At 46.3% G+C, this 125,934-nt stretch overlaps 4 protein-coding genes, 1 long non-coding RNA gene and 2 pseudogenes across 25 annotated transcripts; 5 read left to right on the plus strand and 2 right to left on the minus strand.

Annotated features, from left to right (window-relative positions):
* The first annotated feature begins 6,603 nt into the window (after positions 1-6,603).
* On the plus strand, positions 6,604-6,704 carry LOC116473935 (U6 spliceosomal RNA; annotated as a pseudogene).
* Positions 6,705-11,347: 4,643 nt separating this feature from the next.
* On the minus strand, positions 11,348-16,772 carry RBP5 (retinol binding protein 5). 2 transcript variants are annotated; one of them, XM_032159511.2, is made up of 4 exons: positions 16,361-16,547; positions 15,898-16,076; positions 12,288-12,389; positions 11,348-11,833 (listed from the first exon to the last, which is right to left on the minus strand). In XM_032159511.2, the coding sequence occupies exons 1-4, from the start codon at positions 16,431-16,433 to the stop codon at positions 11,780-11,782; spliced, it is 408 nt and encodes a 135-aa protein (XP_032015402.1). In that variant the 5' UTR covers positions 16,434-16,547; the 3' UTR covers positions 11,348-11,779. The 2 variants fall into 2 exon arrangements, with proteins under 2 accessions (XP_032015402.1, XP_032015403.1); XM_032159512.2 differs by lacking the exon at positions 16,361-16,547 and adding an exon at positions 16,698-16,772 and having other exon boundaries at positions 11,519-11,833.
* A 374-nt stretch (positions 16,773-17,146) lies between these two features.
* Positions 17,147-18,006, minus strand: LOC131384030 (uncharacterized). The gene is made up of 2 exons (XR_009214516.1): positions 17,956-18,006; positions 17,147-17,655 (listed from the first exon to the last, which is right to left on the minus strand). It is a non-coding gene; the product is annotated as an uncharacterized LOC131384030 (long non-coding RNA).
* Positions 18,007-18,033: 27 nt separating this feature from the next.
* CLSTN3 (calsyntenin 3) lies at positions 18,034-46,827 on the plus strand. 2 transcript variants are annotated; one of them, XM_032159504.2, is made up of 18 exons: positions 18,034-18,345; positions 20,664-20,786; positions 21,227-21,422; positions 22,979-23,187; positions 23,455-23,604; positions 23,857-24,042; positions 24,480-24,761; positions 25,593-25,705; positions 28,866-29,028; positions 29,705-29,758; positions 30,479-30,636; positions 30,774-30,922; positions 36,704-36,930; positions 37,255-37,425; positions 38,276-38,421; positions 38,660-38,795; positions 45,340-45,542; positions 45,791-46,827. In XM_032159504.2, exons 1-18 carry the CDS (start codon positions 18,282-18,284, stop codon positions 45,929-45,931), a joined length of 2,871 nt encoding a protein of 956 aa, XP_032015395.1. In that variant the 5' UTR covers positions 18,034-18,281; the 3' UTR covers positions 45,932-46,827. The 2 variants fall into 2 exon arrangements, with proteins under 2 accessions (XP_032015395.1, XP_032015394.1); XM_032159503.2 differs by lacking the exon at positions 18,034-18,345 and having other exon boundaries at positions 20,541-20,786.
* LOC116472624 (uncharacterized) lies at positions 38,806-45,333 on the plus strand. The gene has a single exon (XM_032159510.2). It carries the CDS (start codon positions 44,058-44,060, stop codon positions 44,787-44,789), a length of 732 nt encoding a protein of 243 aa, XP_032015401.1. The 5' UTR covers positions 38,806-44,057; the 3' UTR covers positions 44,790-45,333.
* A 5,997-nt stretch (positions 46,828-52,824) lies between the features above and the next one.
* On the plus strand, positions 52,825-103,270 carry PEX5 (peroxisomal biogenesis factor 5). 19 transcript variants are annotated; one of them, XR_009214424.1, is made up of 18 exons: positions 71,520-71,735; positions 72,118-72,280; positions 72,552-72,587; positions 72,889-73,021; positions 73,230-73,361; positions 79,660-79,762; positions 80,683-80,773; positions 81,169-81,279; positions 81,540-81,632; positions 82,315-82,434; positions 86,164-86,307; positions 86,496-86,566; positions 86,936-87,148; positions 87,488-87,653; positions 88,152-88,309; positions 88,491-88,711; positions 90,439-90,557; positions 98,449-103,270. XR_009214424.1 is itself a non-coding variant. In XM_032159515.2 (17 exons), the coding sequence occupies exons 1-16, from the start codon at positions 71,689-71,691 to the stop codon at positions 88,690-88,692; spliced, it is 1,983 nt and encodes a 660-aa protein (XP_032015406.1). In that variant the 5' UTR covers positions 71,520-71,688; the 3' UTR covers positions 88,693-88,711; positions 98,449-103,270. The 19 variants fall into 19 exon arrangements, 18 of the variants coding, with proteins under 18 accessions (XP_032015411.1, XP_032015412.1, XP_058298174.1 ...); XM_032159515.2 differs by lacking the exon at positions 90,439-90,557; XM_032159514.2 differs by lacking the exon at positions 98,449-103,270 and having other exon boundaries at positions 90,439-90,648.
* On the plus strand, positions 64,995-66,081 carry LOC131383987 (uncharacterized; annotated as a pseudogene).
* Positions 103,271-125,934: the final 22,664 nt, after the last annotated feature.

Raw genomic sequence — 125,934 nt, forward strand, 5'->3', positions numbered from 1 at the left:
TGTAATGTGCTTGAACCATCCTGAAACCATCTCCCTCTGGCCCCCATCCCTGGTTTGTGGAAAAACTGTTTTCCATGAAGCCAGTCCCTTGTGCCGAAAAGGGTGGGGACTGCTGGTATAGAGGACAAGGGGGTGGACTCATGGTTCCAAGTTTCCTTCATTTCACATGAAATGGTACCATAGGAACTGAGAAAACCGAAGAGTTCAGGATGCAGAATAATTCCCAGAGCAGCGGGTCTCCAGCCTGTGGTGTGGGAAGACCCACAGGCCCTAAGATCCTTTCACGGGGTCTGTGAGGTAACAAAATGACTTTCGTAAAAATACTCAGATGTTCTTTGCTTTTTTCCCTCTCATTCTCTCATGGTACATGGTGGATTTACAGAGGCTACATGATGTGCAATGATTCATCCGTGGCAATGAGCGGGATGCGTGCTCGTGTATCTCTGTGATTTAAAATGTTCTCAATTTTGATTTCTAGTACAGTGACTATTAATAGATATACCCTACAGAAGCCAAAGCTCTCTGGGGTTCTCAATAATTTTTAAGAGTATAAAGTTTGAGAACAGTTGCCCTAGGGTGACCATTAGTAGAAAAAGGCAAAAAAGTAAAAGGCTGATGTAGAAATGAAAATGGATGTCTGAATGTGGGGGGACTTGTTTCTAGTAGGGTAACCTATTAGAGATCATCCTGGTCTGTCTAGGATGCAGGGTTTCCTAGGACATGAGCTTTTCAACACCAAAACCAGTTAAGTTCCCCGGCACACCAGGACAGTCGGTCACCTTATTTCTAACACTTCAATCATTTACTTCAGTTCCCTTTCCCTTACCCAAGTGTCCCTAAAGAGCATAGGCCGCCTCTGCTCTATGTTAAGGCCCCCAAATGCAGGTAAGGGAGCTGGGATTCCTGGCATGCTAAGTAAAGGCAGCAAGCTACTAAATTGTAAGGATACCATGTTTACAAATATAGAAAGCCCCCGTGAGAAAAATCTAAAATAACTGCTTCCTGTTAGAGTATGGGGTTGTGGATGATTTAAACCATGTTGCCCTGTTTAGTAAAACTTCTGTAATATTATTTAATAACTTTAATAGTTACAAAATAAATGTATCTGAAATTATAATTGTGACCAGGTGGTCCTTTCTGAGCCAGACAGGATTAGAGAATGAGGGGATGGATCCTTTAATCAGCATCTTTAATCCACATGATTAATGAAGAAGTTTTTGTCCTTGGCTATAAACTTAGGCCAGGCGTGGGTCTTTCCAATCTTAGCTGGGCAAACAAGGTTGGGGTGCTCCAGTGACTTCATTTTTGAAAATCGTGTTGGTGCTGCCCCCTACTGTCCTGAAAGGGGAAGAGCAGGACAACAGAAAGTGCCTTGGGGCTTCCTGGCCAGGGAGTTTCTCTGCAGCCTTCACCAGCCCCCAGCATTTAGAGAGGAGCTTGCCATCTCTTGGAATCCAAACAGCCACAGGAGGGCCCAGGCAGAGGAGTCTGGGGCAGCACAAGCCATTCCTGTCCACAGCTTCCCTGTCTTATCTCTAGATACCTTGCCCTGGGCTGGGACACGTGGGGGCTTTTGTGCCCAGTGCCAGGTGAGGAGGCAGATACAGGAGTGAGGTGAAGAGCAGCAGGGGTCATGAAGTGGCTGAGTCAGCCAGGCTGAGACCCCGTGCTTCTGTCTGGCATGGCCAGTGGAGATGTGGACAGCCCAGGGCAGAGGAGTGACCCTCATGGGTCACACTCCTCCACCCCCAAGTTATCTCAGGCTTACATGTCAGGACCTTGACTTCCATCCTTATGGACACCTGGGCAGTGGCTAGCTCAACCCCGGTGGAGTGTCAGCCACTAGATTTAGCCCTTAAGCCCATCCTCCCTACTCTGCCAGTATCTAAAATCTCAATCAATCGTGCCCCTTCCCAGGTTAAGACTTTTCAATGACTGCGCCTCCTGATCCACGAGATGAAGCCCCAGCCACTTGTTTGTCTTGACAGCTTCTTCCTTCATAATCGGGCTCTGCGTGACTTTCTGGCCTCGCTCTCCACTGCTCCCGCCTTTCATGTATGTTCCAGGCACGGTCATGATGCTATGGCTTCGCAGACACGCCTTGCATTTGCATGTGTGACTCCCCGACCAATGCCGTGTTCTTCAGTCATCAGCATAACATGCTGGTTAAAGGTGTGGGCTTGTGTGCCACACTCACCAGGCTTAAACCCAGGCTCTACCATTTAAAAGTTTGGTGACCAAGGCCAGCTTACATAATTTCTCTGTGCCTCTAAACATCCTCATCTGAAGAACAAGGATGAGGACAATGGTACCCACACCAGAGGGTTGTTGTGAGGGTTAAGTGAGTTAATAACCAGACTTGCTTAGGGCAGTGCCTGTCATTTGGCAAACAATAAATATCATTACTTGCTTAGGAAGGCAGAATATAATAGCAAAATGGTTAGATCAGTGGTACTCAACCAGGAGCAGTTTTGCTCCCCAGGGGATATTTGATGATCTCTAGAGATTTTTTTTTTTCCATTACTGGCATGTAGTGGATAGAGGCCAGTGATGCTGCTAAGCATCCTACAATGCACAAGGCAGCAGCTCCCACAACAAAATGTTACCTGGTCCTGAATGTCAATAGCAGCGAGGTTGAGAAACTGAGGGTTGGGTGGTCAGGCTCCAATCTGTTTGGGTTCAAATCCCATCTCTGTCTTTTATTTGAGGTATAACCTTTGGCAAATTACTTACAATTCTCTGTTCCTTAGTTTTCTTATCTGTAGAATGGGGCCAATAACCTGTGCCTGGGTTCCTGAGAGGAGTCAGCGCTTGGCATGTAGTACTCATGCCCTGGATGCCGGCCAGTTTTACTCACCTCTCTCCCCATGTCCTCTCCTCTGGGAAGCCCTCTTTGACTCAGAGAAAATGACTTTCCCTGTGTTCATGGACTCTTGATGCATGATAACCTCCTGCCCGTGTGTCTGTCTTTCCCACAGGGCTGTGGGCTCCTTGAGGGAGGAATTTTGTCCTGCAGGTTGTGGCAGCCCTAGGACTGAGCACATCTAGGTGTCCACCTGTGTCTGTGGGTGAGTTCTTGGGATGGGGCAGAGTGGGGAGTATGCACCAGGTTTTGGAGTTTTCAAGGGGTGCAGGGAGGAAGAGAAGCAGGTGGTAGACAGATGCATCTGGGAGGTGGGGTTGGGTAGAGTTTGAGGGTCTGAACACAGCCCTGCCCCATTTACTATTCTCTAGTGAGAAGCCTGATCATTGCCATGTGACCGCCTCCTCACTGTTGGTACCTGGTTGTAGAGAGCAGCTCTGGCTAGTCCTCACCTGGGGCCTATCATTTGGTAACAGGGCTTCTGGAAGTGGTAGCAGATCTGAGCCTGGTGGGCATTCTGCTTCTCCTGGGTGGCAGCAGAAGTCCCTAGTTGGCAGGCTGGGGACTGCCCAAAGGCTCTGACTCTCAGGAAGAGCACAGTGGGACAGAAGGCCCTTATACCACCTTCGCTGCTGTATTTGTCCATTCTCACACTGCTATACAGAACTACCTGAGACTGGGTAATTCATGAAGAGAAGAAGTTTAATTGACTCACAGTTCTGCGGGCTTAACAGGAAGCATGACTGGGAGGCCTCAGGAAGCTTGTAATCATGGCAGAAGGCGAAGGGGAAGCAAGGACCTTCTTCACATGGCAGCAGGAGAAGGAGCGAGAAGGGAGAAGTGCTACACACTTTTAAACAACCAGATCTCATGAGAATTCCATCGGGAGACAGCACTAGGGGGATGGCACTAAACCATTAGAAACTGCCCCCGTGGTCCAATCACCTCCCACCAGGCCCCTCCTCCGACACATGGGGATTACAATTCCACACGAGACTTGGTTGGGGACGTAGAGCCAAATCCTATCAGCTGGTATCCTCCTTTTTCCAGGCTTTAGATTTGGCAAAACCTGATGGCTTCTGCACAAAGCCTCCTTTCATCTGCATCTCTCCATCTCACTCACCCTCTTTTCAGCAAAGAACCCTCTGGCTCTAGTTTCACTGTGGTGGTCCTGGGAGAGGAAGGGAAGACCCAGAGGCTCCTTACCCTGGGAGGTCAAACTGATCATCCAGGTTTGGCTCTTCCCTGCTGGTGTGTCTCGAACGCCATCTTCCCCTTATCGCTGTGGACTTCAGGGCCCTGCTGCTCTGTCCTCCACAGAACTTGTCAATCAGCTTCCTACCAGCTAAGATCTGGCGCTGTCTGATATACCCTCCCTGTGTCTGGTCACTCGTGCTGTCTAATGGCGTGAGGCGCATTGAGTTGTATGCTGATGTCTTTGTCCTTCTGAAGCCACAACTGTGAAAGGAGCAGGGTACCATCTGAAGATGCTGGACCTTCCTTTTAACAGTTACCTAGGGGAGAGGCAGCCCTCAGACGGGACTCAGGTGGGTGGGCCTCAAAGAGGAAGAGAAGGGGGCAGCTGCCTGCCTCTGAACTTCACTTTCTAGACTCGTGGAAGGGCAAGACACTGGGCTGTGGGTGCTGAGTGGTCTGGGCTCAGAGCTAGGATGGGAGGGCTGTGAGCACTGAGGATGGAGTCATGCCTTTTTGTGACTGGACACCTTTTTACTGCCCGAAGTCATCTATTGCCCCCACCCCCCAACACCATTCTTCTGCCCACTTAGTGAATATTGAGGCTATGGTCAGGATGGGGTCATTTGCAATGAAATTCAAGGTTGAGACTATGTTTCAGTTATCTGTCTGCTTGTAAAACATCACCCCCACATTTTGTTTAAAACAGCAAGTATGTACTATTTCACACGGTTTCTGTGGGTCAGGAATCCAGAAGCGGCTGAGGTGGGTAGTTTAGGATCAGGGTCTCTCACAAGGCTTTGGTCCAGGTGCAGGCTGCAGTCCTCCGGAGGTGGGACTGGGGCTGGAGGTCTGCTTCCAGACGGTCACTCACATGGATGTGGGCAGGAGGCCTCAGTTCCCTGCCACATGGCCCTCCTCATAGGATGCTTGAGTGTCCTCACGGCATAGCAGCTGGCTTTCCCCAGAGTGACCTAAGATGGAAAGAGCAAGGCCGAGGCGACAGTGTCTTTTATAAGCCAGCCTTGGAAGTGACGTAGCATCATTTCTGCCTTATTCCATTGGTCACACAGACAACCCGATGTGGAAGGAGACATCACAAGGACAGGAATACTGGGAAGCAGGTATTGTTGGTGGCTGTCTCGGATGCTGGTTCTCATAGAAGTAGATGTATTATTTAGTACAATAAGTGTAGACGATCAGCTAGCAGGATGTTATTTTTGCTGGGTATGGTTGTATTTCAGGTGCATTTACCCGAATCCAGAGTACCTTTGGGGGCTCTGACCCTCTCCTCCTCCACCTTGAGATCCGTAGAGGCCTCTTGTTCATCCCACCAAGAGCAGGACTGGACAGATGAAAGCACAGCTTACAGGAGGCCAACACAATAGGAGGTAGGGCTTTGGGAAGACAGCATAGGTTTCAAAAGAACCAAGAAGCTGTTGAAAAGGAGAGCAGATGGGCAGGGAAGACAAGCCCCAGATAGAATGCCCTTTGCAACCTAGGGGAGGCTGACCACAGCGTGCATCCCGACACTTGAAGACAAGGTCTCCATCAGCAGATTGCCCAACAGAACAAGTTCAGAGCCTGGAGATCCCAGTCCCAGATCTCCCACACCCTGTGGGCTCTGTGTGGACTTTAGTCCTGAAACAAAGTCCTTTAGTAAAGGACTCTTTAAATTCACTCCATCTGTGCTTTGCTTGCCAATAGCAGGGCGCTTCTGTTACATACTGGACTATCCCTTCCTTCAATATGTTTATGGCTGAGGCTGCATTTGTGCCTCAGATAATCAAGGTGCATGTAACTCTCTGTTCTATTTCCCTTTTGTTTCCTCCAAGACTTTAATAAACCCTCATTCAAGAGGCCCACCTTGTCCCACCTGTGCTTCTCAGAAAAGAAGGAGTGGTGGGGAGACAGGCTGGGTGGGGGCTTTGCCGCCTGGCTGCCCCTTCCCCTGTGGGTTCTTGCTCCAGTGAGGACCCAGCAGGATAAACTTTAGTTGCATTAAGGGTGACGATAGTTTCCTTACAGCTGGGTCAAGGATATGAGCGAGCCTCTTCCGAAACCAGCCAGGAAGGGAGAGGAATCCAAGGGGAGGAGCAGGTGTGAAAGACAAGACAGAAGGTGGATCAGGACTAGGCCTGGGAGGGAGCACAGGCACACAGAAGTGAAAGAATTCGCCTGAGGTTACACGACTCCTCGAGCGGTGCCTTTAGCTCTGCATTGTGCCACCTGCGTGGGTCAAGGAAGATGCCACAGCTGTTGTTCTGTGTACAGAGAGGGAAAGGAAGATGCTGGCTCTCAGCAGTTCTATAGAACAGAGGATGGAGAGGCCACACGACAATAGGCATACGCACCGTCCATTGAAGAAGTGCATGCAAGACAGAATCGTGCAGGATATGCACACTTGCGTGGAAGAAAAACTGTCCCATTCACACTGAGGTAGACCCTCCATCTACGACTCATCTGTAGGGCAGGAGTGTGGGCACAAACTGAGACATGAATGGAGGGGAAGCTGGAGCTCTGCTAGTGTAGAAAGGCGATGGGATGTGCTTGCGTCAGCAGCACATATACTCAAATTGGAAGGCTACAGAAAAGATTAGCATGGCCCCTGTGCAAGGATGATACGCAAATGAAATGAAGTGTTTTTAAAAAACGTTTTAGAAGAAGAAGAGGAGGAGGAGGAGGAGGAAGAAGAAAGATGGCGAGATATCCTGCAGGAGACCAGGGCCAGGAGGGTGGAGGCCTCTCAAGAAGAGGGAGGCATGAGGAAGCTCCAGGGCAGGGGGAGGGCGCTGCGTACTGTGGGGGATGGGGGAGTCCCAAGGGCTGGGGGGTTGGGGTGGATGGAGCTGATGACTGTGCAGCCATCACTGCAGTAGCACCAGGCTGGGCAGCTGTCCCTGCATCATCCCTTTTCTCCTGCATTGAAGCCTTCTCTCCGTGGGTGGGAAGGCTAGAGTGGCTGTTGCAGCAGGGGCTCTGGAGGGCAATGCTGTCCTGGGGAGCCCAGGCATCCTTCTCTGGGGATGGGGGTGGGGTGCAATGAGAGACTCTGGATATGGATCCCTTGAGGAGGCAACTCCCCTTCATCCTTGTCACCCCCAGATGGTTTACCTGCCTGGACAGCAAGATGATGGCTACACTAGCCCCCATTCTCTGGTATGTGTCACTTACACGTCGGTGTAAATATGTCACTGTGTAACCTCAAGGGTAGTGCACTTGATGCCTTGTCCTTAACTGAAGAATACAAGGCTTTGCTTCTAGTTAAGAGAATTTCAATCATCAGGTGAAGAGGCAGGGAATAGTGCAAGTAATGATAGCCAGCATCTGTCAGGGCGCACTCCACTCCAGGCCCTCTGCTGAATGTGCGTGCAGTCTTCACAAAATTCCCAGCAGGAAGGAAATACTCTTGGTGTTGCCTTGTGGGCTGGCCAATGTGGCTCATTTGCTGAAGGCTGGCGATTTGTACATACTCCTGCAGCTAATGATAGGTGGCATTTCCTGCCTGGCCACTATGCAGCACTGCCTCCCAATTTGGGGTGGTATTTTAGGTTCCTCTAGAGCCTGAGGCAAGTGATTTGTCCATGAACCCAACGGCCTGGCTATGCTGGTGACCCTCTGCTTGGGCACTGCCCACGGGGAACAGAACAGAGGCTCTGAGAGCTGCCTCCTCTCCCTGGTGGCCAGAGTAAAGTGAGGGCAGAGGGAAGGGAGCTTGGGAAAGGGTGGGGTAGGGGGAGGCAGGAGGCTCACCCCCAGCTAGATGGTGGGTCAGGAAGCCCTTGAGAAAGATGGAGGTCCTTCTTGTTTTTGCTGGAAAGGTGAGTGTGGAAGGTCAGCTACGTTTTATCCCCCTGGTACCTAAGTGGCCTCTAGTGGGGGTGCGTATTCAGCATGGAGCACAGGTTCCCACAGAGCAATGCCATCCTGTTGGCTGAGGCCTGGGGAGAGGGGGCAGGCCTGGAGAGTGCCGATTCTGGCCCCTGGGAAGGCAGGGTTCTCTGGGTACTCCTTGCACCCTGGCCTCAGAGGCCTTGGCTACCACTGTTGTTTCTTTCTTTCTGTTCTCCATGCAAACTCAGGTCAGTTATATCGCAGTCCTTTACAGGGCGCCTGGATTTGCCCACCAGATCTCCTTACCTCTTGCCCTTTACCTCCTGCTGTACCTACAAGGTCTCCCTGATTCTCACCTGCCCAGAATCATGGACGTAGCCCCAGATGTGCAGGGTGAGTCCCGAGGGACCCTGACAGCATGGGTACTGTCATGACTGAGGGTGTTACACCAGGGAGAGGGAGCCGGGGAGACTTCCCAGAGAGCTGGTTGAGGGTTATGAAAGTGGCCTCATGGCTGATGCGGTGGCTCACACCTGTAATCCCAGCACTTTGGGAGGCTGAGGTGGACAGAGTGCTTGAAATCAGGAGTTCGAGATCAGCCTGGCCAACATGGTGAAATCCAGTCTCTACTAAAAATACAAAAAAATTACCTGGGCCTGGTGGCACGCGCCTGTAGTCCCGGCTACTCAGGAGGCTGAGGCACGAGAATCGCTTGAATCTGGGAGGCGGAGACTGCAGTGAGCCGAGATTGCACCACTGCACTCCAGCCTAGGTGGCAGAGCAAGATTCTGTCTCAAAAAAAAAAAAAAAAAAAAAAGAAAAAGAAAAAGTTGTCCCAGGCCAGGTGGGAGCAGCAGGCTCTAGGGGAGGAAGTGCACCCTGTGGAAGAGCAGGGAGCTGCTGGAGGAGTGGGGAGGGAAGGGGCAGCCCCCACCCTCATCTCCATCCTCCGCATGCTGGGGATACCAGGCCTCTTACTTGGGGTACTTAAGGCTAGACCAGATGTGGTTCCTGCATCTTAGGGAGTGACATTAGGGTGGGGGAAAGGGACCAAAATGGTCATGTCTCTGCTGTCTCTTGGGATCTTGGGATCTGTGGTGGCCTCTAGGAGTTCCCTGCTGCCAATAAGTGGTCCAACCAAGTTACAGGATCAGACCCGGGATGGTCTTTGTGCTTTAGAGCTGAGGCACTTCCTGCTTCTACCTGAGCTCCTTTTCAACATACAGGCCTGGGCACGTAGGCTTCAGGGTCATGTGGGAGGTGGTGGCCGAGGGGAGAGTTGGGCAGCTGGGAGGGGTACACGGCTAGACCTTGTTGCTCTGCCTCCTCTTGGGACCCCCGGTGGGATGGAGCCCAAGTCCTTGGGCAGCACATGGTCCTCTGCTTCACAGGACACACACCTGTACCCATCCTTCCCATCCACTTTTGCTCAGTTTATTTTGGGGAGAGGGCTCTGAATTGACCTTTGGTCTTTGCAGACTCTCAGGGACCATCTGGAGTTCCAGCCGGAATCTGGGCTTGGTGGAGTGGGAGTGGGGCAGGGGCCTGCATTGGGCTGACTTAGCACAGTGATTCCATCTCACATGGAAATAAACATTTTGGATTCCTGATCATATCCCTGGGGTTGAAGACTCTGGCCAACCAAGTCAACTCCACAACTTTGTGTGTCCCTGGGAGGGTCTGGTGTGGGACCCACCTGTCTGTGGCCCTCGTCCCCTCCCCTGCCCTTTCTCTACTCACATCTTGGTCCCTCTGGTGACTCTCTCTTCCCTCTGAGGACAGATGGAACCTGATTTGAATAAGGGGTAAGGGTCTTGTGAGGACGAGGACATGGAGTGTGTGTGTGTGTGTGTGTGTGTGTGTGTGTGTGTGGTGGGAATGGAATATCCGAGAAGGTGGTGGAGGAGGGAGGATTGAATTTGGAGAATCCCTGGCTTGTTCTGCTGCGGTGCATAGCGCCCCCTGCTGCCCACAGGGGAAACAGCAGCTCCAGCTTTCCACAGCCATCCCCTCCCCTCTGCAGGTCGAGCTCCCACCCTCTTGGAGATGCCTCTGAAGCTGCGTATTCCTCCCCTGATGCTTGTGCTCCCTTAGGGGGTCTCCAGGCCTCTTGGTGGGGTCTGGCCCCTGGAGAAGTGTGGTCGAGTGGAGGATGGGGACCTGCAGTGGCCATGATCTGGACGCCCACATCACGGGGAGTTTTGAGGGATTGAGCCCACTTTAGCTTGGGTCTTAAAACCACCGTGGTAAGAAGCGTCAAACTTTGGGGGAAAAATAAAAGTATATAAAAATATTTAGAAAAACCCACCATGGGGGCCTACAAGCTCCTGAGTGGAGGCCTCTGCCGAGACTCCATTGACCAGCATGGTCACTGAAGGGCATGGAGGACCGTCCTGTGGGAAGAGGCTTGGACATGCACCGTGAACTCAAGAGCAAGGACACTGTGTTGATCTGGAGATGAGGGCGATGGGTGAGTACACACGGAGCATCCTCCTGCGCCTTGGAATGGGACAAGTTGGATTCCAGCAGCCCTCAGAGCTTCTGCTGGGTGGCTTTGCAAAGAAGGGGCTTTCCACTCTGCTGGGGACATCTGCAGAGAGGTTGGGCAGGGAATAAGATTTTCCATTCAACCCTGAGTTCCTTTTTTTTTTTTTTTTTTTTTTTCAAAATTATTCCAGAGCGTGTGGTAGGATCAGTATCGCAAGCCTAGTTCTTGACCAGAGCCCTAGTGACTGTCTTGTGTGCGTGGGGGGCCCAGCCGTTGCAGGAAGATGGGGCAAGAGTCTTCATCCGATGAGGGCCAGGGACTTTCCATCTCCCTCAACCCTTCCCCCAGGCTCTTTTCCCACCCTCACATTCAGCCCTCTTCTCTCTGATACTTGCCCCCCCACAGGACTTTTATTCTGAAAGAACCAAGGCCCCTGGAGGTGGAGAGGAGGCCAGAGGCTGGAGCTGGCCTTGACCCTGAGCCAGCCCCACCCTTCTGGGCTGTTTTCCAAGGCAGCAACTCTGGGACCCTTGCCGTCCTCAGCTCTCCTCTTTATCTCTGGTCTCCAGCCTTGCTGGCCTTTGAGCAGAGGGTCCCTATAGCCAGGACTGCAGGGCTTCTCACTCCTGGATTCCTGTCTTTTATTCCTTGACCTCACATCCTCCATCTACTTCCTTTTTCAGCTTTTTCTGGCTTTCTTGCTGCTTGCCCTTCCCAAAGCAGACACGGAGGACAGGTCACCATTTAGAAGCACCCTGCCTCCCCAAGCATTGCACAAAGGTCTTACCCCATTCCATCCCTCTTTCCCGACACATAGGATGGAAGTATCAAATACCCAGATGCCTTCAGATGTCAGAACCGTGGAGTCCGTTGAACTCTGTGTGTGTGGGGCTGTGTCTTGGGCCTGGTTTTGTTGAGCACATGAGGCTTTCTCAAGAATAAGGACAAAGAAATGGACAAAAAGATTCTGCCAGTAGCCGCTGTTTAAACTCTTGAACCCCAGTCACAGTTTTCCAGAAGTCCATCAGGATAGAATTTTCACTAATCGCCAAATGCCCAAAGCTTAGTTCTTTCTTAGAAGGAAAAGAAGAGGTCAAATGGACAGGAGAGAGCGGAGATTGGTTGTTCTCAGGGGCTTCTTCCCTTTGCCTGCTTCTTTCGTCTGGGAGGCCAGACCTTGACCTGGAAGTGAGGTCACTATTGGGCAGTGGAGTTTGAGAAAGGACTTTGGCCTGGGGGCTGCAAGTTACAGATTAACACGGGGAGGGGTGAGGAGGGACCCAGAGGGAGGGAAGGTGGCCAGAGGAAGGGACAGCTGACCTGGCACAATCTGGGCTTGAAGGGGGCACAAGAGGGTCTGTGGGCTGGTGCTGTCTAGAGGGATCTCGGCTCCTCTCTGGCTATCTGACCTTCCTGAAGACCTGCTCGCACACTGCATCCCTTGCCGTCAGTTCCTGGGGAGAGAGGGGAAGTGAGGGGGAGAGAGAAAGAGGGCTTTTGCCAGCCAGAGCCCCTTTCTCAAGGTCCTTGACCTCCATTTACTCCTTCCGGATACAGCAGCTTGAGTGTTTGATGTATGAGCAATCGTATCACTATTCCACATCTTCAACTTTCCACCCCTCAGGAAGGAAGGTGGCTGGGTCAGGGGATGTGAGTGGCTGAAGCCTCCATCTCTCCAGTGATGATTTATGGGCATTCATCCGACTCGTAGCCAGGGCCCACCTTGGCCACTCTGTTTCTTCTTCTCCCCACTCCTCCCAGTGCTTTTGCTTTCCCTCCCTGGTCAATTCCTTGGACAGGGATTGGGGCTGGGCTGGGGGAAGAGTGGTGACCCTATCTGGTTTGGACGAGGGGATGCCTCATAGCTGGAGGCCCTTCTCCCAGACACCCAGCCCCCACCCCATTTACCAGATACAGCATCTCTCCCTCCAGCCAGTGTCTCCAGCCCCGGTTGGGGACCTCCCCTTTCTGCACACACACCAGCTGCTCCTCCTCCCAGGTTACTATGGTCTATAGTGGAAAGAGGGAATAAAGAAAGATTGGGAGGCAGTACACTCAAAATGCTTCCCATCTCACTCTGAGTGGGCTCCCCCTTTTACTCCACAGCAGATACTGTCTGCTGCAGCCCCTCCACTGAGTGAGGGAGCTGCTCTGATTCAGCAGGACTCCTCCCTGCCCCCGGTTTTTTTTGTTTTGTTTTGTTTTTTTGAGACAAGGTCTTGCTCTGTCACCCAGGCTGGAGTGCAGTGGCAGGATCTCGGCTCACTGCAACCTCTGCCTCCTGGGTTCAAGTGAATCTCATGCCTCAGCTACCAGAGTAGCTGGGATTACAGGCGTGCACCAACACACCCGGGTAATTTTTGTATTTTTAGTAGAGACAGGATTTCTCCATGTTGGCCAGGCTGGACTTAAACTCCTGAGCTCAAGTGATCTGCCCGCCACCACTTCCTGAAGTGCTGTGACTATAGGCATGAACCATCACCCAGCTTCCCACTCCTAAAGGTCACCGAGGGGGGCCCAAAGTTGTCTACAGCGACCTTTAGGGGAGAGCAGGGGTGGTAGCAGGATAAGTAGAGGTGAAACTGGCGAGGGCATTTATGAAGAATGGAGACTTTTTCCTCTGGATACTTCTGGCTGACCTAGAGGGACTTTTGAGAAAAAAGAGAGATTGGTTGGGAATCCTACCAGGTAATCTCATTTCTCCTCTTTCTTGGTTTCAAGAACAGCTGAAGTATCCTTAGAAATAAAGGGTCAACCCCTCTGGGCCTGAGCATTCCAATCAACCTTTACTGAGTTCTCCCATAGGACAGGCCCCAAACCAGGAGCTCAGAGTCTTGAAGAGATAGAGGATCAGTAAATAGGTAACTGTGACACCAGGCAAGAGTGAGGGATGGCAGTGGGGCGGGCAGAGTGAAATCTTTAAGGAAGTTGGGAGTTAATTAGATTGGAGAGAATGAGAAATTTCTAGCAAGGAAAGAAACAGCTAGAAATAGCAGTAAAAGAGAAAGGCAATTAGTTCTGAAGGGCTCTAACCTGGAGTATATGTGGTGCAGGCAATTGAAGAGCTGATTCACAGAGACCCTTGTGTGCTGAGTTAAGTGTAATAGATGATGTAATGTAATAGATAATCACTGAAAGGGTGTAAGTCAGAGAGTGACATGATCACATTTATATTTTAGGTAGACCCTGTGGCTACAGCATGCAGATTAGAGGAGGGTTAAGCCTGAGAACCAGCTGGGTGCAGTGGCTTAGGCCCATAATCCCAGCATTTGGGAGGCTGAGGCGGGAGAATCACTTGAAGTCAAAAGTTTGAGACCAGCCTGGGCAACACAGTGAGACCCCATCTCTACCAAAAAAAAAAAAAAAAACAACACACAAAAAAATCAATTTCAGGCACCAGGTGAGAAATGAAGGCCTGAATTAGGGTGGTGATAAAGAAAGGTTAGGAGGGAACACGGGAGAGCCATTTAGAAGAGTGATGCTCAACAGAAATAAAATGGGTCAGGAGCCATATTAGAAAAGTAAAGAGAAATAGGGGAAATTAATTTAAATAATATATTTTAGTTAACCAAAAATATTCAAAATATTATTATTTCAGCATGCGACCAACATAAACATTTCCGAAATGCTTCTTTTTATTTGGCATTGTCCGAAAGTCCACTTACAGCATCTAGATTTGGACTAGTTTACATTTCAAGTATTCAATGGCCATCTGAAGTTAGCAGCTGCTATACTGGGTAATGCAGAAAAGCTACAAAGATTTCTTGGCCAATCAGATGTGGTGGTGGTGGTGGTGGTGTGTGTGCGTGTGTGTGTGTGTGTGTGTGTGTGTGTGTGTGTGTGCTGGGAGCCTAGAGGTAAGGAAACAATAGATATTGATCATGACTCCCAGGTCTCTGGCCTGGCTGGTTATTGCCATTAGTGGAGAGAGTAGATATAAAAGTGGGGTAGGTTTGGATAGGAAGATAGTGAATTAGAATTTGACCTTGGCATTCAAATGGAAATTGGTTCCAGGACCCCCACCCCACTAAATCTGCTGAATAAAATGGCTTAGTATCTGTAGAGAAACTACGTACATCCCCCTGTATACTTTATTATTATTATTTTGATACAGAGTCTTGCTCTGTCACCCAGACTAGAATGCAATGGCGTGATCTTGGCTCACTGCAACCTCTGGCTCCCAGGTTCAATTAATTCTCCTGCCTCAGCCTCCCAAGTAGCTGGGATTACAGGCATGCACCACCATGCCCGGCTAATTTTTGTACTTTTGTATTTTTTTTTTTTTTTTTTTAGATAGAATTTCACTGTTGTTGCCCAGGCTGGAGTGCAGTGGTGCGATCTTGGCTCACCGCAACCTCTGCCTCCCAGGTTCAAGTGATTCTCCTGCCTCAGCCTCCTGAGTAGCTGGGATTACAGGCATGCTCCACCACGACTGGCTAATTTTTTGTATTTTTAGTAGAGATGGGGTTTCTCCATGTTGGTCAGGCTGGTCTCGAACTCCTAACCTCGGGTGATCTGCCCGCCTTGGCCTCCCAAAGTACTGGGATTACAGGTGTGAGCCACCTCGCTGGCCTAATTTATGTATTTTTAGCAGAGACGAGGTTTCACCATGTTGGCCAGGCTGGTCTTGAACTCCTGGCCTCAAGTGATCTGCCTGCCTCAGCCTCCCAAAGTCTTGGGATTATGGGTGTGAGCCACCACGCCCAGCCTTTTGCCATATGCTTTAAATCATCTCTAGATTACTTATAATACCTAATGCAATGTAAATGCTCTGTAAATAGTTGCTATACTGTATTATCTTTTGTTTGTATCATTTTGTATGGTTAATTTTAATTTTTATTTTTCCCAAATATTTTCCATTTGCAGTTTGCTGAAGCTGTGGATGCAGAACCCATGAATGTGGAGGGCCAACTGTATTTTGTAGGCAGTTGAAAACATTGCCCTGGAGCTCAGGAGATGGCTGTGGCTGGAGAATTCATGCCAAGGGCAGCCTATAGATGGAAGCAGAAGGCATGGGTGTAGATGATTTAGCCTGTGGATAGTGGACAGACAAAAGGGAGAAGACATTAAGAACAAAACTCTGGGGAGAAAACTCCAGTTTAAAGGATTAATAGGAGGACTAGGATCTGCAAAGGAGGCTAAGAAGGAATATGTAAGAAGTAGAAAGAAATGCAGGAGAGTGAAGTTATTGATGCTAAAGTAAAAGTGACTCTGGGTGACCAACAGTGTCACAGGCTGGAGGGTGGGCAAATGTTTGCTCTTCGGTCTGGGTTGGCCTGTTCTTTGCCCTTTGGGCTGGTGATAAGAGGAGGCAGGGAAGAAGTGGGACAGAGATGGGGAGCACCAGGACCTGTTAGTTCTGGAGACTGGCATTCTGGGGACTGCATTCCCTGCTGTGGTGACCATTCCCCTCCTCCCCGCTGCTCTGGCCGGGGAAGGTCACTTTGTTTTGCCCCATGTTGTTAGGAGTCTCCTGTGATGCCTCCTTCCGGCCACTGCCCACCCAGGGGAAATGTACCTGGCATTTTCGTCCGTCCACGCTCCTGAGGTCCTCCTCAAACTCCACTCCCACATCGAACTGCACAGTGTAGTTTCGGAAGGTGCTGAGCGTCCTCACCGTCATGTGGTTGCCCTGGTGGTCGATCTCCTTGTCCGGCTTCAGCAGCAGCGCGATCTTCCGCACAGCCAAGCTGATGTCTGTGGGGGCTGCCTGTTAGTAGGGGTGCTGCTACCCAGCCAGCAGCTCCTCTGCCTGCAGCAACCCTTCCAGGCTGTGAGTTTCCCTTCTTTGGGTCTGGGACTGTGGATTCACCCCCTCCTACCAATGCCTGGTTAGAAATGGATCCCGGGTCTGGTGCCAGCCGCCTGAGCCTTTCCACAGTGTCTAACCCCAGGCATTCCCTCTTCTCCATGGGACCAAGAAGCAGGAAGGAAGAGGGAAGAAAGGGAGTGACAGGGGTCTGGGAGGGCGAGGCCATTACTTAGGGCTTGCAGGTAGTCCTCCATGTGCTTCTGCGAGACGAAGCGGTAGTAGCCAGTGAGGTTGGGAGGCATTGTGTGGATCAAGGTTTCAGGAGAATGCAGGAGACAGGGTAAGGAAGGAGGGGGTGTTGTCTGGCAGGTGAGGCTGAGAGACTCCAGCCAGCCCCACACACAAAGACAGGATGTATAAGGGCCCGGGTTACCAGGGCTTTTTATAAGGCTGGGGCCCTGTTGCAGTAAGAGTCCCTACTAGACCCTCCCTCCCCGCATGGTGAGTTTGGGGGTGGTGCCTCCAGCCTGAAGGAGGGGCAGGGATTTGGCAAAGTTGTGCCTGACCTTGGCTTTTCCTGAGGAAGGAACCTGGAGCAGGATCTGGGGCTGTCAGGCATCCAAGACTCGAGCCATCCAAAGGTTAGTTTTGGCCTCCACCTCATTTCTGGCAGGCTTGGGAACCGTCCCAGGGCCTCAGGGGCAGTCTTTCCTGGGAGACACTTGAGGCTGGTCTGGCTGTGTGAGGTGGAGATGAGTTCCAACAATATCCTGAGATCCTGGGACTGAGTGATGTTGGAAGATGTGAGGGGAGGGGGTGAGGATAGCCAGCTGCCCAGGAGCCACCACGAAGAGCACCCTGTAGGCCTGGCTCCCAAAGCTCCCTCAGGTAATGTGCTCAACTGGGACCCCAAAGTGGCATTCCAGACTCTTGGTCCTAAAGAGCCATTATTAGGAGGGAGGTGGAGCCCGAGGGGTGCTGAGTTCAAAGTCCGGAACAGACAGCCAGAGAGGAGTTTGTTGGCTATTCTGAAAAATTTTATTCTGTTTGGCCTGGGACCCAGAGGGTTTTCTCTCCCTGAGTCATCGATGAGACCATAACCCCCAGTCCCCAGCCCTAGGGCAGCCCATGCTTTCCAGATGTATTTCTGTGAAGGTGGGGTGGAGGCGCCTAAATAATATTGTGCCCCGACTCCAGCTGCCCAATTCTCTCTCGAACCTGCCATCGTCCCGGGCTTCAGAATCCACTGGGCTTGGTTCATCATGGGTTTAAGGTGAAATTCGGGGCGAAAGAGTCAGGGCAGGTAGGCGGGAGGAGGCGGCCGGTCCCGACAGGTGCGCGCGCGAGGGGTGCACGACGTCCTGCCCCTCCTTGGGTCTCAGAGCCTCGCTACCGCCCTGCGGACTGCCCTGTGGCTTCCTCGCAGCCCTGGGCTACAAATGCCAGGATTTCTCAGGCTCAGACTGAGGGTTTTACTTCACCCTTCCCAGAGGGCACGCAGCAGGGATCTGTGGATGGAAGGGGCTGTGGAAAGAGGTTAATGCAGAGTTGGGGGGCGGGGTGACGCGGTGCCACCCCTCCTGGCCGCCCTCAGGTCCCGCTGACGTCTCTCTTCTCCACCCCCTGGCTTCTGGCTTTTTTCTCTCCACGTCCCTCTTCTTTCCCACCCCCTCCGTGGCTCTCCAGCTTCCTCCCCAGCCCCCGCAGTTCCTCGGCTCCCCCAAATTGCAGCCAGGGGAAGGAGCCCTGAAGCTCTCCAGCCCCGACGCCCCAGTCTCATTGGCTCCCTCCCCCGCTGCAGCACCTGGTCCCCCCCCCAGTCACCTGATTGGCCGGCGGCCCCGTCAATCGTTGCCCGGCTGTGCTGACGTCATCCTGCAGTAGCGGGGTTGGGGTGGGAGTGAGAGAGTGAGGACGCTGGGCTGGGGGAAACGGGAAGCCGCTGCAAGTCCCCCGCCTCAGCTACCCAGATTGGGATCTGCCCAGGCCCGCTTCATGCACTAGTGTGGGCGGCAGGCTCCTTTCCGTCCCTACCCTGCTGTACCCCGCTCCTTGGAGACCCCCTGTATCCCTCCCGCAAGGTGGAATCCGCAGGCTGGAGGCTCCCAGGGGAGGCAAACGCCTGGCCCTGCCCTGCCCCACGCCGCACCATGACCCTCCTGCTGCTGCCCCTTCTGCTGGCCTCTCTGCTCGCGTCCTGCTCCTGTAACAAAGGTGAGTGAGGTGGGGGTGGGGGTCCTAAAAGAGGGGCGTCGGGCAGCACCGTGCGGGGTAGGGGTGGGAAGGAGGTGTCGAGGTTCCCTGGCACCTGACAGGTGTCTGGCCCTCTTCTGATCACCCGCCTTCCCATCCATGTTCTCAGACCTGCTCCGTCTCCTCTCGTTCTCTTCCCCCAGCTGCATCTTCCTTTCTGGTCCATCTCTACCCATGCGTTTCTCTTGCTGGTCATCTTGCTCCCATTTGGTCTCCATTCCCGTCCTGGGGTCTCTATTCTCCCCTTCCCCGATTTCTACACGCTGGTGGCTACCTCGGGTCTGGGAAGGACTGCCCCCGAGCGGGTGATATGCCTCTCCCCGCGGCTCTCCCTTTCACTGGCGCATGCTAAGGGTGTGTGGCAGATCCATCTGCTTCGCCTCCATCCCATCCTGGGGAGAAAGTATTTGCTGCAGTTCAGCAATTCGGAGCACGTATGTTTTTGCGTGTGCCTCTGCATTCATACCCTTATGCCTGCATCAGCTGGGCTGTGGGTTACCAGAGCTGCCCTCTCTGGCAGACAGCGGATACATTCAGCTGGGCGGGGCTGTCGGACAGACGGAGATGGAGGACGGGAGGGAGGGCTTGCGGGCAGAGGGCTCAGGTAGGTGGAAACGGATGGAGACTGGCAGGAAAGGGCAGAAGTGGGTGTGGGGGGGGGGCGCTAAATGAGTAGTGAGAGGGAAAGCTGAGAAGGAGAAGACCGGAGATGAGGCGTGGGAGGGGGTAAGGAGGGGATGGAAAAGGGTAAAGGTGGAGGCAGAAAAAAGAGGGAGGAATGAGGAAAATCAGGAAAAGAGTGAGTCAAGGAGGAGCCCGGGAGCCTAGGAGTGAAAGGGAGCAAACGCAGAGACGGCAGGGGGCCAGGAGGAGAGGAGACAGAGGCTCAGAGACCTGGGAAGACAAGCAGGGTGGGAAGGGGAGCTGTGCAGAAGGCGCCCAGCCCTGCCCTTCCATCGCGCTCTCTTCCTCACCTGCATCTCTGACCTCAGCCTCGCCTCCTAGCCTCCTGCCACTTCCTGTACCGCCTCCTGTGCACCATCTTGTGGCTTTCTCCTCAGGATTCAGGAAGGGGTTATGGTGGTCATCAGTAAGAAAGCCTTCCCATGCCAAAGGCTTCCTGGTGTGTGGTTGGAGGAGAGAATGGAAATCAGGGTTTCTTGCTCACCGTGAGATACTGGGGATGAGGTTGCTTTTGGTGACTCAGTTTCCCTCTGCCTCATGAGTGTGCTTTGGGAGCCTGGGTGTTGGCATGATGATGGGATTAGATAGAGCAAGCGTGGAGGCTGGGGTGGGGGGTGATGTGGAAGGGGAGGAAATATGCTTCCCCACAGCCCCTCGCCAGGCTGAATCTGGTAGAAGATGGGGAGATTTGGAGTCTGATGAGTCCCACATCCATTCTGAATTGGCTGGTGGTTGAAGGGAAGAGGGGTGGGGTAGATAAGAACTGGGATTGAGTTCTGTATAAAAAGTGGGTTTCAGGGAATGTGGTTTGATGGTCTTGTGGAGGACATAGAAATGTGCTGGTTTCAAATGTGTTCTCTTGGGTGTGGGGGTGGGAAGCAGGGACGGGATTTGTCATGTTTCTAGGCCAGCCCCATAATCCCTTAGGATGACGGCTCTGCTGGGTCCAGTTGCTCAGCATGGATTCCTCTGCTCCATTCCTGCCCTTCTCTGCCCCCTCCCTCTGTCCTATATATCTTCACTTCTCTCCTTTCTCCCCATGCTCTGTTCTGGGAGAATGGCCTCAAGTCGGGGCTTGGCTGGGAGAAGTGCAGAGTGAAGGGATCAGGACCGAAATGAGTCGGGAGGAGGATAAGCAATCAGGATCTCAGGAAACTTCTAGATCTTTTTCTAGTTTCAATTCTGCCCTTAATCTATCCCTTCCCTTTCCCAGGGCCTTCTCACGGCCCACCACTGCTCCCTGAAGTTCCCAGTCTCCATTCTCTAGCACGTGAAATCCCTAAAGAACATTCTCCACTTCCTGACCATGGTTCCCACGGAGATAGTGATCCCCTCCTCTTCACCCCCAGGGCAGGTTGTTTCCATGGGAACTGTCTACCCTGCTATAGGAGAAGTCTATGACCTCCCGCAGACCCTCTGACTCCTTTAGTAGCTGATTTCTTGTCCTCAACCACCGGCCTCCTGTAAGGTGCTCCTACAGGGGGTGGAAAGGGTGATGGTGCTGGGGTGTGAGTTGTCTGGGTCAACAAGGGTTGTTGTGGGAGTAGAGGCCCTGCTCACAGGTGCTTCCTCTCCTCTCCCTGGGGTGGGGCCAGCCAACAAGCACAAGCCATGGATTGAGGCAGAGTACCAGGGCATCGTCATGGAGAACGACAACACGGTGCTGCTGAATCCACCACTCTTTGCCTTGGACAAGGATGCCCCGCTGCGCTATGCAGGTAATTGGGATTGGAGGATGGCAAGGCAGGGGAGGACAGAGAAAAGTGGGTGGGAGGGTCAAGAGCAAGGGAGGGAGGGGAGGTCCTGGGAGCGATGAGAAAGTAAGGGAAGAGGCCTTGGGAAAAATAAAAGTGGGCTCAAGGAGGGGAATGGGCTCCATTGAAGAATGGAGATTGAGTCAAGGATGCCAGAAAAGGACACGGCCAGGCAAGGGTTAAACACATCATGATTTTGTCAGATCTCAGGCCTGGAGGCTCTGGGAGGTTGCTGCTCAGGGAAGCTGGGCTTGGAGTTGTGTGTTTGATCATTAATGCTTTTATGCCTACAGGAGAAGGGACAGGGCTTTGGGAGGAGAGGTGGAGCAGGACCCCAGGAGGGGAGGCTGAGGGTGGGGAAGGAGACACAGCAGCCTCACTCCTCCCCTTCTCTCCTTTGCCAGGTGAGATCTGCGGCTTCCGGCTCCATGGGTCTGGGGTGCCCTTTGAGGCTGTGATCCTTGACAAGGCGACAGGAGAGGGGCTGATCCGGGCCAAGGAGCCTGTGGACTGCGAGGCCCAGAAGGAACACACCTTCACCATCCAGGCCTACGACTGCGGCGAGGGCCCGGACGGGGCCAACACCAAGAAGTCCCACAAGTGAGGAAGTCCTTGTCTCCTGCCCCATGTGTTGCAGGGTCCTCCTCCCTGCTCCCAAGCCCACCATCCTCTGTCTGTGCGGTCATCGAATATCCACCCCCACCCGCTGCTGTTCCTAGGACTTAGGGAACCCCATCCCCTGCTGTTCCTAGGATTTAGGGACTTTCGGGCAAGGTGACAGAAACGTATAGTAGAGTTCAGTGGCTCTAATCTTGGCTTTGCCTCTCATGACCTTGGGCGGCCTAGCTTTTCTGGACTTGCTTTTCCTTGTGTGTAAAATGGAGATTGTGATGATACCTACTCCATAAGGTTGCTGTGAAGATTCAAGGAGATGGTTTGTGTTGAAAGCATGCACCACAGTGCCTGATACACGGTGTAGGGCTCAGTACATGGGCGTAATGCTGAGGAGGAGAGCAAGAAGGAAGAGGATGAACACACTCAGCATGCATCCAGATTCCTTTCAACTGCCCCCTCCAGTCTATTTGCAGTGTATACCACACACACGATCCCTAACATATACATATAGCTCTAGGTGAGGGTGGGCAGGGGATGGTTATAGCAAGAAAGAGGCTCGGGTCTGGGACACCTACGCCTGTTGCCAGCTAACTTCTTATTTGAGAATAAGAGAAAGATCTTCAGTCAGGATTCCTGAGCCACTAAGAGGCACTAGAGATAAAATGCTCTTTGTGACTCAGTTTCCCATTTGAAGATAGGACCCTTGCCTCTGGGGCCTGGGAGCCTGGGTCTTGGCCGGGGGCAGGGCTCAGCATGAAGGGCCTCGACCCAGCTCTGCTTGCCCTGGTGCATGACTAGGGAGGGGCCACGTGCTCGGGAGGCAGCACTGCCCACACGTACTGTGCAGACATGTCAGATGACTTGTGACCTTTGTACAAATGCCATTTCCCTTCTTATGGCTGGTTTTAATTTGGCTTTTACTCTGCATCCTCCTTGGTTATCCCCCGGATCTGACTGTTGTGAAGGAAGGCCCTGCTGGATTTTATGACTTATCCCTCCTCTTGGCACCCTGACCCATAGCATTTTGCGCAGAAGTCATCAAAATCAGCTCCTGAGTACACTTGGGGCTTGTTCCTCATCCCCCACATCAGTCCCCCTTTCTTTGGGCACTCCCTCTGGTGCTGTCCTTTCCCTGGCATGACTTTGATGCAGCTTGGTGCCCTGTGGGGTGGGGAGGGGCATGCTGACTGCCTCAGTCTCAGGGATAGATGGACAGGTTCCCTCCTGCTCTGGCTCCCCATCGGGATTCCTGCTTGCTGCTTTCTGGCATATGGGTGTACCGTGTCAAGGCTGTGCCTTGGTGTACAGTATGAGGCTGTATCTCGTTGTGCCCATATTGAGGCTCTTTGTTGGTGTACAGTATGAGGCTGTATCTTGGTGTACGGTATCGAATCTGTCCCTCCGTGTGCCGTATCAAGGCTGTATCTTGATGTACCGTATCCAGGCTGTACCTCGGTGTGCTGTATCAAGGCTGTATGTCGATGTATAATATCGAGGCTGGCTGATGTGTCTTCATCCCTCCTTCTCTCTGGTATGTGCAGGGCCACTGTGCATGTGCGGGTCAACGATGTGAACGAGTTTGCCCCAGTGTTTGTGGAACGGCTGTACCGTGCGGCTGTGACAGAGGGGAAGCTGTACGATCGCATCCTGCGTGTGGAAGCCATTGACGGTGACTGCTCCCCCCAGTACAGCCAGATCTGCTACTATGAGATTCTCACACCCAACACCCCTTTCCTCATTGACAACGACGGTGAGTCCACCCCTGGCTTCCCTGGCCACCCAGTTGCCCTTGAGCACCCACCTCCCTCAGGACAACCCGGGGTTGCGCTCTCCACTTTTGTCCCTCAGACCCTCGCCTCACCCTTCTTCCCAAATGGAGCCTTCTCCTCCCAGACGCCTTTTTCCCAGCGTCCTGCTGCCACACCTGCCTGCTGCCCAATGGACTCGCACATCCTCCCCTCACTGCCCTGGGCTTTCTCCAGTGCTCTAATGCTCTGTCCTCCTGACCCCACCCCAGGGAACATTGAGAACACAGAGAAGCTGCAGTACAGTGGTGAGAGGCTCTATAAGTTTACAGTGACGGCTTATGACTGTGGGAAGAAGCGGGCAGCAGATGATGCTGAGGTGGAGATTCAGGTGAAGCCCACCTGTAAACCCAGCTGGCAAGGTGAGAGCTCAGCGCTGTGCCCCATCTTGTGAATCATCTTTTTTCTTGGTCTCTCTTTCTGTCCCTTCTGACAATCATGGGGGCCAGGCTAGGGCTTGGACGATATTGGGGCAGACTTGCAGCTATCTACTCTAGCCGGGCCATCCTGCCAGGAGCCCCAAACTGTCCATGGACATGGCAAGAGGAGCATGGAGAGGGGAGGCTGTTTTACCCTTCTCTCTCCCCATCGCCTTCTCTGTCTCACCCATGCAGGCTGGAACAAAAGGATCGAATATGCACCAGGTGCTGGGAGCTTGGCTTTGTTCCCTGGTATCCGCCTGGAGACCTGTGATGAACCACTCTGGAACATTCAGGCCACCATAGAGCTGCAGACCAGCCATGTGGCCAAGGGCTGCGACCGTGACAACTACTCAGAGCGGGCGCTGCGGAAACTCTGCGGTAGGTGTGCCCCCAACACTGCCTCAGGCCTATCCCTTCCCATCCAACCTCTGTCCAAACTTTTCCAAGACTCTGCTTTACATCACCTCTGGCTATCCACAGGTGTTTATCCATAGAGGTTGTGACACATGGTTAGCTTTTGTGGCCCAAAAGGTAGGTACATAAGTCTTTGGCAAAGATGCATAGTCATCACACCAGACAGTCACCAGATGCACGGTGGAACAATGGTAGGGAGAGATGAAGAGTTGGAGAATGGGTTAACTGGAGAGATACTCTTAGAAGAGAGTTCATCCCTCTCATCTTTGAAAGGCCACAAGAGGTGGTGAGACATGCTGTAGGAAATCTTTTCCCATCAGTCCCTTTTTCCCTGCCTCCTGCCCATTTCACCATCTGCTGCTTCTTGGCTCTGAAACTTGTGCCTCCTGGGGCTCCCACAGGTGCTGCCACTGGGGAGGTGGATCTGTTGCCCATGCCCGGCCCCAATGCCAACTGGACAGCAGGACTCTCGGTGCACTACAGCCAGGACAGCAGCCTAATCTACTGGTTCAACGGCACCCAGGCTGTGCAGGTGCCCCTGGGTGGCCCCAGTGGGCTGGGCTCTGGGCCCCAGGACAGCCTCAGTGACCACTTCACCCTGTCCTTCTGGATGAAGCATGGCGTAACTCCCAACAAGGGCAAGAAGGAAGAGGAAACCATCGTATGTAACACTGTCCAGAATGGTGAGCCTCCCCTCCAGGCACTAGCCAGAGAGGGAAACTGGCTTCTTGTCCTGCCTCTGTCACTGCCCAGTGTGTGACTGTGAACAGGTCACTTCCCCTCTCTTCATTTGTGAGGTGCCAGTGCCAGGTGTGATATGCCTTGATTCTGTGCTTTATCCCCAACATGACATGTTGGATCCTACTGCAATGGGATTCCTTGCTGCTACTCTCGTTTTCAGTTGCCCAGTCAACTTCTCTGTGTCCCACCATGTGGTAGGCTGCCCCCACCCCCCATCTCCACTCCCATTAAAGCCCCTCCATTGCAATGGGAAAGCCTGGGTAATGGTGTGCCCCATTCTTTGATCATCCCATCCTGGGACTGGTTGGCCCCATCTCCGAGCGCTGTTCTTCCCTCAACTGCAGGGCCTACTTCACTGGAGAGGGCTCAGTCTTGTCCTGCTCTTTCATTTCTAGCCACTTCCGCAACCTCATTTCTCTTGACCTTGACAACTCTTGTGAAAAGGGTTGTCACCCATGATGTATGTATTAATCAAAGGACTGATGAAGAGCTGGTGATGGAGTGGGCCAGCTGACATTCCCCCCTCAGCCAGCCAGGGTGTCTAAGAAGCCCAGGTTATCATTTGGACCGGAGTGTGTGTGTGTGTGTGTGTGTGTGTGTGTGTGTGTGTGTGTGAGAGACAGAGAAAGAGAGAGAGAGAGAGAGAGAAAATGCTAGAGAAGGAGAGAATGAGAGAGGATTAAGAGAATCCAACGTCCTCTCCTTCCTGCTGCTTTGAACTTGTTCTGGCCTCAGCCTCTGCACTTGACCCCATCCCCTTCCTGTGCCCTCAGAGGACGGCTTCTCTCACTACTCGCTGACTGTCCACGGCTGTAGGATTGCCTTTCTCTACTGGCCCCTGCTTGAGAGTGCCCGCCCAGTCAAGTTTCTCTGGAAGCTGGAGCAGGTGAGGCCAGAGCCAGGCTCCTGGGAGGGCTGAGTAGATGTGACTCACTTTTAGGAAAGGACCTTCTCTGGGCAGGGTCAGCATTTTCTGGGTTCCCCCTTGCCCTCTCTTTGCTTCTCCACTTTCAGCCCCTGACCATTCTACTCCCAGGTCCTCTTGTTGCCTTTTCCCAAAGCTTGTCCCCTACAGAAAGCACTTCTGGATTAAAAAAAAAAAAAAAAAAAAAAGGAACAAATGAACTACTAACACCAAACTTGACCAACCATCTATTTCCTCCTTGTTTTATTCCATCTCTCTCTTACTTAGGACTTTAACAATATACATCCCTGACTCTCAGGCAGTTAGCCTGTTGTAATCAAGACAATAAGTCATTCTGAGGTACACAGATTGGATTTGAGTCCTGCCAAGGGAATTTGCTGGCTATGAAATCTTGGTTAATATGTGTAAACTTCCCTGTTAAATAGGGATCAAAAGAATTCTATATCCCAGGGTCATTAGGATTAAATGATGTAATAGACCCTTGTAGACTGAAAAGCACTCCCTCTGTATATGTTAATTCTCACTATTATCAGCCCTGATTATGAAGGGATAAATAAAAATGGATAAAATATTAAAATATTAAAAATCCTCTCTTGAGCCAACAGTTGCAGCCTCTTCATTATTTATTCTCCAGGCTGACCACAAGGACCAGTGAGGACTAATCTGAGTTTTCGCCTCCTTCTGTTTCTCTTGCAAGTCCTGGTGGAGTGGCTGAGTAAGCAAATGGCAAAAAAAAAAAAAAACAAAACAGTAGAAGAGAGAGAGAGAAAGAGAAGTGCCCAGATAATTTATAAACTAGATAACTGAGGGCTGTCTACAAAAGTTTTGCTGTCTGTGGCACTCTTTTAAAGAGACAGTCTGCCATTTGCTGTTTCTTGATTCCCACTCCCCACCACACACATTGCAAATACTGGGTTACCCTTTCTTCAATTCACCCTCATTTAATCAACCAGTATCTATTAAATACAACTAAGTCTCTGTCATTCAGCTAGGTTCTGGGAGTACAATGAATGAAATAAAGTCTTTGCCATCATTCAACTTACATTTTAGTTGGGGAGATAAATTTTTAAAAAGTAAATAGGCCTGTAAAATGATAAATTGTTAGAAATGCTCTGAAAGAAGCAGGCAAGGAACTGGGGCAGAGCATGGGGGGGGGCAAGGAAAGGAGATCTTGCCTTAGATTGGGTGCTCTCGGGGGACCTGACTGAGGGGAAATTTAAGCCTAGTGCTAAAGGATGAGAAATAGCTGGTGTGGGAAGAGAGTGGGAAGGTTCTAGGAAGAGGGAAGAGCATATGCAAAGGCCCTGAGGCAAGAAAGAGCTCAGCATGTTCCAAGCATGGAAAGACGGCCAGTGCGGTTAGAATACAGTGAACAAGACTGGAGATAAGTTGCAGAGATGGGCAGTGATCAGGTTGTACAGCGGACTTTTTCAGCAGGGTTAGTCTAGATTTTTGTCATATGAGAGATGGGAAGTGTTTTTTGAAGGATTTAAAGCAGAGGCATGACCTGATCAGATTTACATTATTATTATTATTATTATTATTTTTGAGATGGAGTCTCACTCTGTCACTAGGCTGGAGTGCAGTGGTGCCATCTTGGCTCACTGCAACCTCCGCCTCCCGGGTTCAAGAGATTCTCCTGCCTCAGCTTCCCTAGTAGTTGGGACTACAGGCATGTGCCACCACGCCCAGCTAATTTTTGTATTTTTAGTAGAGATGGGGATTCACCATGTTGGCCAGGATGGTCTTGATCTCTTGACGCGATCCGCCCACCTCGGCCTCCTATAGAGCTGGAATTACAGGTGTGAGCCACCGCGCCTGGCCAGATTTACATTTTAACAAGATCCCCTTGGCAACTGTGGGATGGATGTATTGAAGATATCTAATGGTGACAGTCAACAGGACTGTTGCAACAGTCTTCATGAAAGGGGTTGGAGACATGACTGATGTGTGGCAATGGAGATGGAGAGAACTGCACAGAAACCTGCAGCTTGTAGCTCTGTTTGGACCTGGGATCAACAGCGCCTGCTAATGGACTGGATGTGGAGGCTGAGGGAAAGGGAAGATCAAAGTTGTCTCCTACGTCAGCCACTTGAGCAGCTAGATGGATGACGGGGCATTTATACTGCCTGGGGAGAAACTGAGGGAGTTGGGAAAGGGCATGGCCTTCATCTTACATGTGTTAAATGTGAGATACTTGTGGGCATCCAGGTGGAGAATCTGGCATTCAGAGGAGAGTTCTGGGCTGGAGATGTGGATTTTGGAGTTACCAGTGTATAACTATGGTACCCAAACCCATGGCAACAGATGAGGTGACTTCTAGGAAAAGAGTGTAGAGTGGAAAGAGAAGAGGGCCTAGGTCTGAGCCTTGAGAGACCCCAACATTTGGAACTGGATGAGGCAGAGTACTCTCTGCCCCTTTTTCCTCTGACCATCCCCCATTCCATCTTGGCTGGCCCTAGGAGAGACTGCAAAGGGAAGCAATATTTATTTTAGTGCTTAATGTTGGGTTAGAAGCTATCCTAGAGATAACCTGTAATCCCAGCTACTTGGGAGTCTGAGAGGATCACTGGAGGCCAGGAGTTCAAGACCAGCCTAGGCAACATAGTGAGAGCTCATCTCTAAAAAATAAAAAAATTAGCTGGACATGGTGGCACATACCTATAGTCCCAGCTACCCCAGAGGCTGAAGTGGGAGGATTGCTTGAGCCCAGGAGTTTGAGGCTTCAGTGGGCTATGATTGCACCATTGCACTCCAGCCTGGGGGACAGAAGAAAACCCCATCTCTAGAGTTTCCAGTGCCTTACACACATACGTAATACATAAGTTGGGGGGGGGGGGAATTTATTCATGACAGTGTGTTACTGCTCTTAGGAATATTTATAGCTTTAAAGATTTACCTGAAGAGTGGAATCTTTGCTACTAGGTCGGTTGCCTGATAGATTTTGGACAAGGATGTTATTCCTTGAGCTGGATAGGCAGCAAAGCACTAGTAAGCCCTGTTGGTAGAACTGGGAATAAAGGGACTGTCCCCTGTCTCCCAGGAGATGGGGCAGTGCCTAGGGTTAGCTCTCGGAAGAGGAATTACCTGACAGGCTCTTGCCCCTACCCTACTCTCCCAGGTCTGTGATGATGAGTGGCACCACTATGCTCTGAACCTCGAGTTCCCCACAGTCACACTCTACACCGATGGCATCTCCTTCGACCCTGCCCTCATCCATGACAATGGCCTCATCCACCCACCCCGAAGGGAGCCTGCTCTCATGATTGGGGCCTGCTGGACTGGTAAGCTTCTCAGTGAAGACTCCAGTGGTTTAGGATTTGGGAAGGGAGGTAGGCTGGTGAGGAGCAAGGGCAGTCTGACCCAGTGGCTGAGGCCACCTCCTGCATCTCTCTGCAGCTGTGCAGGGTGACTCTGAAGACCTCCATGGGAAGGGACCACAGCCTCCCTCCCGTATCTCCCACTAATCCAATGGGTCGTCACCTCTGACTTGGAGGAATTAACTTCTCAGGCATCCCCAGACTCTCTCTCTGTAACTCCAGCCAGTTTCCACTTTGTTCCATCAAAGTGATGATGACTTCCATAGCCCATTCTCCTGCTCAAGGAGAGTAACCCCTTAGAGTGTCCTCAGTCTTCCAACTTTTAAGCCATTAAAAAAACTTTTCTCCTCTTGGGAGTGTGTGTGTGCACACGTGCCTGTCTGTCTTACCAGAGCCACATGTTTCCTCAACAGCATATCGTATTTGGGGGCTTGTCTATAGCAGAGGCTGGAGAGGTTGGAACACGACAGAAGAAGGGTTGGGGCCGAGTTGAGAGGTTGCAGGCTATACGTGGGCAGGGTTAGAGTCCCATGTGGGCATGAGAGTACTCATGGGGATGAGAGGAAGACATCTAATTCCTCTCTGTCAATCTCTCCACATCCCTGAGCTCACCAGCACTGTTTTTTTTCTTTATCCCCAGAAGAGAAGAACAAAGAGAAGGAAAAGGGAGACAACAGTACAGACACCACCCAAGGTATTCCGTGTGTAAGAACTGGAGACCAGAGAGTTCTCATCCTCACTTTCTGTTCTGAGATCCTTTTCCACCCCAAATCCTATCCAGCCTGTGAGAGCCTCCTAGGCCACCAGGGGGCAGAGCCTCCAAGAAATACAGCAGGGCAGGGGCTCCTGGAGTGGTAAGGCTAGAGGCAGCTCGGCTGGGTTCTGGGTATCGTGTCCTGCCCACAAAATGAAGAATGGGGCTCTCTTGGTGGCTTTCCACATGGTAGAAGGGAGGTGGCAGGAGTCAGGAGTCAGACACGCAGGAGGGGAAGGTCTGGGCATCTGTGAATCTCGCTCACATCCATCCTGGTCTCCCTGCACGTCACTGGAAAGACGTCCTCTCCTGCCGCCTCCCCCTCCCTCCTTGTTTTGACTGTTTCCTCCTGTTGGTCCTGTTTCCTTCTCTTGCTCCCTCTCATCTTTGTTGCTTCTACTTTTCACCCTTCTTCTTCTCCCCTGGCTTTATTCTGTCTTCTTTTGTCTCATTTTCTCCCTTCTCCAGCCTTCCCCCTTATCTTCACTTCTCCCTCACCTCTCATTTCTCTTTTTTCCTTTTTTTTTGGTTTCCACATTTCTCCTTTTTTTCTTTCTCAACTCTTCTGCTCTTTCTCTCCTTCCCCTTTCTCTCAGCCTTCGTCCTTTTCCATCCTCCTCTCTTCTCACCTCCCGTCCTGCTTCTGTGTTCCCACCCTAGGGGACCCTTTGTCGATCCACCACTACTTCCATGGCTACCTGGCTGGTTTCAGCGTGCGCTCAGGTCGCCTGGAGAGCCGCGAGGTCATCGAGTGCCTCTATGCATGTCGGGAGGGGCTGGACTATAGGGATTTCGAGAGCCTGGGCAAAGGCATGAAGGTATTGCCCCATCCTCTAGCCCTGTTCTTCCCAGCATGCCCCCCTGCCCCACCCCCTTGCCCTACCCCTCTACCTCTGCTCCCTTCCTCTCCCACCTCCCGGCCCTGCTCTCAGCTGTATCTGTGTCTGGGGCCCAGGTCCACGTGAACCCCTCACAGTCCCTGCTCACCCTGGAGGGGGATGATGTGGAGACCTTCAACCATGCCCTGCAGCATGTGGCTTACATGAACACTCTGCGCTTTGCCACGCCCGGCGTCAGGCCCCTGCGCCTCACCACTGCTGTCAAGTGAGTGTTGGGTGGGGCAGGGCAAATCACCGAGCAGAACCAGACAGTGTCACAGCTCCTTGGCCTAAGGCGTCACCTAGAGCTAGGCATACCTCTTTTGTTTTATGGCTGAGGAGATTGGGCCCTCAAATGGAGACAATTGACCACTGAAGGTCACATAGCAATATTGGTAGAAGAGTCTGGACTACACTCAGATTTCTCAACAATCAATTTGTTACTCTTTCTACCAAGTCACACGTCTAGGGTTTTTGGGCTTTGATCTTCTCTATGCCTCTGTGCTGATATGTAAAGTGGGACACAGGATTGGGAGTAGGGAGACCTGACATTAATTCTGACTCTACGAATTGCTTGGATAACCTTGGGCAAATGGTGAGTCCTGGCTGCTTCACTTGTTTTAATCTTGCTTCACCAAGCTCTTGCAAGGTCACATATGATGGCCTAAGTCTAGGGGTTGGCAGTCCTACACCAAATCTGGCCTGCCGCCTGTTTTGTAGTTTTATTGGAACACAGCAGTGCCCATTCATTGCATATGTCTATGGCTACTTTCACTGTGATGGCAGAACTGTGGGTAGCTGGGACAGAGATCCTATGGCCTCCCCAAACAGAACTATCTAATCCTTCATAGAAAAAGTTTGCTGGCTGGGCGCAGTAGCTCACGCCTGTAATCCCAGCACTTTGGGAGGCCAAGGCAGATGGATCACGAGGAGTTCAAGACCAGCCTGGCCAACATGGTGAAACCTTGTCTCTACTAAAAATACAAAAATTAGCTGGGCATGGTGGCACGTGCCTGTAATCCCAGTTACTTGGGAGGCTGAGACAGGAGAATTGCTTGAACTGGGACCCGGGAGGCGGAGGTTGCAGTGAGCCGAGATTGCACCACTGCACTCCAGCCTGGGCTACAAAGAGAGACTCCGTCTCAAAAAAAAAAAAAAAAAAAAAAAAAGTTTGCTGACCTCTGAATTCTAAGTGAATGACTTTTGGAGTCTTTAAAAGAAAAATTGTGGATTATTTCAAGGTTTGAGTATATATTACATGTTTAAAAATACAGACCAATTGAGAGGCAATGAAAGTATGGTAGTTAAGAGCATAGGGTCTATTGCTGGCTTTTTGGCACTGGGCAAATGCTATAAAGTAGTGATAGCAATAGAGTCTAACTTGTGGAATTGTTATGATAACTTCATGATATAATCTGGATCAAATGCCTAGCAGAGAGCTGATGCCGCTTAAATGCTGGCTGTTATTACATGAAGGCATTTTCACCCCCATTATGGTTTATGGGCGGTTTTTAGGAGATACTGCCATCTAGTGGGTGAATTACATGATTCAGGAGTCAGGATTTCTGCGTTCCAGTCTTGTTACCCCTCTCCCCCATTCTGCCTCAGTTTCTCTGTGAGTTGTATGAAGATAAACATCTCAAATTTGCCCCTATCCTGGGAGGGGTGGGTTTAGAGGGGAGAGGGCTCTGAGCCCTAGAGGGGGACTGGATGTGATTATCAGGCTTCACAGTTAGAGCTGTGGAAGGTCCCGGGCTGTGGCTTTTGGGAATTTGCTGGTTCAGGGTGTGGAGCTGAAGGTCACAGGCAGATGAGTTAATGTGGGTGCAGCTGATTGCTGAGTATGCACCCCATCATGTCCCAGTCAGAGCTCCAGTTGTTAAAGGGCTGTCATCCAGTTATGAAAGGCTTAATCCCTCAGAAGCCAAGGCATTGCCTCGTCCCCTCCAGCGCTGAGGAGCCATGGCAGAAGGGAGGGCTCTGGTTCCTGGCCTAGGGTGGAGCTCTGCAAGGGGAGTTCCTGCAGGGGGAGGAGTTGACGTTCTCTTTGCTGACTTCCTCCTCTGAATTCCTGCTATCTTTTTCATGCCCAGGATAGAGGTTTATCCAAGGGCTTGGAACCTGCCTTCGAGGAAAGCGGCCTTGATGTTTTCTCTATGAGGTTAAGAAACAGAGTTTTCATTTCTCCATTTCTAAGGTTACTACATGGTTGGTGCTATCCTAATACTTCCCTGAGGTCATGGGAGAAAATATAGAGGGATGTGTGTGTGTGTGTGTGTGTGTGTGCGCGCGCGCGTGCGTGTTTGTGTGTATGTAACAGAGAGAGACAGGTACCTAGCAACACCTCCCTTTTCCTGATGCATTTCATTGCTTCTGTCCCTGTGGCTTTCATAGCTTCCAGTTTTCAGTTCTTGGACCTCTGTCTATTTAAAGCCAGATTTATGCAACTATTTGGTCAATGCCTAAATGCAGGTTTTCCTTAAGTTTTGTTGTTGTTGTTGTTGTTGTTTTAGTATTTTTCTTGGAAAGCCCATCTACTTGTGGCATTGACCCCTGAACAGATAGATACCACATCTTTTTCTCTAGTTTTGTCCTCTTTCCACAGCTCTTGACTTTCCATCTGCTTCCTGTAACCTCTATCTAGAAGTTCTGCCAGCACCTCAACAGAATGAGCTAATGCTGAAATAATCAACTGCAATCCCAAACCAGCCCCTCCCCTTGAACTCTCTCTGTAATGGTGCCTCTGTCCTTGCAGTCACCCAGAGCTTGAAACCTCTGAGTCATCTTTGATTCTTCCCTGTCTTTATCCTCTACTGCCCATCAGTTGCCAGGTCACCTGGACCCTGCCTCTGTGCTGGGTGTCTGAAATCTGTCTCCTCTTTCTTTTGCTGCTGTTACTGTTCTAGCCCAGGTCTTATTACCTCTTATCTGGCCCATTGCCTCCTAACTAGCTGACCTATCTCTAGTCTTCTAATTTTATTTATCCTCCACTCTAAGGCTAGGTGAGCGATCTTAAATTGAGTTTTCATCATCACACTTCCCTGATGAAAAAGATGTTGGTGGCTTCCTCTTGCCCACTGCATAAAAATGTCAAATGTGCTGGGTGCAGTGGCTCACATCTGTAATCCCAGCACTTTGGGAGGCCAAGACGGGAGGATCGCTTGAGGTCAGAAGTTCGAGACCAGCCTGCACAACCAACAGGCTGCGAGTCTGTAGTCCCAGCTACTCAGGAGGCTGAGGTGGAGAATCACTTGAGCCCAGGAGTTCGAGGCTGCAGTGAGTCGTGATTGCACCACTGCACACCAGGCTGGGCGACAGAGTGAGACCCTGTCTCTAAAAAATTAGAGAGAGAGAAAAAAAACAGATCTTATCATGGCATTTAAAGCTGCCAGCCGTCTGGCTTCTGGTGGTTCCTGCCTCATGTTCCTCTACTCCCCTTAGTAAGCTTCTCGCCATCCACTCTGGGTCAGTACTACCCTCCGTCAAAGGCTCGCTCAGTTGCTACTTTCTCTGATCATTCCTACCTTCCTTTTCCAAGCACCCTCCTCTTATCCTAGCCAGAACTAACCTCTCCCTCCTCTGAACTCTTCTGTTTGTTTGTTCCACTCATATGGGTGATGACCATATTTGCCTTTGTTTTAACTTTTGTGTGCCAGGTCTAATCTCTCTACCAGACCAACGGTGCCTTGGGGTCAGGCCTCCTATTCCCCTCGGGATTCCCAGAGCAGCAGCACAGCATAGCATTGCTCATTGCAGGGAGGATGTCTGTTGGAGCCTGTGCCTTCAGGGTCATCTGGGATTGTTTCCCAAGGGGCTTTGCCCTAGGCCTATCTGGATGGCAGACTGTAATAGGCCCTGCTCCGTGTGGCACAGGAACTCAGCACATCCTGGGCACTGGCAACTTCAGGGGCTCTGAGCTCATCATGCCTACTGAGATTATGCCTTCTCCCTTTTTGCTCCAGCATTCAAACTGGGCATGCTCAGTAACACTAATAATTACAGTCCTCTTGGCAAAATCTTTTCCACTAGCACCAGCACGTGGACCAGAGTCCCTGCTCCTGGATCACTAACTCCACTGTGAAGTCTGCTTGTTCAAGTGGGGAAACTTCTTTACGGATACATTTCCCTGGTGCAAACCCAGGCCCCAAATGGTGCCTGTGGTTTAGTGGAAAGATCAGTGGACTTGGGCCGTGTGTGGTGGCGCACACCTGTGGGCCCAGCTACTCAGGAGGCTGAGGCATGAGGTTGCTTGAACCCGGGAGGCAGAGGTTGCAGTGAGCTGAGATGGCACTACTGCACTGCAGCCTGGGCAACAGAGAGACTCTGCCAAAAAAAAAAAATCAGTGGACCTGGAAGGAGAAGAATGGTTTAAGCCTTGATTCTGGTTTAAGCCTTGATTCTTTCTTTTTCTTTTTCTTTCTTTTCTTTTCTTTTATTTCTTTTCTTTTTTTTTTTTTTTTTTTTGGATAGGGTCACACTCTGTCACTCAGGCTGGAGTGCAGTGGCGTGATCTCATAGACTCACTGCAACCTCTGCCTCCTGGGCTCAAGTGTTCCTCCCACCTCAGCCTCCTGAGTAGCTGGGACTACAAGCGTCTACCACCACACCTGGATAATTTTTGTATTTTTTGTAGAGATGGGGTTTCACTATGTTGCCCAGGCTGATCTCGAACTCCTAAGCTCAAGGGATCCTCCCGCCTCAGCCTCTCAAAGTGCCAAGACTTACAGGCATGATCCATCATGCCTAGCCTGAGCTTTAGGCATTTGACAGCATAGAAATGAGGTTATAATATAATGAAATAATATGGGCCAGGTGCCGTGGCTCACGCCTGTAATCCCAGCACTTTGGGAGGCTGAGACGGGTGGATCACCTGAAGTCAGGAGTTCAAGATCAGCCTGACCAATATGAAGAAATCTCGTCTCTACTAAAAATACAAAAATTAGCCAAGTGTGGTAGCATGCGCCCTATAATCCCAGCTACTCGGGAGGCTGAGACAGAGGAATCGCTTGAACCCAGGAGGCAGAGGTTGCAGTGAGCCAAGATCGCACCATTGCACCCTAGCCTGGGCAACAAGAGTGAAACTCCATCAAAGAAAGAAAGAAAGAGAGAGAGAGAGAGAAAGAAAGAGAGAGAGAGGGAGGGAGGGAAGGAAGGAAAGAAGGAAAGAAAGAAAGAAAGGAAAGAAAGAAAAGAAAGAAAAGAAAGACAGAAAAGAAAGAAAGAAAAGAAAGAAAGAAATAAATAATGTGGGAAAAATGCTTCATAAACTGGCAATAGCAAGGGCTATTGATTGTGAGGTGTTGTTATTACTGGTAAAGGTGGGGCTAAATGTGATCCTGGGAGCGTCACTCCCAAGCAGCTGTGCTGTTGGTTGGTCTGGCTCAGCGGAGTCCTCTAGGGATAGCTTGTCCTGGTGCCTGGATCCTCAAGCTTCATGAGACGGTGGATGTAGGTCCAAGGTGGTCAGATGATCTCACCTACCAAAGTGTGTTTCCCCGATACTGAAGGGAATGAAAGACACACCAAAGAGGAGGACATCTGTTGATAGATGTTCACGTTCTACTCTTATTGTTGAATAATTTTGGGCGCATATGTGCTGGATAGTATACTGAGCCCATGTATTTTTAAACTCCTGGATAAAAAACTGTGTGTGTATATATACATGTTTGTCAGTTCAGTTCGCTTTGTTTTTCAATAAAACAGCATCTATAGGTACTCCATAATCCTGGGGTAGGGCATTGATGGTGTGGTCACACCCACAGTTGGGATTACCTGACCTTCTGTCCTCGACATTTTCCTTGGTAACATCCTACCAGGAAAGGATATGTCCCCCTTCACCTGCTGTGGGGGTTGGGGTGCAGAGGCATGACCCCCTTTCTTCCCCTCCCCCTCCCTGACACGAGATGCTCTATGATAGAGGTAGCTGGGGCAGGGAGTGAAACAGAATGTAGGTTTTCGGGGAGGAAGTGTTGGGGTCACATGCTGCTTCTCCTGCTTTCTCACATAGGTGCTTCAGCGAAGAGTCCTGCGTCTCCATCCCTGAAGTGGAGGGCTACGTGGTGGTCCTTCAGCCCGATGCCCCCCAGATCCTGCTGAGTGGCACTGCTCATTTTGCCCGCCCAGCTGTGGACTTTGAGGGAACCGAGGGCGTCCCTTTGTTCCCTGATCTTCAAATCACCTGTTCCATTTCTCACCAGGTGGAGGCCAAAAAGGATGAGAGTTGGCAGGGCACAGGTAAGGATGACTCTGGGGAGTAACACCATCCAGAGAACCAGCCAGTGTCTGCAGCCAGAGTGCAGGAGAACTCCTGGGTCTGAAAGCAGAAAGCGACTCCATCCTGTGTTTGTTTGACTGAACAACTTACCTTTAGGAAGGAGAGCAAGTGGAAAACACATGGGTGGAAATGAATTGTTGCATAATGATATTCTTGAAAATGATGCTGACTTCCCTTTCCCTGACCCTGGAAAGGGAGGGAGAGTGGTGATGAGGGCATGGTTGGGTCTGAGAACCTCTGTGGGCCCTTTGGCTCTGACCCAGACCCTACTCTCCCCAACCCAGTGACAGACACACGCATGTCGGATGAGATTGTGCACAACCTGGATGGCTGTGAAATTTCTCTGGTGGGGGATGACCTGGACCCCGAGCGGGAAAGCCTGCTCCTGGACACAACCTCCCTGCAGCAGCGGGGGCTGGAGCTCACCAACACATCTGCCTACCTCACCATTGCTGGTCAGTGGGGCCTGAGGGCCTGTCCTCTGTGTGTGTGTGCCCCTCCCAAAAAGTAAGGGCCTGGGAAGCCCAGAGGGTCCTCCTTCCAGGTCCAGGGATGTGGACAAGTGCCGTTTTGCATTTTCCTAGCCTGGAAGATCCTCTGGCTTTCATTGTCCCTAGGGGAGGTGTGCTGGGTTTAGGCTCCGAATGCTTCTGTCTTCCTGCTCCTCTCCACAGCCTGGCTCACCTCCACTTCTGGTCCCACTCCTGTTTCCATTCAGGCTTCTCGCCTTCCTCTCCTCCTTCGGCTCATCTCTGCCCAGCTTTCTAACCCTCTAGCTGTCTGTTTGTTACTGGTCATCTCTGTTGTACAGCTCACTCATCTCACGTGCACACCAGAGCTTTACAAGAAGTACTCATCTCTTAGTGAATAGTGGGAGTGATGATTTGGTAGTTTCCAAAGGAAGCCAGGGGGGAGAATGGAGAAGATGGAGGTAATCAGTTCCCTTCTATTTCCACTCCTTTCCAGGGCTCACTGAGGACTTCTGTGTTTTCTTCTTTCTCATATTCCCTCCTGCTTGCCATCTCCCTTTCTGTCTTTCAGGATGTCTTTATCTCCTTCTTTCCATTCCTCCTCAGAACCTACAGCGCAGGAAATGGAGCCTTGATCTCTCCATCCTAGTTAGTCAGAGTGGGCAGGGATGGAGGGGAGCATCTCTCCCTTTGACCTCAGGTCACACTTCTGCGGAGATGGGGCTGACCCGCTCTACAGCTTGTGTGGTGTCAGCTAGTGGGAGTCCAGGAGAGAGGGTCCTGCCCAGGTCCTGCCTCCCCTGGCCGCTGCCCTGAGGTGCTTCTTCATCTCCAGGGGTGGAGAGCATCACTGTGTATGAAGAGATCCTGAGGCAGGCTCGTTATCGGCTGCGACACGGAGCTGCCCTCTACGCCAGGAAGTTCCGGCTTTCCTGCTCGGAAATGAATGGCCGTTACTCCAGCAATGAATTCATCGTGGAGGTACCCAGAGAGTCTCCTTCCTTCCACAGTTACCCACCCCCAGAAAGGAGCTGAGGTGGCATGGACTCAAGATGTTAGTTGGTGGGCAGGGACATGGCAGCGTGGAGGGCTGCTGGACCTTGCAGTGGGTGGAGGAGAAGGAGATGGGGGCAGTAGTTAGGAGATGGGGCTGGGGTCTAGAGAAGTGGGGAGGACCTGGGAGAAGTGTGTGTGCCCATGGAGCCCTCCCTCTGCCCAGGTCAATGTCCTGCACAGCATGAACCGGGTTGCCCACCCCAGCCACGTGCTCAGCTCCCAGCAGTTCCTGCACCGTGGTCACCAGCCCCCGCCTGAGATGGCTGGACACAGCCTGGCCAGCTCCCACAGAAACTCCAGTACGTAAGCCTGGTGGGGCTGGGCAGGGAGGGGCAGGTAGCAGGTGAGTGGGCTGGGACAGGTATCCTCCCCCTCCACCTCTGAGAGAGGACAAGGAGGGGTGGAGCAATGGGTTCTGTTCCCTGTGGTACCTGCCTTAGTTGACAGCTATGGACCAATCCCTCTCTCCCTTTGGATCATTCACTTTCCCTTGTGAAGAACATGAGCCTCGTGTCACTGTAGGGATGCTTATGCCTGGAGTCATAAAGTCAGTGTCGGTTTAGGCGTGTTTCTTATACCTGATGATGCCTCCTTCCCCAGCCCCAAGCAATATCAAATTAGCCCTGGACCTAGGATCCTCTATGGTGAAGCTATCAAGTATTTACTAAGCGCCCACTATGTACTAGCACTGTCCTAAGATGATCTAAATGATTTATAGGATAGATACAGTCCCTATCCCTAAGGAGAGAATTGGTACTATTACATGTAAAATTATGTGCTATGTGCACAGTCACAAGAATATTTCTAAAAAATACATGCAAATATGCAAAGCATTACATTCAGATGGAGTGCTGCCCTTCAAAGCTGCCCTTCAAAGCAACCTGGCCATGGTCCCAAAGGTTCCCGGTCATGGTCCTTTACGAATGGTGCAATTTTATTTTCAACTTTTGAGTTGCATAATTGTAGAAAAACCAGAAAATATCAAATATTTCTTTTAAAGAAGAAAAATCAGGCCAGGCACAGTGGCTTACGCCTGTAATCCCAACACACTAGGCTGAGTCGAGAGGATCACTTGAGCCCAGGAGTTTGAGATCGGCCTGGGCAACATAGTCAGACTCTGTCTTTACAAAAAATAAAAAAATTTAGCTGGGCATGGTGGCAGGTGCCTGTAGTCCCAGCTACTTGGGAGGCTGAGGTAGGAGGATCTCTTGGGCCTGTGAGGCCAAGGCTGCAGTGAGCCATGATCACACCATTGCACTCCAGTCTGGGAGACAGAGCAAGGCTCTGTCTCAAAAAAAAAAGAAGAAGACGAAGAAAAATCAGCCATAATTCCATCAGAGAGGAAACCACTGATAATATGAGATATTCTGTTCCAGTCTTTTTTCTATGCTTAATTTTTCCTTTTTAGAAAGTTAGGAAAACCTATTTTGTAACCTGATATTTACACTTCATATTAAAAACAAGTATTTTCCCACATTATTAAAAATTGCAAATGATGCTGATGTTGAAAGTGATTTTTGGAACCCCTTCTTAGAACTGCTTTCAGAGCCAGTTTATGAGGTGCATTTATTTTTGTTATTTTTTGGACATAACTTGCTTTTGACCCTGTTCGGTGTTACTCAACTTCATCATCCACTTTTGCCAAAGTTGGCTCTGGATATAATTTTAAGTTTTTGAACATTAAACCCACTCTCAAGGACCATAGATCTGTCACCTTTGAAAAAAGTCAAAAGGTTGTGTCACAGGCTCTGAAGGCAATTCTCAAAGGAGTCCACTAGTGCTTTCTTGGAAGAAGTTCGTGGTCTCTGAACACTATGTGAAAGTACAGAACTTATTTCAATATACGTGATGGGTAATAATAATTATAACAAACACAGGGTGCTCTCATCATGTGCCAAGCACTGTGCTCGGGGGATTACGCTTATTAACTCATTTAGCCATCATAAACAACCAATGAAATGGGTACCAGAATTATCTCCTTTACAGGCAAGGACACAGAGGCACAGAGAGTTCAAGTGCCTTACCCAAGTTCACACAGCTAGAAAGTAAGTGGAGCCAGGATTTAAATCCAAGAGGCATGATTCCAGTCTGTGCACTAACCATGGCCCTCACCGCTCTCCCCAGATGTTTGATGCTTTAAAAAAGATCGTCTCATTACTTTAGAGTTGCACATAATTGGGGGAGCCCCTGAGGGCTTCCCAGGGTTTTCTGACTGAGGCCAACTCCTCTGATGCCCCCAGGGATTCAGTCTGGCTTCCTCTCCTTGTGCAGCGGCCACCACCCACACCATCTCTTATGTTTTTTTTTTTTTTTTTTTTTCCTGGGACTGGCTCCCTTCTTCCTTGCTCTCCCTGAAAACAACCACGGAGGCTTTTGGGAGTGGGAGCCAGGGTCTCGTTCTGTCGCCTAGGCTGGAGAGCAGTGGTAGTCATAGCTCACTGGAGCCTCGAACTCCTGAGCTCAAGCAATCCTCCTGCCTTAGCCCCCTGAGGAGCAGATGTGTGCCACTATGCCTGGCTATTTTTAAGACTTTTTATAGAGACAAGGTCTCACTTTGTTGCTCAGGCAGGTCTTGAACTCCTGGGCTCAAGCAGTCATCCTGGCTCAGCTTCCCGGAGTGCTGGGATTACAGGTGTGAGCCGCCGCACCTGGACTTGCAGAGGCCTTTTTCAGTGTTCTACTGTGATTCACTACAGCAAGTAGGTGGAAGTGAGGATTAGCGGGGAATATAAGGCATAACCAAGCTGCAAAGATTAGAGAAGTTTCACATAGTATTTAGTCAATAGAGACATGTTAGCAGACTAAACCTATTTATTTCAAATAAACTCTTGAGGCCAGCTATATGTTTTTTTCCTTCTTGTGTTTCCATAGCACTTTCTCCAGTTCTTTCATTGGGGATCATTCCACTCAATCTTTTCTGGGTTGGATACTAGGTCCTGCTACTCTGATTAGGCTCAAGGTAGATAGGGGTGCTGCCTGGCCTGGTGAGATTCTCGATCCTTACTTTCTTTGTTATAAGGCCCCAGGTGAGAGACTTCTTGTTCTAAGAGCCCAGCACCTTCTCCCCTGAGTGTCCAGCTGCCCTGCATGGGCTGGCCTGGCGGGCAGCATTTCTCACCCCTCAGCCCCTGGGGCAGTGTCTGTTCATGGCACCCTTTCACCTCCTCTCAGTGAAGCCCAGTCTCCCCATCCTTTGTTCTGAGCTCATGTCCAGGCTGATCAAGCTTCCCTCAGATTTCAGTTGAGAGCAGCAGTTTTCCTTTGCTTCTTCTCTTATTTTGGCCTGAGTAGGACACAGAGTTGGTAGCTTCCCTGAGGGCACTGGTGATTGGCATGCCTGAGCTGACAGGCTATTCACCGCATAAAACCCCTTCCATATGCCTTTTCTGACTCCGCAAGGTGCTCCCTCCCTTTCACCTACAAATCTCGAGTGGTGTTGCAGAACTGTGGTTTCACAATATCAAACCATTCTAAACATGCAGAAGCAGTGAGAGGTACGATCTCCTCCAGTGGCACAGAGGCCCATTGCTCTAAATTTCCTAAGTGCGCTAGAGAAAGAGAGATCAATGTGAACTGGAACCAGTGTAAACTGGAACAGTCAGGGGAGATTTTGTGGCACATGTAGAGTTTGCATTTGGACCTGAAGTGTAAAAGGGATTTTTGGATGGGTGTGAGAGAGAATGGGAATTCGAGAACTGGGGGTAGATGGGTGAGGGCCATGGTTAGTGCACAGACTGGAATCATGCCTCCTGGATTTAACTCCTGGCTCCACTTACTTTCTAGCTGTGTGAACTTGGGTAAGGCACTTGAACTCTCTGTGCCTCTGTGTCCTTGCCTGTAAAGGAGATAATTCGTAAACCATAAGAGTGTTTATGGTTAGAGAGAAAAAGGTTGGTTGAGGAGAGCGAGCCAAGATGATCAGGGTATTATGCATCTTCTCATATCAAATTTTGATGCCTACCAGAATCACCTGGGGAGCTTTAAAAACTCTTGGCACCTAAATTACACCCTAGAATGTCTAGGGGGTGGGAGCCATGTGTCAGTGGTTTTTAAAAATCCCATGTGATCTTTAAAAGTTTGGGAATAATTTTCCTCTTTTGTTTCCTACAAGTATCTGAAGCTTTGCAGAAAGAGTTACAAAGCAATAGGACAAAAAGAAAATGAATGAGGAAGTAAGGAGGAACAGGTAATGATGAAATAAGGATCCAATGAAGCCAGGGAATAAAGTCAGCTCATAACATGCATACTATGAGATGCTGTGCAGTTGCTACCATGGGCCAGAATTTTGACTCTGAGCTTCTTTGAAGCTAAAGCGAAAGGAAACCTGAGCAGTTCTGAAAGCCATGATAGGAGCCAAACGCTGTTTCATGAAAAGCCCTGGGACCGCGGGGGCAGAAAGAAATCTCTCCCGAGGCTCTTTGCAAAGAGAGCACCGTGTGGGGCCGTGGACAGGGCTTTCAACAGTGTCCTCGCAATCCCACAGACCATTTGCTAAGTCACCCCTTAATGTTGGCTCTGGAGGTCATTCAAGGCCAGAATTAACTGGTAAGATCTCATATAGCAAGAAAAGTTGACCGAACTTCTTAAATTCTTGATTTTTATCTGTAGCTGATTTAAAAATCCTTCCATCTCCCTGGGCTCCTGACTCATCTTCAGCTAATTAACCAGACTTGTTTACTTGTAGATAGAGTGGCTGCATTTTGTCTTTCCTGTGGTCATTTCTTATTGTCCTGGCAATCAACTCATCATTTCCTTCATTAGGCCAGGAGCTCGGAGGGACACTGCATTGATTAGGGCGCAAACCAGCTTTAGCTCGTCATCATTGTGTGCTTAGAGCAAGTTCACCTGCTTTGGCCTCCACTCTGAGGGTGGGGTCACCACTCCTTCTAGAGCCTGGGCTTAGCCACTGGGCCCATCTGCCAGTGGAGGCACTGCCCCTGGGTCTGATCTGTTGACATGGAGACCTGAGAGGCACTATTTCCTGCAGATGGGCAGAAGAGGCAGCTCTGACCCCTCCTCCCTTATCCCCTGTTCCCAGGCAGTTGAGAAATACTAATTAAGCCAGTCCTGTCTTCACCTTGGAACCAGCGTCGAGGGAGTGTGCCCCAGCAGAGTCCGTTCTAACTGGCTAGTGGCCTCAAGTGGGCCGTAGGTTGGGTCAGGATGGGGACCAACTTGGCAGACAGCCATCAGGGCGGCCTCAGGGAGGTGTGTGGCCTGCCCAGGCAGGGCATTCTCCACACACCTAGTTGGCCCTGGAGTGTGTGGCAGCTGAGTGTGCTGGCTGCTGGGGAGAGGGGCACTGCAGCAGGGTGTGGGTGTGGGTGTGGGGAGCTCCTGGGCCATGCGCTTCCCTATGCTCTGCTTTATCTATTGACACATGAATGTAGGTAATTTGGGGATGGGGCTGGGATGTGATGTGTGCATGTTTCTAGAGGCTTGCTTGTGTGACTGCCGGTCTCTGTGTGTGTTTGGGGCACACATACATGGAATAGTCCCTCAGCAACGGGACTGCCCAGGGAGGAGCCGCTGTGCATGCATGGTGGGCGGGGTGTGCACCCATGTGGGGAGTAGTGACCCAGCTGCCTGTAAGGGCCCTGGGCCTGGGGGTGCGTGTGTGGGGTTTCTACCTCCACCTGTTGTCCCTGGGGCTGCGGGCTTTCCTGCTTTTCTTCCTTGTGCTTCTTCGAGAGCTGTGTGTGTGTGTGCAGGAGGCAGGCAGGGCTGCGCTCATGGTGGCTTGCTCCGTGGCCCTCACGGCCCACATCTGCAGTGTCTACATCTTCCTTCAGGGGGTTGCCTGGTCTGCCCAGCTGGTGGGGAGCTGGGTGATGCTGCACATATGGCTCTACCGTGCCTTGCTGGAGACCCTCAGACGCGTTCCTTTATTCCCGCTGTGTGAGCAGGCGGCCAGGTGGCTGGTGTGGGCTGGCATGCAGGCTGGCAAAGCCCTGGCTCGGGTGTGGGGTGTGGCGACCTTTGTGCAGCTGTGTGCCCACACGGTCTTCCTGAGCATGTACCTGTGCATGCACATCTGCTTTGCCACCATCAGCTCTAAGGTCCACGTGAGAGTGCACGCGCCGTTCTGTGTCTCACTGCCCTTGAAGGTCCATGCCCCTCGGAGCCTGGGCATCAAAGTGGGGCTGCAGGGCCAGAAGCATGGGAGAGCCACGGGGGAGGCAGGTATGCCTCAAGGGGAGATGTTGGGGAAGCAGGAACCCCAGATGTCCAGAAGCACCAAGGCCACCAGGAGAAGGGAGGTGTCACGGAGTGAGCTCAGTCCAGGTGGGTAAGGGAAGGGGCTGCTCTGTGCCCCTTGGACTTGTCCCAGCCTCAGGTGCTAGTGCCCTCTTCCTGCAGCCAGCCCAGGCCTGGAGCCTGCATCTCCTCCTGCACAGCCCAGCCGTGTGGTGGCCCCTCCTCTCCCTCACTGGGCACTGGCACCTCTTTCCTAGGCTGAGTGGTCTCTGGGGAAGGCACAGGTGGAATGACAGGGGCAGATTCCAGTCCTTGCCCTCTGTCCTCTGCGAATAGGGCTGTTCATGACAGTGTTGGGCCGGGAGTCTTTTTCCTCCTGTGCCCTTGCCTTTCTGTACACCTGCCTCCCTCTGTGTTTGTTCCTTTGCCTTGCAGCAGCTCCCTTCCTCCCCTTTCGTCTCCTGCCCTTCCTGGTGGGCTGTTTCTCGTCTGGCTTCTCCAGGTGTTCCTCTCTTCTCGGCCACTGTGCGTTCTGCCCTAGGAGTCCTTCGGCCCGGGCTGCCTCTTTTCCTACCCAGCCCCCCTGTCCGAGTGCCCCCAGGTGTGCCCGGTCACGCTCTGCTCACCCCCGCGCTCTCTCTGCAGTGATACCCAGCGCCGCAACCCTCATCATTGTGGTGTGCGTGGGCTTCCTGGTGCTCATGGTCGTCCTGGGCCTGGTGCGCATCCATTCCCTTCACCGCCGCGTCTCAGGGGCTGGCGGGCCTCCAGGGGCCTCCAGTGACCCCAAGGACCCGGACCTCTTCTGGGATGACTCAGCTCTCACCATCATTGTGAACCCCATGGAGGTGAGAGGCCTGGGGAAGAGGGGTTCTGTAGGGTCAAGACTGTGGAGCACACACGGTGAGGACTCCTGAGGAGGGCAGGCCTGGGCGGAGGCCGTTCACGGAGCTGCAGTGAGCAGGAGGGAGAGAGGTTCAGGCAGGGAAGGGGGTACACAGGGGTTAAGGGGACCGAGGGAAGTGTGGCCCCTGAAAGAGAGGCTGGGGTGTGTGCAGGCCATTGATCCCTTCTCCTCTCTGTTCTCGCCCTCCAGTCCTACCAGAATCGGCAGGCCTGTGTGGTGGGGGCTGCCGGGGGCCAGCAGGAGGATGAGGACAGCAGTGACTCGGAGGTGGCCGACTCCCCCAGCAGCGACGAGAGACGCATCATCGAGACCCCCCCACACCGCTACTAAGGCCAACAACACCTCTCCCAATGCAGAGGGAGAATTCTGCCCTGGTGAAACAGACACTCCAGACATGGGAGAAGGACTTTCTGGGAGAACAGAGACCAAGAGGGAGAGAGGCTTCCGAACCAGGCCTCCTTTCATCTCAAAACCCCAGTGGGCCCTCTGGAGTCTGCCCTGCCCCTCCCCTGGCCCCCCATCCCTCGCCTCTGGGCTGTCATGCTCCTGGTGTGCCCCTTGCACTGGGGCTGGCGGGGTTGGAAAGTGGGCTGGACTTCAGCTGCCTTTCTACCCCCAATGGCAGCTGCCCCCTTAGCACTCACTGTGTTGGGAAGAGGGTGACGATTGCAATGGCTGGGGCTGGGGCTGGGGGTGGGATTGAAGGAAACCCTCTCCTCTCCCCTTCCCTTCTCTCTCCTGTCCATGGGAAGCTTCTCTCCCTCTGCAGGGCTCCCTCAGCTGGGCCGTTGTCCCTGCTTCTCTTATGATCGCCCCACCTCGTTTTCATTTCAGTCTGGGGACCCCATTTCTCCCTCCTTTCCAACTTCCTTCCTTTCTTGTCCTGTTTCCCTTCCTGCCCTTGCAGTCCTGGGGTCCTGCAGCCCCGGCCCCTCCTCCGTGACCTGGTGTGGCCAGGTTGCGGGGACGGGAGGGGACGTGGGGGCCCCGGGTGTATATATATAATGTATATTTTTTCAATGTTGTCGTGAGTGCAGCCCCTGTGTTCCCGTGTGCAGCTCACGGCCTTGTGTGTGTGTGTGTGTGTGTGTGTGTGTGTGTATGTGTGTGTGTGTGTGTGTGTGTGAGGCATTGTCATGTCCTGGGGCAGGGGCGGGGGATGGGTGTGGTGAGGGAGGGGACATATCCGAGGGTTTTCAAATAAAACAATCAGAAAAAAAAAAAAGCTCTGTGAGGCGCCTCCTGCCTGCCTGGTCCTATGTGGGTGTGGTGGAGGCTCTGGGGACTCAGGGGCTGTTTGGGTCTCTGCGCAGAGCTGAAGTGAGGTGGGCAGGGCTGGTGATCTTGGGGGCCTGACCGGGTAAGTCCCCAGGATGCCAGATCCCCTGGAAAGTAAGCCGGGGGCAGATGGTTCCCACGCCCCATTCCTTCAGCACCCCCTGGAAAAGTACAGAAGATTCAGGGAACGCTATGGAGCTATGGACACCTGGGCAGATGCCCAGTGCCTTGCAGGGGGCTGCCAACCCCACCCCACAACTTGGAACATTTTGCCTGTGCACACGGGCTCCCTGCTGGGCGTCCCCAGGGAGAAGGCAGGCAACCCTGCTATTTTTACCAAAGGGATCTGGAGACTGTTCCAGGCTGAGCCTTTCCTGCTAGCCAAGGCTCAGACCCAGGGGATGTCTGCCTGCCTTGCCCATGTCCTTGTGGCTGCCTCACATGGCTGCTTGGTGGCCTCAGCCCTCTCCACGCTGGCCCAGCCCCTGGCCTGACAGCAGGCAGTCTGGCCCTTCCGCAGCCCTTTGGGCCACTAGCTCTCTGACCCAGGTCTTACTTAAGCCCCAGGTGATAAAGGATGATAACCCCAGGGGTTATTTCAGAAAAGTGAACTGCTGGGGGGAGCATCCCTCTGGTGCTGTCCTGGCCCAGGAAATACCAGGGATCCAAGTCTTAGTTCCTTCCTGCAGCATGATGGGGTAGGGCACCCTTAGGCTCTTCCTGGTTATCTGCTTCTGCCTGTAGCGCAGTTGGGGTGGAGGTGGGTGCTCCGCCTGACACCCGTTCTGACATCCACCAGGTGCCTTGTCCTTGCCCATGGCTGCAAACTCTCAGTTGTATGTTGATGCCCCCATATTTTTATCTCCCACCTGAATCTCTCTCCTAACTCACATTTGCAACTACCTATTGGCATATCCACCTGCCCTTCCTGTGCCTCAGACTCCACCTTTCCCCTACTTTTCTGGGACCCATCCCTATCACCTTTCACCCATTCACCTATGCCAGAAATCTGGGAGTCAGTCTAGATTCCTCCCTCTCCCTCAGCCCCATGGCCAAATGATGATGAAACCCTGTCGTTCTTACCCCTTAAATCTCTCCAATAGGTCTCTTGCTTTCTATTCCCCCTACTGCTGCCGCTGCCTTGACCTGCACCCTCTGTGTTTTTGCCTGGTCTGTGGCAAGAGCCTCCCAGCTGCCTCCCACCTGTCCTCGTCTCCTGTGCCTTGCTCCACTCCAACCCGTCCTCAGCTCTGGATCTCAGTGGCCTTTCTCAAGTGCAACTCTGGTTGGACCACTCTCCGGTATAGCAACTTTCCTACCCCTGACGCCTTAGCCCCTTAACCCAGGTGGGGCAGGTCCTGCCTTCCTCCTTCTCTGGCCTCTTTGCGGCCACCACCCCTGCACCCCTGTGGTGGGGTCGCAGCAATCACGTGTGCTTCCCACACGCACCCTGCTTTCTTGCCTCTGTGTCTGCATGTATTGTTCCGTCTGCCTGGCATGGCCCTTACCCATTGTGTGCCTGGCAGTCTTCTACTATCACTGAAGACCCGGTTCAAGAGTTGCCTCTTCCAGGAGTTCTGCTGTGCTCTGGGACCTCTTATTCACGCCTCCATGACGGTAGTGACTACAAAGCTGTGGGACATGTCTGTCTCCCCACAGATTCTCTGTATCCCCAGCAACTTGCATAGGGCCTGGCACACAGTAGGGGCTCAGTCAGTGGTGACTGAGGTGATGTGTATGGCTCTCAGACTCAGGGAAGACTCACTGGTAGGAAGAGAGAGGAGAGCTCCTTTGGTGGCCCACGGCATGGGAGCTCCAAGGGTTGAGCATGGCCAAGCAGACGCTCTGTAGTGGCCTCTCCCGTAGTCTAGGTCTGCCTAGACGCCAAGCTGATGTTCCGGGGTCTGAGGCAATACTGCATAGGAGACCGCCTTGCCTGTCTACCTAGAGTCTTCCAGAGGCTCAAAAGATCACAGACTTCAGACATCTGAGAGCTTTGGCTCTCAAAGGGGCTTGAGAGAGAGTTTTTATTAACAGTTTGTGGTCCTGAATTTCAGTGGGTGACGTTCAGCCCCCTCCTCCTTCTTGTCATCGTCTTAGTCCTCACCTACCCTGTCTCAGAGATACAGCTTCCCATGAAGAGGAGCAGAAGCCAAGCAGGTTCTCCTGTTTTTGTGTGTGTCCTTGACACTTGAGGCTCGGGGGTCCTTATTCACTTCTAGCTCAAGCCTCAGGGATAGGGGCTGTGGGTGAGAAGGCAAGCTTGCCATGAACTCTGCTTCCCTCTTAATGTAAAAACCCCTGCAGACTGCCACAAAGTAGCATATGTCCTTCTCTTAGTGTCTGCCCAGCCTCAGCCCGACTCTTGGCCTTCCTGGATCAGCTGCCTCTAGGGCTGGACGTAGGTTTTCTCTTAAATGCAACCACTCTACCTGAGATTCCTGGAAACTCTCTCCAGAATCAGAAGCCCTGACCTCTGATTACTTCTTCTGGTGTAACCTTTCCTGGCCCTCCAATTCACCTTCACCTTCAGTGTTTGGCACCCAGGTCTTGGCCCATGGTTAGCACATCTACCCATGTGACTACTGGGCCCATCAAGATGTTACCTGGGGTGGGGGTATACATGGGCACCAGAGGCCTGGAGAAGACCATGAATTCCTTGTGCCACCACATGCCCTGAACTTCTGCTGTCACTTGCTGACTTCCCTCCCCCTCTCAATCTCTGCCTGTCTCTGACACACACACTCGCACACACGCTGAACAGGGATCAGGCTTGAGGCAGGAGGCCAGCTCCAGTGATGCAGGGAAAGGGCAGCAGGCAGGATTCTGCATGGGTTTTTATTTTGTTGCTCAAGATCTCCTGGAAAGATGTTTCCTAACCTCCCTCAAAGAAGCTGGCAAAGCCTGGGGCTGTCAGGCCCGGGGCAGGGTTTCCAATTCACCTGTTCCCAATTTAATTTGAAACAGCAAACACATTTCCCTCGGCATCACTCAAATCGTTCTTTCTGCAGTGGAAGGCTGTTTTCCTCTCAATTCTACTCCCCACAATGACGATTAATTAGCTTCTCTAAAGGTGCATGATGAAAAGCACGCCCTTGGGGAAAAGCTATGCTCTAGAGGCAACTATTTTAACCACCAGTTCAAGAACAAAGTGTATCCTTCTTCCTGTCACCAAACTAGAGTCCTGGAAACTCGCTTTTGTGCTGTCAGAGCAGCTGGACACAAATGCACTAGCGGTGGGCAGAGGTGTGGCTCTACCCACTTCCAAAGTCTGCACTCCACCCTGCAGCCTTTGGGCTGATACCTTCACCCTGGGGGCTTCACTGGGGTGGGCCTAGAAGGTCACATGTGCTCCCAGCCTTCTAGGCGCTGTGGGAGATCTCACGTTCCCTTCAGATTTTAGGTCCATGTCAGGGGTTCCCCAAAGTAGATCCCCTATATCCCCAGACCTGTCCCAACTAGGAGCTCTTCTGGACTGTGTGTCGAGCTGGTGAAACTTTCAGACTCTGAGGTGTTTCCCTGAGGTGTCCATAAGCATGAACTGGAGATGAGTGTGCCCATTAGGTTCCTCTGTGCAGTTTCCCGAACTCCCCAGCAACCTGCGGAGGCTCTCAGTGTGCTCCCTCTGGCGGCCTCCTGGGAGAACAGGAGGAACGGAGCCAGGTGTGGAGAGAGATGGGTGAGCCCGGACAGGTGGGCGCGTTTGACAGGCAGAGAGGAGGAGCTCACGCGTCAACAACCTCCACGGTGCTGGCGTCACTGCCTCTCCTGCGGCACCACGCTTCGGAGCACTTAAAATACCCACGTCCTACAGGAAGAGGACAGATGAGGCTCTAAATTTAGCGACAGCGGGTAGGAGGAAGGGGAATGAAGACTCCGGGATGTGGTGGAGCTGGCGTTGTCAGAAAAGGAGTAGGAATCCTGTATTTCCTGGGCGGGGATTCTAATTCATAAGGTAAGGGAGCTTCTGTCCCAATATCCGATTTCAGCGACCTGACTCCAGTTTCAGAAGTTCTCACCCCAGCTCTGTCGCACCTCTCCCACCTCCCCCATCAGACGTGGTCTCTTCCCTTCCACACTTAAAGGTTGGGATTGTGCTACCCTTTCTCCTTGGGTCGCAGTGTGGCTGGCTCTGGGGGAAGAGGGTGTTACCAGGGGGCAAAAGCAGCATTTAAGAAAACTTCTGATTTTTAGTTAGGTCACTGGAAGGAGAGTAGTTTTCCTTCCATGGCACTACAGAGAGGAAAGGTAAGTCCAAAGGCATGAAGCAGTGAAGCGAGGCAAACACAGTTTCCAGACAACAACTGCGCAAAGCCCCAGGGTACCAGGCCCAAGGAGGATGCAGGCTGCTCATGCCATTTGCGCCCTGAAAGTCTAGCCCCCTCCCAGACCATTGCACCACTTCCCCTCTTCCTCGGGATGTATTCTTGCTATGCCATCTTTTTGCTTTGGGGAAATCCCAAAGCACAGAGGGCTCCTCCTGCTGGGTGCAATGGTGGTGGGGAGGGGTTTGAGAACATGGGCTTTGCTGTCAGTGCTGCCTGTGTTCAAATCCCAGGAACTTGGTGTTGAGTCTTGGTCCTCAGCTTCTGTAAGGGTTGGTTCATCATGTAAATGGGGAAATTACTTACTCAAGGGGTTGAATGAGGCTTAAATAAGATAAACTTTTCTGAATAACTCAGAGTTGACATACTGTAAAGTGCATGCCACTTGTTAGCTATCATTGTCATTGATTACTGGGAGGTAAACAAAACCATCCTTAGTTCCAGCGATGCTGGGGTCTTTAAAAGCATGGGGTTTTAGGGGTGGCAGAATTCCTCAAGCTTCTCCCATCTGAAGCCCAGGCAGCATGTGGTTGTGATTTTGAACACATGCTTTGGAGCCAGACACACCTGGGTTTTTTCACGTTGGCAGCTCACAGAAGCTTATTGTGGCTAATGCCCATAGGAGTGTGACTATCTTTGCCAGGCTGTTTTAAACAGGCACAGTGTTATTATTTAAACAGGCACAGTGTTATTTAAACAGGCACAGTGTTATTACTATTATTATTATTTGAGACGGAGTTTCACATTTGTTGCCCAGGCTGGAGTGCAATGGCGTGATCTCAGCTCACCGCAGCCTCCGCTTCCCGGGTTCAAGTGATTCCCCTGCCTCAGCCTCCCGAGTAGCTGGGATTACAGGCATGTGCCACCATGCCCGGCTAAGTTTTGTATTTTTTTTTTTTTGAGACGGAGGCTCGCTCTGTCACCCAGGCTGGAGTGCAGTGGTGCCATCTCGGCTCACTGCAAGCTCCGCCTCCTAGGTTCATGCTATTCTCCTGGCTCAGCCTCCCGAGTAGCTGGGACTACAGGCACCTACCACCACGCCTGGCTAATTTTTTGTATTTTTAGTAGAGATGGGGTTTCTGCATGTTAGTCAGGCTGGTCTCGAATTCCCGACCTCAGGTGATCTGCCCACGTTGGCCTCCCAAAGTGCTGGGATTACAGGCGTGAGCCACCGCACCTGGCCTGTTATTATTATTTTTTAATAGATGGGGGCTTTAGCACACAGGAACTGAGCTGCTAGGGTCTTAGTAAGCAAGATCTCACAGAGTTTTGGATTCCAACTTCTGTGGCCGATCTTGAGCTGCATGAGCAAAGGTGATCTAGGGCTGCACGGAAGGCAAAGATAGAGGAGGTGAGCTCACCATATAGAAAGTCTTTTGGACTCCTCTCAAAATGGGCAGAATCTCAAAAGATTCTCAAAAATAAAAGCTTTCTAGGTAAGCATCGGTGGATGGAATGATTTTTTGTTTTGTTGTGTTTTTCAGCCAGGTTTTCAGTCTGAGCTTCTAATCTAAAAAGAAGCTAAGTTGCTCTCCCAAGCATGTGTGTGTGAGCTTCGTGCAGGCCTAAGTGGGCCATGCCTGGTCAGTTTCTTACTGTCATTGGGAGCTGTACCATGAGATGAGACAGTAAAATGTGGAGGTGTCTTGAGCTCAGATCATGAGGCTTGTCCACAAGCTCTGAGGAGTTACTTCCAACCATCTCAAGGTGGGTGTTGAATTGTAATCTTTATAATCCTTAGGTTACCTATACAATCCTTGGCCATGAAGTGGAATTTTGGAGACCTAGACTGTGGCTTTACCCACTAAGAGTATTATATTTTTTCCAATGTAGACATCAAAAGGAGGAAAAATCCCTTATTATATACCATTTTCTTGTTAGGATATAGGGATAACTGAACTTACTGCAAACCCAAAGGCTCAAGAAGTCAATTACAATGCCTATGTTTAAAGCATTCTAAGAATCAGATTCACTCAAGGAATCAAGGAAGAACTAGTTAAAGACAATGGCAGCAGCAACAACAAAACAACATAGAATTTGGTCTTTCTTCTGGAACAGGTGCAGTGGAAAAAAAAAAACAAAAGAAAAATAAAAGGCTGATTAAGATGGGGGAAGAGGGAAATTTCATTGGGAGAAACGTTTGTGGTCTTTGAAGACAAGCTAGACAATATTAAAGGAGCATGAGGACTTAGAGGCCAGGCCAGATGGGTATGAAAGTGAAAAGGTGTATGTGGGTCTGATGACCCTCAATTAGAGGATTAGACAAGGCCATCGACAGGGCTATAGAGTCTGGTGAGACAAGAAAAATGCAAAACAGAATGCAGGACGTGTTAAGTGAGGAAAACTTGCTAAGGATAGAGGTATGGGTGCAGTACCGTTCCATCTACCTAAGATGGGAGAAGGCACAATGCAAAAGATGCCCTGCTGATGTGAGCTGTGAAACAGTCCAGCCAAAAGCCTGGCCTGTGGTCAGCAGAGGTAAATCTACCAGGAGAATGCTCATGAGGTCACTGGTGAGAATTACTTTGGCAGCACGTAGCTCTCTTGTCCTGCTCTTCAATCTGACAAGTAACTGTTTTATAGCACTGTCTTAGTCAATTGGGCTGCTGTAACAGAATACCATAGCCTGGGTGGCTTCAACCAGGGATCCCCAACCCCTGGGTCACTGATTGGTACCAGTCCGTGGTCTGTTAGAAACTGAGCTGCCACAGCAGGAGGTGAGTGGCAGGCAAGCAAGTGAAGCTTCTTTTGTATTTATAGCTGCTCCCCATCGCTGGCATTACTGCCTGAGCTTTGCCTCCTGTCAGAGCAGTGGCAGCATTAGATTCTCATAGGAGCACGAACCCTGTCGCGAACTGTGCATGCGAGGGATCTAGGTTGTAGGCTCCTTGTGAGAATCTAATGCCTGATGACCTGTCAATATCTCCCATCATCCCCAGATAGGATGTCTAGTTGTAGGAAAACAAGTTCAGGGCTCCCAGTGATTCTACATTATGGTGAGTTGTACGATTATTTTACTATGTATTGCAATGTAATAATAATAGAAATAAAGTACACAATAAATGTAATGTGCTTGAATCATCCCGAAACCATTCCACCCTCCAGTCTCTGGAAAAATTGTCCTCCATGAAACTGGTCCCTGGGGCCAAAAAGGTTGGTGACCACTGGCTTAAAATACATACATTTATTCCTCACAATTCTGTTGGTGGGAAGTTCAAGATCCAGGTGTCAGCAGATTTGGTTCCTGGTGAGGGCTCTCTTCCTAGTTGGTAGATATCTATCTTCTTGCACATGGAGAACAGAGAGAGTGAGGATGAGCATTCATTTCTCTTTTTATAAGGAAAGACACTAATTGCACTAACGGGAGCTCTACCTTCATGACCTAATTACCTTCCAACGCCTCCACCTTCTAATATTATTGCAGTTTTTGCCATTTTTTTAAATGGCAAAACCACAGTTACTTTTGCATCAACCTAATACCATCATGTTGGGGGTTAGGATTTCAACATATAAATTTTTTAGGAGGAGGGGACACAAACATTCATTCCATAATAGGTACTAAGTTTTTGACCTGATAACCACAATCTTCCTGAGAAGGTCAAACTGCTTTGCTTAGTGGGGTAAATGACTCTACAACTCTGATAAGGTGTGAAACTTAGTATAGAGTCAGTGAGGTAAATTATAATATTGTGGTGTCGAGTTTAAGATAAATTTAAAAATCTGTATGAATTTAAGTTAAACCTGATTTAAATTGTGTCTTCAACTTGAAATATGTGATTTTAGACTGATGAGTTTTAGTTGAAAGGTATAAGATGCTGCTTAAGCTTATAAGCAGTATTAGAACATTTAGGACACATCAAACATCTGAACATTGCAAATCAAGTAATCAGATTTACAAGAGTTGCTCAAGTGGTGAGAAAGATTCTGCATATAAGGATTCTAAGTCTACCTTGTCAGGCAATGAAAAGGCATGAGGAAAAAAATCCAATATATTGAGCATGTGAATATGGTTTATATCAGTTATGAACAATGTACTAACTTTGTAAATAGGACATGTATATACTAGTACAGTATTACACAGGATAATTTCACTGCCCTAAAAATGCTCTGTGCTCCATATACTCATCCACACCCCTCCCTCCCCTTGAGCCCCTGGCAACCCCTGAACTTTTGACTGTCTCCATAGTTTTGCCTTTTTCAGAATGTCATATAGCTGAAATAATACATCATGTAGCCTTTTCAAATTGGCTTCTTTCACTTATCAATATGTATTTTAAGGTTCTTCCATTTATTTTCATGGCTTGATGGCTGGCCCCTCCCTCCCTCCCTCCCTCCCTCCCTCCCTTCCTTCCTTCCTTCCTTCCCTCCTTTTCTCTCTTCCTTCTTTCCTTTACCACATTTGGCCGCTTGTGATATGGTGTGCCCCCCACTTCTCTGGGAATTGTAACAAACTCTCTTTTTAATGGCAGTCATTTCCTGATCTGTTGGATTTACCATACCTAAAAATAATAAAACCAATTAAAACATTATCTACTATGTGTGTCAGGCACAGTTCTAGGTCCTGGAGATCCAGCACTGGGCTGGCTGAAATCCCTGCTGTCATGGGGCTCACATTCTTTCTTGCAAAGCCCTTAGGGAAAACTCTAGTGGGTCATTTGCTATGGGATGAAGCAGGTGGAAGAGTCAGCAGGTGAATAGGTTCCCTGTTCTCTCAGCATTTTGAGAAGGGGGTTAAGAAGCCTCCCTCTTCCTATTGCTGTGACTTTTAGGAGGCAAGCGTGGGTGGCTTTGTGGCCTTGACAGTCTGAGTTTGAGTGCTAATCATTGACAGCAATACCTTGGAAAACATGAAGCCCAGCATCTAGAGACCTTGGAGATCAGGCATAACTTTTCTTACCTGGAGGAGAGGCTGGAAAGCCAATAGTCACTAGGGAAGTTGAGTTCTGTCTGGAGTGGCATGTCCTGCTGGGAGAAAGAGGATGATGATCTTCCCACCCCTCCAAGCTAGCCTCTTGCCAGGCAACTGGAACGAGCTCCCCAGGTAATTCACCAGACAATCCTGCTTGTCTCCCACATTCTTATAGTTACTAAGAATGCTTGAGAATGTGTTTAGCACAGTTCCTGGAACTGGAGTACTCCCTAAAAATGTGACTTACTGCTATAACTTCAGTTATTGTCATCTCTTCTATGATAATGTGCAGAAGCAGGCACCTGCACCAAAGAATAAGGATGTGAGAAGGAAGGAGACCCATGCTCCTGGGACTCATGCCTGGAATTATGATTTATGTTATATGACTATATCATGACATACCATCTACTATACTTTCCCTCTTTAATTTTAGCAGAGAATTTTTAGCAGGTGCTACTAGGTGCTACCCTGAGACACGTAATATATCTTGCTCACCCTGTCATCAGCCAAAGTCTGTGGAATGCAGGCTGTGTGTAACCGATGGTGTGCGCTATCTCTTCTGTGTTACAGAAATGTGCGAGGAAGGATACTGAGCTGGCTAAATTCTGCAGCAACAGGCAGTAGGAAACATACTCTACTTTCATCTGAAGAAGCTCAGTAATACTTTTTTTTAATAGACTTTATTTTTTAGAGCTGTTTGGGGTTCACAGAAAGACTGAGCGGAAAGCACAGAGAGTTCCCATATACCCCCTGTCCCCATCCCCAAACTTCCCTACTCTCAATATCCCTTACCAGAGGGTACATTTGTTACAAGTATGAACCTACATTGACCCTCATGGTCACCCACAGTCCATAGTTTTCAGGAGACTTCACTCGTTGTGTTGTAAGTTCTATGGGTTTTGAAAAACGATATAAGTTCACCATTACAGGGTGGCTTCACTGCCCCAAAAATGCTCTGTCTTCCACCTACTCTTCCCTCTTCCCTGACCTCCACCCCTTGGCAACTACTGATCTTTTTGCTGTCTCCATAGCTTTGCCTTTTCCAGAATGTCATACACTTGGAATCATATAGTACAAATCCTTTTCAGATTGGCTTCTTTCACTTAGTAATATGCATTTAAGGTTCCTCTATGCCTTTTAATGGCTGATTAGCTCATTTCTTTTTATTGCTAAATAACATTCCATTGTATGGATGAACCACAGTTTATCTGTTCCTCTACTGAAGGACATCTTGGTTTCCTTCTTCAAGTTTGGTGTTTATGAATAATATTGTGCAAAGGTTTGTGTGGATATAAGTTTTCAGCTCATTTGGTTAAATACCAAAGAGTGTGATGGCTAGACCATATGATAAGAGTATGGTTAGTTTTGTAAGAATCTGCCAAACTGTCTTCCAAAGTGGCTGTACCATTTTGCATTCCCAACAGCAACAAAAAAGAGTTCCTGTTGCTCCACACCCTTGTCAGCATTTGGTGTTGCCAGAGTTTTGGATTTTGGCCATTCCAATAGGTGTGTAGTGGTCTCTCATTGTTGTTTTAACTTGCAATTCTTAATGACATGTGATGCTAAGCATCTTTTCATATGCTTATTTGCCATCTGTATATCTTCTTTTGCCTATTCAGATGTTTTGCCCATTTTCAAATTGAGTTGTTTTCTTATTATTGAGTTTTAAGTTCTTTTAAAATTTTGGATAACAGCCCTTTATGACGTATGAGTTTTGCAAATATTTTTTCCAAGTTAGTAGCTCGTCTTCTCATTCTCTTAAAGTGATACTTTTTAGAATCAATGAATGTGGTAGAGGTCTCACAGGAAGCCAGCTTGGGCAGCTGGGTGGGAGCAGCCTGCTTGAAAAAGGCTCCCATGGACAGGAAGCATGTATATGTGGTGGTGGTGGGACTGGTAAGGTTAAGCCCTGGGAGGGGATTTAAAGATAATGCAAATATCAGAGTAAATGCCTAAATAATAAGGAACTATAAATAATAAGAAATTAGGGAATTAGCATGAGGACTTGTGCTCAATAGGTGCCTAATACACACTTGTTGAATTATTGAATTAAAATGGACAATGAGACTGGCTTTTATAGAGGGCATTTGACACTACTTACTACACGACAGTCATAGATTTTAGAAACAGGGACTTTTAGAAATCTGTTGTGCAATCCCTTCAGGTTGTAGATGACAAAATGTGGTGAGTGTCAAGGTGAAGTTACTGAAACTCATAGATGCTGAATATAAGTAACTGGTTGGGCAACTTAAGTTTCATTTGTTTAGCTAATGCTTATTCCAAAAAACAATGATATGATGTTTCTTCAATCATCAAACATATGTTAGAAAACTTGAGCCTATTTTATTGACCCATATTTTTGCTCACTGCATTTTTCCTCCTTTCATGATGTTCCTAAGTTCCTTCTTTTATTGTTTCCTTTCTGCTTTAAGAACTTCCTTTAGGCCGAGGCGGGCGGATCACGAGGTCAGGAGATCGAGACCAACCTGGCCAACACGGTGAAACTCCGTCTCTACTAAAAATACAAAAAATTAGCCGGGCGCGGCGGCGGGCGCCTGTAGTCTCAGCTACTCGAGAGGCTGAGGCAGGAGAATGGCGTGAACCCGGAAGGCGGAGCTTGCAGTGAGCCGAGATTGCGCCACTGCACTCCAGCCTGGGCGACAGAGCGAGACTCTGTCTCAAAAAAAAAAAAAAAAAAAAAAAAAAAAGAACTTCCTTTAGCTATTCATTCAGGGTAGGTCTGATGGGGACAAATTCTTTTCATTTTCCTTAATTGAGCATGTCTTGATTTTCCCTCCATTCCCGAAAGATATTTTCAGTGGGTGTGGTGCAAAATAATGTCCTTTCCAAAGATGTCCATGTCCTACTGTATGGAACCTGTGAATATGTTAGGCCACATGGCAAAGAGAAATTACGGTTGAAGATGGAAGTTATTAATTGGCCCACCTTATGTTCTTATTGTTGAGTTTTAAGAGTTCTTTTTATATTTTGGATAACAGTTCTTTATCACGTAGGAGTTTTGCAAATATTTTCTCCAAGTCAGTGGCTTATCTTCTCATTGCTGCTATAAACATTTTTCACAAACTAATTGGCTTAAAAAAGTTATTACTGCATTCTCTTGGTGTAATAACTTTTTGGAATCAATGAATGTGGTAGAGGTCCTGGAGATTATCCTCCAGGATATGGGAAGAGAACGTAGAGATGATTCTGGATTATCCAGGTAGGCCCAATATGATCACTGAGGTCCTTATATGTGAGAGATGGAGGCAGCAGGGACAGAACCATAGGGATGACCGTATTAGAGGGGCTTGGCCAGACATTGCTGGCTGAAGACAGAGGTAGGTGCCATGAACCAAAGAATCAGGTGGCCTCTAGAAGCTGGAAAAGACAAGAAAACAGATTTCTCCCTACCGCCTCCAGAAGGAGCATAGCTCTGCTGACTCCTCGGTTTTAGGGGTACCCACCTGGGTATTGGGGTGTCTTGTTACAGCCTCATGAGGGAGGAAGTCTAGACTCTCCTCTTGGCCTTTGCTGGGTGTGTGGGTAGGGGCACAGTTTTAAATTTGGTGTTTAGCTGGAATGGAGTGGTTATTGTCTAGAAGTTTCTGTCTTGGTAGGCTGCCCCTTTTCTTGTCCTTTGGTTAGAAAGAGCAGGCTTTTATTGGAGCTTATTTTGTCTGGGCATGTTGGTGTTTCTGGGTTGCTGGCCTCTTTAGCACTCAGTATGATATATGTGAGGCAAAATGGAAACCCATGGGACCCATTACCATGTTGTTTCTTGGGTCCTGTGGTCCCTAGCCAGTCTGCCTTCTTTTCTACACCTTTTAGAGTCTTCTTATGTTTGGTTTACATATAATGCTCAGGGTTTTCAGTTGTACTGAATGGGAGGAATAGAGAAAAGTACGTCTACTCCATTTTTCCCAAGGCAGGATCTTTCTCCAAACACACACACACACACACACACACACACACACACACACACACAACTTATCTGTATATGCTATAGATATTTGGTGAAAAAATTCTGAAAAGGGAGCAAAACCATTCATTTGGGGAAATATTCCCAAGTAAAAAAATCTTGGTTTCTTTTTTCCTTCCTTCCTTCTTTTCTGTGTGGGGACAATCAAAGGGTTCCCAGCTGGATTTGGCAAGGGTGACGTATTCTGAAACTCCTCTGGATTTCAAAGGTGGTAAGATTCTACTAGAAGCAGGATGCTATGGTCTGAATGTTTGTGTCTCCCTTATAGTTCATATGTTGAAATCCTAACCCCCCAGTGTGATGGTATTAGGAGGTGGTTAGGAGTCTTCTGGGAGATGATTGAGTCATGAGGGCTCTGCCTCATGAATGGGATTATTGTTGCTAGATCCCAGAGAGGTGGCTAGGCTAGCCCTTCCACCATGTGAAGATGCAGCAAGAAGGCACCATTTATGAGGACGCAAGAACCTCGCCAGACACTGAATCTGTGGGTGCTTTGATAGGACTTCTCAGCCTGCAGAACTGTGAGAAGTAAATGTTTGTTGTTTATAAGGCATCCAGTCTAAGGTTTTTTTTTTTTTTTTTTTGACAGAGTCTTGCTGTATCACCCAGGCTGGAATGCAATGGCGCAATCTTGGCTCACTGCAACCTCCACTTCCTGGGTTCAAGCGATTCTCCTGCCTCAGCCTCCCAAGTAGCTGGGATTACAGGTGCTTGCCACCATGCCCAGCTAATTTTTGTAGTTTTAGAGATGGGGTTTCACCATCTTGGTCAGGCTGGTCTCAAACTCCTGACCCCAGGTGATCCACCCGCCTCCGCCTCCCAAAGTGCTGGGATTACAGGCATGAGCCACTGTGCCTCAGCCCTCAGTCTATGGTATTTTATTATAGCAGCCAGAACAGACTAAGACATAGGGGTGAAGACACTGTGTACTACAGTCCTTGCTGCTATCTGGCAGTGTTCTCTACTGCGTGGCCATGGATGGAGTTAAGATACTTTGTACCCAAACCTAGGTGCTTAGTGCTGGGTATACCTTGGTATATCTAGATATCACTACTTTGAACACTTTTAAAGCAAATTAAGATTTCTTCAGGTCTATTTAGATGGTCCTGGCTTCAGGATTTGCTGCATTTCATCACATATACTGTTTTCATCCTTTGCAAAGTTGTCTCTGCCAATGATGACTACTAGGGCTGCAAGGAGGGATGGGTAATCATAACTAACAAGCCCTTCCAAATGTACATGTGTAAAGATTGTAACTTGATTTGCAATTTCCAGAGCATGGAAACTTCTATTACTCTGCATCTGATGTCATTAAAAAACGAATCAAATCAGATGGGGTTGTCCCCCATTTCCTACCATCTTAGTTTGTTTTCTGTTGCTATAACTGAACATCACAGACTGAGTAATTTATGAAAAATGGAGGTTCACTTAGATCATAGTTATGGAGGCTGGATAATTTATAAGGAATAGAGGTTTATTTAGTTCATGGTTCAAGAATATGGTGCCACCATCTAATGAGGGCCTTCTTGCTACATCATAACATGGTGGAGGGCATCACATGGTGAAAGAGCAAGGGTAAGGAAGCCAGAGAGAGCTTGCTTTTATAACAAACCCACTCCCATGATAGCAACATTAATCCACTCACGAGGGCAGAGGGGTTAAGTTTCTAACACATTAACATTTTGGGGACACATTCAAACCATAGTATTACCCCTCCTCCAAACAAGAGGAATGTAGACTTGGACACTTAGAAAATAAAGAAATTAGGCCAGGCGCAGTGGTTCATGCCTATAATCCCAGCACTTTTTGAGGCCGAGGCAGGTGGATCACCTGAGGTCAGGAGTTTGAGACCAGCCTGTCAACATGGAGAAACCCCATCTCTACTAAAAATACAAAAATTAGCGGGGCATGGTGGCGCATGCCTGTAATCCCAGCTACTTGGGAGGCTAGGGCAGGAGAATCGCTTGAACCTGGGAGGTGGAGGTTGTGGTGAGCCGAGATCACACCATTGCACTCCAGCCTGGGCAACAACAGCGAAACTCTGACTCAAAAAAACAACAAAAAAAGAAATTCATTTATTCAAATGAAGTTGTGAAAGAAAGTAGCTGTACCTAAATGAGATGATAATAACTAGGTAAACTTGTAACTCATGGCCGGGTACAGTGGTTTACACCTGTAATCCCAGTACTTTGGGAAGCCGAGGTGGGTGGATCACTTGACGCCAGGAGTTCAAGACCAGCCTGGCCAACATGGTAAAACCCTGTTCTTTTCTTAAAAAAAAAAATACAAAAATCAGCCTGGTATGGTGTGCATGCCTATAATCCCAGCTACTTGGGAGGCTGAGGCACTAGAATTGCTTGAACCCGGGAGGTGGAAGTTGCAGTGAGCTGAGATCCTGCCACTGCCCTCTAGCCTGGGAGATGGAGTGAGGCTCTGTCTCAAAAAAAAAAAAAAAAGTTTTAACTCATGACTTGGACATCATTACCAAGTAGAGGAAATGGCCTTAGGGATCCATGACACAGCAGGCAGAGCTCAGCAATAAAACATGGCTCAGCAATAAAACATGGCTGAGAGTATTCATTTGTGACTCAGCCTTGTCTTGGGGATATGTCTATGTCTTGAGTCTTGGTCTCAAATCTCTGACTTTTAAGTATCTACACTGTAGTTCTAAACTTAACCAAGTAAACCTGACTTACCTGAGTCAGTAAATTTGCCTTGCAGAGATGTATAAGTGACATTATAAGTTAAAATGTTTGATGTTTTAGAGAATCTGATGGATTAGCCTTTGATTTGGAAAGTAAAGTTTTAGACGTTGACAACCCCCTTTGGGTCCCCTCCCGTTGTACGGGAGCTCTGTTTTCACTCTGTTAAATCTTGCAACTGCACACTCTTCTGGTCCATGTTTGTTCCGGTTCAAGCTGTGCTTTCATCTGCCGTCCACCATTGCTGATCACCACTGTTGCAGACCTGCTGCTGACTTCCACCCCTTCAGATCTGGCAGGGTGTCCGCTGCCCTGCTGATCCAGTGAGGTGCCTGTTGCTACTCCCGATCGGGCTAGAGGCTCGCCATTGTTCCTGTGTGGCTAAGTGCCCAGATTTGTCCTAATCAAGGTGAACACTAGTTGCTGGGTTCCACGGTTCTCTTCCATGACCCATGGCTTCTAATAGAGCTATAATACTCACTGCATGGCCCAAGGTTCAATTCCTTGGAATCCATGAGGCCAAGAACCCCAGGTCAGAGAACAAAAGGCTTGCTGCCATCTTGGGAGTGGCTTGCCACCATCTTGGGAACTCTAAGAACAAAGACCCACTGGTAACATTTGGTGGCCCATACAGGGATTCTCCAAAGTGGCAAGTAATATCGGACCACTTTCGCTTGCTATTCTATCCTATCCTTCCTTAGAATCAGAGGAAAATACCAGGCACCTGTCAGCTGGTTAAAAATGATTAGCATGGCCACCAGACTTAAGACTCACGTGTGAGGCTTTCTGGGAAAAGGCTTTCTAACAACTCCCAACCCTTCTGGGTTGGGACCATTGGTCTGCCTGGAACCAGCTTCCACTTTCACAATATTCCTGGGGGAAGTCGAGGGCTGACTAGAGGCAGAAAGGTGTCATCCTGAACTCCTGGCATTGGCCAGTCGAGATCATGGCACAGCCAGAAGTCTCTACTCAACAGTCGCCCATGCATGTGCCTCTACCTCTCCTTCTGACCCATACCTCCTGGGTCCCGACCATGACTTTCTTGAAAGTGTGGCCCCCAAATTCTCCTTACCTGTGAATCTACTGCCTCTGATCCCTGCCTCCTAGGTACTAATGCTTCAGATTTTTACTTCCTCTCCCAAGTATTAGAGCAAGTTGTATCTCCAAAGGGATCTAAGGGAGCTCTACGCTGCATCCTTAGGCACCTACTAGGCTATGATCCCAGGGAGTCTTGCCTCTGGTGTCCCTTCCAATTTAGGTATACAGCTCTCAACATGGGCAGTTATGTGGGACCCATTCCCCACCACCCTTGCCAGGGCCTTAAAACTGATGACCCAGTACTTTAACAACTGGAACTGGGTCTACAACAACATAATAGATCAGGATGAAAACAAATTAAGTAAATTAAGGGAAGGCACATATTCCTATAGTGGCAAATGGGGGCAATGAGTGAACGTCCTTCCGCTGTGTTCCCAAAATTCATCTACCAAGAGAGAAACTATCTCTCTCACAGCTTTGCCTAGTGATCCTATGTAAGTCAATACTTCTGGAAAGACAATGTACCACCCAGAAGTCTATTTACTGGACTTTAGCACATAAAACCAGCAAGTCCATCCTTTTCTCCTTGCTCCCCTTCTCATAGGAAAAAGGCACATAGGATAAACAGGAGCCATCTCTCATATTTCATACCCAAAAGGACTTAATCTGGGGCAACAAAAAGTTTAAGATCGATAATTAGGGCATATTCCTAAAAAGAAAAAGAAAGACAAAGGCCCTAGTGGTCAAAAACTCTATCTCAATCCTGGCTGAAAAGGTTACCTACACCCTCTCTGAAATGAATTTGCATAGGAACTGTTATTTATGGGAATGCACCTTGATGGGGCAACTGGGTTGTTATGAAATACTCAGGAACCCAGCCCAGCTCTAGAACTCACCCTTGAGTGCAAAGGCAATGTTGGGCACGCTAGTAAAGGACCACTAGAATCCAGCAACCCCGACCCCTTTCTTTGTGGTCAAGAAAGGCGGGAAAACAGGTGCAGGACTGCTACATTGGTGAGCATAACTAATCCGATAAGCAGAGGTCCATGGGTGGTTATGCACCCTGGAAAGGAATAAGCATTAAGACCACAGAGGATGCTCTAAAACTGATGCTCATCAGAAAATGACCTGGGGTGCTGGCATCCCTATGTTGTTTTTTCAGATGGGAAACATTCTCCCCAAGGCAAAAATGCCACTGAGATGTATTCTGGAGAATTGGGACCAATCTGACCCTCAAACACTAAGAAAGAAATGACTTATATTCTTCTGCAGTACTGCCTGGCCACGATATCCTCTTCAAGAGGGAGAAACCTGGTCTCCTGAGGGAAGTATAAATTATAACACCATCTTACAGCTAGACCTCTTTTGTAGAAAAGAGGGCAAATGGCGTGAAGTGCCATATGCGCAAACTTTCTTTTCATTAAGAGACAACTTGCAGTTATGTAAAAAGTGTAATTTATGCCCTATAGGAAGCCCTCAGAATCTACCTCCCTACCCCAGTGTTCCCCTGGCTCCTTCCCCAACTAATAAGGACCCCCCTTCAACCCAAATGGTCCAAAAGGAGATAGACAAAGGGGTAAACAATGAACCAAAGAGTGCCAATATTTCCCCATTATTCCCCCTCCAGGCAGTGGGAGGAGAATTCGGCCTAGTCAGAGTGCATGTACCTTTTTCCCTTTCAGATTTGAAGCAAATTAAAATAGACCTAGGTACATTCTCAGATAACCCTGACGGCTATGTTGATGTTTTACAAAGGTTAGGACAATCCTTTGATCTGACATGGAGAGATATAATGTTACTGCTAGATCAGACACTAACCCCAAACGAGAGAAGTACCGCCATAACTGCAGCGCGAGAGTTTGGCGATCTCTGGTATCTCAGGTCAATGATAGGATGACAACAGAGGAAAGAGAATGATTCCTCACAGGCCAGCAGGCAGTTCCCAGTGTAGACCCTCATCGGGACACAGAATCAGAACATGGAGGTTTGTGCTGCAGACATTTGCTAACTTGCGTGCCAGAAGGACTAAGGAAAACTAGGAAGAAGCCAATGAATTATTCAATGATGTCCGCTATAACACAGGGAAAGGAAGAAAATCCTACTGCCTTTCTGGAGAGACTAAGGGAGGCATTGAGGAAGCATACCTCTCTGTCACTTGACTCTATTGAAGGCCAACTAATCTTAAACGATAAGTTTATCACTCAGTCAGCTGCAGACATTAGAAAAAAAACTTCAAAAGTCTGCCTTAGGCCCAGAGCAAAACTTAGAAACCATATTGGACTTGGCAACCTTGGTATTTTATAATAGAGATCAGGAGGAGCAGGCGGAATGGGACAAATGGGATTTTAAAAAGGCCACCGCTTTAGTCATGGCCCTCAGGCAAACAGACTTTGGAGGCTCTGGAAAAGGGAAAGGCTGGGCAAATTGAATGCTTGCTTCCAATGCGGTCTACAAGGGCACTTTAAAAAAGATTGTCCAAATAGAAATAAGCCACCCCCTCATCCATGCCCCTTATGTCAAGGGAATGACTGGAAGGCCCACTGCCCCAGGGGACGAAGGTCCTCTGAGTCAGAAGCCACTAACCAGATGATCCAGCAGCAGAACTGTGTACCAGCCCATGCCATCACCCTCACAGAGCCCCGGGCATGCTTGGCCATTGATTGAGGGCCAGGAGGTTAACTGTCTCCTGCACACTGGTGCAGCCTTCTCAGTCTTACTCTCCTGTCTCGGACAACTGTCTTCCAGATCTTTCACTATCTGAGGGGTCCTGGGAGAGGCAGTCACTAGATACTTCTCCCAGCCACTAAGCTGTGACTGGGGAACTTTACTCTTTTCACATGCCTTTCTAATTATGCCTGAAAGCCCCACTCCTTTGTTAGGGAGAGACATTCTAGCAAAAGCAGGGGCCATTATACAATTGAATATAAGAGAAAGAACACCCGTTTGTTGTCCCCTACTTGAGGAAGGAATTAATCCTGAAGTCTGGGCCACAGAAGGAGAAATGGACAAGTGAAGAATGCCTGTCCTGTTCAACTTAAACTAAAGGATTCTGCCTCTTTCCCCTACCAAAGGCAGTACCCTCTTAGATCCACCCAGCTCTCTGATAGACAGCCCAACAAGGCCCAACAAGGACTCCAAAAGATCATTAAGGACCTAAAAGCCCAAGGCCTAGTAAAACCATGCAATAGTCCCTGCAATACTCCAATTTTAGGAGTACAGAAACCCAATGGACAGTGGAGGTTAGTGCAAGATCTCAGGATTATCAACGAGGCCGTTGTCCCTCTATACCCAGCTGTACCTAACCCTTACACTCTGCTTTCACAAATACCAGAGGAGGCAGAGTGGTTCACAGTCCTGGATCTCAAGGATGCCTTTTTCTGTATCCCTGTACATCCCGACTCTCAATTCTTGTTTGCCTTTGAAGATCCTTTGAACTCGACATCTCAACTCACCTGGACTGCTTTACCCCAAGGGTTCAGGGATAGCCATCTATTTGGCCAGGCATTAGCCCAAGACTTGAGCCAGTTCTCATACCTGGACACTCTTGTCCTTTGGTATGTGGATGATTTACTTTTAGCAACCCGTTCAGAAACCTTGTGTCATCAAGCCACCCAAGCGCTTTTAAACTTCCTCGCCACATGTGGCTACAAGGTTTCCAAACCAAAGGCTCAGCTCTGCTCACAGCAGTTTAAATACTTAGGGCTAAAATTATCCAAAGGCACCAGGGCCCTCAGTGAGGAATGTATCCAGCCAATACTGGCTTATCTTTATCCCAAGACCCTACTAACTGTTGGATGTGCCTCCCTCTGCACTTCAGGCCATACATTTCAATCCTGTATCTTTAACCTCCCTGTTAAGTTTGTTTCTTCCAGAATCAAAGCTGTAAAAACTACAAGTGGCTCTTCAAATGGAGCCCCAGATGCAGTCCATGACTAAGAGCTACTACAGACCCCTGGACCTTCTAGGCCATGCTCTGATGTTGATGACCTCAAAGGCACCCCTGCTGAGGAAATCTCAACTGCATGACCTACTAGGCCCCAAGTCAGCAGGAAGCAGTTAGAGTGGTCGTTGGCCAACCTCCCCAACAGCATTTGGGTTTTCCTGTTGAGAGCAGGGACTGAGAGACAGGACTAGCTGGATTTCCCAGGCCAACTAAGAATTCCTAAGCCTAGCGGGGGGAAGATGACTGCACCCACCTTTAAACACGGGGCTTGTAACTCAGCTCACACCTGACAATCAGGTACTAAAGAGAGCTCACTAAAATACTAATTAGGCTAAAAGCAAGAGGTAAAGAAATAGTCAATCATCTATCGCCTGAGAGCACCGGGGGGGGGGGGACGACAATGATCGAGATATAAACGCAGGCATTTGAGCTGGCAGTGGCAACCCTCTTTGGGTCCCCTCCCGTTGTATGGGAGCTCTGTTTTCACTCTATTAAATCTTGCAACTGCCAAAAAAAAAAAAAGTTTTAGACTTATGACTTTAAGAGGATTAAGAAAATTGAATAAATGTTTATAAGTTTGATTTATTAAAGGGTTGAATAAAAGTTTAGAAAGGTTTTGCCTAGTAGTGTTGTTTGCCCTGTCAGGTATTTAAAATATGAATATTAAATGTCACATAGTTAAAAATATTAGGAAATTTGTCTATTTCTAAAAAGCAAAAGTACAGCACAGTGTTTAAGAGCATGGACTCTGGAACAAGACTGTGTAGGTCAAAGATCCACAAACTATGGCCTGGTCCCTGTTTTTCCATAGTCTGCAAGCTAAGAAGTATTTGACATTTTTTGGCTGGGCACAGTGGGTCACATCTGTAATCCCAGCACTTTGGGAGGCCAAGGTGGGTGGATCACCTGAAGTCAGGTGTTTGAGACCAGCCTGACCAACATGGTGAAACCCCATCTCTACTAAAAATACAAAAATTAGCTAGGTGTGGTGGCATGCGCCTGTAGTCCCAGCTACTCGGGAGGCTGAGGCAGGAGAATCGCTTGAACCTAGGAGGTAGAGGTTGTAGTGAGCCAAGATCGTGCCACTGCATGCTGGCCTGGGTGACAGAAGAAGACTCTGTCTCAAAACAAATAAGTATTTGACATTTTTAAATGGTTGGAAAAACATCAAAAGAAGAATAATATTTTGTAATATGAAAATTATATAAAATTCACATTTCAATCCCCATAAAAAGCATTACTGGAATACAGCCGTGCTCACCTGTTTAGGTGTGGCCTATGTCTGCTTTTGTGCTCCAGCAGCGGGGTTGAGTCACTGTGACAGAGAGTGTACGGACTACAAAGTCAAAAATATTGACCATTGAGCCCTTTACAGTTTGGTGACCCTGGTCTGGGTTCAAATCCCAGCTCTGCTATTTATTAGTATGACCTTGTGCAAGTCACTCAACTTCTCTGTGCCTCAGTTTCCTCTTTTGTAAAATGGGGTATAATAGTTATTATTAATAACTATTAGGAGGATTAAATAAATCAATAGTTGAAAAGTGCTTGAAACAATGCCTGGCACACAGTCAATGCAATATGTGTCTAAACACGGGAAGAATTTAACCTATTGAACCTGAATTAGTCAAACATCAAAGAATAAGTAAAAACTATTTTTATTTTATAAAAATTACTACTTTTATGAATAGAATAAGAATTTAAAGTTGAACCTGGATTAACAAAATCTAGGGTTTCAAATCTAGAGCTTCAGTAAATTAAATATTAAACACCAAAGTCACTCTATTAGCCCCTTCCCAGCACCTCTGGCTGGGACTGTGGACCAAGTTCTGTGAATGATTCTATGGCCTAGGAGATCAAAGATCTCCACGGTTTATCAGTAAATCTTCTCTAAGACTGGGAAGTAGGTGCCTGGAGTTATGCCTGGATTAACGTTTGACTTCCTAGCCATCTGATTTTGCACAAGTCTTATCTGTAAAGTGGGTCTACTAATATCTATTTAATAGGGGTATTAAGAAGACTAAAAGCATTGAGATACATAAAGTGTTTTACACACCTGGATTTTACTAAACATCAGTTATTATTGTTAGCATTCTTCCAAGATCTGCACACAAAGTGAGTTACTGCTAATCAGTCGATAAACTCCTAGCAGAGCAGAAGGTTATGTGTGTCGTGATGTTTAAGTGGTACTGGGAAACTCTGGCTGCCTAGAGGTTCTGAAATTCTACTGTATCAGATGGGTTCCTTTAAACATTGCTCTCTCTAGGGGTCCTCTTTTTAAAAGTATGCACCTTCTGGAGGGCATCTCTTCATCCTTGTGTGGTTTAGTTTATCAGGTACTAGGTATTTTCCTCACGATGGCAGCCTGAGAACAGGGGACACCCAAGGGCTGGGATTTGTGTGCTCCGGAAGAAAACGAGGCGTAGGACTGGGGCCTCCGAAAGGGGGCGAAAAAGCAAGGAAAAGGAGAAATGTTGCACAGTCTTATGGTCTGTCCCCTGCCATTCTGTTCCCCTGAGGTGTCAGAGCAGTTTCTCTTATCTTCCCAGGGATGAGTTTACACAGACATTCCCTGTGGCCCCCTGAGGCCTCCACCTTTGAAATCTGCAGAACAGCCAGGAAACAAGCCCGGCCCATGGCGCCACCTGCTGCCTGCCTGCCTCTGCTCGTGCACCCTGGGCTGGGATGGTACTTCTGTTCGTCTGGCATTATTGCCCTTGGTCATTTACCCGCAGCCCTGGGCCCCTCCTTGCTCTTCTCCATGACACTAGGACTCCCTTGGTCTTGAAGCCGGGTGAGATTATCAGGGTTTGTTTCTCAATGACTTTGAGGTTTGACAGCAGAGCACACTCTTTGGCAGATGAGGGGGGGCTGAGGCTTAGTTTTATTCCGTGATTAAAAGCATTTCTTGTATGTTTGTGCTTTCCCAGCCTGGAGTGGTGGGAATAAGGCCACTACGTTGACTTAGTGGAAGGAAAGGCTGACTCATTGTACACCTTCCCTGTACGTTACCAGCTCGAGGTCTCAGGATGCGTTGGACCCTATTTTGGTCTCCGGAATTTGTCATCATGCAGTGCTATTTTCCCCATTATGCAGAGGTGGAGAGGGATTGAGGCGGGGGCGGGCCCCTGTCTCCATGGAGACAGTGACGCTGCCCCGCTAGGGGTTATTTGGAAGGGGGGCAGGCCTAGGAGGCTGAAGAAGGCCTCGGACTGGACTCCCCAGCCCCTGGTGTTAGGGCTTTTCTCTTTCCTGGGCTTGGGAACATTAGCCAGCCCCATTTTAGTGAGAAAACTTAGGCTCCGAAAGGGCAGTGAATCCCCTTAGGTCACAATGCGTCCACGGGAAGAGGCAGGATCAATTGAGCCTAGGATCTCGCGTCTTCGGCTTCTCCCCAGAGCCTGGGAAGCCCTTCTTAGCTCCACTCTTCTTTGAGCTTTCCGTCAAACAAATCCTAGGGCCCGTGGCCTTTTTGAGCGCTCCTAAAGGCGACTCTCCAAGACCTGCTCTCTAAGGTGCTCTTCCCCTTTAAGACTCACGGCTCTTCCCGTCAGGCTGCGTCGCAGTCTTAAGGCCCCGCCCCTTCAGACAGCTTCCGCTGGACCTGGGCCGCTGCGGGGCGGTCACGGCCCCTTTAAGCCTGAGCCCCGCCCCCTGGCTCCCCGCCCCCCCTTCTCCCCTCCCCCAAGCCAGCACCTGGTGCCCCGGCGGGTCGTGCGGCGCGGCGCTCGGCGGTGAGCGCCTGACCCGAGGGGGCTCGGGGCCGCGTCCCTGGGCCCTCCCCACCTTTGCGGTGGCCTCGCGGGTCCCAGGGGCGGGGCTGGAGCGGCAGCAGGGCCGGGGAGATGGGCGGTGGGGAGCGCGGGAGGGACCGGGCCGAGCCGGGGGACGGGCTCCGGTGACTTAGCGGGAGGGAATGCCCCTCTGCCGTGCCCACCGCGTGCTGGGGCTGCGGGGGCCTAGGTATGGTCGAGCTGTTTTCCCACTCTCCTTTGCCCGGGCAGTGTCCCCTTCCAGCCCGGTTGTTGAAGCGTCCCTGTGGTCCCCCGGGGTCCGGGCCCCTTTGTGGAGGCAGCTACTGGCCCCCCAGCCTATGAGACCGTAGTCGTGGAGGCCTCTGCAGAGGCGCAGGCTGGAAGCGGTGGCCTTTGAGGGGGGCGGCAGGAGAGAGTACCGACCTCCCTCGAACTCCTGGCAGAGGTGGGGGTCACAGCAAAAGCACTGGGGTGGAGGGCGGCCTGTGTGGGGCAGACGCCTGTGTGCCTTCCTCGGATACGGGCAGAGTTGTGGGTCTGGGAAGGGTCTGGCTTGGGTACCTCAGTTCCAAACCTCCTGTGTCCATCAGAGAGCTGGCGGTCACCATGGCAATGCGGGAGCTGGTGGAGGCCGAATGCGGGGGTGCCAACCCGCTCATGAAGCTAGCCGGGCACTTCACCCAGGACAAGGCCCTTCGGCAGGAGGGATTGAGGCCTGGCCCCTGGCCCCCCGGAGCCCCAGCCTCTGATGCAGTGAGTGTTCTTGAGGTGGAAAGCCCAGGTGGTGGTCTGAGGTGGAGGGGCTGTTTGCACGTCTTGGTATAACTGCTTTCTCTATTGTGTTGCAAATCATAGTAGTTACCACTTACTGAGCGTTTACTAAACACTAGAAAACCCTGTGCACCTTTAAATAAATGTAACCATTTTATAGAGGAAGAAACCGAGGCTCGGATGCCTGTGGTCTTCATCAACCCCTAATTTTAGAGGGACTGCACCATTTTGCCTCTCTGTCTTTCTCTCTTAGGCCTCCAAGCCTTTGGGAGTAGCTTCTGAAGATGAGGTAAATAGACCAGTCTCTTTTCTGTCCCATTTTTCTCTTGCCCATTGTGTTTTTACCTTTAAACTTAGTTCACCCGTATTTCAATTTTTGGGCTTTCCTGACCGAATGAGAATGCCTGCTTGTTTTTAAATGTATTTTTTTGTGCTTCTAAATCTATGGAAAGACAATTTCTCTTTATGTGTCTCCAGTTTCTGTGTTTCCTTTCCTTGTATCTGACATTGGGATCCCCCTCCAGTGGGTCCTGTCTGTTGCTGGGGTCTCCCAACCCTATGGGTTCATTTCATCATTTCTCTTCTGGCAGTTGGTGGCTGAATTCCTGCAGGACCAGAATGCACCCCTTGTGTCCCGTGCCCCTCAGACCTTCAAGATGGATGACCTCCTGGCTGAGATGCAGCAGATTGAGCAGTCAGACTTACGCCAGGCTCCCCAGAGAGGTGAGCCCAGAATCTAGTGGGAGGGGAGATCGTTTTCCATGTAGCCAGGGCCAAGGAAGGGGGTTCCATTGGATGCTGCTGGCATTGGGGAACTGAGATACAGAAGGAGACAAAAGTAACAGAGTGTTTTCACGTGGACTCAGGGTTCTTTAGGCACGATGGAATGGTATGTATGTATTCTTTCTTAGTTTTCTCTCTCTCTTTTAAGCCCCAGGTGTAGCAGACTTGGCCTTGTCTGAGAACTGGGCCCAGGAGTTTCTTGCAGCTGGAGATGCTGTGGATGTAATTCAGGATTATAATGAGACTGACTGGTCCCAAGAATTCATCTCTGAAGTTACAGGTGAAGCTTGTTATGGGAAAATCTATATTGGCTTCTATGGGCCAGAATGCTATACCCTTCCCCCGTTCACGGTATAATGTGATTACGATTTTTCTGGTCTCATGACTCATTTCTAGAGGAGTAGGGTACTGAACTCAATTTCCCTTAGGTGATAACAGAATGAAATGTATATTAAACAGAGGACTGGGTTTGTACTGGATAAGAGATTTTGGATAGAGAGAACGAAGAGTTTGGTTGGCCTTTTTGTTACTTTATCACTGTGGTTTGGTGGAGAGGATCTACAGATTGGATGGATGGCAGTGTTGCGGAGGAAGAGAGTATTCACTACAGCACCTGGGATTCTGGCATGAAGTTATTTGGAACAGAATTGGGGCCTTCAGAGTGTTATTGTGAAGTTCAAGTGCCTGAGGTATATGACTTTAGAAGGTAAAGACCATACCGTGATGATGATAATAAAAATTAATAACGATAGTTACGTTCTAGGCCTTGTGTTACATGCTTTGGATGCATTATCTACTTACTCTCCATGAGAACCCTAGAGGTAGTTACTGTTTTTAGACCTAGTTTAAAGATAAGAAAATTGAGGCTTAGAGGTGAAGCGTGCCCAAGGTTACACAGCTTTGTCAGTGGTAGAGTTGGGATTTGACCCTGGATTTGAATGATTCCTGACCCTGTGGCCTTCACTGTGATGCTATACTGCCAGGCCTGCAATTTATGCTCTTTCTTGCTTTGCTACAGACTTCAAGGTCTCAGCCTAATTTTTCCGCTTTGAAAGCATCCATTGCTCCCTGCGTCTTTTATGATAGATTCTTCTTGCCCTAAGCCTATCTAATCAGGTATATGGTGGGAAGGGCAGTCTCTTCAGCTTTCCTCTTCCTGATTGCTCTCAAAAGTTAGTCTCTTTCCAGTTTAAGAAATCAAGACTAACAAGAGATACACGTAGAGAAAGTTACCAAGTTCTGGGATCTTGGGGAGTCACATCATCATGGTTCCTGAATTTTTCTGAGATGATTAAAGGGACTGAGTTGGTTTCTACCCCCACCATTTTAATTTATGTTCTTTCTTGCTTTGCTACAGATTTCAGGGTCTCAGTCTAATTTTCCTTGAGAGCATCCATTGCTCCTTGGATCCTTTAGGATTGATTCTTACCCGAACCCTATCTGATCAGGGAGAAATGTGTGTGAAGGAGGCCCATGTTTAGGATGGGCTTCTCCGCACACAAGAGAAAAACCCCAAATCTAAAAACTAAAACTCACCTTTAATAAGATCTGTGGGTCTCTTTTATCACGTGTCTCTTTCCCACCCATAAGCTGGAGTTAAGGTAGAACAGTAGGTGCTCTTGGCTTTGTTAAGAGTGCTAAGCGCTTTATCTTCTTAAGCTCGTTAGAACTTCACAGTAACACTTAGAAGGTGGATATTCCCCCCCCCATTATGTAGATGAGGAGACTGAGATTTGGAAAAGTTAAATACTTTGTGCGAAATCATTGAATAATAGAGATGATATTCAAACTCATGTCTGTGTGGCTCTTGAGATTCTTTTTTTTTTTTTTTGAGACAGGGTCTTGCTCTCACCCAGGGTGGAGTGCAGCAGTGCGATCTCTACTCACTGCAACCTCTGCCTCCTGGGTTCAAGGGATTCTCCCATTTCAGCCTCCTGAGTAGCTAGGACTACAGGCATGTGCCACCATGGCTGGCTAATTTTGGTATTTTTAGTAGAGACAGGGTTTCACCATGTTGGCCAGGCTGGTCTTGAACTCCTAACCTTAAGTAATCCACCACAGCCTCCCAAAGTGCTAGGATTACAAGCGTGAGCCACCATACGCGCCCTCAAGTTGAGATTCTTTGTGAAATTGCCGCAAGTTAAAATCTGAACCATAGCAAAGACCTTCTCCTAGACAGAAACTCAGTTTTTCACATAAACCTTAGACTTAAGTGCTATCTCTTATCACAGAGAAGCTTCTGTTGTAATGTGGGCATTTGTCATTTTTGATAACTCAAAAAAATCATTGCTACTATGAGCGTTGAGATGGATGAAATTTTTACTATAATTACCTGAATTGCATGCAGCCAGTGAAATCTTCCTTAACTTGAAATGAAAAACACTTTAGAAAAACATGTTGGATCTGTCTCACCAGTTAAATGCTCTTAGGAGAGCTCTTCTAGTATTTTGTAGATTCTTTTGGAATCGTGCCTGTTTCACAGAGGCAGAGACATGCAAACCTTAGAATGGGAGTTGAGCTGTTTGAAGTCTGCCTTCATAAAAATGTCTTATTGCAGCAGTATATTGCTTTGCATGTAGTAGGCCTCTGGTATTGAATGAATGAATTGAGATCTGGGAGAAAAAGCTAAAGGAAAGGGGTTCATTTTGTCGTAACTGACTTTTTTTTTTTATTATCCTTCATTTTTAATTATAGCATTTGTGGCTGATACAATTGTATAGGTTAGCTATGGCTTTATAGATAAGTAGATTTTGAGATGAAAGAAGGGTATACTCTTTAAGTTCTTATTTTAAAATCTCCACTGTTAAGAGTCAAAATCAAGTTTAAAAAGAACTTTGCAGCTCAATTATTTAAATTTAATTTTTTTATTTGGAAGTACTTAGTTTCACTGGAAGTTGAAAAAAAAAATGTATAGGAAGGTTCTGTGTACCCTTCACCCAATCTCCTCCAGTGGTAACATTTTACATAACAGTTATGCAGAGATCAGAAATCAAGAAATTGCCCTTGTTTCAATCCACAGAGTTTATTAGGTTTCACCAGTATTACATGCCCTTATTTGTGTGTGTGTCTTTTATGCAATTTTATTAAATGTGTAGATTTGTGTAAGCATCGTCATGATCAAGATACAGAACTATTCTCTCACCACATGAAGTTCATTTTTTTTAGCTTACCTTATTTTGTAATGGAATCCCCCCATCTTAAATCTTCTGGGTCAAATAATTCTCCATCTTGTGTTTGCTCAGATCTAGAGATAAAACACATCTTCAGGGTTCTTAAATTTAGACAGCTTCGGTTGACATGGTATGTGAGGTTCATATGATAATCGTGAGAGATAAACCTGCACTTTCATGGGAAAAGCCATGGATAGCAGTAGCAGAAGATAATTGGCAACAGATCTTTTCTGGATGGTGGAGGAGAGGCTTTGGAATAACAGTCTCATTGTGATGTTTTCTGCTTTTGTTATAGGTTTGCCATGAGCAGACTAATGATAATAGCTAACATTTGTTACTGTATGCGTTGGTTTTCACAGCAGCCCCTACTGTTATCTCTGCTTTAAAGATAAGGACATGGAAACTTAAGAAGGTTAAGTAACTAGTCTGAAGATGCACAGTGAATAAGTGATGGAGTTAGGATTTAAATGTGGGTAGACTGACCCTACAACCTGTATTCTTCTCCACAGTGCTGCTATTTAGCAGACACAGAAACTTTCATGAGTAAGCGTAGCTAGCAAGTTCTGAGTTTTTGGCTTTTGAGCTTGGGGAAGATGTGCCTAGAAGGAATGAGTAAACTACGAGAAATTATATGAGGTGCACAATTTTGAGTGGGATATTTGGTGTCTAAGTTATTCTCACTCTACTAATCTATATGACCTCAGGCAGTGCATCCCCTCTGTAGACCTTAGTTGCCTTGATCTCAGATGTATCCACATGGATCTGATTTTCTGTAGGAATTTCTCAAAGATTGTGAAGGCAGTGTGTTACTCTTTTGATTCTTTTGGTTATTTGACTCTTTTGTTGGAGTAGGTTCCCAATGCCAAGAAATTCTGGGTCTTGTGGCTAATCTGGCCAAATACCAAATTATAGGTATTTGAGGATAGTTTTTCTCAGCTCTGGGATTTTTTTTCTTAAACTGCCTCATATCTATTGTTAAGTCCTCATGTCTGTTGTAAAAATTCAAAGGTGCGGCCGGGCGCGGTGGCTCACGCCTGTAATCCCAGCACTTTGGGAGGCCGAGGCGGGCGGATCACGAGGTCAGGAGATCGAGACCACGGTGAAACCCCGTCTCTACTAAAAATACAAAAAATTAGCCGGGCATAGTGGCGGGCGCCTGTAGTCCCAGCTGCTCGGGAGGCTGAGGCAGGAGAATGGCGTGAACCCTGGAGGCGGAGCTTGCAGTGAGCCGAGATTGCGCCACTGCGCTCCAGCCTGGGAGACAGAGCGAGACTCCGTCTCAAAAAAAAATTCAAAGGTTCTTTGTATTTTTTCTGGTTTTTTTATTTTGTTTTTTTTTTGTTTTTTTTGTTTTTTTTTTTTTGTCCTTGAGAGGACCATTTCATAAAAATTTGAAGTGTTTTCTATGAATTTGAGGAGCACTTATGGCCAGAATATGCTTTTGCAAAATACTCTAGTTGAGAGTTAGAAGTGATTGGAGAGTTGAGGAGGTAGTAGTTATTTTTCAACAGAATGGAACTAAGAATTTCAACTAAGAATGGAACTAAGGAACTAGGAGATGTTAAAGTCTCTTTGAGTAGTAAGCATCTCCTTTCTGTCTCCACACTTGAGGCGACAGTCTAATTGGGGCAAATGGAAGAGAAATGCTTCCTGTGAGAGCTAGTGAGCAGAATCTGCATTTAATTTTTGAGAGTCCTTGAAATTAACAGATGGATCTATGGTCAAAAAACAATTGCCAACCATATTTCTTATTACATTATACATTATATATATAATACATTATACATTGTATATAATGTATTTCTTATTACATTATATGTTATATATAATGTATTTCTTATTACATTATATGTTATATATAATGTATTTCTTATTACATTATATGTTATATATAATGTATTTCTTATTACATGTTATATATAATGTATTTCTTATTACATTGTATGTTATATATAATGTAATAAGTAGTAATTACTTATTATTTATAATTAGGTGTATTCTGAGAGTCTTGATCCTTTGTTTTTCACATTTTGACATTTCATGCTCAGGTTTTGAGACTACTTTGTTGACATTATTCGGGCAAAGTCTCAGTTAAAATGGAGTAGAAGTTTTTGTACCTTAATACCGAAGGGGTAGTAAAAGCAATGGCGGTCAGATCTTGAAACTGGGGACAAAGACTGCTAGTATCAGCTACTATTTTCACACCCCTGCCCAAATGTCCCTCTTTAATACAAATTGGAGTTAGTAGGTTCTCAACAAGAGAGTGGACTTCCCCCTTGGGAACTGTCCTTGTCATGGGCCAGGAGTGGGAAATAGCAGGGGAAGGTGGTGGCAGACTAACTAGTAAGATTAGTTCTGGGCACAGGGCAGAAGGAAAGAATGCTGCAGGCTTGTGCCGTCTCTTTGTTTCCTTCTTCTTCAGTGCCCGCAGTCAGTCTCCTTGTTTTTTTTTTTCTGGCCACAGGATAGTAAAGGGCAAAGTCCTGGAGGATGAAAAACAGTTCAACACCCTCATTGAGTTTGTTGCCTTGATAGGTTTATTCTGATGTTGCAGCAGTCCCCTTTGTCACTAGAGCTTCTGAGACAGTTTCTAGAATTAGACTGAAAAAACATAGCTACTCAGAGATAATCAAAAGTGAGAAAAGTCAGAATAGTGTTTACTTCTGGGGGCAGGGAGATTGAGGGAGCCTGTGAGGGAACTGTAAACGTTCTGTATCTTGATCTGGGTGGTGGTGATATGAGTGTATCATATGTGGAAGTTAATTTAGCTGTACACTTAAGTTTGGTAGACATTATATGGTTTCATATTTGTATATTACATTTCAATTAAAAAATGAAAAAACCCACCAAACATCCATAGGGAAGGGCAGACCTATATATCTTTAATTCTAGCCTAGCATTCCACTTCTCTGATTCTCTTGGTAGGCAAATTACAATGAAATAAGGCTCCTTTGGCTGGGATTGTGTGAACTCTGGGTAGAAGGAGAACAGACCAGTGGCTTGGTTAAGGAACAGGAGCCCTTCTGTGCTCCCTTCACTCCTTACTGGCTCCCTGCTGTACTTCTGAGGAAAGTGAAAGCCCTTGTGCTTCCTATTTCCTATTGAAATATCTTGTACTTCAAGAAAAAGAGTTTGGTTCTTAATCCTTTCCTGAGCTTCCTTATTTGATCTTCCGTTCCCAACTCTCAGTAAATTTCTGCCCCAGGCTCCTTGAGAATGGGTTGGATATTGAGGATGTTGAAATTTAGTAGTATATTCTTTTGACCAGGGGTGTCTGAGGGAGTCAACAGAGTTTTGTCTGCTTTGGTGTGGCAAAGAGGGTCAGTTGAATATGGGCATTTATTTCCCTTTCCTTGATCCCACACTGAATGGACCCGTGTGATTTCCCCATCTCTCTGCTCCTTGCAGACCCCTTGTCTGTGTCCCCCGCCCGCTGGGCTGAGGAATATTTGGAGCAATCAGAGGAGAAACTGTGGCTGGGAGAACCTGAAGGAACAGCCACCGATCGCTGGTGAGTTCAGATGCCTCTTTCCGAATCCCGTGAAAGGAGTATAGACAGTTTTCCCAGCCTCCTCTAACCTCCTCCATCCACGTTCTCAAATCAACTTACTTTATTCTTTAAGATTTGCCCTTGGATTATTACTCTTGTGAATTTATGGTTCAAATATAGTCAAGGACACAGTGGTTGTGTGCCTGTACTCAGGAAGCTGAGGTGGGAGGATTGCTTGGGCCCAGGAGGTCAAGTCTAGCCCGAGGAACACAGTAAGACCTTGTCTTTAAAAAAACAAAAGTGCATGCATGTGCGCGCACACACACACACACACACACATACACACAGATGTACATACATGCATACATATATACACGTATACATACACGTACACGTATACACATACATGCATACATATGTACACATGTAGATACATGCATACACATACATACACATACATAGACATAGATACATGTATACACACATACACGTACACATGTATTTACATACACACGTATACACACGTATATATACATACATATCAGCTATATTTGGGAGGAAGGGAGTTTTCAGACTGTTTTAAAATATATGTATATATGTAAATATATGTATATTTTTCAAGAATCCTAACTATCCTATATGAAGGTCATAACTTCATCTTAAAGTTCATAATTTTACCTTGTTCCCTTCTTAATTTTGAGCCTGCTACTATCCCATCTGTATGCAAAGATATGTTTGGGAAAGGGAGAGCTAAAAGGATGTAGCTAGTACTTTCACACTCCTGCTCAAATGTCCTTCTGTAATGCAAATTGGAGTTTGTAGGTTCTCAACAGGAGAATGGAGTTCCCCCACAGGAACGGTCATTGTCATGGGCTAGGAGTGGGGAGTAGCATGGGGAGGGTGATAAACTAATGTGTAAAATTAGTTCTTACCCGTTCCAGGTATGATGAATATCATCCTGAGGAAGATCTGCAGCACACGGCCAGTGACTTTGTGGCCAAAGTGGATGACCCCAAATTGGCTAATTCTGAGGTGAGCCACATCCCTCTGCTGCTTTGCCCAGCAGAGCTGGTTTTGGAAGGCAAGAATCTTGTTTCTCTTACCCCAGTTTAGTTTAAAGAGAAGGAGAAGAGATCCTAGGTCTCTTCCTGTCTATAGAACAGAGACTTAAGATCCTGCCTCTTCCTTCTAGTGTTCATTCCCTCATCTCCTTGCCTACTAACTCTTTTTTCTGATGCCTTTTTGAGTCTTTAGAGCCAGAAATCCCTTTCTTTTTGCTCTCTACTTCTTTTAGGGTCTTTAGCATATCTTGTCTGCAGCTAGAGATGGTCAGGGGAGGGGTGAGTACAGGGTCCTCTTGGGCATGGTTGAGAGTGCACACCTGGAAGTCCTTTCCCAAGTGGCCTATGTGTGTCTCTGTGCCCCAGTTCCTGAAATTCGTGCGGCAGATTGGCGAAGGGCAGGTGTCCCTGGAGTCCGGTGCAGGGTCGGGCCGAGCTCAGGCAGAACAGTGGGCAGCAGAGTTTATACAGCAGCAGGTAGGACATTGTCACTTTCCAGTCCCACTTCAGAGCCAGCTGATGCCCCAGGCCATGGGTTCAGTGGTCAGTGGTCCCAGATGGGGAAGGATAAGGCCAGCTTGTCTTGATAGCATCCAGGTCCCAAGTGGGTGGGAAAGAGATTCTGAGAATGATTTTCTCAGAAGTACCCAGGTTGGTGGTGTTTAGTGGGTATTTAGTGTGCGTCTGATGGATAGAAAGTTGGTGGTAGTGGTACTGACCATCCTTTTTTGTCACAGGGTACATCAGATGCCTGGGTTGACCAGTTCACAAGACCAGTAAACACATCTGCCCTTGATACGGAGTTTGAACAAGCCAAGTCAGCTATAGAGGTGAGAGCAGATAGTGCAGGAGCAGACACCCCAAAAGAAAACACTCCTTGGAGTGAGTGGGTGTATGAACATCAAAGATGATGCAAATTGTATTTCATAGTGGACCTGGATCATCTGTGTCAGAGTTGCTTGGGGATGGGGTGGGTGCTGTTCAAAAATGCAGATTTCTGGGCCAGGCGTGGTGGCTCATGCCTCTAATCTCAGCACTTTGGGAGTCCGAGGTGGGTGGATCACCTGAGGTTAGGAGTTCGAGACCAGTCTGAACAACATGGAGAAACCCCATGTCTCTACTAAAAATACAAAATTAGCGTGGTGTGGTGGCGCATGCCTGTAATCCCAGCTACTTGGGAGGCTGAGGCAGGAGAAATGTTTGAAACTGGGAGGTGGAGGTTGCAATGAGATGAGATCACGCCATTGCACTCTAGTCTGGGCAACAAGAGTGAAACTCTGTCTCAAACAAAAAAGTAAACTAAACTACAGATTTCTGGCCATCACCCCAGACTACTAAATCAGTATCTGGGGATAGGATCTGGCCATCTGCATTTTAAAAAAGTTATTCAGATGATTCTTAAACATGTTGAAATTCAAGAGCTGCTGCCTTAGGGAATCCCAGCAGAGCTGAGAGTGGGGTGGGGTGGTCATGACGGATCTCCTTTTTCTATCTGCCTTCCCTTCCTTACAGTCTGATGTCGATTTCTGGGACAAGTTGCAGGCAGAGTTGGAGGAGATGGCAAAACGGGATGCTGAGGCTCACCCCTGGCTTTCTGACTATGATGACCTTACGTCAGCTACCTATGATAAGGTAAGGTAAAAACTCTTAGTTTTTCAGGTTCCAGAACTTCCTTCTTTTTAATGTCTTTCCTTTAATCCTGAATTTGAAGGGTGCTTTTAAGTATTTTCTTGAGTCCCTTTCCATGAAAAGAAGTCTGAATCATTCCCTTGCCCTTCCTCTTCAGTGATTGAGTATAAACTTTATTCTTGGGATATAGATGTTAATGAGACTATCTTTGTCAATAATGACAATCCAGTACATAACACCTATGAAGGAGGTTTGCACATGCTTGTTGCATTAAAAGCACAGAGGAAGTAGCTCTGCTTGGAGGTCAGATTGGGAGCTTTTTGAGAAGACCGCTGACTCCTTTGGTAGGGAGTGTTAGTGGACAGACTATCCGTTTGCCTCCACATCTTAATATCTGTTTACTTTTTAAACTCACATGTTCATTTTAAGTTCTTACCTCTTATAGGTACTAGCCACTTGCCCTAATTTAGGGTTTTCAAAGAATTTATATTAAATAACTTAAATATTAGGGAAATTTCTTAGTAGTATGAAAGATGATTGCATTTTGCATATAGCATGTGCCGTTGACTTAGAAGCATATGTTACTTCTGGGGTCTTACTAAAAAACAAATCTACCTGTGGGTTGTAGGATATTTGGGGATGTGTTTAATAACTGAGCTCCTGAGTTGAAACATGAAGAGGGGAAAGAATCACTTGGTTTTGAAAAAAGGCAAAACAGGAACTGGGGAGGTGAGTAGTGATGTCTTTTTCTCAGTTCAGATCTGGTTGGGAAAGTATTCTGGGGCTGGAACCAGGGCCTGAGATGCCAACCAGGATCTTGATGTAATAAGGGAGCTATGCAAAGATGGGAAGATGCAGTTCAGAAAAAGTCTAGGGTTTGAGAGCCAGTGAAGAACAGTATTAGGAAAAATATGATTTTCTTTATTATTCCAGTCTGATCTGGATTTTTCTAACCTATGTGATACAAGGGAAAAGACAGCTGGGACCTTGCCATGTATTTCACCAGACTGTGAGTTCATTGTATATAATTTTGATAAGAACTGAAGGAAATATAGATAACACTTTTGTTATTATTTTGTATTAACAATTTGATAAGTCACATAGACCCCATCAACTTATAAATGGAGAGTTATACATTTATGTAAAAATGTCCATGCTTTTCATACATATAGACGTAATACTAGTTTTATATGAGCAGCATTTTCTTTTATCATTTATTACTCTCGTATTTATGACATGCTGGCCAGAATACATTTTTTATTTAAAAACTTTAAAAGTATGTTTGTAGATTCTTGAGCCCTACTTGATATCATTGATACTTTGGGATATTGCAAAATTAGGACTAGAAATACTTGCATTAATGTTCCTCAAAAAGTGACGTAGTAAAGCAATTCAAACAGTGTCTGGCTTTAAGCTAATAGTGAATTCCACGTCAATAGAACTTTTCAAAAACAAAGGATTTGACTCTTGATTGTTACATAAATTCGTGGATCTCTTTGAATGTACTGTTTGTTTATTGATAGCCCCTACATTTTCAGAGGCAATTTACATTGCAGCTCAGGCAGATAGTAATGTACTATTACGATAAAAGAGAAGTATGTGATGGGACAAACTCTTTGTAGTGATCATTTCTGCAGTTTGATCCTATGAGATTTTGGAGCAGACCAGACCGTGTATCAGATAAAATTAAGGACTTGGGTTTGGCTTTTCAGGATGTAACAGTGAAGCCAAGCTTATTCTGTGTTCTGTGGGTTGGTGAGGGATCCTCCAGAGTACTCTTTTTTTCCATCATCTGTGCAAATATTCTAATTTTGGAAAATTCCTCTTTGATCAGCAATTGATGAGACTTCAAGGAGGATAGGTAATATGGATGCAAGGAAACTTAAGAGAATCCTGTGGTTGCAAGATGGTGGCATTGAGTTGTTGTGTTATCTAATGAAGACACCTGAAAAGAGCATTCACATCACTCCTGGCTGACATATACAGGCCATCATATCTTAAGGAAGTATCCAGAGCAATGAGAATAATAGCTATTTACAGATAGTATCTTAAGCTTTTTGTAAGGTGTTGGTGAAGATTCCCATTAGATGTTCTCAATGGCTCTGAGAGGCAGGAATTACTTTTATTAGGAAATTGCATTATAGATGACAGTAATCTCTGTTTTCTGTAGAGTGGCTTAAAACACATATTAATGATGAACAATAGTTGAAGTTGAATGCAGAAGGATTTATTTTATTGAACTGTAATAGCTTAGGGCAAGGGCCAGCAAACTGGCTTGTGGAATAAATCTTTATGTTTTTAGTGATCCACTAGCTGAGGATGGTTTTAACATTTTTAAATGGTTGGAGAAAATCAAAAGAGTAATACTTTGTGACAAGTGAAAATTATATAAAATTCAAATTTTAGTGTCCATAAATAAAATGTTATTGGAAGACAGCCGTGCTCATTTGTTTACTTATGTCTGGCTGCTTTTGCACCACAACAGTAGAGTTGAGTAGTTGCAGCAGATCCACGAAGCCTGAAATATTTATTATCTGGCCCTTCACAGAAAAAGTTTGCTGATCACTGGAATAGCATCATTTTCTGCCTTCTGTCCAAAAACACACTTGTTTTCAATATAAATATACTTTCTATACATTTATCTTAAATCTACTATAATATGTCTCTCTTCTTAAACCCCCGTTATAATTATTTAATTTTCATTTGTGACAAATAATTTGCATCTGATCATGACTTAGAACTTTGCTGGTAAGATTTAAGCATTTTTGATTCTTTATCATTTTCATAATAATAATGAAAAAGGGCCTTATGTCTTTATTTTGTACAGTTTTATCTGAATTTATTCTTAACTGCATTTAGAAAGACCTCCACCTGGTGTTTTGCATCTTGTTTTCATTCTGGTGTATTATTTTGTGATGGTAACTACTCTCCAAAAAGGGACTTTTTATTTGCATGTCCCAAATTTTGCAGCTTACTAGTGACTTCCCCTTTACCTTATTTCTTCTCTGCCTAGCGTAAAATGCCAGTTGACAAAGCTTTGCAGATAGTATCGTAATTCTTCTCTAAAGTGAGAAATCCTCAGCTAGAAGAGAATGGTGGCTTTCTGAAGTATTCTCTGCCATCTGGATTTTGGGATCCAGCTTTTGCTTACTGTCAGATACAGATTAATATTCATAATTATTAAGAATGAAATTGGGGAATAAATTAACATTTTCAAAATGCTTGAACATGTTTTATCTAGTTGACATGTGGAAAGACTCTGTGAGCTAAGAAAGAGTTATATTTGAATAGCAGGACTCCAAACATTTCCTTTATACATCATCACATTATTGAAGGATAACAAGAAATGCACTTTGAATAGCTAGGGACACTTTGTCTCATTACTATAAGCAGATCCTGTTGAGACATTCTGCCCCATGGTGAGAAGTAAAGGTCTGGGAATGCAAGCCTGTGATGACTTCCTAAAATAAGCTTATTTCCAGCGTGGATGAGTTTGTTGACTTGCCTAGCTTCTCCCAGGTATCATGAACAGGAGATGGGAGCACGAACCTGATACCAAATGATTTTACTTGTGTCATACGTGATCTTTATAATATGGAGAATTTGCCAGCAATTAATTCAGGAACCTGTTTGGAGGCCCTCAGCTTCTCTGCCTGTCGGTTGTCATCCTCACATCCCTGCTGTTCTGACTGTGCCACCTCTCAGTCCATCTCTCACGTGCTTTTCTTGTAGGGGTACCAGTTTGAGGAGGAGAACCCCTTGCGTGATCACCCTCAGCCTTTTGAAGAAGGGCTTCGGCGCCTTCAGGAGGGGGACCTGCCAAATGCTGTGCTGCTTTTTGAGGCAGCTGTGCAGCAGGATCCTAAGCACATGGAAGTGAGTGACTTAGAGACTGCTTCCTCCATCTTGAGAAAGGCCCCAAGGAGAGTAGTGCAGATGGGTTAGGGCCTGGGTGATGGCCTAGGATAGGGGCTTGAGAGCGAGATGGTGAGTGGGAGAAGCCAGGGGGAAGGGCGAATGGAGAGGTGAATATGGGGTGATGGAGTCTGTCCACTTCCCTCTAGGCTTGGCAGTATCTGGGTACCACCCAGGCAGAGAATGAACAAGAACTATTAGCCATCAGTGCATTGCGGAGGTGAGTACACCGAAAGGTATGGGTGAGGTGCTTCTAAGGCTCTGCATATAACCTTTTGAATGACAGAAGCCCAGACCTGGATCCTTGTCTTTCTGGGTGCTAACGAGAGTGTTTTCTCATGCTGAAACTCTGAGTTGGAGTGAATTCCATTCCTTCCTTGGCTTTTGATTTTATTTGTGGGGCTTTGGTTGGCTCCTTGCCTGCTAAAACTTTCCCCTTAGATCTGTAACTTTATTATTAACTCATGTCAGAGGAGTCACAGGTGAGGCCATTGTGACTCTGCATTTCAAAGCTTGGCTTGGATCCCAGGGTGCTCACGTGTGCCAGTGTCATTGCAGATATCAAGTCTGCCCATCCCTGATCAAACAGGTGTCTGGAGCTAAAGCCAGATAACCAAACAGCACTGATGGCTCTGGCTGTGAGCTTCACCAACGAGTCCCTGCAGCGACAGGCCTGTGAAACCCTACGAGACTGGCTGCGGTACACACCAGCCTATGCCCATCTGGTGACACCTGCTGAAGAAGGGGCTGGTGGGGCAGGACTGGGCCCCAGCAAGCGTATCCTGGGGTCTCTCTTGTCTGAGTGAGTATGAGGGATTCCTAGGATGAGGAATTGCAGTAACCTAAGTCCCAGTAGGAGGGTGACCTTGATTTTGGAAGTTTGGATGGATTGAGACTGAAGGGTCCTGAGAGTGGGATGGGAAACCTAGGCTCAAGTTGAAGGAGGTCTGCATTCTACACTTCAGTGCTAGGATGAAATAGAAAAACAGGCTTCTATATTGGACTTTGAGAGTAGAAGAGATGACTGATAGATTGATGAATGTTGGGGATATGATTGATCAATGAAGGAATTAATTTGGGGGGATGGGAATAGAGACATTCATCTGCCTACTTTTTTTGTGTTTTTTTCCTTTTCATCCAGCTCCCTGTTTCTTGAAGTGAAAGAGCTCTTCCTGGCAGCTGTGCGGCTGGACCCTACCTCTATTGATCCTGACGTGCAGTGTGGCTTGGGAGTCCTTTTCAACCTGAGTGGGGAGTATGACAAGGCCGTGGACTGCTTCACAGCTGCCCTCAGCGTTCGTCCCAATGTGAGCCCAGGGGAGGAATGGAAATGGGACATGACTGTGTACCTTACTGAAGAGCCATTTGTTGGGAAGCTGGGTGTGATGGTGCATGCCTGTAGTCCCAGCTACTTGGGAGGCCGAAGTGGGAGGATCACTTGAGCCTGGGAGTTCAAATCCAGCCTGAGCAACATAGCAAGACCCTGCCCACCCCCACAAAAAAGAATAATTTGTTCAGACTTTTGGAGTCTTGGGGTATTTCATTCCAGTGTTCCATGTACTGACTGCCTTGGGAGGATTGGGAAAAGAAGGGTGGGAGTGTAGGGTCATCTGGACATAAGAGAGTCTGCATAGGGTGAGAGGGGCTACATTGTAGCCACACACTGAACTGTTGAGAATGGAATGGGATGAAACTTGTTAGCTAAACAGAGTAGTGAAACAGGTGGAGTAATGGGCAGAATTTCATCTGAGTCAAGCTTTTCCCATCCCTTCTGCATCCCTATCCCTTCTGCATCCCTATCCCAGGACTATTTGCTGTGGAATAAGCTAGGGGCCACCCTGGCCAATGGAAACCAGAGTGAAGAAGCAGTAGCTGCGTACCGCCGGGCCCTCGAGCTCCAGCCTGGCTATATCCGGTCCCGCTATAACCTGGGCATCAGCTGCATCAACCTTGGGGCTCACCGGTGAGCGTATCTGTTGAGAAATGAATGAATGAGCTTTTTCTCCCTGCCTTTGGCCCTAGCTCCTTATTCTCAGATCCTGTTTGACTAACCAGCCCTAGCTTTCTCCCTCCTGCTGCTAGCTGACCTGCTTCCTTCCATTGTTGTTCAGCTTAACAGCTCTCATTCCTCCTCTTCCTTACAGGGAGGCTGTGGAGCACTTTCTGGAGGCCCTGAACATGCAGAGGAAAAGCCGGGGCCCACGGGGTGAAGGAGGCGCCATGTCGGAGAACATCTGGAGCACCCTGCGTTTGGCATTGTCTATGTTAGGCCAGAGCGATGCCTATGGGGCAGCCGACGCACGGGATCTGTCCACCCTCCTAACTATGTTTGGCCTGCCCCAGTGACAGTGGGACGGGCTGCCCTGTGAGTGTCCACCTGGAGGGATCCCCGCTTTGGATGTGATTCCCTCTCCCCAAATGGGCCTACCAAGGGGGTGGGCTGATGACCATAAGCGGTACGACCTTTCAGGAGCTGCCTCAACGTAGGGGTGGGTAGTCTGTGTTCTAGTTTCTACGTAATTGTAGGAAAATGAGCTGTGTTATCTCTGAGTCCCTTGGTAATTCAAGGGCTGTACATCCAGCTACAGATCTCTCTGCTCATCATGCCCTTTCTTGGTGCTGCTTTTTGGGTAGGACCCAACGATTTAGGGTAACTTATCATCAGCTGCCATTTCTGATAGGGTCTACCACATTTGTAATGTCTGTCCTTTCCCCTACTTTTACTGGGAACTGATAGTCTAGCTTCCTTGGGCAGCGTAAGTAGGAGGTTCATCTGCTGTGCACCTCTAATGTCTGTCTGGATGGCATGTGTTTGGTTGAATTGTTGATTTGGCTGAGCAGAGCTGAGTTTTGGTAGGAGTGCTCATAGTTCTGTCATTCTTGGACCTCCCCTGGCTGAGCTCTGATTCCCTGTGAGCACGATGCTGATGCAATAGTCCTGTGTCATCACTGCAGCGGTCCTCAGGAGCTGCCAGGGCCAATTGCTAGAGTGTCTGGGTGTGTGGCATAAGAGGAAGGTTCGCTTGTGAAATGAGGCTGAGTGGGAGTGGGGAGGGACTAGATCAGAAGAGATCAAGGGCTCTATTCAGGAACGTTGGTGGGAGGACAGAGCAAGTGGGAAGGGGGTATGGTGAGTGCGGCAATCCCTCCTCCGAATGGGAATTGAGCTAACTGTTCTAGAAAATTGGTTCAGAAACTGCAATCTTGCCAGATTTCTAGCGGATAGGTTCAGTGTTACCATAAGCCTTTGCTGTACTTCTTGAAATGTTTCTAGGGGAGAGCACTGGAAAATCCCCTCCCCCCATCTTATCTCCAGAAGGTGAAGATCGAAGGAAGATGAGGGAGCAGCTTGGATTCTTCTCAGTTGTCCCTTGCATGGGGAGATACACTAACCCCCAGAAATGACTGCTAAGCCTCTTGCCTTGTCTTCAGTAGCTAATGATCAGAGAGATTTTTTTTTTTAAACTACCATGGTCCCAAGATTCCATCCTGAAATTTATTTTTCTTTGTATGAATATGTGTAAATGATTTAAAAATAAAACTGTAAAATATTTGTACGAAGAATAAATGGAACTGATGTGGGTATGAGTTCTGCTGGTCATGAAGTTGGGGTGGCAGGAGGTGAGTTGGCGTTTGGAGGACCGGGATTCAACAGTTTTTGTCTTTCAAATTCTCACTGGTATATTGGTTACCCGCTCATCCCTCTAAAAATGATAGAGCACAGGGGACAGGGTCCCTGTTCTCTGGGCCTCTGGGCTAGCAGGAGAAAGAGATGTCAATAATCATGAATTTCTACTCCTGTTACTACTACAAAGGAAAGTGTGCAGTGCCATGTTACTGTTAGGTTGTTTTGTATTATGAATTACATGGAAGGATTCTGATAGTTTTTCAGTGCTTAGGATTTCTAAAGCTTTTCATCTGGCTCTGCCTGCCTTTATCGGGAACTGTATCAAGTGCCATATCAAGATGGGTATTTATCCTGAGGAGAAATTTTAAAATATACACAAATATTTATACTTGGAGATAGATAGATGTTTATGGCCACATTAGACATGGAAAAACGTGTATTTTTTTTTTTTTTTTTTGAGGCAGAGTTTCACTCTTTTTGCCCAGGCTGGAGTACAATGGCATGATCTCAGCTCACTGCAGCCTCCGCCTCCTGGGTTCAAGCGATTCTCCTGCCTCAGCTTCCTAAGTAGATGGGATTACAGGTATGTGCCACCACACCCGGCTAATTTTGTATTTTTAGTAGACACAGGGTTTCATCATGTTGGTCAGGCTGGTCTCAAATGCCCGACCTCAGGCAATCCGCCCACCTCGGCCTCCCAAAGTGCTGGGATTACAGACGTGAGCCACTGTGCCCGGCCAAAAAAAAGTCTAACTTTTAAATTTATTTAAAAAGTTTTTCGAATAGAGACTAGATCTCACTATGTTGACCAGGCTGGTCTTGAACTCCTGGCCTCAAGGAATCCTCCTGCCTCAGCCTCCCAAAGTTCTGGGGTCACAGGGAGGAGCACCATACCTGGCCAAAGTCTAATCTTTTTTTTCTGGTGGGCTCAAAAGCTGCCAAAAAAAAAAAAAAAAAACCCCCAAAACAAAAAAAAACAGGTCTAAAAGACTACTGGGTAAGTAAATTGTCCAGACAGTGAAATATAGCTATTGCTATTTAATCATTTATGGAATAATTTCCAGTGACAATAGATGCTAACAATACAGTGAGAAAAATAGTTAGTCAATTATTTACAGATTGTCTTAAGAAAAAAATGCATTGAAAAGACAATAGGGAACTAGCCCAATGTGCTAAAGGTGGGGAGATCATACTTCTCTATAATCCTCAAATTTTCTTGGTGCATGTGTGATACTTTTCTAGAGGAGAAAATTAAACACCTGGGGGAGGGAAACAGGAAGCTGTGGTGGCACCTGTCACCACCTGGGTGATCATGAGGCAGCTAGTGTCTTGGGCTCTGCAGGTTGGTGGTGCAAAGACCCAGGCAGGAAGTGGGCTGGGCAGGTGGAGGAGCAGTTTCCACACTACGTAGGTGCAGGACATGACAAAGTCTGGCTGTGTAAATGACTTAAGAATTAAGCTAACACTTGGTTTAAGCCGAGTCTGCAGGTTTGCTTCACCTGATTTTGGTAGCATTAATGTGTCCAAGAGGATGGTTTTCTTGCATGGCTTGTGCCAGGTACCTCTTTTGAACCCAAATAAAATTCAGCCAACATTTGCTGACCCCCCCTACCATGTGCCAAGCACCAGTTCTAGGCACCAGGGCTACAATTCACAAAGCAGATGAGCTCCCTCCTCTTGGAGCTAACATACTTGTTAGAGAAGAGACAGTACACAAGTAAGTAAGACAATTTCAGTTCTAAGTGCTCTGAAGAAATAAAAATGTCACTATGTACTAGAGAGTGAAGGGGAGGGTTAGTGGTGGCAACATTAGGGTGGTGAGGAAAGGCCTTTCACATGAGGTTATCCGCGTGATTGGTAGGAGCCAGCCCTGGAGAGTTTCGGTGGAAGAGCAGTCCAGGTCCTGGGAGCAAAGGCTCTGATCTGAGGCTAGAAGAGCTGTACATTCCAACAGAAAGGGCAGGAGCTGGAGGAGACCTGAACACTCACCCACCCCACTCTCCCTCCCGCTCACAGCCAAGCTGCTTCAGTGAGGGGGCCGTGCACACTGCCTCCACTCAAGGCCATTTCATTCACGTCTTCTCCTACAGTACTGTTCCCTGCACTCACCAATGCAACTGCTTTGCCACGGTCACCTGACTTCACAGATTGCCAAAGCAAATGGACACATTTATTTATGATCTTGACCATACTGTGAGCTCTGCCACACGTGGTTAGGCAGGTCGTGTACTGCATATTACTATGCCATTAATATCCATATGATGATCTGCAGTGTTGTGCAGTTCACAGTCTATACGGCTGTACTCTGGCTCCGCGTTGATGACCACCCTTCTTTAAGTCTTCTCCCCTGCTTCTGTTATTTCTTTTCTCGTGGTTCTACTTCTTCTCAGTCTTCCTTACGTGTCTCTATCTGCTGCTTAATGTTGATCTTCCTCAGGGCTGTTCTTGCCTTGCTTTCCTTGCTTTGCAGGATCCTGTGGCGCCTTCATCCACACCTGTGGCGTAACTACCATGTAAATGTTGATGACAGTCTAACCTAGATCTCACCCCAGGCCTTAGATACATGGTACAGTTACTATGTTCTGCCTTCTCCTCTTGGATGTTCCCTAGGTACCTTAAATTCAACAAATTCAAAACAGGAATTTCCTTCCAAAAATCTGCTCCTTGTTTTGTAGACCTGGAGGAGACACATGAGGAGAAAGCGGTGAGTGGATCTGGACTCCTCCTCATTCTCCCGTAATACTCCCTTAGTCCCCAGCCCTCCAGGGTCTACCTCCTTGATATAGGTCACAGGGATCCTCCCGTCTCTTCACCTTTGTTAGTACTTTTGTTCAGGGGTTCATCTTCTTTCTTGGATTGCTGTGATAGCTTCTTGTTTTGTTTTGTTTTTTTTTTTCTCATTTCATTTGCCATCAACTCATCATCATTATAAATAATGTTCTTCTTAGACATGACGTGCTGTCTCTTACCTCTGACTTCTCACTATCGTGCATGACAGGTGAAAGTTTAATCAATGCTGTTGAGTGAACTGAATGCATATTAGAACTGTGGGTTGAAGAAATCAGGAAATGCCAAGGGAGCTGATCCGTATGTGGAGATGTTTTGATTCTCTCCTAGTTGGAGAAGATGAATTGAAATTCTTGGTCACTGTGCCTTCCCCAAGGGAAAGTGCCCTGAGACAAAGGTACAGGCGGATACTTTTCTGGAGGGCTCCGCCTAGAGAGGGCACAGTTAAGGGGGTGCTTCCTTCAGAACAAAGCCATGGAATGAGCCAGAAACCCCATTCAACGGCTCTTGGTATGGAAGGGAGAACACAGCTCCTGGAGAGGGACTTCTGCAGGGTGTGTGTCCTGCCTAGAGGCTCCTCAGTGCCCAAGGCCTGGGGTTCAGCAGTTAATGTGCAGTGGGAAGGAGCTCTTTGCAAGGAAGCTGTGGCTTTGGAGACTAAGGCTATGCAGCTTGGCAGCAGAGCTTATGAGTCCTTACTGAAAAGACCCTGATGCCTGGTGTTAGGAGAGAGCAGCGTGATGAGGCAGTGATGGTGGGAGGGACCACCTTGGGTATGACTGATTAGTGATTGCCTTGACCACGCCGGCATTGCAGAGGCCACAGACATCTGGATGAGCTGCTCTCTGGTGTCTGAGGTGCTGCACCTTTGTTGGTCCTGCAGAACTCAACTATGGCCCATGGCCAATTAAGAGAATCAGAAGAGAACTTCAGCAAACACCACCCCCCCCCCCCAAACACACACACACACAACACACACACACACACACACACACACAGAGGAATTCTCAAGAAAATGGCAGTAGAGCACAAAGGACTTCTTAGAACGAATAAACAGGATTTTCTAATTAAAAATGCAATAAGTAACTAGAAAAAGAGAATGATCACTCTTGAGAACCAAATTAATGAGGCCAGGAGCAGTGGCTCCTGCCTGTAATCCCAGCACTTTGGGAGACCGAGGTCGGTGGATCACCTGAGGTCAGGAGTTCGAGACCAGCCTGACCAACATGGTAAAACCCCATCTCTACTAAAAATACAAAAATTAGCTGGATGTGTTAGCGCATGTCTGTAATCTCAGCTACTCGGGAGGCTGAGGCAGGAGAATTGCTTGAACCCAGGAGGCAGAGGTTGCAGTGAGCCGAGATCGTGCCATTGCACTCCAGCCTGGGGGTCAGGGCAAGACTCTGTCTCAAAAAAACAAAACAAAAACCCAGAAAATGCTCTTGAGCTCAAGCCTCGATTGAAAACCTACACTGAATCCCATATAGACTAATTAGAAAAACAGGGCTCCCTAGTGTCAATTGGGATGATAAGGTTCTGGAATTGTAGAGGCTGTGTGGAGGCAGTTAACCCTCAGAGCAAGATGGGCATAATTACCACAGTAGATGGTAAGGTTGGAATGGGAACCAGGGGGCCTTGACCCACGTGAAAGTATTTGTCATGGCTAATCAACCCTGTTCTTCCTCAGAGCAAGAGAGATGGACAGCCAATGAAGGCACAGCAAAAAACTAATAGCCACTACAATGGAATCACCTTTGCCCAGGTTCCAGATCTGAATTAGTTATTAATTGAAGAGAAGGGCAAGTCTCTTTGAAAAAGAACCCTGTGATACCACATACAAGTATATTCAATACACATTCTCCAAATCTCTCAAAGGACCTACTGCCAAATACTAGAATTACCATGTACTAGGGAAGGCAGAGTACCTAGATCTTCAAGGCGTCTAATGACCCTGGGTCATAACTATGACCTAGCTTGACATAGTGTGGAATGAATGGAGTCCAGGCCCAGGGGTTTCTCATAGTAGGTCTAATGTGGTCGTTTCTCTCAATATTTAGCCTTTCCTAATACAATTAGTTATTATTACTAAAGGCAGCACCCTCTTTCCATTACGCAGCCTGGAAACTCTAGTTCTCAAAGCTTTCTTTACTCCCATATCCCATCAGTCACTAAATTATAACTAAGCCTTTTTATTCATTGTTTAAAACTATGTAACATTTAATAATGCTGAGAATACACTTAACATGTAATTTATAAAGCATAAAAATGAGGTTCTTTCAACGTATGCTTCCCTATAACAGTAATGTATTTGAGTTTTCTCAAAATGGTATCATTTTGTTTTACATTCTTGGGACTTGCTTTTATTCATTTAGCATTACATTTCAAAGGCTCATTCATATTTTAGTGTACAGCTGCTGTTCACTAAGATACCACAAATAATTTGTTCATTCTTCTGTTAACATTTAGGTTGTTGCCACTGTTTGCTGTAAAGAACAAATTGAGAATATTCATGTAATTGTCTCCTAGTGCACATATGCAAGAATTTTGAGGTATATACCAAGGAGTAGAATTGTTGAGTCGGGTGCATACCCATTGTTAGGTATATGCCAACGGGTAGAATTCTTGTGAATAATTTAGGGTAAGTACCCTATTTAATATATGGTAATGTTGAACTGTTTTTAAAGTGAGTGCCAGTTTCCATTCGCATCATAACTGTATAAAAATTCCCACTGCTCTGTATCTTTCCTGTGCTTAGTACTGTTGAACTCTAACTTGTTCTATAATTTGGAATTGTTAGACATTAATTTTTCCATTCTAGTGACTTTAAAATGGTATTTCATTGTGATTTTTCTTTGCATTTCTTTTTTTCTTTTTCTTTTTTTTTTTTTTTTTGAGATGGAGTCCTGCTCTGTTGCCCAGGCTGGAGTGCAGTGGCGCAATCTCAGCTCACTGCAACCTCTGTCTCCCAGGTTCAAGTGATTCTCCTGCCTCAGCCTCCCGAGTAGCTGGGATTACAGGAGCCCACCATCATGCCCAGTTAATTTTTGTAGTTTTAGTAGAGATGGGGTTTCACCATGTTGGCCATGCTGGTCTTGAACTGACCTCAGGTGATCCACCTGCCTCAGCCTCCCAAAGTGCTGGGATTACAGGCATGAGCCACCGCGCCCGGCCTACATTTCTGATTAATAAAAACATTGAGCATCCTTTCGTATGTATTGGCTATTCATAGTTCCCCTCCTGTGAATTGCCTAATTTATGTCTATTGTCCATTTTTCGATTGGGTTTTTATTTTACTGATTTTTAGAAGATCCTTATGTATTTTGGATGCTAATCCATAATGTATTACAAATAAGTTCTCTCAGTTTGTGGCTTGTCTTTTCATGTACTGACATTTTTTTTTGACTAACAAAAGTTTGTTGTAGTTACATTTCTCACTTTAAAAAATACGGTTATTGCTTTTTGTGTGTAGTTCAAAAAGTCCTTGCCTACCTCAAAATCATAAAAATATTATCCTATATATTGCTCTATAAATTTTAAAGCATTGACTTTCACATTTAAGATTTTAATCCATCCGAAATTGATTTTTATATATGGTATGAGGTAAGAATCCAATTTAATACCGTTTTCCATATAGATAGTTAATTACTCCAGAAACATTCACTGAATGACTTCTCCTTTCTCCAGTGATCTACAGGGCCATCTCTTTCATTTCTATTTGGTTTCATTTATTTTTTTATCTATCCCTATGCTGATACCACTCTGTCTTAGTGATCTAACTTTTGTTATAGCCTTTAACTATGTTAGCTTGTTAGCACATGTGCCAAACAGAGAAAGTATCCTTCCTCAGTTTATTCACTTTTGGTTTTTTTTGAAAAATATTCTTGAGTCTTTGCTGTTTCATATATATTGTATAAGGAGTTTATAAATTTCTACAAAAAAGCCTATTGGGATTTTAGTTGGGATTGCATTTAATCTATAGATCAATTTGGAAAGAGCTGATATCTTTACAATGATTTTTCTTTTCCATGAAATTTGTATAAATATCTTTTTTTTTTAATTTTTTTTTTTTTTTTTTTTTTTTTTTTGAGACGGAGTCTTGCTCTGTCTCCCAGGCTGGAGTGCAGTGGCGCAATCTCAGCTCACTGCAAGCTCCGCCTCCCGGGTTCACGCCATTCTCCTGCCTCAGCCTCTCCGAGTAGCTGGGACTACAGGCGCCCGCCACCACGCCCGGCTAATTTTTTTTTTTGTATTTTTAGTAGAGACGAGGTTTCACTGTGGTCTCGATCTCCTGACCTCGTGATCCGCCCGCCTCGGCCTCCCAAAGTGCTGGGATTACAAGCGTGAGCCACCGCGCCCGGCCCTTTTTTTTTTTAATTTTTAAAATTTATTTTATTTTTTTTTTTAGACAGAGCCTTGCTCTTGTTGCCCAGGCTGGAGTGCAGTGGCACAGTCTCTGCTCACTGTAACCTCCGCCTCCAGGGTTCAAGCAATTCTCCTGCCTCAACCACCCGAGTAGCTAGGACTATAGGCGTGCGCCACCATGCCTGGCTGTTGTTTGGGTATATACCAATGGGCAGAATTCTTGTATTTTTATATTTTCTTGTAGAATTTTGTATTTTTAATAGAGACAGGGTTTCACCATGTTGGTCAGGCTGGTCTTGAACTCCTGACCTCAGGTGATCTGCCTGCCTTGACCTCCCAAAGTGCTGGGATTACAGGCGTGAGCCACCGTTCCTGGCCTAAATATCTTTTAATACACTTAGATCTTTGCTATTTTTTTAAATGTAAAGTTTAGTATATATGCTGCCAAAGCAAGCACTTAGTGCAATGTTTTATAATTATTACATTTATTTGTAGGTACTTAATATAAATTATGTCTTTATTAAATTATACGTAAAAATAGTTTATTTCTGGCAATTCTTTTTGAATATGAAAATGCAATTCTTTTTGTGTAATGATATATCCAATTGCCAAATTCTCTTACAGAATCAGTAGGTTTAACCAGTCTGACAATAGATTCTTTTGGATTTTCTATAATCATACACGATCATACCATATAGAAATGATGACCTTTTTATTCCTCTCCAATCGTTGTAACTATTGTATCTTTAAAAAAATTATACTGCACTATCTAGACTCTCCAACACAAAATTGAATAGGAGTTTATTCTTGTGTACGCAGCGCTTCTAATTTTTCAGCAATAAGAATGACTTTTGAGTCTTCTAAAAATGGTATCATTCTATTATAGTTTCCTGGGATTTGTTTTTATTCATTGTTTCAAAGACTCATTCATATTTTAGTATATAGCTGCAGTTTGCAAATACATCATAAATAATTTGCTCATTCTGTCAATTAACATTTAGGTTGTTTTCACTTTTGACTGTAATGAACAAATTGTTGCTATGAATATTCTTGTAGTTATTTCCTAGTGCACATGTGCAAGAGATTTTTGGCTGTATATTTAATGTTTTTACATTAAAAACATGAATAGATGTTGAAATTAATTTCTTTAGAAATCTTCAGATATAGACTATTACCTATTAATATAATACTGATAATGATATCAGTATTAGTCAAAAGTTCTAAATTCATCTTGGGCCTTCCTTCCTTCCCTCCCTCCCTCCCTCCTTTCTTCCTTCCCTCCCTCTTTCTTTCTTTTTTTCTTTTTTCTTCCCTCCGTGGCCCAGGCTGGAGTATACTCGACTTGCTGCACACTCCCTGCGTCCGGCTCCCGTGATTCTCCTGCCTCCGCCTGCGGGCTGCCTGGGATTGCGGGCGCGCAGCACCACCCCTGCCTGCTTTTTGTCCTTTGGCTAGAGGTGCGGTTTCGCCATGTTGGCCACACTGCTCTCCAGCTCCTGACCTCGAGTGCTCTGCCCGCCTCGGCCTCCCGAGGTGCTGGGACTGCAGACGGAGTCTCGCTCAATCGGTGCTCCGTGTTGCCCGGGCTGGAGTGCGGTGGCGTGGTCTTGGCTCGCTGCAGCCTCCGCCTCCCAGCCGCCTGCCTTGGCCTCCCAGGGTGCTGGGATTGCAGCCTCTGCCTGGCCGCCCATCCTCTGAGATGTGAGGAGCGCCTCGCCCGGTCAACCCGTCGGGGAGATGAGGCGCGCCTCTGCCCAGCCGCCACCCCGTCTAGGAAGTGAGGACGGTCTCTGCCTGGCCGCCAATCATCTGGGAAGTGAGGAGCGCCTCTGCCCGGCCGCCCCGTCTGGGAGGTGAGGAGCGCCTCTGCCCGGCCGCCCCGTCTGGGAGGTGAGGAGCGCCTACTGCCCGGCCGCCCCATCTGGGAAGAAGTGAGGAGCGCCTCTGCCCGGCCGCCCCGTCTGGGAAGTTAGGAGCGCCTCTGCCTGGGCACCCCGTCTGGGAAGAAGTGAGGAGCGCCTCTTCCCCGGGCGCCCCGTCTGGGAAGAAGTGAGGAGCGCCTCTTCCCCGGCCGCCCCGTCTGGGAAGAAGTGAGGAGCACCTCTGCCCGGCCACCCATCGTCTGGGAAGAAGTGAGGAGCGCCTCTGCCCGGCCGCCCCGTCTGGGATGTGAGGAGTGCCTCTGCCCCGCCGCCCTGTCTGGGAGGTGAGCGCCTCTGCCCGGCCACCCATCATCTGGGATGTGAGGAGCGCCTCTGCCCGGCCGCCCCGTCTGGGAAGAAGTGAGGAGCGCCTCTGCCCGGCCGCCCCGTCTGGGAAGAAGTGAGGAGCGCCTCTGCCCCGTCTGGGAGGTCTACCACGGAGGCCAGACGTAATGTGGAGGCTGGACGTGGTGGCTCACGCTTGTAGTCCCAGCACTCTAGGAGGCCGAGGCGGGTTGATCACTTGAGGCTAGGAGTTGGAGACCAGCCTGGCCAACATGGCGAAACATATGAAAAATACAACAGACAAACCAACCAACCAACCGAGCGACAACAAAACAGGTCTACCCTGGAGTCATACTCTAATTTTTTCTATTTTCCTCCCTTTCTGATCCTTTATCCCACTTTCTTTTTCTCTCTCTTCCTTCTTCTTTGTCAAATGGAGGATTGAGTTATTGTCATTAATCCATACAAAGTCCCTCTCTCATTAATTTTCTTTAATTCCTACCCCCCATTTCTATTCCCCGTCTTCCCATGTGCAACTTTCCTAATATGTTTGATATGCATCTTTTTGTTTGTATTTTTAGAAAATTTGTGTGCAAAAAAAATTAATAGTAAAACTGGCATGTCTTCACGAAAAAAAAATTCATCTTGGGATTTTAGAACTTATATTGAAGCTAGCATCATTGAGCATTACAATTATTGTTGATAACCCAAATTTATCAGAGACATGTGGCATCTTAAAATTTTACTCATATTATGCATTTGGGTGACTTTGTAGTCTGCAAAATTTGCAGTCGCTAAAGCTAAGGTTAAGAAAACCATTTTATAAATGGACAAAGGACATGAACGGACACTTTTCAAAATAAGACATTCATTTGGTCAACAAATATATGAAAAAATGCTCAACATTACTAATGAAATGCAAATCAAAACCACAATGCAATACCATCTCACACCAGTCAGAATGGCTATTATTAAAAAGTCAAAAAAGTAACATGTTAGTGAGGTTGCAGAGTGAAGGGGACTTAGGTGGGAGTGTAAATTAGTTCAGCCACTGTGGGAAGCAGTTTGGAAATTTCTCAAAGAACTTAGAACTACCATTTGACCAAGTAGTCCCATTACAGTGTATATACCCAAAGGAAAATAAATCACTCTACCCAAAAGACACATGCACTCATATGTTCATTGCAGCAGTATTCATGATAGCAATGATGTGAAATCAACCTGGATGCCCGTTAATGGTGGACTGGATAAAGAAAATGTGATACATATACAATATAGAATACTATGCATCCATGAAAAAGAACAAAATCACATCCTGTGCAGCAACATGGTTGCAGCTGGAGGCCATTATCCTAAACAAATTAACACAGGAACAGAAAACCAAATACCACAGATTCTCACTTATAAGTGAGAGCTAAACATTTAGTACACATGAACATAAAGATAGATAGGAACAGCAGACACTGCAAACTACCAGAGAGGTGGAGGGGGATGAAGGTTGAAAAACTACTGGGTACTATGCTCACTCTTCTGGGTGACAGGATAAGTGTCTTTGGTGTACCTTTTGTTAATAAATTATTACTTTATACACACTAATTCATATGTATTTTTTCTTTCTTCACATCAGTGTAGTATTTACTTTTAAATGTGAATTTATAATTCAAAGTAATCCAGTGTTTCATTTGAAAAAACCTTTCCCACGCAGAAAATCTTCATTTTAAGATTTAGTTCTATGAACTTTCAGCCCATGGGGAATATTAACATATTTAGTAGATTTGGGCAAATTAAGGTGGTGACAATTAAGAATGTGTTCTCATTTTCCAAGTAGGAAAGTTTTTCATAAAGGGCAAGTGCACTTAAAGCATTCAGAGTTTGGTTTGGGATTTACCTTTTCTTGGGAAATGTATTAGTTATATCTTGCTGCATAAAAACCACTTCAAAATTTGGTGGCTTAAAACAACAATACTTAATTATTTCTGACTATTCTGTGGATTGGCAATCTGGGCGTTTCTTTGCTGTACTCACCGGGGAATCTTCATGGGGCCACCTGCCGTCATCTGATGCCTCAGCCAGGGCTGGGAGTTCCAAGGTGGAGGAGAATTCCTCAGTAGGCTAGACGGCCTCATCACAGCAGCATGGTGGTCTCAGGGTGTCAAAATGACAGAGCAGGACTGCAAGGCCTCTCAAGACCAAGTCTCTGGATCTCACACAATCTCACTCCTGCCACCTTTCATTGGTCAAAGCAAATTATTTATTTTACAAGGCTCTGCCTTTGGTCCCACAGGCAGGAGGTCAGACTGCTGAGTCAGGGCAGGCATAACGGGGGCTGCCTGTCCCTGTGGAGAATGACCCTTGGTGGCCCGGGCTGGCTGCAGGGGCTTTGCAGCCTCCACCCATACACCCAAGCTGGAAATGACTTAGGGGGCCAACAGGGACACGATAGGCCCTGCTGCATAGCAAGTGTCCTGCATGTGCACCTGTACATTCCTTCCCTCCCTGAGTTGTACGGGCTGAACTATGCCTTTACCCTAAGTCCCTTCACGTTCAGTCACTGGCTGTTGTCCCTTTGTGGTGGTCAGCAAGGGACGTGCAGTTTCAGTTCCATGCGGAGTGGGATGGCAACTTCAGGGAGGGGAGTTAGTCTAACTAATATCAGTTAGATGTTATTTTACTTATAAGTTCAACCATAAATCAAGGGTGTGAAGAAATAGACTCCATCTCTTGATGGGGATATGGGGAGAGAAGAAATGACACACTGCAAAGAGATGTGGAAGAAGAAAACATTATAGGCATATGTGTTCCAGTAAGAGAAAGGAACATCAATCATAGGAGTCCAAACTATTTGGAATTGCCAACTCTGGCACTGAACAGCAGATGGCGCCAAAGGACCTTAGTAGCAACCAACAGATTTGCGGCCATCTCTCCCTCTGCTTTCTCCTCCATCTACCCAAGATTCCTAGGCCTCGGGGTCTGTAGTTAAGAGCATAGGTTCAGGAGTCTGACTGCCCAGCTTCACAGTACCACATTTGCTACTTGGGTGACCTTAGATGACTGACTTAACTTGGTTTTCCTCTTTGCAGAATAGGAATGTTAAGAAAAACCCTACCTCCCAGGGTTATTGGTAAGATTAGAATAATTATTACATATCATCATAAGGAATAGTTCCTGCCACATAAGTTTAAAAAATGTTAGCTATTACTCGCTGAAACGCATTCCTTTCTATATTTTAACATCTTCAGTGGCATCTAATCTTCGTGCATTGCCACCTCTCCTTTAATCCCCACCTAGGCTCCGTGGGGAACTTCCTATGACAAATTGACTAGGAAAAAAAATTCAGGTCTGATTTACAGATGGTTCTGATGCTACGCTGGTACCTCCTAAAAGTGGATGACCACAGCATTATAGAATTCCCTAAGGGTGATCCTGAAAGGCAGTTAGGAAGAAATATCTTCTTAATGGTCAGAACTTTGAGCAGTGCACTTAGCTGTCCATTTTACCTGGAAGGAGAAAGGCCAGAAGTTATGGATCTAAGCTGATTCACGGGTAGTGGCGGATGGTTTGGCTCTATGTTCAGGGACTTAGGGAGGACTGACAATGAGTTAGAGAAGAGGCATGTAGATGAATCTTTTGTAAGGGCACAGGTGTGGAGATATTCGTGTTCCATGTGAATGCTCACCAAATGTCATCTGTTATAGAGGTGGTGCTCAAAAGTCATCTTGACAAGATGACCTTTTTTGTGAATGACAATCAACTGCTTTCCTAAGCCACTTCAGTGCTGCTCATTGGACCAATGAACAGGGTGATTATATTAGATCTCTTCCATCATGGATAAGGACATGATTATTTTCCTCACTAGAATACTTACTTGATATGGATTTGTCTTTCCTGTGCATATTTTGCTTATTATATCATTTGCTTATTATATTTGCATTGCCATTTACATGGGATAAAGGTTGTTTACCCTTAAAGGTATTGTGTGTGTGTGTCTTTTCCCCTCGCAAATTTCCCACACAGAACATCCCCTAGGCAGCAATCAGCCTTTCCTCCAAATAAATGTTGAAGAAGTGTATAAAAAATATTGTTTGAAGGGCTACTGGAGGGGCTACCTGTCTCAATCTCACCCTGGCTCCGGGGAGGTGGTGGGATGGGAAGTAAAGAAATACTGTGGTTTTCATGGGGCCCACTTTACACCTCAAGCTTGCTCCCTCCTTCTTTCTTTACAAAACAAAGAAAAAAAGAAAAGAAGGGTGAAAGCCAGAAGATTTATTTGGCTAAGAAAAAGAAATTCCGCCAGGCACGGTGGCTCATACCTGTAACCCCAGCACTTTGAGAGGCTGAGGTGGGTGAATCACAAGGTCAGGAGATCAAGACCATCCTGGCTAACATGGTGAAACCCCGTCTCTACTAAAAATACAAAAAATTAGCCAGGCGTGGTGGCGGGCGCCTGTAGTCCCAGCTACTTGGGAGGCTGAGGCAGGAGAATGGCATGAACCCGGGAGGCGGAGCTTGCAGTGAGTTGAAATCCTGCCACTGCACTCCAGCCTGGGCGACAGAGTGAGAGTCCATCTCAAAAAAAAAAAAAAAAATTCCTTTCCTTGCTTATAAAGCAAGGATAATAGAAGCCTACTATCCCTTATCTACAATTCAAAAATCTGAAAAGCTCTGATAATCAAAAATGTTTTTCGTATCTAATTTGGCAGCAAAACCTGACCTGAGATGAGGTGAAACTAACTATAGTCTTTATTTATCTTAATTAATGGGAATATTAATATATTTCCCTACAGAAATATTTACATATGTGATTTCAGTATGCTGCCCCAGGCCCTGCTGGGGAATAGAGATGGTTCTAAGTACCACACGACCTTTCTAAAAACTGAAAAATTCTGACTTCTGAAACATTTTAGCCATGTGGGATTTAGATAAGGAATAATGTTCAAAGATTTGTCACCAGGTACAAGAAAAGAATGTTCACTAAGCACCCAGAACAGTGCCTGACACCTGGAAAACAGGAGTTTCATTCCTCTCCTTGTAGTTTTTCCTGTGAATGAGGAGCCCTTTTTCAAAAGTTAGCTCCAGGCAGCTGAATCTGGGCCAGACATTACAAATAAAAAACTGGGTGAAAAAATATTTGCAATTTATTTAACAGACAAAGAGTTAATATCCCTAATATGTAAGGAGTTCTGAAAGAAGAAAAAGGCCAAATATGGTAGGAAAACAGGCAAAATACATGAATGGACAGTTCACAGGAAAAAATAAATGCTCCTTAAATATTAAAAAAATAAAATTTAAAAATAATAAAATGTTAAATTTTATTTGGAAATATTACTATGAACTCATAATTTTTTTAAAGTTGTATTTCCTAGTTGTGTGTACTAGAAGTCCTAGCATCAGTGGCATCTAATAGTAAGATGCCATTGCCTCTGGAGCCTAAATCTTGATTTCTAAACATCGTTCTTGACATAAAAGGCTCCTTGGTAAAAATGATATATCCACAGGTGGAGTACAAAAAACACTGGGCGAACTTGGGATTTCTTTTTGCATCAGAAAGTAAACAAGTGATCAAAAAATGATAAGGACATGTCAAAAGCACACAAAAGTCGACTTGAGAGAGCTCTCACTTGCCAAATTTGAGACAAGTTATGTATCAAAAAGAATAATCAAGGCAATGGTTAAAAAAAAACATAGAATCTTTAAAATTCCTTGAGTCTATCGTGATGCTCAGGGTGGGTTGGGGAATGAAAGGGTGGAGGGAGAAAAATTCTTTTTTGAGGAAAACTCTGGTTAGTAAAAGTAGAAAGAATAATAGAATTTGGAAATCAACATTTTGCAATCTCCAATGATTGCAATCAGATAAGGATCATAATTGGATGCTATGTCCTCTAGGTGAAAGTTACACTTGTAAAATGTGGCTGACACCATCTGAACCAAGTGAACAAATTTAACATCATCAATAGTGGGACAAGCTGACATCATGTGCCTAGTAAGATGATGCAATGCGTTATACATGGATTATTTATGAAATGTCCTGCTAGGAGTGTTTATCCTGAATCTAATCTGGCTCCAGCTTAATTTAAAGTTTGTGACAGTTTTAAAATATATTACCCATTTCCCTCCAGAAAGATGACCTCAATTTATACTCTCAGCAGCGTAGTAGACTGCCAGTTTCCCTGAACAAGTTAATTGAGACCACAAGGACACAAAAATACACAGGCAGTATGTGAGATATTCATCAAGACAACTGATCTGGATTCTTCTCAAGACAATGTCATGGGGGAAAAAAGCAAGAGAATTCTTCTACATTACAGGAGACCTGCTTGAATCCTGGACTTTTAAAAAAGCTATAAAAGACATTTTGGGACAATTGAGGAATTTTTAGGGTGGAACGGTTATAAATGATATTTAGGAATTATGAATGTCTTCGATGGTCATAATATTCTCCTGTTACGACTATATGGGAGAATGTCCTCATGTTTTAAAGATGAATGCTGAAGAATTTAAAAAAGAAAATAATGTCTGCAACTTACTTTCAAATGATTTAGAAAAATCGTGTAAATAGGGCAACAAGTGAAAATACCCCAAATTCTTCTTACTCTGAAGGTTCGCAAAACATACTTGAAAAACCACTGGGCTGGGCAGTGAACAATCTGTATTCCCCAAATGAGTACTTATGATGATGACCGGGTGGAGCTCCTGGAAACCTGAAATCTATCCATTTGTGTATGTCTCTCCCAGTGCCTCAACACCTGCAGCTCCTTAAGGCAGCTTCATGAATGAACTTGTTCCCACTGGTTCTTTTTCTGACATGTGAAAGCTTTTATAGTCTCAGATCCCATCTCTTTATCTCATAATAAAGAAAGGTCCCCTCAGCATCTATGTCAACACAGACAAAGAGTTTAATCTGCCAAAATGCCTCAGCAAAGTCTGGCTCTTGACTACAATTGGGGTGTGGGATGAGGTGGCTTTTTCCTCTGATTTCACAGCCTCTCAAGCAAATGGATTTTTATTGTTTCTTTTTCTTTTGTAAGCTAAAGGAACTAGGGCTCTAGGGTGGCTTCTACCGCTAAGTTCCATCCTTCAACACCAACTGACTCAAGAAAAAACAGTGCAATAAGAGACCACAAACAACTTCCTGAAACATAAAAATAAAATGCATATATTTTCACCTGAATATTTAGAACAATAGGACTTAGCATTAGAAGACTAGGTTCAGATTCTGATTCTGCTTTTAACAAGTGGTGGACGGGTTACGGACAACTCATACCCTGCTAAGCCTCAGTTATTTCACTTGTAAAATTGGGGGTGCTAATGATAATAGCTATGGAAATAAGATGAATAATAGCCATGGAAATAAGATGAGTTAATGGCTATGAACATGCTTTGTAATATGAAAATGCTATAAAGTGATCCCAGCTAGTCTAGTGAACTGAATTAATAAATGAATAATCTGAAGTCCAACAAGGACATGACTTGATTGACATTACAAAGCAAATTTATTTATCTGTTCAATAGCATCTCTCCTGGGTTAGGACTTACACTGAAATACGGAGGTTAACTAGCCTGTCCTCTTGATACATGTAGGGGTATTTGTAGAGATCCATATAGATACAGAAGAAATACAGCTGTCTTGCCAAATTTACTGAGTCATCACAGCACCACACTAAGAGTTTGGGTATATTACTTCACTGAAGCTTACGACTGTCCTATGAGAAAAGTCCTATTATCATCCCTATCGTATGAATAAGAAAAGTGAGGACACAAAAGAAGGAGAGATTATAAGTGCCTGAAAAATATCAGTGAGAATGTAGGAGAAGGAATGGACTTTAGATTGAGCAGGTTGAATACACAGAACATAGGAAACCAACGGGATATAAGGATTAAGGAAAAAAGAGATGACAAGAAACCATGTTGCTATAATCGAGCAAATGTTAATGCTATACAGAGGGAAGAACAGGTTGGTGGGGAAAATGTCCATTCATTTAACCAATATTAACTGAGCACTTAATATGTGTCTGACAATATTATAAGCTCTAGGGATATGGCAATAAACAATATTGGTAATAATTCCTATCTTCCTGAACTTACATTCTGGGAACAGGGGAATATGTTCAAGAATTGTTATGTTCTTGATTTTTTGAGGCACTCATTGAACATTTGGGTGAAGATGTCCAGGAAATACCAGGAAATAGTTGGAGAAATGGGTTTAACTCTCAAAAGAGTTGCTTAAACGAGAGACGAACTTGGGAAATCTTCAGTGTATAAATGGTGATTGAATTTATGAACATGAATGAGGTCACTCAGGCACAGAATATAGTTCCAGAAGAATAGCAGGCTAAAGGTGAGGCTCTAGCAATGCCAATATTTAAGAAGAAGAGTCCAGGAAAGAGATGAAGCAGGAACAGTTACACAGGTAAAGGAATGGCAGAAGAGAATGATATGATAAAAACCAAGGAAAGAGAAAGTTGTAAGAAGAAAGATAGTTTCAAATGCTGTTAAGAGATCAATATGTATAATGAACAACTGAATGTGGCACCCAGAGGGTCCCTATGATTATGGCAAAGGCAGTTTCTGGAGAGAAGTTGGGGCAGGAGGCCAATGTAGTGTGTGGAGGGGTGTCTAGAAGAAAAGGCTGTAAAAGCCTCAATTAAAGTGAACTTTTCTGTGGGGAACTTATCCTGTCAGCATGGGCAACATAGCGATACATCATCTTTACAAAAAATAAAAAATTAGCCAGGCATGGTGACACGCACCTGTGTTCCAGCTATTCTGGAGGCCAAGGCAGTAGGATTGTTTGAGCTCTGGAGTTTAAAGCTGCAGTGAGCTGTGATCAGGCTACTGCACTCCAGCCTAGGTGACAGCAAGACCCTATCTCAAAAACAACAACAACAACAACAACAAACTTAATCTGGAGAGAAATATTAATATAAGCAACAGGAGACCAAGAGTGAGGTACTGGCTTTTAAAATAGAGGAACAATGTCAGCATGTTTGACTGCTTGTGAGAAAGGGTCAGTAAGAGAGAAGCTGGAAGAGAAAAGAGAAGGAAAAATGGGTGACGCCACTGTAGAGACAAAGAGGAGGGATCCAGAACACCCTCCTCCTGACCCTGGAAGCAGGGAAGATGGGATGTAGAAGAGAAAAAAAATGAGTGAAAGGGAAAGACTGCAAGTTGAGGAAGTTGTTGCTGATGGCTTCTGCAAGGAGGAGGTAATTTTACCTATATTTTCTCACTTTCTTTTACAGGAACTCAAAAATTAGGTTTTTGAGAGACTATTAGTGTCCTCACTTCATTAATGAGGAAACTGAGGTTCAAAGAGGTTAAATGACCTGCCCTTGGAAATTTGCAGGGTCAGAATTCAAACCCAGACATTTCACTTCAAGTCCCCTAGTCTTTCTTAATGATCACTAGAGAGAGAAGGTTAAGGAAAAGAAACATCAATGCCTTCAAACCCAAGAAACCTTCAGAATGATGGTAACCAGTGACAGAAAAGAATAAAATGGACAGGAAAACAGAATAGAGCAAAGGCCATAGGTACCATAATCGTAATAAAAATGGGTGTTTATCTATAGTGTTATCTCTTTTTTCTCCCTATAACAAATAGTTAAACAATATAAACTATGTAAAGGGGCATGAGAAAACAGAAACTGCAAGACTTGCTTCTAAGGAAATGATTGTTTTGTAAGTATATCGTAAGGATTGATCATTAAAACGACATTTTGTAATTATATTAGTTAATGGCAGACAAGAATAATTTATTCAACAAATATTTATTGAGTATCTACTATGTGCCAGATAGTGTTCTAAACTCTGGACATATAATAGTGAATAAATCAGACAAGAGCTCTACTTTTTTGGAGTCTATGTTCTAATGAGGAGACAGGCAGGATATAAGCAAATGAATCAGCAAATAGCTCAAGTAAAACCAGATGAGGAGTGCTACTTTAGAATGGGTACTGGAGTGAAATTCTGAAGACATGACATTGGAGTTGAGACCTCATGAACAAGAATCAGTTATATGGAAATCTGAAGCAACACACTTAGGCTGAGGGAACAGTGAATGTCAAGGTTCTGAAGTAGGAGCCACCTTGGCATGTTCAATGAATAAAAAAAAAAAAGCGTGATGAGCAAAGGCAGGACAGTGGCAGGAGACGAGGCTGGAGACATGGGCAAAAACCAGACATGTAGGGCAGCAGTTCTCAATCCTCGCTGCTCACCAGAATCCCCAGAGGAGCCTTAAAAATATGGATGACTGGGTCTCCACTCCCAGAGAAACTGATTTAATTGGCCTGAGGTGGGGCTTAGGCACAGGTCTTTTGAAAAATGCCCTGGGGATTCTGATGGATATCCAAGGTTGAGACTAATATTGAGACTTCCAGCACTTTGGGAGGTCATGGCAGGCAAATCACTTGAGGCCAGGAGTTCGAGACCAGTCTGGCCAACATGGTGGAACCCCATCTCTACTAAAAATATAAAAATTAGCCAGGCATGATGGGGCACACCTGCAATTCCAGCTATTCAGGAGGCCGAGGCATGAAAATTGCTTGAACTGGGGAGGCGGAGGTTGCAGTGAGCTGAGATTCTGCCACTGCACTCCAGCCTGGGTGACAAAGTGAGACTCTGTCTGATATATATATATATATATATATATTTTTTTTTTTTTTTAGAAAATTTTTTAAAAAGAAGAGACTTCCAGATATTCTGTAGTAAAGAGAATATAGGTGAACGACTGCATGTGGAAGCAGATAATTAACGTAAGTTGAACCTGGTAAGCAGAAGAATCATTTCAAATAACATTCCCCCACAGAGAAATTTGAGCAATCTTAATTGCCAGACCTCCTGAGAACATAAAAGCTTTACCTGCCAAGAAAACTTGGCTGAAGAAACGCCAACTAATAAAATGTAAGACTTTCTATCTTCCAAGCCAACTAATATGTACTGAATTGGTAATATGTACCAGATATTGTATACTAAGCAACTCACTAGATGATCTAGTATCTTCACAACAATTTCATCTTATCCATAAGTAAGACCCAATTTAGAGATGACAGTACTCATCTTGGAGAGATTTAGTGTCTTATGTAATGCCACACAACTATTAAGTAGCAGAGGTGCATCTCTCTGATTTGAAGTCTATGATCATTGCTGCTGTAAGACCTAGTTTGCTGAGGTTACAAAATGGCCAGTCTAATATTTAAACTACTGCTCTCTAGGAAAGTGCTCTTGGGTTCTGTTATGAAAAACTACCACCAGCCGGCCATGGAGGCACATGTCCTTAGTCCCAGACACTCAAGAGGCCAGTGTGAGAGGATCACTTGAGCTCTGGAGATTAAGGCTGCAGTGAACCACAATGGCACCACTACACTCCAGCCTGGGCAATAGTGTGAGACTCTGTCTCAAAAAAAAAGTGATTTACCAGAGATTGGCAAAGAAAGAAAATAAGAAAGAAAGAAAGAAAGAAAGAAAGAAAGAAAGAAAGAAAGAAAGAAAGAAAGAAAGAAAGAAAGAAAGAAAGAAAGAAAGAAAGAAAGAAAGAAAGAAAGAAAAAGAAAAGAAAAGAAAAGAAAAAAGAAAAGAAAAGAAAGAAACTTGGAGAAATAAAATCAATCTAGAACACTGTGGTAAAAACAACTGTGGTAGTTATTACCCAGCTATCCACCCCTGTATTAGTCCGTTCTCTTATTGCTATAAAGAAATACCTGAAAAAAAAAAGAAAGAAAAAGAAATACCTGAGACTGGGTAACCGGGTAATTTATACAGAAAGGAGGTTTAATTGGCTCATGGTTCTGCAGGCTGTACAGGATGCATAGCAGCTTCTGCTGCTTGGGGGACCTCAGGAAACTTACAATCATGGCAGAAGGCAAAGGGGCAGCCAGCACTTCACATGGCCGGAGCAGGAGGAAGAGAGATAGGGGGAAGGTGCTACATACTTTACACACTTTTAAATAACCAGATCTCATGATAACTCACTTGCTATCAGCACTCATGATCCAATCTGCCCCCATGATCCAATCACCTCCCACCAGGCCCCATTTCCAACACCGAGAATTATTATTCGACATGAGATTTGGTGGGGACACAGATCCAAAGCATATCAACCCCCCAGATAGTACTACACTTTCCACTTGGGCCTTGTGATGAGTTCTGGCCAATGAATTATGAGCTGGAATCATGAGCTGGAATGATGTATACCATGTCTAGGTTGGAGCACATAATTGCTTCCTTTCTCACACTTATAATGGGCAATCCTTCAGATAATGGTTGTTCTATCAGCCAGGTCACAGAAGATCTCTCAGCTAACCCATGCTGAACAAGCAGTGAGAGCAAAAGATTGTGGTGTTATAGACCACGGAGATTTGGGGGATTCTTTATTATGTAGCATAGCCTAGTTCATCTTGACTGATACAAACTGCATCCTTCCTCTCTGAGTTTGTCTAGAGATGACAAATTACCAGCTCTACTTATGCATCACGCATGCCCAAAAGTGTGTGTGTGTGTGTGTTGTGTATGTATATGTGCTTTATTTTGTTGCTAATAAATCTACTAAAAGTGGAAAACTCTAAGTCCATCAGCAGAAAACATTCCTGTAGATATTTCTTCAGTACAAAGGATGTCAGTTGTTCAATCTGACAAGGTAATTAATGAATGAGAAACTCAAGAATAGCCACATCCAGACCACAAATACTTCCCTTGGAGAAAGACGCATATGTGGGCCAAGCAAGGGCAAAAGGAAGATCCCTAAAGAAGAGCCCACGCATATTGATGTTGCTCTGGGAGAAATATATTAATTTATTTAACAAATAAAAAAAGCTACTATGTGCCAGGCATTGTCCAAAGTGCGAAAATAGAATAGTGAACAGAAGAGACAAAAATCTCCCTTTTTATAGAGTTTATATTCCAATGGAGTGAGGGGAGATAATGACATGGTTCTAAAAGCATTTAATTGTTCCAGTATAGACTTTCCCCATTTCTCATGATCTGTTCATCCAGCTGAATAAATGAGAAATGTGACAAGCCCATCACCCCCCACTTACTGACAGGGTAAAGTCTGAAGCAATATATGGGGTAATCCAACCTACACCATCTGGGGCCCTGAAATGCAGATCATTAATTTGGCTTAAACCCTTAAATACTGGTTTCTGATTTCCATTCATAGGAAACAACAGCTCTTTCTTCTTCTGGCTGCACCTGGGGTTCTGCCCACTGGCCTAGAGGAAGAAATGGAATTCATGTTTTGATCACCACATCTGGCATCTGAATCCCTTCATCCACTTGAAAACCTCTGAAGATCTGAGTACTGTTTAAGAGCAGACTCCCTAGGGCAATTATCCTCTCAGGCCAGAAGTCTCAGGAGGTAGAGGTTGGAGCCTATGGTAGCACTATCTTTGACTAGCTGGTCTGACTGCATAGAAAATACTGCAACTCATGTTTAGCTGTTGTCTAATGTATGTGCCATCAGCTCCTAAGGGGACAAAAACAGAGTGACAGCCCCTTCCTGTGACGGTTACTATGGGACTGAACGAAGGAGGACAAACGCAGAAATGAAGACAAAGACAAAAGATCTGTTTTAAAAGAAGGGGTGGGGGGCTCCTTGTTTCTAGTGAGCAAGCACCCTGAGCTTCTACAGCCCTTCGTATTTATTACGTAGAATCAACAGAGAGGAAAGGTATGCCCTCAGCATTCCTTCTGGCAGCAGATGCAGTTTGCCAGTTTGCCAACTCCTGCTTTCATGAGAATAGTTTGCTATTTACTCATATAGCCTCCAGTGGTATACTGAGTTGGTCATGACCCTCATTCTTTTGGCCTCCAACACTTTCCTATTTCCTTTATTCCAATAACTGTGTGCTATTGTGTATCTGTACCTTGTGTACCTCTAAACTCTCCACTGAGTGTGATACAAAGTACATTAATTAGTAAATATTTGAGGAGTAAATAATCCTGGGTTTCAATCAAATATAGATTGATCCAGACACATAATGTTAAGTTACAAAGGAGGGAGGTCTGTTCAGCTTCCTGTCTTGCCTCATGGCTCCTTTCTGATACTTTGCACTGTGGGCCAACAATGTTAGTTACTAGTCTAAGACTATACTACAAGGCCTAATGTGGTTAGTCATTCTTATATTAGTAAAGCTCAACAGCAAATAATGGTTGATTTACTGATTGTCAAATACTATTTCTCACTAAAGGAAACCAGAACTCTTTAGCGAAATGGCTGACTTCAGAACTGTGACAGGAAATGTACAAGATGAACCTGGGACATCTTATTTGTGCCAGAAAATAAGAAAGCTTCCAAAGACAACTGTGTCATGTCGAAAAAAGGACACAGAAGCCAGCCTGAAGGGGCTCCCTCCTGAGTCACTTTGGGACAAAAATTTGAGCATTAAAAAAATGACTACATATGTACACATATGTATATAAATATATATAATTGCATATTTATGAGTTCACAATCATTCTTTAAAAACTCATTAGTCACCACTGCAAGTTGATAGGGTACCAACCTGTTATGCTGAAAGTTGGTAATAATAATAAAGACAAAAAATCAAGCATGAAAATAAGGCTTGGTCCTAGGCAATTTACTTAACCTCTCAGAGCTTGTTTCCTCATTTATAAAATAATAGTACTGGTAGTGCCTCACAGGATTTTTGTGAGGATTAGATAAAATAATAACATATGAGATCCCAGCAATTACAATGTACTATATGCATGTAAAGGATACCTGCAATTATTATGTGGACAGTTTTCAAGTGAAACAGATCTCTGATGATTTATAGGCACCTGGTTTTGGATTGATGTGATTATAAGACCTTGAGGAGCAATTGAACATTCTCAGCCTCTTGTTCAAGGAGCTTACCTAAGGGGTAGATTCTCTATTCTGTATGATTTGCCATTTTCCCTTTGAAATCCATACTGGGCTATAATTACTTTAGTTCCTCACTTGCCAGGGATGGAGTATGCTCCCTAAAGGCCCAGCTGATGATCAAGCTGCATGTCCATATGCTCCCTGGGCTCTCCTCCTTAACAAGGTCCCTGGTGCTTATTATAACTGGAAGAAATCTTAGTCCTTCCAAAAGAACCATTAAAGGGCTGGTGGCAATCCAATGGTGACTTATTACCTTGCCTTCCTCATTTAAGCAAGTGGGTCCCACAGGAAGCCTGTATAACCAAGAAAGAAAGCATGAAATACTTCCTGCTCCTTGTAGAAGGGAGAATCCAGCTCTTACAATCCATTTGCAGCATTCAAAAACTTCAGAGATGCTCAAAGAGCCAAAAGGATCCCAGATGAAAGGGTCGAATGACTTCAGCCCCAAATACTAGATAAAAGCAACTGAGAAGTTGAATTCAGGAGAAAGTTGTCCAGGAATTAGTGATTTTTTTTTTTTCATGACATTTTAAAGAAGATGGGGCACTGCCTCACATCCCCAGCTCCTTGAGCAGAACATGATATAAAATCAGCATTAACCTAGTGAGGCAGATAGCTAGGATTGTGTGCCCAGCGATCAATTTCTTGGAAGAGCCAATCCTCTCCACTGTATGGCCAGCATGGCAGCTCCCACGCTATTTCTTGACGCCATCCTCATCCTGGCTTCTGTGGATTGGTCCTGTGGTTGGCACTTAACCCTATCGAAAGCTCTTGTCCAGAAGAGCCAACTGACCTTTCTATGGATCATCGCCCAACTCTTCTCTGCCTCTGGAATCTTCATTTACTACACATGCTCCAGATCATTGCCAGAGTGACCATCCTAAAATATCTCTTCTTTTTTTTGAGACAGGTTCTTACTCTGTCACCCAGGCTGAGTGCAGTGGTATGATCATGGCTTACTACAGCCTCAACCCCCTGGGCTCAAGCAATCCTCCCGCCTTGGCCTCCTAAGTAGCTGGGACTACAGACTCATACCATCACATCCAGCTAATTTTTTGTAGAGACGGGGTCTCCCTATGTTGCTCAGGCTGGTCTCAAACTCCCAGACACAAGCAATCCTCCTGCTTCGGCCTCCCAAAGCACTGCGATTACAGCCATGAGCCACTGTGCCCAGCCTAAAATACCTCTTCTTTATAAAACATTTCCTTGCTTCCACACCTCTTTCCTCACCACCATCAAGGTATAATCCACTACTCCCTTCATAAACCTATTCACATCTTTATCATAATACATACAATACTTTAGTGTGCTAATTTCTTTACATATCTCTCCCCAGCCAGAATGGAAAACGGCCCAGGACAGGCATCACATCTTATTTATCTGTGATGCCCCAGTTACTAGTGCATGGCCTGAAATACTGTAGGTTTCCAGTAATTATTTATTCTTCTGGCCTGTCTCTATGTGGAGTTGGTATGGTCTTTATCAGGCCTACCTCAACTTTCTGAAGAGGATATCAATCCAAACCTCACCTCAGCAGAGCATCTGGATTTAACAGCTGTGTTCCAGATACTTCTCTGCTCCTAAACCTTCACAGAATTTGCTTTAATCAAATTTACATAAGATAAAGTGAACACAGATTAGCTAATTAGGGGAGATATTTCACCTTTTATCTGTATCTCTCTGCTTAGGAATAAAAGGAAAGGCAGCTTCCTGCATGACTCAGCTTTCAGCTTAATTTTTTTCCTTTTGGCATAGTGAACTGGGGTCCTAAGTTTTTATATTCCTTTCACTTCTGTTCCCCCTTTTTCTTTTTAAAATCTTTCAGAGAAAGAATTTTAGAGAAAAATGAGTCCCTGGTCTTAGGTTTTGTCTGATCTCTTGTGACCAGGATAGTTTATTCCTAGATAAATAGGTCCCACATTGTTAGAAACTATCATTTTAGCAGGTTGTGAAGCCTCATGTTCTATGAAGAAAAAAATAGGAGAGAAAGAGAGAAAGAAAACAACAAATAAATAAGGAAGAACAATCCTGGAAAACCGACATAGGCCGTATTATTCTGAAGTCCATATATCAGTAGATAGAGATGAAAATCATTTATGTATATAAATAGGTTGCCATTATTTTCTCCTAAAATTTAAGTTGTCTAGCTTCAGTTCACAGGATGTAAATCAAAAATAAAATTCTAAGTCCCCTCAGTAAATTGAATGGACCCTTCTTCTTAGCCAAGAGCATTACAAAGTTAATCTTAAAAACTAGTTCAGGCCATAATGGGAAGTGGGGGTGACACATGTCTCATACTCTCCACCCTTTGGAATTCAGGCACAACTGACCAGGACTGATATTAAAACAGAGATCTTAAGACTGACAAAACAGACTTTTTGTAGAAATAAGACACCAAATTCTGGCCTGACTCTAGTATAGAATTACAGGACAGATAGCAGGTCTATAAGTTTTAAAAGGCTCATCCAGAAAACACATATAAGAGCTAACCACTCTCCATTTTGAATCCTCTGAGAGGTGACAAATCCAAGGGTTTTACCCTAAAATATATTTATTTGATATATTTTGAAACAGCCCTGCAAAGCTGCCTCTTGTTGGTGGGGCGGGGAAATCTACATTCTGTAGATAATCCTCATTCTTTTCAATGTTTTTTTTGTTTGTTTGTTTGTTTCCTGATCCAGGAGAGAATTAACTAAGAGTCTGCCACCTTTTTAAGTCTGATAAGAAATATTTACTATCTATTCTCTCTGAAGCCTGCTACCTGGAGGCTTCATCTGCATAATAAAACATTGGTTTCCACAACTCCTTACCTTTTTATTGAGACAGCGTCTTGCTCTGTCACCCAGTCTGAAGTGCAGTGGTGCAGTCTGGGCTCACTGCAACCTCTGCCTCCCGGGTTCAAGTGATTCTCATGCCTCAGCCTCCTGAGTGGCTGGGATTACAGGCATGTGCCACCATGCCTGGCTAATCTTTGTATTTTTAGTAGACATGGGTTTTGCTATGTTGGCCAGGCTGGTCTCAAACTCCTGGCCTCAAGTGATCTGCCCACCTCAGCCTCCCGAAGTCCTGGGATTACAGGCATGAGCCACGGCACCTGGTCTCACAACCCTTTATCTTAACCCAGACATTTCTTTCTATTGACTCTAAATCTTTAGACAATAACTTAAATCTTTCAACTGCCAATCATAAAATCTTTGAATCTACCTATGACCTGGAAACCCCTGCTTGCAGTTGTCCCGCCTTTCTGGACAAAACCAATGTACATCTTACATGTATTGATTGATGTCTTATGTCTTCCTGAAATGTACAAAACCATGTGTGGCCTGACCACCTTGGACACATGTTCTCAGGCTCTTCTGAGAGCTGTATCATGGGCAATTGGTCATTCATATTTGGCTCACAATAAATCTCTTCATATGTTTTACAGAGTATGACTCTGTCAATAACTTGGCACCCAAACATGTGGGCCCTCTGAGAAGACTCAGCACATGAAGGAGTTGCCTGAACTCAGAGCTAGGTTGATGGTTCCTGATTTATTCTAAGGTGGGTTTTTTTCTCCTAGGATGTTATTTAGGATCCTAATGCTAGTTCAGAGGTGCATTATAAAGAGTCCTCTCCATTTTCCTTTTCTAAAGACAAGAAGAACAACCCCCTTTCAAGCACCCCATTTGGTTTCTAGTATGGGAGTGCATTCTAAAGTGTCTTCTCCATTGTTTTTTTCCCCAGTGTGAAGCTCAACTGGTTTGTCTGCACATTTGCATGAGAAACTGAATTGTCCTTTTCATAGATAAAATGGGACACTAAGCTCCTTAGCTCCGAAGAGAAAGGGCATTTTGCTTCTCCCAGCTGAAAGGTGCCCCTGGGTGACCGGAGGCCAAGTGAGAGTGCCTGTGGTTGACCCTCTGTGACATGCAGTGGCCCTACAGGGAACCCCCCAACAAAATTAGTTTTAAAAGGCTTATCCAGGAAACACATATAAGAGCTGACCACTCCGCATTTTGAGCGCTGTGAGAGGTGAAAAATCAACAGAGAAACTGAGACATGTAAGAGGGTGGAAATGATTCAGTGGTGAAGAACTGTAGAGTCCTGCCCACAATCAGCACACATCAGTCCACCACACTAAACCCTAGGCTACAGCTTAGTTCCTCCTTTTAATATAAAAAAGAAAGAAAGAAAGCAAATAGAAAGGTGGGAAACAAATTATTTAAGAATGAGAAAGGATAAGGAGAATGGGGGCATGGCAAAATGGCTGAATAGAAACAGCTCCAGTCTGCAGCTCCCAGTGAGATGAACACAGAAGGTGGGTGATTTCTGCATTTCCAACTGAGGTACCTGGCTCATCTCACTGGGACTGGTTAGACAGTGGGTGCATCCCATAGAGGGCAAGCAGAAGCAGGGTCGGGTGTTACCTCACCCAGGAAGCACAAGGGGGTCAAGGAACTCCCTCCTCTAGAAGCCATGAGGGACTGTGCCATGAGGAACAGTGCATTCCGGCCCAGATACTATGCTTTTCCCACGGTTTTCACTACCTGCAGACCAAGAGATTCCCTCCGGTGCCTATGCCACCAGGGTCCTAGGTTTCAGGCACAAAACTGGGTGGCCATTTGGGCAGACACCAAGCTAGCTGTAGGAATTCCTTTTCATACCTGAGTGGCACCTGGAAAGCCAGCGAGACAGAACCGTTCACTCCCCTGGAAAGGGGGCTGAGGCCAGGGAGGCAAGTGGTCTAGCTCAGTGGATCCCACCCCCATGGAGCCCAGCAAGCTAAGATCCACTGGCTTGAAATTCTCATTGCCAGCACAGCAGTCTGAAGTCAACCTGGGATGCTCCAGCTTGATGGGGGAAAGGGCTTCCACCATTACTGAGGCTTGAGTAGGCGGTTTTCCCCTCACAGCATAAACAAAGCCACGGGGAAGTTCGTACTGAGCAGAGGCCACTGCATCTTGGCAAAACCACTGAAGCCAGAATGCCTCTCTAGATTCCTCCTCTCTGGGTAGGGCATCTCTGAAAGAAAGGCAGCAGCCCCAGTCAGGGGCTTACAGACAAAAGGCCCATCTACCTGGGACAGAGCAGCTGGGGGAAGGGGCAGCTGTGGGTGCAGCTTCAGCAGACTTAAACATTCCTGTCTGCAGCTCTGAAGACAGCAGCGGATCTCCCAGCACAGCATTTGGCAATGCTAAGGGACAGACTGCCTCCTCAAGTGGGTCCCTGACCCTGTGCCTCCTGGCTGGGAGACACCTCCCAGCAGGGGTCGACAGATGTCTCATACAGGAGAGATTCGGCTGGTATCTGTCAGGTTCCCCTCTGGGAAGAAGCTTCCAGAGGAAGGAACAAGACACAAACTTTGCTGTTCTGCAGCCTCTCCTGGTGATACCCAGGCAAACTGGGTCTGGAGTGGACCTCCAGCAAACTTCAGCAGGCCTGCAGCAGAGGGGCCTGATTGTTAGAAGGAAAACTAACAAACAGAAAGGAATAACATTGACATCAACAAAAAGGACATCCACACCAAAACCCCATCTGAAGGTCACCAAAATCAAAGACCAAAGGTAGATAAATCCATGAAGATGAGGAGAAATCAGCAAAAAAGGATGAAAATTGCAAAAACCAGAAAGCCTCTTCTCCTCCAAAGGATCACAACTCCTAGCCAGCAAGGAAACAAAACTGGACGGAGAATGAGTTTGACGAATTGACAAATTCGTCAATTCGTCCTATAATTGACAAATTATAGGAACTGCTAACTAGAATAACCAATTTAGAGAAGAACATAAATGACCTGACAGAGCTGAAAAACATAGCATGAGAACTTAGTGAAGCATACACAAGTTTCAATAGATGAATCGATCAGGCAGATGAAAGGATATCAGAGATTGAAGATCAACTTAATAAAATAAAGTGTGAAGACAAGATTAGAGAAAAAAGAATGAAAAGGAATGAAATAAGCCTCCAAGAAATACAGGACTATGTGAAAAGACCAAACCGATGTTTGATTGGTATACATGTAAGTGACAGGGAGAATGGAAGCAAGTTGGAAAACAGTCTTCAGGATATTATCCAGAAGAACTTCCCCAACCTAGCAAGGAAGGCCAACATTCAAATTCAGGAAATACGAGAACACCACAAAGATATGCCTCGAAAAGAGCAACACCAAGACACATAATCATCAGATTTGCCAAGGTTAAAATGAAGGAAAAAAATGTTAAGGACAGACAGAGAGAAAGGTTGGGTTACCCACAAAAGGAAGCCCATCAGACTAACAGTGGATCTCTCTGCAGAAACCCTACAAGCCAGAAGAGAGTTGGGGCCAAAATTCAACATTCTTAAAGAGAAGAATTTTCAACCCAGAATTTCATATCCAGCCAAACTAAGCATCATAAATGAAGGAGAAAAAAATCCTTTACAGACAAGCAAATGCTGAGAGATTTTGTCACCACCAGGCCTGCCTTACAAGAACTCCTGAAGGAAGCACTAAACATAGAAAGAAACAGCCAGTACTAGCAACTGCAACAACATGCCAAATTGTAAAGACCATCAACACTATGAAGAAACTGCATCAACTAACGTGCATAATAACCAGCTAGCATCATAATCACAGGATCAAATTCACACATAACAATATTAACCTTAAATGTAAATGGGCTAAATGCCCCAATTAAAGACACAGACTGGCAAATTGGATAAAGAGTCAAGACTCATCAGTGTGCTGTATTCAGGAGACCCATCTCACGTGCAGAGACACACATAGGCTCAAAATAAAGGGATAGAGGAATATTTACCAAGCAAATGGAAAGCAAAACAAACAAACAAACAAACAAAAAACAGGGGTTGTGATACTAATCTCTGATAAAACAGACTTTAAGCCAACAAAGATCAAAAAGACAAAGAAGGGCACAACATAATGGTAAAGGGATCAATGCAACAAGAAGAGCTAACTATCCTAAATATAAATGCACCCAATACAGGAGCACCCAGATTCATAAAGCAAGTTCTTAGAGACCCAAAAAGAGACCTAGATGCCAACATAATAATAGTGGGAGACTTTAACACCCCACTGTCAATATTAGACAGACCAACGAGACACAAAATTAACAAGGATATTCAGGACTTGAACTCGGCTCTGGAGCAAGTGGACCTAATAGACATCTACAGAACTCTCCACCCCAAATCAACAGAATATACATTCTTCTCAGCACCAGATAGCACTTATTCTAAAATCAACCACATAATTGGAAGTCAAACATCCCTTAGCAAATATAAAACAACAGAAATAATAACAAACTGTCTCTCAGACCACAGTGCTATCAAATAAGAAATTAGGATTAAGAAACTCACTCAAAACCACACAACTACAAGGAAACTGAACAACCTGCTCCTGAATGACTACTGGGTAAATAACAAAATTAAGGCAGAAATAAACTAGTTCTTTGAAACCAATGAGAACAAAGACACAACATAGCAGAAACTCTGGGACACAGCTAAAGCAGTGTTTACAGGTAAATTAATAGCACAAAATCCCCACAAGAGAAAGCAGGAAAGATCTAAAATCGACACCCTAACATCACAACTAAAAGAACGACAGAAGCAAAAGCAAATAAATTCAAAAGCTAGCAGAAGGCAAGAAATAACTAAGATCAGAGCAGAACTGAAGCAGATATAGACACGAAAATCCCTTTAAAAAATCAATGAATCCAGGAGCTGGTTTTTTGAAAAGATCAACCTGATAGATAGACCACTAGCCAGACTAATATAGAAGAAAAGAGAGAAGAATCAAATAGACGCAATAAAAAATGATAAAGGCAATTATCACCACTGATATCACAGAAATACAAACTACCATCAGAGAATACTATAAACACCTCTGTGCAAATAAACTAGAAAATCTGTAAGAAATGGGCAAATTCCTGGACATACACCCTCCCAAGTCTAAACCAGGAAGAAGTGGAATCCCTGAATAGAGCAATAACAAGTTTCAAAATTGAGACAAGAATTAATAGTATACCAACCAAAAAAAAGCCCAGGACCAGACAGATTCACAGTCAAATTCTATCAGAGGTACAAATAGGAGCTGGTACCATTCCTTCTGAAACTATTCCAAAAGATAGAAAAAGAGAGAATCCTCCCTAATTCATTTTATGAGGCCAGCATTATCTTGATACCAAAACCTGGCAGAGACACAACAAAAAAGGAAAATTTCAGGCCAATATCCCTGATGAATAAAATAATACAATAATAAAAAAATAATAATAACAATAAAATACTGGCAAACCGAATCCAGCAGCATATCAAAAAGCTTATCCACCAAGATCATGTTGACTTTGTCCCTGGAATGCAAGGCTGTTTCAATGTATGCAAATCAATAAACGTAATCCATCATGTAAACAGAACCAATGACAAAAACCACATGATTGTCTCAATAGATGCAGAAAATGCCTTCAATAAAATTCATGCTAAAAACCTAATAAACTAGGTATTGATGGAACATATTTCAAAGTAACAAGAGCTATTTATGACAAACCCACAGCCAATATCACACTGAATGGGCAAAAGCTGGAAGCATTCCCTTTGAGAATGGCACAAGACAAAGATGCCCTCTCTCACCACTGCTATCCGACATAGTATTGGAAAAAAACAACCCCATCAAAAAGTGGGCGAAGTATATGAACACACACTCCTCAAAAGAAGATATTTTTGCAGCCAACAAACATATGAAAAAAAGCTCATCATCACTGGTCATTAGAGTAATGCAAATCAAAACCACAATGAGATACCATCTCATGCCAGTTAGAATGGTGTTCATTAAAAAGTCAGGAAACAGCAGCTGCTGGAAGGATGTGGAGAAATAAAAATGCTTTTACACTGTTGGTGGGAGGGTAAATTAGTTCAACCATTGTGGAAGACAGTGTGGCAATTCCTCAGGGATCTAGAACCAGAAATACCATTTGACCCAGCAATCCCATTACTGGGTATATACCCAAAGGAGCATAAATCATTCTACTATAGACACATGCACATGTACGTTTATTGTGGCACTGTTCAGAATAGCAAAGACTTGAAACCAACCCAAATGCCCATCAATAATAGACTGGGTAAAGAAAATGTGACACATATACACCATAAAATACTATGCAGCCATAAAAAAGGATGAGTTCATGTCCTTTGCAGGGACATGGGTGAAGCTGGAAACCATCATTCTCAGCAAACTAACACAAGAACAGAAAACCAAATACCACATGTTCTCACTCATAAGTGGGAGTTGAACAATGAGAACGCATGGACACAGGGAGGGGAATATCACACACCAGGGCCTGTTGGAAGGTAGAGGGCCAGGGGAGGGATAGTATTAGGAGAAATACCTAATATAGCTGACGGGTTGATGGGTGCAGCAAACCACCATGGCATGTGTATACCTATGTAACAAACCTGCACATTCTGCACATGTATCCCAGACCTTAAAGTATAATACAAAAAATAAAAAAAATCTGCACATGTATCCCAGACCTTAAAGTATAATACAAAAAAAAAAAATAAAAATAAAAATAAAAATAAATAAAATTTAAAAAAAGATAAGGAGAATGACCCTTTTCAAAGCACCCTGTGGTTTCATGCCACCTCTACTTGCAAGTGTTTGTGTAAAATGGAAAAGTTTGAAGGCATGCCAGGTTTTCTTGTATTCCAGCTAGTTCCATATTATGGCCGGTTGTGCACATTTTAAACTGATGGGCAAATTACATCAAGAAAAAATTCAGAGCCCAAAGGTTAACCTGCAACCATTTAGTTCCTAAATTTTGTATTTCTCTATTTTGTTTTCTGCCTGCTTTAAACTTGCTGTTATTTTTCTACTGAGATAAATACTACTGTTTGGATACATGCATATTTTTTGTGTGCTGTTTTTTATTTTTGTAAACCAATAAGATTGTATTAATATGTCATGGCTAAAGGTCTAATGTAAAAGCTATAGGATCTTTGTATGAGTGTGTATACAGGTGTTTATGCCTATGTACACATATTTTGTTACATATTTTGGTTAAAAGTTACCAAATTGGCTTAAAGTTAAGGCATGTTCATAAATAATAAGCCCAAATGCTTTTCAAATTTACTTCAGTAAAATCTTTGATAAATAAGCTGGCTTTAAAATTATTGGTAAAGTAATATTAGAGATTTCTTACGAATTTTCAGCATTTTGTTTGCATTTATTGAGCAAGTGATTTCACACTTATCCCTGACAAAAACTATAAGGTGTCAAAATTTGGCACAAGGGCTATAAAACTATAAACTCAGCCCTAAAGAGAATGATCTTTGGTTGTTTAATTTTTGATAAATAAGATATTTAATATTGTTAGTTTAATAAAAACAGCTAAATCCTGAGTTATTGGTAATATCCAAATAGTTAACATTGTTTCTTAAACACCTGAAATTCATAGGCTATAAAAATGGCTAACAGAAAAAATAATTTTAAATGATGACTATCACAGTTTTTATGAATACTAGGTAAATTACTAAAAATAAAATAATCGGGCAAATGTAATAAATGCTTGTAAACAAACTTGTCATATAATTCAGAATCTAAAGTTATATCAAATTAAATAATAGATATTTATTAAATGTCTAATTTCCAATTTAAAAAATTATACTGTAGAAAAACATTTTTTCTAAAAAATGTATTCTTATTAAAGGGTAAATTTTTGTGTATAATTCAAAGTTTATTTAAAGATTATATATAAAACAAGGTAAATAAACCAGGAAATAAGAGACATAAAGAAGTGCTTTTTGGTAAATAAAGGATAAAAGAAAAATGTCTATATGAGAGAGGATCTTATATGGTAAATTTCTGTCCTAAAAATAGGTAAATAAAAAAGCATTTTGCATCTGCCTTTGTCTGTATGTCTATTATGTCTACATGTTTATGTGTGTCATGTGGAAATAATACGTCACGACTATATGAAAGAGCTGTAATCAATTGGCTTAAAGAAAAGTGCTTACCAGGCTAATAAAAGCTAGCTCTCTGATGCCTTTTAGCTCACATGACTTGAGTAATACTTGGTAAGACTAATTTGGCAAATTTAATCAAAATTCTCTTTAATAGTTAAAAATCTTAAAGTCATGTTGTTAAATTAAGTAACCTGTTTTTTCATTGGGAATTTGGGTTACCAAGCGTATTAGTTCATTTTCATGCTGCCTATAAAGACATACTTGAGACTGGGCAATTTACAAAAGAACGAGGTTTAATTGGACTCATATTTCCACATGGCTGGGGAGGCCTCACAATCATGGCAGAAGGCAAGGAGGAGCAAGTCACATCTTACGTGGATGGCAGCAGGCAAAGGGAGAGCTTGTGCAGAGAAACTCTGGTGTTTTTTGTTTTAGTTTTAGTTTTTGAGTCACAGTCTCACTCTGTTGCCAAGGCTGGAGTGCAGTGGCACCATCTGGGCTCACTGCAACCTCTGCCTCCTGGGTTCAAGTGATTCTCCTGCCTCAGCCTCCCGAGTAGCTGTGATTACAGGTGCCCACCACCACGCCCCACTAATTTTTGTAGTTTCAGTAGAGACTGGGTTTTGCCATGTTGGCCAGGCTGGTCTCGAACTCCTGACCTCAGGTGATCCATCTGCCTAAGCCTCCCAAAGTGCTGAGATTACAGGCGTGAGCCACTGCACCCGGCCCAAACTCCCGTTTTTAAAACCATCAGATCTCATGAGACTCATTCCCTATCAGAAGAACAATGCAGGAAAGACCTGCCCCCATAATTCAGTCAC

Source organism: Hylobates moloch, unplaced genomic scaffold (genome assembly GCF_009828535.3).
Source record: "Hylobates moloch isolate HMO894 unplaced genomic scaffold, HMol_V3 SCAFFOLD_8, whole genome shotgun sequence".
NCBI classification, from domain to species: domain Eukaryota; kingdom Metazoa; phylum Chordata; class Mammalia; order Primates; family Hylobatidae; genus Hylobates; species Hylobates moloch.

Coding starts and splice junctions, on each gene's coding strand:
- PEX5 (XM_032159513.2), top strand. CDS start 71,689: ATGCCCCTCTGCCGTGCCCACCGCGTGCTGGGGCTGCGGGGGCCTAG. Junction 81,280..81,539: donor CAGAGTTTATACAGCAGCAG/GTAGGACATTGT, acceptor TTTTTGTCACAG/GGTACATCAGATGCCTGGGT. Junction 82,435..86,163: donor CGTCAGCTACCTATGATAAG/GTAAGGTAAAAA, acceptor CTTTTCTTGTAG/GGGTACCAGTTTGAGGAGGA.
- RBP5 (XM_032159511.2), bottom strand. CDS start 16,433: ATGCCTCCCAACCTCACTGGCTACTACCGCTTCGTCTCGCAGAAGCAC. Junction 16,077..16,360: donor GGACTACCTGCAAGCCCTAA/GTAATGGCCTCG, acceptor CAGCCCCCACAG/ACATCAGCTTGGCTGTGCGG. Junction 11,834..12,287: donor AGGGAGAGATGCTGTATCTG/GTAAATGGGGTG, acceptor CTCTCTCCCCAG/GAACTGACGGCAAGGGATGC.
- LOC116472624 (XM_032159510.2), top strand. CDS start 44,058: ATGTGGGGAGTAGTGACCCAGCTGCCTGTAAGGGCCCTGGGCCTGGGG.
- CLSTN3 (XM_032159503.2), top strand. CDS start 20,564: ATGGTGCTGGGGTGTGAGTTGTCTGGGTCAACAAGGGTTGTTGTGGGA. Junction 29,029..29,704: donor GATTGGGGCCTGCTGGACTG/GTAAGCTTCTCA, acceptor CTTTATCCCCAG/AAGAGAAGAACAAAGAGAAG. Junction 38,422..38,659: donor GCAATGAATTCATCGTGGAG/GTACCCAGAGAG, acceptor CCCTCTGCCCAG/GTCAATGTCCTGCACAGCAT.